The 122334-nt window shown below is 40.5% G+C and overlaps 3 protein-coding genes across 6 annotated transcripts; 1 reads left to right on the top strand and 2 right to left on the bottom strand.

Moving 5' to 3' along the window:
• Window positions 1-2917: 2917 nt before the first annotated feature.
• PFKFB1 (6-phosphofructo-2-kinase/fructose-2,6-biphosphatase 1) lies at window positions 2918-37221 on the bottom strand. Of its 2 annotated transcripts, none has more exons than XM_037038619.1 (8): window positions 36979-37221; window positions 14318-14443; window positions 11985-12078; window positions 11101-11167; window positions 10117-10191; window positions 8148-8204; window positions 5559-5680; window positions 2918-3185 (listed from the first exon to the last, which is right to left on the bottom strand). In XM_037038619.1, the coding sequence occupies exons 1-8, from the start codon at window positions 37004-37006 to the stop codon at window positions 2933-2935; spliced, it is 822 nt and encodes a 273-aa protein (XP_036894514.1). In that variant the 5' UTR covers window positions 37007-37221; the 3' UTR covers window positions 2918-2932. The 2 variants fall into 2 exon arrangements, with proteins under 2 accessions (XP_036894514.1, XP_036894513.1); XM_037038618.1 differs by lacking the exon at window positions 36979-37221 and adding an exon at window positions 32605-33217.
• Window positions 37222-38902: 1681 nt separating this feature from the next.
• On the top strand, window positions 38903-47429 carry APEX2 (apurinic/apyrimidinic endodeoxyribonuclease 2). 2 transcript variants are annotated; one of them, XM_037038607.1, is made up of 6 exons: window positions 38903-39163; window positions 40342-40425; window positions 41022-41202; window positions 41722-41868; window positions 42608-42677; window positions 45425-47429. In XM_037038607.1, exons 1-6 carry the CDS (start codon window positions 39007-39009, stop codon window positions 46325-46327), a joined length of 1542 nt encoding a protein of 513 aa, XP_036894502.1. In that variant the 5' UTR covers window positions 38903-39006; the 3' UTR covers window positions 46328-47429. The 2 variants fall into 2 exon arrangements, with proteins under 2 accessions (XP_036894502.1, XP_036894503.1); XM_037038608.1 differs by lacking the exons at window positions 38903-39163; window positions 41022-41202.
• A 165-nt stretch (window positions 47430-47594) lies between these two features.
• Window positions 47595-71710, bottom strand: ALAS2 (5'-aminolevulinate synthase 2). Of its 2 annotated transcripts, none has more exons than XM_037038605.1 (10): window positions 71613-71710; window positions 66074-66269; window positions 65322-65444; window positions 61768-61990; window positions 61017-61201; window positions 58251-58430; window positions 54663-54827; window positions 53814-54082; window positions 52426-52588; window positions 47595-47887 (listed from the first exon to the last, which is right to left on the bottom strand). In XM_037038605.1, exons 2-10 carry the CDS (start codon window positions 66252-66254, stop codon window positions 47724-47726), a joined length of 1653 nt encoding a protein of 550 aa, XP_036894500.1. In that variant the 5' UTR covers window positions 66255-66269; window positions 71613-71710; the 3' UTR covers window positions 47595-47723. The 2 variants fall into 2 exon arrangements, with proteins under 2 accessions (XP_036894500.1, XP_036894501.1); XM_037038606.1 differs by lacking the exon at window positions 71613-71710 and adding an exon at window positions 68523-68598.
• Window positions 71711-122334: the final 50624 nt, after the last annotated feature.

Consider the following 122334-nt stretch of genomic DNA (forward strand, 5'->3'; position numbering starts at 1 on the left):
CCAGCCTGATCATCTGGGAGAATGTTCATTGCTATTGATCAGTGTCCCTGGCCAGGTCACTTTGTGGATGGAGATAAACCAGATGCTTGCCTCTGAGTTTTGCCTCGTAGGAAGACTTCCCTTCCTTACTTCCTGTCAGACTCGCACCTGAGTGGGGCTGTAACACAGCAGCTGTCAACTACCAGCTAGCTCCTGCCTACCATGCAGTGTCATCTGCAAACCGTGCTCCTGGGTTTTTTTCTTCTTCAGTAAACTTGTTATTTGGGACCTTGCCACAAGGACCTATGTGTGAGCTGAGAGAGAGAAAGCAATGCGGCAGGAGCAGGTGCTATGGGAGCGTGAGCCTCCCACAGCTCACTTATGCTTTTAGGACCTGCTCCACACTGATTTGGGTTAAACCACCACCCTTTGCTGATGGAGTGTTGTTACTGCCTGCCCAACTTTATGGCTTGGTGGGTCACATGGCACCAAGGTTAGGATCACCAGGCAGCTCAGGTAACATAGTCATTTGGGGTCACGTGGTTAGGCATTCAAAGTCTACCAGGGCCAGTAATTCAGTTTTGTTAATCATCAGGTGCCAGGAATTGTTTCTCAAAAGGAGTACTTATTGGGTAAAAGGCAAGGCTTTTCTTCAAAACTGTAGAGGCCTGTGCTCTGATTCTCCAGCTGGGGCTCTCTGGAGGTTCAAGGCAGCATCCCAATCTGTCAGACACTCACTCAGCTCACTAAGGCATGTGCATGTATTCCACAGACATGCATTAGTAACTGCAGGGTTTCGAGCCAGTACTGAGTGCCAGGGTGTCCTGTTCTCCAGACACAATCAGTGCAGGGAGGGAAACAACGCCAGCACCGAGAGAAACCACACAGGGCTGTGGGAGCCCAGACGAACAAAGGATTCACTCTCCTCCTGCGTGTAGGCATGTTACCAGTCACAGATGGTGTGTGAGGAACATCTGCACAAATGCAGAGACACAGGCACACATTTAGATGCAGAAGCATGGGCATTGCGTACACACACCCTAATGGTGGATTCTGAGTCAGCAGGCAGTGTGCTCTGGTGGAAGAAGCCCTTGGCTGGGAGGGAGGTGATGGGGATAAACTGCTCCAGCTCCCTTACATAGTCCCCATGTGCCTGGGATATGTCCGTGAGCCTCTCTGGCCTTGGATATCCTGCCTGTAAGATGTGAACAGCATGAGGTCTCCCAGCCTGGTCACTGTGAGTGCAGATCAGAGAGTGGACGGGCAGCCCCCAGAGCACTCCCTGGCACACAGCAGGTGGGAGCTGCTGTGATTGATGTGAGTGACAGTCCATGGGAAATCACCCAGTGTGCTGTGCCCATGAGCATGAAGGTTGGGCCGGGTGGTGTGTGCAACAAGCTCACATTTGTGTGGAGGGAGGCATGCCATTTGCAGATGTCCACGTGTCCAAACCGGGTGCTGAGCTATGCAGGCAAGGCCATGGTAAGCCCTAACCAGGAGACCCCTGGCTGTGGGTGGTGCCACGAGGTGGGGCTGATGCCTCTGGTGGCCTCTGACTCTGCTCTAAGAAGTGAGAGAGGTGAAGAGTCAGAGGTCAGGGTCCACCTGGAGAGGAGGCTGGCAGTCTGAAGGCAACAGAAAGGGAGCCACGAGGACACGGCTGCTGGGGAGGTGCCTTGCCTGTGGCACTGCCATCTCTGCAGTGGGGGATGCTGAGGGGCAGGCAGAAAGGCCAGGTTTTCAGTCCTGGCTCCAGCTGTGTGACCTGGGGCTGCTTTCTGCTCCTGTCTGGGGCTCAGCCTCCTCATCCATAAACCGGTGATGGTAATGCCTAGCCTGCAGAGCTGCCACAAAGATCAAATGAGATCACACATGTGAAAGCAGATGGCACTGTGACTGTGCACAAGTGTCCCATAAAACAGAGTGCTCCCACCCTGGCTGGTGTGGCTCAGTGGATTGAGTGCCAGCCCGCAAACCAAACAGTTGCCAGTTTGATTTCTAGTCAGGGTACATGCCTAGGTTGCAGGCCAGATCCCCAGTAGGGGGTGCTCAAGAGGCAACTGCACATTGACTTTTCTCTACCTGTTTCTCCCTCCCTTCTCTCTCTAAAAATAAATAAAATCTTTCTTAAATTTAAAAAAGATTAAAAAATAACAAAAATAAAAGAGGGTGCTCCCTCTATCCTGTACCCCACTTCCCACTTGTCCCATCCCCAAGTGAATTCCCCCAACAAGGACCTGTGCTAACAAGTCCAGGCAGAGGGTCAGCCTGGGGAGGATATGTCCCTTTATTGACCCAGCACCCATAATGCTTGGCTGGATAGAAGGGGCTCGTGCCATAGAGTCATAGATTGGCCAATACTGGGATAGATAGAGCTCAGGCTGTGGTGATCTGTCTAGGGGCAGGAGAGGACAGGAGAAGGCTTCCTGGACCAGACTGGGGAGCAGAAACTACACTCCGCAAGGTGGTATGGGAGGTAGGGGAAGAAAGAAGCAGTAACTGGTGAGAGGTAAGTGCTGACAGTGTGATGGCCTGCAGTTGGGTGGAGGTGGTGTAACATCAGCCCTGGGTAATGGAGGAAAAGATGGATTCAAGGATGGGGCACTTCAGCACAGCTGACTGTGCAAGTAATGGCCACTAGCTGACAGAGGAAGGCAGCCTAGGTGAGGAAACTGCACAAGTGGAGGCACACAGTTGTCAGAAAGATGAGGGACCAGTCAGGCAGGGGCAAAGGGAGCTCATCATACTGGGGCTGGAAGAGCAGCCAGATCTGGGCAGGCCTGAAGTGCCAAGACCAAGTTCTCAGACTTGCAGCTCCTATGGGCACACGATAACCTTTCAAGCATGGGTCAAGACTGAGTGGCTGACAGGGCAGAAGAGTGGGAATGACCTGTTACTGAGTACCCCCAACCTTAAGACACAGGCAGTGGCCACTCCATTGCCCACAGCCCACCTAGTTCAGCTCAGCCAGTGCCTCAGTGCACAGTGCCCTCCCTACCTGCTTGCCCCGAGCTGAGAGGCCAGAGTCACCTCCAATACGGCCTCTGAGGTTGAGTTCACTCTCACCATGCCGGCATAGGTAGATGGAGCGGGGTGTGACATGGATGTTCATAAGATAGTATACTGTGCGGCTCTGGACGTGGTCCTGTACTCGATTCACCATGTAGCGTGTGCCCACGTCGAAGATCTTGATGTAGGACAGGTGGCTGGGTCAGTTCAAGCAAGAGCAAGGAAAGTTCAGGGGCTGAAGGTGAAGAAAGTAATCCCAAGAGAAACCCCCAACACATACCCGACTTCAAGCCTCCTCCACAACCCAGTTCTCACCTACTTTCCCTCTAACAAGATGCCATACCTTGTCTTTTTCTGGGAACCTGTTCTGGAGACTTGGTTCCTGACCACCTTCAGGAACTCGCTGCCTGCTACCATCTCCCTCTGCCTCCTTTTCTGTCTCAACTTGAGCCAGGTTGTCTTTTCATCTTCATTCATCACACTCCAGGCATCTGAGGTTCCCTTTTATGTGGTTCACACTCCTGCCATTCTCAGAGAAGAGGTAATCCTCTGTGTCCCTGGATACCTCCAACATCTCATTGGCAGTTCCAGATTTGTCCACTCCCTTGCTCTTTCAAGTCATGAGCCAAGCTCTGCCTCTCTGTTCTTTGAACCTATGCTATGATATATTGTAATTGACACTCTGTAGGCAGTTACCAGATTATGTCTTTGTATGCTTGTGTCTCTATGTATGTCTCTTTCCTTACTCAGAAAGGAGAATGAGTTGGGTTCTTTCCCTATCTTCCATGAAGTCAGCACACACACCCTTGTCTGTTCTGTGCATTGTGCTTGGGCTGAGCATTCAGCATTTGCCCTTTGGGAGTTGTTAGGCCAGGTAGAAATACATATTTAGAAATGCATGATCAATGCTCAACACCTATTATACAAACAGTCACTAGTCACTTACTCTAAGGTGTGCCAAGTGCTGGGACATGGGAATACACAGATGTTTTACAGCATCAGTGGGAAACTTGTGGTCCTTGCTTAAAGCTCCCTTTCAATCACCTCAGTTCTGTGATTTGTCATAAACTGACAACCACAAACAGAATGATAATCAAATTATTCAACAACCTCTTTGCAGAGAGTTCAAAATGGGGGACATTGACTAATCAGAAGACTAGAACCATGGAGCAAGACTTATGAGGCACTTGCTGTGCCAGGCATTAATTCCTAAGTTGTCTGATTGCAAGGAGTTCAGGGTGATCCCTGTAAACAGGTGGGGGAGGCTGGGGCAATGGGGTGACACACCAGGAACACTGTGTGCACAGTAGCAAAACCCAGTGAACAGAAATAGCTGCACTAACCCAAGGCAGGTAAGGCAGTGGCTGATGGGCTTGGTTTCAAAAAATTTCTCTGATGCTCCTAAAGAAGGCGTTTCTATCTGCACCATGCTCATCATGCCCATCCCTATCATTCATGTCTAATGGATGTCATAGGGCATCCATATTTGCTGAACATTTTGGCGGCTTCTGGAAGGGAATGCAGACTTTCAAGTACATGAGTCCGTATAACAATCCTAGAGAACAGAGATCATTATCTGCGTTTTATGGTTGAGGAAGGTGAAACAGAGAGAGGCAGTGATTTGCCTAAGGTCATCCTCTCCAAGGACTCTCAGAGCTTACGATGAGAAAATAGATGATGCAGCATTGTTGCATGGTTACTGTCTGTTCTTGACACTAAGTTCTTGGTGGGTCTAGGAGAATTTCCAAATTCCTCAGCTTAGTCTGATATTCTAGGGGCCTTCACATACTTCACATACTTAACATCTTCCCTATACTGTCAGCTGACACCTCTCTTACATTTACCTGGTATTTTGAATAAATAATTCAAATTTTTCATGTGTCTTCCCATATTGCAAGGCACTATGGAAGCTACCCGAGGATAGAATCCACCTCTCTTGCCCTTATTTACACTCCCTATGTATGCCACAGCCAAGAGGGACCAAATGCTTATTGGTTGAGGTATATGTGAGTACTGTAATAAGAGACATGGCTAGGAGACAGAATATGTGGTTAGAATCCCAGCCCTATTATTGAGTTATGGTGGGAGCTTTGGCAAGTGTTTTCAGCTCTCTAAGACTCAATTTCCTCTTTTTGAAATTTATGATCATAAGGCCTATTTCAGTCTCTTCTACAGGGGTACTGAGGGGATTCAATTAAACAAGGTGAACGTGTTTGAAAACTGAAGTACCATCCATGGGTAAAGAACACTTTTGAAAAAATAATAGCAGTAAAGACAGGAGGGAGGCTCCCCTTGCTCCCTCACCCTGAGGTCAGGTCCCTGATCTGTCTGTATTGCTCAGGAAAGCACTCCTTCAATCCCCTTATGAACACCTCACACATCAAAGAATAACCACCTCATTGATAAGCAGAGCTAGGAGCATCCTTGAAGACAAATCATCAAGTCTAACTGCCTAATGTTACACATAAAGAAGTTGAGGCCAAGAGAGGGAGGAAATTTCGCTAGGTCCCACAGGACATCAAAACATGGCTAAGGATCCAGACCTGGGTTTTGGGGTTCTGGGCTCTTACCTGTCCACTTCATCATCCAAGGGTTGGTAATTGAGTTCATAGCATTCAATTCTTTTTAGAAAGTCTTCCAGAACCTTTTCTCGGTCACAGTCTATGTAATCAGGGCTGCCGAGTTTCACTTGCTGGGAGAAGGGAGAAGGACAGAGAGACCATGGGAGCTAGAGACTCTGACAGTGCCCTTAGGAAGGGTCTTTAGAGATCATTGAGTACAACATAGCTCATAATAAAAATGGCAAAATTGAAACTTGGAGAAAGGGTTTTGCTTAAGTTTATAAAATGAATCCATTAAAATCGTGATTGTGTAATTCTCATTACTTATGTATCTGTGTGGTCAAACAAGGTATGCTACATTATATTCAGTTCTATAGTATAAAATGTTTCAGAAGAATGTTTATAAGAGGACTGGAAATCGTGATGTCATAAATGGTTGAAGAAGATCTTGGCCAGAGGTCATAATGGCTTAAATGTATCAAGTGTTTACTGGAAGAACATGGCATGTTGGGTTTAGATTTTTGAAGGGCTGGGATCTCCAATTCCCTCAGTACCTACCATTTCCACTCAACTTAGTGAGTAGTACTATCATCCACTCAGTTACCTGAGGCTAAAGAAACCTGGAAGTCATCTTATAATAGATGTGTCCCTTCCTAACATTCCCCACCTCTCAGCAGGCATCAAAATCCTCTCCACTATATCTTCTAAATATCTCTCTAATTGGCCTTCATTTTCTCCTGCCTGGATGCTTGTGATAGCTTTGCGACTGATCACTCTGTGTAAAATCTTGTTATTTCTGACATATTCCCCATACCAGCAGCCAGAAGAATATTTCTTTTTTGTTGTTGTTGTTTCAACATTTTTTATTGTCATTCAAGTACAGTTTTCTAAGAAGGATATTTCTTTTTTTTAAAGATTTTATTTATTTATTTATCTTTAGAGGGGAAGGAGAGGGAGAGAAACGTCAATGTATGGTTGCCTTTCATGCGTCCCCTGCTGGGAGTTGGCCTGCAGGGAACCGGCCTGCAACCCAGGCATGTGCCCTGACTGGGAATCGAACTGCAACCCTCTGGTTCGCAGGCCCGCGCTCAATCCACTGAGCTACACCAGCCAGGGCAGAAGGATATTTCTAACATGCACATCTGGCCATGGAATTCCCTTGCTTAAAACTTTTCACATTTTCTCATATATTTTAGGACAGAGTGAAATATTTTAGCAAGTGACTCACGGTTTGTCATGATTGGGCCCCAGATAATTTTTTTCATCCTCATCTCCCATTGTTTCCCTATTCCTTTACATGCTATTCCCTTATTTTCCATTCTTTGCCTGCCAAATTCCTATGCATTTTCAAGGTGCACGTTAGCTATTACCTTCATTAAGAAGACTTCCTGATACACCCCATCCCTCCCATGCAAGGTTAGGTCCTCAAGCCTCCTTTTTTCCCTCATCTTAGCATTGATCTCACAGAGTTATGTCTATAAACTTGCCAGGCTCACTTACAAGACTGTGAGCTCAAGAGCAAGACTGTTAGCCCTGGCTGGTGTAGCTCAGTGGATTGAATGTGGGCCTGTGAACCAAAGGGTCACTGGTTCAATTCCCAGTCAGGCCACATGCCTGGGTTGCAGGCCAGGTCCCCAGTTGGCAACATGTGAGGAGTGACCACACATTGATGTTTCTCTCCCTCTCTCCTTCCCTTCCCCCTCTCTCTTAACTAACTAACTAACTAACTAACTAAATAAATGTCTTTAAAAAAAGAGTAAGACTCTTCTCTATCCATTTCTATGTCTCTAATACCTGGAATGGCCTGGCACAGGTGTATGGATTCATTTTCTGTTGAATCAATAAATGGATGGATAGATGGATAGGTGAAGAGGAAAGAGAGGGATTGGACACGTTCTTTGCTGCTAGAGACAAAAATAGGACTGATGAGTGGGAATTACAAGGAGGTAGATTTCAGCTTGATTGGACTGTATTTGATGAAGGCAATAAGCCTCTTGTCACAAAATGTATGAAGAAAAAATCTAGACAAACATTTACCTGAGATTTCAGGTATCTGATGAAGGGTTGAAGATGACTTTTAAAGTCTCTTCTGTCTCTGAGCTCCAGTAATTTGATGAAATAAGGAAGAATAAAATGTGTTAAGTGATGTAGTTCTAGACCACATTCCTAGAATCTAAAAGGCATGATAGTTCTGATATGAATTATGAGGCAGAATAAAGATCTTTTGAGGCAGATAGCCAAACCTGAGGTCCAGTCCCATTTCTACCTCTTTCTGGCTGTATAACCCCTTGACAACTCACCCTCTTGGGACCTCAGTTTCTTGTTGCCAACACTGAAATGATTCTTAACAGGCATGTTTGTTGTGAAAAAAACCAGTGAGTCAAGCTTGGTACCTGGTGCATATTAATAACTCTCTATATATTGGCTTCATTTAATTCCATAGAAAAATTGTAGGCCACAATCATCAGTGAACACTTCCTATAGAATGTGGGAAGGGAATCTTGGAAAAGAATGCCTTCTTTAATCTCCTAGAGATATTTTTAGGCATGATCCAAGCCTGCGGCAAAGTAAGGATGAAGGGTAACTTGGGCTCCTTACCCTGATGTTTTCTGCAATGATGCCAGGGTCATTACAAATAGACTCAATAAAAAACACCTATAAGAGAAACAAAAGAGATATTTTTAGCAGGGAATTGTGTTTGATAGGAGCCAGTCATAGTTTGACCCCTTCTAAATGTCTCTGAGTCATCCCTAGAGCATCTTTGACACCATAATTTCATACAGTGTTGCTTTAGGATTCTGATTTTTATGAGGCAGATTGGCTCTAAATTGAATGGCTCAAGATTATTGTTTTGTGTTTTCACTGTTTTTTTTTTTTAAAGTAAGATCCTGTAAATAATGTCTACAAAATGAATTTGGTTCTTAGACATAAGGCTCCAAGAGAGATAGACAACATTTTGTAAGTAGCATGCTAAGGTATTGATGGAAATTTAGCTCACCATTTCACCTGAAGTCAACTTTCCTGATGCCAGTTCACCCAATTAATTCAGCTAAAATGATCATTTTCTAAAGCAGTATTTATTTTCTTTCTTTCTTTTTTTGCAAATAAAATGTTTTTATTCCCCTTCACCTTTTATACCCATTTCCTTAACCCCTCTCCCCTCTAGCAGTCATAAGTTTGTTTTCTGTATCTTTGGGTCTTTTTCTGTTTTATTTATTCATTTCTTTAGATTCCACAAATAAGTGAAATTATATGGTATTTGTCTTTTTTGTCTGACTTATTTCACTTAGTACAAAACCCTCTAGGCCCAACCATATTGTTGCAAATGACAAGATTCCATTCTTTTAATTGCTAAGAAATATTCCATTGTGTGTATATATATATATGTATATGTATACGAGGGTATACACATTCCTTTTGGAACATTATGGCTTTCTAAGCACCTAATTGTTCTCTACCATATCTTCTTTATTCATCTATTGATGAACACCAAGTTTGCTTTGGCTATTGTAAATAGCGCGGCAATAAACATATCTTTTGAATTGTTTTTTTTCCCCCTTTTGGATACATACCCAGAAGTGTTATTGCTAGGCAATGTGGCAATTCCTTTTTTTAAAATCTTTTTTAAAAATTTTATTTATTTATTTTAAAGATTTTATTTATTTATCTTTAGAAGGGAAGGGAAGGAGAGAAGGAGAGAAATATCAATGTATGGTTGCCTCTCATGTGTCCCCTGCTGGGAAATGGGCTGCAATCCAGGCATGTGCCCTGACTGGGAATCGGACCACAATCGTTTTGTTTGCAGGCTCATGCTCAATCCACTGAGCTACACCAGCCAGGGCCCGTTTTTAATTTTTTGAGGAATGTCGATTGTTTTCCATAGTGGCTGCACCAATTTACAGTCCCACCCACAATGAATGAGAGTTCACTTTTTCCCACATTCTCACCAACACTTGTTACTAGTTAGCTTTTTTGATGATAGCCAGTCTGACTGGTATGAGGTGGTATCCCATTGTGATTTTGATTTTCATTTCCCTGATGATTAGTGATGTTGAACCTCTTTTCATATGTGTATCAGTCATCTGTATGTCTCCTATGGAGAAATAGAAATTCAGGTCGCTACTCATTTTTTAAATGGGATTGTTTTCTTAATGTTGATTTGTATGAGTTCTTTGTATTTTGGATATTAACCCTTTATCAGATATATCACAAATATCTCCTCCCATTCAGTAGGTTGTTTTTTCATTTTGATAATGATTTCCTTTGCTGCACTTACTGGTTTTTAATTCACATGCTTTTTTGTAGGGGTTCTCTCTCCTTTTTCCTCATCCTCCCCTTACAGTGCCAGCCTGTCAGCAATCATCTTCCATTGCCTAATGTGGCACCTTTCCTTTCCTGTTCTGCTGTTTTGTTGCTTCTAAACATTATCTGGAAAGCCATCTCAACCAAATTAAAATGTTGAGCCGAAGGTAGCTGATTTGGCCTTTGTGAATCCTCTAGTTTGCCTTTCTTTAGGACTTATGCCTGGATAAGTAGGTTCTAGATAAGAGTAGCAGTGTTACTGTACCTTGTAACCATGTTCCTTAGCAAACTGCAAAATCTCTGACCGTCGTTCTCTGGTAGTGTTGGTGGCATCAAAAACCTAGAGGCAGATTATGAGATTGGTTTGCTATGAGTCTGGTGCTGATAGAATGCCTACTCTTTGACCAGCCCTGTGGTCAGCTCATTGGAGCTACCAGAAGGGGATAGAACTTGGACTGGGTGATGAAGGATAGCAAGGATTTGGAGTTGGCTTGTATCAATTTCTCAAGCCCTCACTGAGCCCTGCTATTTACCCAAAAGTGTAGCAGGCTCTATAGGAATAATAATGCAAGAGAACATTTGTGGGTTTTTAGTAGGGTCATTATACAGGTGAAGTAACTGAGCCCTAGAGGAAGGATTTGCCTTAACCAAGTCCCTGAGAGTTGCTGACAGAGGAGAGATAGAACTGATTTCTCAACTCCTAGGTGAGGCTTCTTCCTTCCCTATCACTCTGGAGCTGTTTAAGAACAGAAAACAACTCCCTATCCTCAGCACCTTAGATGAGACAATTTGCATATTTGAAGATCTTTTTTCATTTTTAGAATTTGCAAATCCTATCTCCAGGATCTCTATGAGAATAAATTGACTAAGATGTTTAGGTAAATCTCAGAACTAAAAAGGTCATACTTTAGTTTTAAATTCTACTGTAGTCCTGCTAAATTTTTGGGAGTGGAGTGGTAGGTATAGTAGCTAAAAGTATAGATTCTGGAGCTACACAACTTGGATTTCAGTTCTGTCCTGACACATACATACTATGCCATTATGGGAAATTATTTAATCTTTCTGTGTGTCATTCTCCTGGGATATAAAATGGGGGAATAATTACAATACCTTCCTCATGGGGTAAGATGGAATTAAATTAATATGTACAAAGTACTTAGAATAATGTGTGGAACATAGTAAATGTTCAATACATATTCACTGTTCTCCATCCCAGCAGAAATCCTAGAGAAAATGCAAATTTCTTTACCGCAACATGACCTTCCTTATGGCTGAGATAGTCATGGACATCCTTAAGGGCTGCCAAAGCACATTGCCTGAAAAAGACGGAGAAAAAAAACAGACAAGACTTATTCCCAAGACTGGTTCCTCTAAATTTTTCTACAGTATCTTTTGCACCATCTCTCACATGTCCTACATTATATTATTCAACTAGTAAATATTTACACATGGCAAGCACGGAGAGGTCACACAGGTGACAGTGGCTCTGTGTGTACGTACATCTTAGGAGCAAGTATAAAGTGGCGTACCCAGGAAAAAGTTGACTGACACAGCATAATATTAAAGGCTCTAACCCTTGAGTTAATAGAACTGAATGGGTTCTTGAACCCCGTTAGAGCCTGAGTATATGATCTGTGAAGTAGAAGGCATTCCTGGCACAGGTAACAACAGCACAAGCACAGATATGACATTGGCAATGTTTTATGGTTTTAGAAAAAAATCTATTTAGTGATTAGTCTTTTCAAGGTTCTATTATCCTCATGGGCATAGATCAATAAATGAGACAGGGGCTCTCTCCTAAGAGTGTTCAGAGTCTTGGAGAGGAGAGAGACCTTGAGATTGAATGGATGAGATTGGACATGCTGCAGTATGCCAAACTATTAAGACTCTTGTCTCAAAGGCTAGGCTGAGAAATTTCCATTCTTTCCTGTCAGAAGTAGGAGAGTGTTGAAAGTTCCTAAGCAGGGGATAGCTATGACTTGAAACAGGCTTTTGGTAAGATGGTCATCCAAACCACCATTTGAGAGTCTAGAGGGCCTCCTTGCTAACCCTAGTGCCTCTGTTCTAGTCTCTCATTATCTGAACAAAGCCAGGGGGCAGGCAGCACAGGTCCTCAAAATGTTAGGTACTTACTTTCTGATATGTAGAGCTTCCATGTTGTCTGGGAGAAAGAATTCATAGTTCTTGTAGCTAACTGCCTCTCTTCGATATTGGCCTAAATTAAACACTGAAAGCAGGGAACACTGGTGAAGAGGTTGGGAAGATCTCAGTGGCAACAACAACAAAAGGACCCATGTCCTAGTTGGGAGAGATTTTAGAAGTAGGTAGAATAAGGTGTAATTTGTAGCTATATAATGTGCTTACAAAGCTTCAAATTATGGCTACTAGATCATTTATTTTTTTACAACAATCCTGGAAAGTGAGAATCACCATTCTCATTTTACAAGTGAGAAAACTGAAGTTCAGAGATGGTAAGTAACATTCACAATTACTGAGGAGCTAGGATTCAAGCCCAGGGCTATTTGGCTCCAAAGGTGGTGGCTAGTTCACTATTCTATTTTATCACAAACTCCAACCCTTTTCATGCTCTACTCCATTGGAAAGATAAACTTAGATCCAGGGAGTAAAATCAATCACCAAGGGTCCAACAGTCTGGGCTTTTTGAATCATAGTCCAATGTTATTATATTATTTTGTATCATGATAGGGAATCTAAATTTGTGCCCTCTCTAGGTCACACTTTCTCATTTATAATGGTGTAAAACCAGAGAGGAGGGAAGGGGAGGGGATAATAAGCAAAGAGGTAATATAATATTTATTTACTTTTTAAATTTTATTTATTTATTTATCTTTAGAGGGGAAGGGAAGGAGAGAAGGAGAGAAACATCAATGTATGGTTGCCTCTCATGCATCCCCTGCTGGGAACTGGCCTGCAACCCAGGAATATGCCCTGACTGGGAATCGAACCGAGATCCTCTGGTTCACAGGCCCACGCTCAATCCACTGAGCCACACCAGCCAGGGTGCTAAGAGGTAATATAATATTTAATTCACTCAACCAATAAATATTTTCTGATGGGCACTTTGTGAAGCCAGATGTGAGTTCTGGGGCAGAGCTAAACCTTATCTGCATAATGAGACTCTCCAAGAGGTCAGAATCCAGCAGATAGGACAGAGAATAAACCAGTAAACAGAGCTCTCACCCAGTTTGTTTAGTACTCTGACAGAACCATGCAACAAAGTAAGGGGCAAGAAAAGACTAGTTAACTTGGGGTGACCTGAGAAGGTTTCCTGGAGAAAGCAGCATTTGAACTAGTCCTTTTAGGAGGGCAGGCCTTTTAGGGGAAGGCATGGGGGGCTGGAGTGGGGAACAAAGACATTGCAGGTAGAGGAACAGCTTGAGCAAAGGTGTGGCATTGGCAGAAGGCAGAACACGTTTGGGGAACGGTAAAGTCATCGACTGTGACTGAGGCCTCTGAGAGACTGGCAAGGGCGGACTGTGGAAGGCCTTGAACAACAGGCTACGGAGCTTGCATTTAAGCCTGCAGGCCAAGAGATCCCTTGGAGACTGTAGGTATGGTCAGCTTTGCGCTTTGAAATATGACTGTGAGAGCCCCTGTGAGAATGGAGTGGGCTGGAGCAGACAGGAAACAGGCACATTAGAGAAGGGTTTGTGTGGGAGCCCAGAGGAATCAAATAGGAACGGGGATGCACGGTGGGGCCAGACACTTCAAGTGGAAAATAAGAGAGATTGATTGCTGAATAAGAGGTAGTAAGCACAAAAGAGCCCATCTGGAGGAGAACGGAAAGGTGGGAGCAGGGAGCAGGAAGGAGGTTGACAGGCAGGGACGAAGACCCCTCTGGAGGCGGAATGAGGCAGGACCACTTCCGGCTGGGGAGGGGGAGTGGACAGGCTTAGACCTAAGGAGAGGCTTGGAGAGAGCAGACGCCTCCTGGACTCAAGAGGACGAGGTGAGCTAAGATGCCCAGCTTTAGTGAAAATGCTCTGGGTCCCTCCTAGCTGCAGCTTCAGAGTCCTTGATTCCACATGCTGCTAAGTTTGGGAGAAAAATTTAAGGTTGTGAAAAAAATGATAATGCTAATAAAATATTATTATTGGTATGATAACAATAGAAATAGCAAGAAAAATAATATCCTGGTCATAGAGTTGTCTCGAGGTCTTGGAAAAATGGAGCTCCTCTGGAAAGAAATGTAATTGTACTAGTTTTCTCACCTAGCATGGGATTGAGCACAGAGTATGTCCTCAAGAAATTTTAAAATTCATTAGGAGTGTAGTGGTAGTGGTAGTACTAGTAGCAGCAGCAGTAGCAGTAATAGTCAATATTCTGTTAATAATTGAGACTTTCCTGGTACTCAGGGCATTGTCCCTTCTGAGGCTTGCTACCTTACTGTGTTTTCAGCCAGTGGCCTGTAGGGGGCTGTATAACAAAAGGTTTCAGAGACTTACCTTTAGTTGGTGTTCCAATCCAGTTCAGATATCGAGTGAGCTTCGTAGAGATGTAAGTCTTTCCTCGAGCTGGTAAACCCACCATAATCACCATTGTGGGGGAATTGGTAAACTGGGGTATGGATGCTGGAAGACAAACAGGGCCTCAAAAGCTTATCTCCAAATTCACATAATCTTCTGGTATCATCTCAGGGATGTAGAATTGGAAGGACCATCTCTCCCACCATTATAACTATATAAAAAAAACCCAGTTGCAAATTGACTTCTCTCAAATTCATTAAAAAGACCCAAAACAAAACAAAACAAAATAAAACACCCCCCCGAGACTGCAGTGCAAACAGTTCATCCAAAATCTGTAGAGACAAGCATCTGCAGGGAGCAATAGTGCCCAGATATTTATCTTTCACAGATACTATTGGACAACATATAAACTCACAAGAAATCTAGCTAAGAATGATTAAGGAATTGCATAATGTTGGTTGTGGGCTAGGGTAAGAATGTTTAGACCCTGAGCACTGTAGACATAGGTGGTCTGGCATCCTCTTGCAGACTTTCCCTTTAGGAATTCCACCAAATGCTAATAGGGAAGACTGAGAAGAATCCTGAGAAAGATATCTCGTAGTTCTGGCTTTGGGATGGAAACAAAACAGCAGCCATTGTTGAAGTTTCTCCCAGACCATTCTACCTATATATCCTATGGAACAAAAGCCTTAATCATCATGGGGAAAGACAATAAAACTCTAGCATGAGAGCACTGGGAAATTCATTGCAGCTGGCAGAGAGGAGTGGCTACACCACTGAAACTCTGCTCAGACCAAACTTCTCTATCTCCCCTAAGGAAAATAAGCTTTTATCTGCAGAAGGAAGGACAACAGGAACTGAAGGCACTGGTGGAAACTCTATACAGCTGGAGAAGAAAAATGGAAAAAAATGTTCTAATGCAGGAGGAGCAGGAATGTGTGCTAATCCCACCATTATATTTAGAGGAGGGGCAGAACACTTGGGAAGGCCACACCTCTAAGACTCAGGATAAGCCTGTCCAAGAGTTAGGCTGAATCAGAATAGCATAAAATGTCCTTAGGCCCCTATTTTCCACTACCAGGCTAAAAAAAACAATAAAATAGGTAATAATGGACTATATCTGTAAAGGATGCAAGACATAAATTGTCTCCAGAGAGTAATGAAAAGGAAAAAATCAAGGCAAGAAGAAACCAAAGTCTGAAGAGGCAAATCATCAGGACCACAGTTAGTTAAAACACACATATTAGAATTATGAGGCAAGGAATTTAAAATATCTATGACTACTATGTTAAAAACTTTATGAAAAAGTAGACATCATGCAAGATCTTAAAGGTAATTTCATCAGGGGGATGGAAAGTATAAGAAATAATTAAATGCATATACAAGAGAAAAATAGTAACAGTATCAGATCTGAAGAATGCCTTTCACGTGCTCACCAGTGGACTTGACACTGCTGTAGAATCACTGAACTTGAAGATAGATCAAAATAAATTATACAGACTGAAATGCAGAGATAAAAAAGAGTAAAAAAATAAAACAAAATGAGAAAACCAAAAACTTTAGAACACTATTAAACAGTGTAATATATGTATAATTAGACTTTCAGAAGGAGAATGGTAAAGAAGAAATATTTGAAAAAATAATTGCCAAAATCTTCCCAAATAGGTGATTGATACCAAACCAGAGAACTAAGAATCTCACAGAACACCAAGCAGGATAAATACAATTTTAAAAAGAACACATTGGCATATAAAATTCAAACTGCAGAAAATCAGGCAAAAATAAAATATTGAAGGCAGCTAAAACTGAAATGTACAATAACAAAAATACCCTCACTGAATGACTTCAATGACAGAAGACAAACAATCTAATTAAAAAATGCAAAGGACCTGAACAGACACTTCTCCAAGGAGGACATATAGAGGGTCCAGAGACATATGAAAAGATGCTTGGCATCACTAACCATCAGAGTGATGGAAACTAAAACCACAATGAGATACTACTCCACACCTGAGAATGGCCATCATAAACAAATCAACAAACAAGTGTTGGAGAGGGTGTGGAGAAAAGGGAACTCTAGTGCACTGTTGGTGGAATGCAGACTGGTGCCACCACTATGGAAAACAGTATGGGATTTTCTCAAAAAATGATAAATGGGACTGCCTTTTGACATGGCAATTCCACTACTGGGGTTATACCCTAGGAATTCTGAAACATCAGTTCAAAGGAACTTATGCACCCCAATGTTCATGGCAGCACAATTTATAATAGCTAAGTGCTGGAAGCAACCTAAGTGCCCATCAGTAAATGAATGGATCAAGAAACTGTGATACACCCTGGCTGATGTAGCTCAATGGATTGAGTGCGGGCCTGAGAACCAGAAGATCTAGGTTTGATTCCCCGTCAGGGCACATGCCTGGGTTGCAGGCCAGTTCCCAGCAGGGGCCAGTTCCTAGCAGGGGATGCACCAAAAGCAACCATACATTGATATTTCTGTCCTTCTCGCCTTCCCTTCCCTTCTAAAGATAAATAAATAAATAATTTTTAAAAAAAGAAAATAAAAAAATAAGTCAATAGATGCACTGATTTAAAAACAACAACAAAAAACTGTGATACATTCACACAATGGAATACTACACAGCAGGAAGGAAGAAGAGTCCTACCCTTCTTGACAGCGTGGATGAAACTGGAGAGCATTATGCTAAGTGAAATAAGCCAGGCAGTAAAAGACAAATAACATATGATCTCACCTGTAATTGGAACCTAGTCAACAAAACAAACAAGAGAGGAAGACAGAACCAGAGACATGGAAATAAAGAACAAACTGGCAGTGACCAGAGGGGAGGGGGTAGGTGGATAATGGAGCAAAGAAAAGGAAGGCTCAAGTCAAGGAACATGTAAAAATGACCCATGAAGAAAGACAATGGGGGAGGGAGGAGGATTAAATGTGGGAGGTGGGGGAAGGTAGGGCAGGGGAGAGTGGTGGTGGGGGGAAATGTGGACAACTGTAATTGCACAACAATTTTAAAAAAGAAATCATAGAGAAAAGAGTCAGAAAACTCAAAGATCCACCATTAGAAATCATCTAATATGAACAACAGAGAAATAAAATTAAAAAAATAAAAGAACAGCAATTCAGAGGCCTGTGTAAAAAAAAAAGGCTAATATTCATGTTATTGGTGTTCCAAATGGAGAGGAGAAAGAGAAGGGCCTAAAAAAGTATTTGAGAAATTATGACTGAAAACTTCCAAAGTTGATGAAAAACACAAAGTCAGAGATTCAAGAATCTGAGTAAATCCTAAATAGGATAAAACCATAAAATCCATTCAGACACAAAATAATCAAATTGCTAAATACTACAAAAATGAAATTATCTTGAAGATTACCTCTGTCACAATGTCTATGTCATTCACCTCACTTTACCTCACCACAGAGGCGCTGTATCATCTCACATCATCACAAGGAAAAGAAGGGTGAGTACAGTACAATAAGATATTCTGAGATTGAGAGAGAGAGCGCATTCACGTGACTTTCATTACAGTATACTGTATAATTGTTCTAATCCATTGACAATTATTGTTGCTATTCTCTTACTGTGCCTATTGTATAAATTGAACTTTATCATAGGCATGTACATATAGGGAAAAACATAGTATATATAGGGATCAGTATTATCTGCAGATTCAGGCACCCACTGGAATTCTTAGAATGTATCCCCTGCAGATAAGGGGGGACTAATTTTCTCAAGATAGTGTGGTATTGGCAAAAGCATAAACAAATAGATCAATGGAATAGAACAGAGAGCCCCCAAATAGACCCACTTAAATGTAGTCAACAGATTTTGGACAAAGGCAATTCACTGGAGAAAATAGAGTCTTTTCAATAGATGGTGCTAGAACAATTGGAAGTCCATATGAAACAAATGAACACAATCACATATCTTTTATCTTATGCAAAATGTAAATCAAAATGGATCGTTGGCCTAAATATAAAATATAAATCAATAAAATGTCTAAAAGTAAACATAGAAGAAAATTTGCATGATACTGGGTTTGGCAATGAGTTGCTAGATACATTACAAAAAGCACCATCCATGAAGAAATTAATAAATTAAACAGCAAAAAATTAAAATACTGACCTGTGAAGGACACTGTTAAGAGAATAAAAATAAATGCGTCAGAGTTGGAGAACATATTTGCAAATTACTCAAGGGAAGAATCCACCAAGACATAAACATTGTAAATATATATGCAAATTACTAATCTTGTGTATCCAGAATATGTAAAGAACATTAAAATTGAACAGTAAAAGAGAAAATGTAATTTTAAAAACTGGCAAAATATCTGAAAAAATATTCCACCAACCCTATACAGATGGTAAAGTATCATATTAAAATATGTTCGATATTATCAGTCATTAGTAAAATTCAAATCGAAACTGGAATGAGGACAGAATGAGATAACTATTAGAACAGCTAAATTTTATTATGTATATTATGTATCTATATATGTTAATATCAAATGCTGGCAAGGATGTGGAACAAAAGGAACTCTCATTCATTCCTAGCGGGAATATAAAATGGTTCAGGCATTTTGAAAAACAGTTGGGCAGTTACTCATAAAATTTAACGAATGATTATTATATGACCTACCACTTCCAATAGGAATGGAAGATATATAGGAAAAATTAAGAGAAAGATATATATTGAAAAAATTAAGCTTATACAAAAATATATATGAGAATGTTTATAGTCTTATTAAAAATTGCTAAATATTACAAACATATAAGATATCTTTCAATTTGTGAATGGACAAATTGTGATACATTCACAAAATAGAACACTATCCAGCAATTAAGTGAACCATTGATTCATACAATGACTAGGATAATACCAAATGCATTATGCTAAGAGAAAGAAGCCAGATCCAAGAACTGACATATGATATAATTCCACTTATATGACATTCTTGGAAATACAAAATTATAGGAAATGGAACAGATCAGTAGTTTTCAGTGTTTGGTGGAGGTCATAGGTGACCTACAAAAACAATCAGAAAACAATTAATAAAATGGCAATAACTACATAACTATCAATAATTATTTTAAATGTGAGTGGATTGAATGCTCTAATGCTCTAATCAAAAAGCAAATGCAGTGGACCAGAGTCCCCTTTTCCCCACACCCTCTCCAACATTTGTTGTTTATTGTTTTGTTTATGACAGCCATTCTCACCGGTGTAAAGTGGTATCTCATTGTGGTTTTAATTTGCATCTCTCTGATAGCAAGCGATATTGAGCATCTCTTCACGTGTCCCTGGATCTTCTGTATGTCCTCCTTGCAGAAGTGTCTGTTCAAGTCCTTTCCCCATTTTTAAATTGGGTTAGTTGTCTTCTTAGAGTGCAGTCATGTGAGTTCTTTGTATATTTTGGAGATTAAACCTTTGTCTGAGGTATCATTGGCAAGTATGTTTTCCCATACAGTTGGTTGCCTTTTTATTTTAATGCTGTTTTCCTTAGCTGCGCAGAAGCTTTTTATTTTGATGAGATCCCATTTGTTTATTCTTTCCTTTATATTCCTTGCTCTAGGGGACATATCAGTAAAAATGTTGGTGGGATTGTAGACTGGAACAACCATTATGGAAAACAGTATGGAATTTTCTCAGAAAACTAAAATTGGACTTGCCTTTTGACCCAGCAATTCCACTGCTAGGATTGTATTCTAAGAACCCTAAAACACCAATCCCAAAGAACATATGCACATCAATGTTCATAGCAGCACAATTTACAATAGCCAAGAGTTGGAAGCAACCTAGGTGCCCGTAAGTAAATGAATGGATCAAAAAACTATGGTACATATACACAATGGAATTTTATGCTGCAGAAAAAAGAAGGAGCTCCTACCTTTTGCAACATCATGGATGGAACTGGAAAGCATTATGCTGAGTGAAATAAGCCAGATGTTGAAGGAAAAATACCATATGATCTCACCTTTAACAGGAAGCTAAACAACAAAACAAACAAGCAAGCAAAATATAACCAAAGACACTGAAATAGAGAACAGGCTGACAGTGACCAGAGGGGAGAGGGGAGGGAATTTCAGGGGAAATAGGGGAGGGATTTAGAGGAACATATATAAAGGATACATGGACAACAACTGAGAAGGGTGAGAATGGCGGGGGGGGGAGCACGGGGGGGTGGGATGGGATGGGAGTAATAGACAGAAAACTGTACTTGAAAAATAATTAAATTAAAAAATTGGAAAAAAATTTTTAAAAAAGCAAATGCAAAAGAAGATGTGATATATCTATATATATGTATAAACTTGGTCATATAAAATAATAAAATCATTTGAGACAACAGGGATGGACCTAGAGGGCATTATGCTAAGTGAAATACATCAGATAGGGAAACACAAATACTACATTAATTATTCCATTTATATGTGGAATCTAAAAAACAAACTAAACAAACTAAACAGAAACACACTCATACATACAGAGAACAAACTTATAGTTGCCATATGGGAGGGGATTTGGGGACTAGGTGAAAAAAGTGAAGGGATTAAGAAGTACAACTTGGCAATTACAAAATAGTCATGGGAATGTAAAGTACAGCTTAGGGAATATAGTCTATAATACTGTAATAACTATACATGGTGCCAGGTGGGTGCAGAACTTATTGGGGGTATCGCTTTGTAAGTTATATAAATGTCTAACCATTATGCTGTACACCTGAAACATGTATTAAATGTCAAGTGTAATTTTTTAAAAATTTAAAAATTCAATGACATCAATTACAAAAATAAATGTAAATAGATTAAGCAATCCAATCAAAAGGTAAAAAAATTTCATTGGATTTTTAAAAGACCCAACAAGATGTAACTGTATGCTTTCTGTGGAAGTTAAAATTTGGATTCAAAGATACAATAGGCTGAAAGCTAAAAAAACTTTAAAAGTACACCATGCAAACAGCAACTAGAAGAAAGTTGGAGTGCTATACTAATATCACATAAATTAGATGATAAAAATATTACTAGAAATAAGTAGGCACCTTTTATAATGGCAAAAGTATTGATCCATCCAATACATATAGTAATTGCAAATATATATGCCTATGAACAGAGTCCCCAAATATGTGGAGCAAAAACTGATACAATTCAGGAATAAATAGACAATTCAATGACAGTTGTTGGAGATTTCAATACTCCACTTTTAATAATGAATAGAACATCTACAGAGACCAACAGAAAAACAGAGACTTAAAAACACTAACCACAAAATAATCCTAATAGATATCTATAAATTTCTCCAACCCAAAACAGCAGAATACACATTATTCTTAAGTGCAAATTGAGTATTTTCCAGGATAGATTATATTCTAAGCTATAAAAACAAGCTTCAATAAATTTAAAAGAACTGAAATAATATAAAGTATGTTCTCCAATCATAATGGAGTGAAAGTAAAACTTAATATCAGAGTGAACTTTGGGAAATTCAAAAATATATATGTGAACCAGAAGGAAGGATATAATAACTAGAGAATAGGGAAGCATTAGAAAAAATGAATAAAACCAAAAGTTGGTTCATTAAAAAGATTAGCTCTCGCTTCTCAGCCTTTTGGCTAAGGTCACGTGTAAAAAGATTAGCAAACTCAACAAACTTCAGTTAAATTGACCAAGAAAAAAAGGGAAAACTCAAATTAATTAATTCAGACATGAAAGAGGAAATATTGCTACTTCAACCAAATAAAAAGAATTATATGGAAGTATTTATTATTAGCAACTATATGTTAATGCAATAGATGACTTAGATGAAATGGACAAATTATTAGAATAACACAAACTTCCAAAATGGACTCAAGAAGAAAAGAAAACTGAAATGCTCTATAACAAGTAGAGACTGATTGAATAACAACAACAACAACAACAACAACAACAACAACAAAACACCCCAAAATAACTTGGCACAAAGAAAAGTCCAGGATTAGATGGATACATTGATGAAGTCCACCAAACATGTAAAGAATTACCAAAATTTTCAGACTGTAGGATGCACTGAATCTTAAGACACACATAGGTTTTAGAGGAGGAAAATAGGAAAAAAAGTTTTTGAAGGAAAAAATGTAGTAAAATATTTAATAACACAAATAACATAGGCCGCTGCCCCCCTGCCCCATAGCAAGCCAGGTATGCTATACTGGGACTACAAGATGCACCCCCATTTTCCTCCCAAATTTGGGGGGAGTGCATCTTATAGTCCAAAAAATATGGTAACACAATTCTTCAAAAGGTCTTTTGAAAAATAGAAGAGGAGGGAAATACTTTCCACATCATTCCTTGAGGCCTGTACTTCTGTGATAGCAAATGCAGATAAAGATATCAGAGGGAAAGAAAATCACAGAGCAATATGTTATGAATATAGATGCAAAAATCCTTAACAGTATACTAGAAATTGAATCCAGCAAAGTACAAAAAAGATTATACACCATTGCCAAGTTAGCTGTATTATAGGAGTGCAAGAATGGTTAGGTCTCTGAAAATCATGTAATGTCATACACTTCAGAAGTTTCTGAATCTAATAAAGGACATCTATGAAAAACCCATGGTTAATATGGCACTTAATGGTGAAAGATTGAATGTAATCCCCCTAAAATCAGGAATAAAAGAAGAATGCTTGCTCTTACCTCATCTTTTCAACATTGTACTAGAGGTTCTACTTAAGGAAATAAGGTAAGAGAAAGAAATAAAACACATGCAGAAAGGAAGAAATGAAAGTACTCTGTTTGCTGATGACATGATCATATATACAGAAAATCCCAAGGAATTCACTAAAAAATTCTATTATGACTAATATGATTTTAACAATGTTGAAGAGCTACAAAACATGATGGCCAGAGGGAAGGGGCACTGGGAATTGGGAGGAGGTGGGCAAATAGTGTCAACAATAAAAATAAAGTTAAAAAATAACTAACTGATCCATAATGAAACATAAATAAAAGAGGCCCTGGTCAAATAGTTCAGTTGGAGCATCAGCCAAATGGTTTTGGGTTTGATTTCTAATCAGGGCACATTTGTAGTGGTACCTAAGTTGTGGGTTCGTACAGGAGGCAACCAATCTATGTTTCTCTCACACACCAGTGTTTCTTTCTCTCTCTCTCCCTTTCTCTCTAAAATCAATAAAAACATATCCTCAGGTGAGCGGGGTGGGAAAGGACCTAAATAAATGGAACAACATTCCATGTTCTTGGACCTAAGACTTAATTGTTAAGATTTTGATACTCGTTGGTCTACAAATTCAACAAAATCCTTACCAAAATCTCAGGTGACTTCTTTGAAGCAATTGACAAGCTGATTCTAAAATTCATATGAAAATTTAAGGGGCCTACAAGAGCCAAGATTATCATGAAAAAGAAGAACAAAATTGGAGGGCTAACACTTCCCAATTTAGAAACTGAATCAAAAAACTATAATAATACATTGTGGTCCTGGCATAAAGATAGACATATAAACCAATGGAATAGAACAGAGAGCCCTGAAATAAACTCAAATTTATGGTCAAATTTCATCAATGGTCAAAACAATTCAGTTCTTTAATCTTCAACCAATGGTGCTGGGACAACTGGCTATCCACATGTAGAGAATGAAGCTAGACCTCTAACTCATACCATATGGGTCAAAATCCTAAATGTAGAGCTAAAACTATACATAAATATTTGTGATTTTGGATTAGGTGTTTTCTGGGACATGACACCTAAAGCAAAAGCAACAAAGGAAACAATATGTAAATTGCACTCCATCAAAATGAAAAACTTTTGTGCTTCAAAAGATATTGTCGAGAACATAAAAAGACAACCCAGAGAATGGTAGTAAATATTTGCAATTTATAGATCTGATAAGAATTTAGTTTCCAGAATATATAATGAAGTATTACAAATCAATACAAATAAAAAGACAACTTAATTTTTTTATGGGCAAAGAATTTGAATAGACATTTCTCTGAAGGTATAGAAATGGCCAATAAATACACAAAAATGGTCAATATCATTAGTAATTAATGAAATTCAAATTAGAATCACAATGAGAAATTTCATATACACTCAGGATGGCTATAACAAAAAGTGGACAAGTGTTAGTGAGGATGTAGAGAAACTGGAACCCTCATATGTTGCTTTTGGGTATATAAAATGGTGAACCCACTTTGAAAAATAGTTTGACAGCATCTCAAAGTATTATACAGTGGTCCCCATTAATGCTGGGTTTTGCTTTCCGGGATTTCAGTTACCCATGCTCAACCATCATCTGAAAATATTAAATAGAAAATTCCAATAATAAACAATTCATAAGCTCAAAATTGCATACTTTTCTGAGTAGCATGATGAAATGTCACACCATCCAGCTCCATCCTGCCCAAGACACAAATCATACTTTTGCCCAGCATCTCCACACTGTGTACTCTATCTGCCTGTTAGTCACTTAATTGGTAAGCATGCCAATTATCAAATCGACATCATGATATCAGAGTTCTAGTGCTCAAGTAAACCTTATTTTACTTAATAATGGCACAAAGCACGAGAATACTGTTGCTGAGTGGTGGGGAGAAAATGCAGACAACTGTAATTGAACAACAATAAAGTAATTAAAAAGAAGAAAAGAAAAAGAGAAAGAGTGTTGCTGGCAATTGGGATACGCCAAAAGAAACTGGAAAGTGTTTCCTTCAGTGGAAAAGGTAAGTATAGTACAATAAGATATTATGAGAGACCAAATTCACATAACTTTTATTACAGTATATGTTATGCTGATTTTATTCTCACTAGCCATTGTTAATCTCTTACTGAGATTAATTTGTAAATTAACCTTTATCATAGGTATATATGTGTAGGGAAAATATAGCATATATACAATATATATAGGTTTTGTACTATCTGTCATTTCAGGCATCTGCTGAAGTATTAGAACATATCCCCTGAGGATAAGGGTACACTACTGTAGATAATTACCACATGACTCAGTAATTCCACTCCTAGGTATATATCCAAGCAAAGTAAAGACATATGTTCAAACAAAAAGTTGTACAAGAATGTTCATGGCAACATTATTCATAGAAGGCAGAATTGAAAACAACCTAAATGCCCATCAATTTATGAATGGAAAACAAAAAGTGGTATATCCATACATGAAATATTATTCAGCCATTAAGAAGAATGAAGTACCTATACATGTTACAACATGGATAAACATTAAAAATATTATGCCCAATGAAAGAAGCCAAGTACAAAAGGGTTGATTCCATTTATATGAAATGTCCAGACTAGGCAAATCTACAGAAACAATAAGTAGATTAGTGGTTGCCAGGGGCTGAGGGGAGAGGAGAATCTGCAATAATTCTGACGGGTATGTGGTTTCTTCTGGGGGTGATGAAATGTCCTGGAATTAGTGGTGATGCTATACAACCATGTGAACATACAACCAAGAAAGCTAAGGTGGCAGGGTAGGTAAACATGGCTTACCTCTTTGCATAACAACATCAAAATTATGACTAAATTATAGAACAACCATCATTCAGAACCACCAGTAATCAAGCTGAATGGAAGTTCTACAACTTACAGAATTAAGGAAGAAACCAACTGGTAAGAAGGGTGGAGATGCAGAAGGGGTTGGTCTCATACCCATGTGTAGTGGGTGAAAGTCAGGAAGGCTATCTCAGGAGCAAGGGAATGGGGAGTGTTTGGTTGAGGAGGGGTAAAGGGGAAAAAGTGGGACAACTGTAACAGCATAAATAATAAAATATAATTTATATAAAATATATACTAATAACTACTAAGTTGTACTTTCTTAAAATTTTTATTTATGTATTTTTAGAGAGAGGGGAAGGGAAGGGGAAAGACAGGAAGAGAAACATTAATGTGTGGTTGCCTCTCACATGCCCCCCACAGCAGACCCAGCCCACAACACAGGCATGTGACCTAGACTGGGAATCAAACCGGTGACCCTTTGGTTTGCAGGTCTGCACTCAATCCACTGAGCCACACCAGTCAGGGATAAGTTGTACATTTTAAAATGGTACTTTAAGGTATGTAAATTATATTTCTATTAAAAAATTTAAACATGTATAGGAAAAGATATATTGGGCAAATATTAAGCTAAATAGAAATAATATATGCTTATTAATATTGGAAATAAGCTCCTGCAAGGCAAAATACCAATGATATTAAACCAGAAATAAATAAACTCCTTATACATCAATAAAATCTTCACGTTGCCAGGAAGATATAACAACTCTAAACTTATGTGTAATTATTTACAAAGCTTCAAAACTGACATAGTTACAAGAAAATATTAATAAAATTTGCATATCAATAAGCATCCAAAGCCACAGAAAAATATAGAGCATTTGTACTAGATAAACAAACACAACTTAAGTATATACTACATTGAGCTGAACTGTAAAATGTACATTATTTTCAAGTGCTCATGGAACATTCACCAAAAACTTTCATATGTTAGAGTCTAACAGCTGGACCATAAGGCAAGTGTCGGTAGATTTCAAAGAATTAAAATCACACAAAATTTGTTCTGTGAAGAGAGTGAAATCAGCCTGGAAATAGAAAGGGCACTGATCTGTTAAAACAGAAGCTTGCCTTGCACAAGGTCTGGCAGAGATTACAGGAGGCCTCCTGCTATGCTAGAAATTAACCCTTTAGTTGCAAGATGATAAGGGGTAAGGCCCAACCATCCTGGAAAAGGCACTGAGATGACCGGGACAACTGACTAAGTGGCAGGGAAACTAAGAAACCTGGAGCCATGCTTACTTACTTAATTTTCTGGAAATATTTTACAAATTCATATGACCATACAATTGTGCATCTGTGGAATAACAGTTCTGTTTAGTAGGCCAATAATAGCATCAGATACTTATATTTAATTAAAGAACGTCTGAAAATTGATGAACTGAGCATCCAACTCCAAAGGTTAAAAAAGAACAGTAGAATAAATCAAAAGAAAACAAAAGAAGTAGGATAATGATAAGGAAAACAGTTCAATAAAAAACAAAGATATACAGAAAGAATCAAAAAGCCAAAAGTCAGTTATTTAAAAAATACTTATAAGAGTAGCAAACTTCTGGAAAGATTGATCAGGAAGATAAAAGAGAAAGTACAAATGAATAATATTAGGACAAAAGAGGAGATAACTGCAAATACAACAGATTTTTTAAAAATATGAAGATAGGAACTTTAAGCAAACAAATTTGAAAAGTGGTGTGAAATAGAATTAACTCTAGAAAAGCATAACTTAACAAAACTGACAAGCAGAAATAGCAAACTGGAGTGATTCAATAATTATTTAAAAGATTATATTAGTTCAAATACTTCTTCTGAAGAAGACACCAGGCCTCAAAATTGTGCCAAATACTTAAAGAACAAATAGTTCCTTGAACCACCTCTGTCATAACATAGAATGAAAGAAAATAGTTCCCACTTCATTTTATGACACCAAAATTGAATAGAGAAATAGAGAATGAGAAAAATTACAGACCAATCTCATTTATGAACAAATCTCAAATTTCTGAAAAAAATATTAATGAACTAAATCCAAGCAGTTTTTAGTTTTCATGGGACTGTAAGATTAGTTCAACACAATAAAAAAATCTCTAATGTGATTCACCTTAACAGATTAAAGTGTAAAACCAACACATCATCTCAGTGAATACAGAAAGCCATTAATAAATATATCTACTCATTTCAAAATAATCCTATTGGCAAATTAAGAATAAACTGAATTTCTTTTTTTAAAGATAAACTGAACTTCTTTACCCTGTTAAATGTTATCTACAAAAACCTACAGCAAATTCCCCGAATAGCAGCTGCAATTTTGAGAAAGAAGAACAAAGTAGGAGGGATCACAATACCTGATATCAAACTGTATTATAAGGCCACTGTAATCAAAACAGCCTGGTACTGGCATAAAAACAGGCACATAGACAAATGGAAAAGAATAGAAAACCCAGAAATAAACCCAACTCTCTACAGTCAATTAATATTCGACAAAGGGGGCAGTCACATAAAATGGGGTAAAGACAGCCTCTTCAACAAATGGTGTTGGGAGAACTGGACAGCTACATGCAAAAAAATGAAACTCGAGCACCAACTTACACCATACACCAAAATAAATTCAAGGTGGATAAAAGACTTAAATATAAGCCATGAAACCATTAAAGCCCTAGAGGAGAGCATTTGCAGGAAAATATCAGATATTTCACGCAGCAATATTTTTACTGATATGTCACCTAGAGCAAGGGACATAAAGGAAAGAATAAACAAATGGGATCTCATCAAAATAAAAAGCTTCTGCAGGGCTAAGGAAAACAGTATTAAGATAAAAAAAGAAGTAACAGTTTGGGAAAACATATTTGCCAATGATACCTCAGACAAAGGTTTAATTTCCAAAATATACAAAGAACTCACTCGACTCCACTCAAAGAAGACGAGCAACCCAATTAAAAAATGGGCAAAGGACTTGAACAGACACTTCTCCAAGGAGAACATACAGAGGAGCCAGAGACACATGAAAAGATGCTGGATATCGCTAGCTATCAGAGAGATGCAAATTAAAACCACAATGAGATACCACTTTACACCAGTCAGCATGGCTATCATAAACAAAGAAACAAATAACAAGTGCTGGAGAGGTTGTGGGGAAAAGGGGACCCTAGTTCACTGTTGGTGGGATTGCAGACTGGTACAACCACTATGAAAAACAGTATGGGATTTTCTAAGAAAACTAAAAATGAACGTGCCTTTTGACCCAGCAATTCCACTGTTAGGAGTATATCCTAAGAACCCTGCAACACCAATCCAAAAGAACTTATGCATCCTGATGTTCATAGCAGCACAATTTATGATAGCCAAGAGTTGGAAGCAACCTAGATGCCCATCGGTAAATGATTGGATCAAAAAGCTATGGTACATTTACACAATGGAATTCTATGCTGCAGAAAGGAAGAAGGAGCTCCCACCCTTTGCAACATCATGGATGGAACTGGAAAGCATTATGCTGAGCGAAATAAGCCAGCAGTGAAAGACAAATACCATAGGATATCACCGTTAACAGGAATCTAAACAACAAAACAAACAAGCAAGCAAAATGTGACCAAAGACACTCAAATATGGAACAGGCTGACAGGGACCAGAGGGGAGAGGGGAGAGAATCACAGGGGAAAAGGGGATGGACTCACATGAACAAGTATAAAGGACACATGGACAATAACTAAGGTGGGGGGTGGAAATGGGAGGGAGGTGGGGAAGCACTCGGGGGAGCAGGGCAGGGAATATAAAACAGAAAACTGTACTTGAATAAGAATTAAATAAAAAAAATCTACAGCAAATTTACTCAATGGTGAAACTTTAAAAGCATTCCCTTTAAAATTAGGATCAACGTAATGTACACTATTAATATTTCTATTCAACATTGTATTAAAAATGATATGTGTGTATTGGAGGTAGGAGGTCCTAGCAGTGCAGTAATATAAGAAAAAGTGAATCAAAAATATGAGGATTGGAGTAAGAAAAACAAAACTGTCATTTACATACAAATCATCAAAATCAATTATTAGATCAGGTTTGCTAGTTACCAATGCAATATCCAAAAACCAATTATATTTATATAGATTAGCAATTAACTGCTGTAAAAATAATTTTCTAAAAAGATATTTTAAAAATTGGCAACAAAAATAAGCAAAAATTTCTTGCAATGATGTGGAAGCCCTTTTAAATTACAAAACTTTACTCAAATGACATGAAAAAAGTCTAAATAGATGGAGAGACACACCATGTTTACAGAAGACTCAATATTGCAAAGATCTTAACTCTCCTTAAATTGATCTATAGATTGAATGTAATTCCCATCGAAATCCCCCAAATTTTGTCAGTGTGTATGTGTTTTTGTGTGTAACTTGAAAAGCTGATTCCAAAATTTATGAGGACAGCATTTCATTTTATTTAATTGCATTTTATAACCCCAAACTAGAAACTACATAAATACTCATGAACATTAAGATGGATAAATAAGCTGTGGATATTCACAAAGTGTAATATTACACAGGCAAAAAAGAATAAACAAACTACAATCGCATCCAGTAATGATATAGATGGCCAACAAAACATAACAGTGGACGAGAAAAACAAGTCACAGTGAATATACACAGCTGTTCAAGCACTTTATACATGTTAATGCATTTAATCCTCAGAACAACCTCATTAAGTGATTGAGTAGCTCCCCTCCCCCGTGACCCTCTTTGGGGCCAGGCAGGTCTTCTGGAGAGGATACTCCAAGCACAAGATGATTCAAGTATTTCTGGGGTAAATAACCTGGTCCCCTCAGCAAAAAAAAAAAAAGAGGCAGACATTGCTCAGGCAGGATGTAGCACACACTAAGTTTATTGCATTTGTGGTCTGACATTATTCAATGAATGCCTTAGCCTTGCGCATACAGAGCCCCATGCTTGGCTATTGTGAGTGGTAGAGTGAAAGTAACAGAATGACTGTTTTTACTGAGCATCTCTATATGCCATGCTCTGGGCTTGAAGCTGGGGATATGATGGGAAAAAGACCACACACCCACCTTCTTATTTAAATAATAACATTTATTAGGTGCTTACTATAAGCTGGGCACTCTTCTAAGGGTTTTGTATACTTTATCTATCTAATCTTCACAATAACACTATTACTAACTTCTTTTTACAGATGAGCAAATGGAAGGACAAAGAAGTTAAGAGACTTGTCTAAGGCCACAGAGGCAGGAGCTGGGACTCAAACCTAGGCAGTCTAAATCCAGAACATCTGAATCACTGAATCGGCCCAACAATATGGGAAGGTAGGTATTAATCTTGTTTTACAGTTGAGGAAAGGGAGGCTCAGAACTAAAGTGAGCACATATTTATTCTGCATCCTTTATGTGACAGAGACTATATTAGGTGATTGGTGTATATTATTTCTCCAACTTGAAAAAAGTTCCCAGAAATATAAGGATCCTAACTCTGGAGAACACAGGTATTCAGAGTGGCTTGCCTGCATGCCAGCTCAACCCAACAGTCCCTTAGAAAGGACTGAGAGTGTCTGGGTGGGTGAGAGTGAGATGTAATTCTGTCTCATCCAGGTTCCTAGATCTCCAAATGAGTGAGTAAAACTGCCGGTGGAGAGGAGGAGAAAGGAGAACATGAGGTATTTCCCCCTCTTTCTCTTCTTCCTTCATCCAAACCCTATATACTATATACTGTATTTAACATCCTACATCTTCCTGGCTCCTCTAAGCAACTACCTCTCCCCCCACTCTGACTAGACATGACTGGACCTTCTGTAGCACTAGCATAGTGGAGGCTTGGTCAGCTTGTCCTTGAGTTGTCTCAGTCCAACCGTCCACAGCTGTTTTATCTCTGCCCACCTTATGGCTCCTCAGGCCATAATCCTTGTGCTGGAAGTACCTTAGTTCACAACTGTCCCCCATTATCTATGGGAAATGGTATACTGCAGTTTTCAAAAAATATTTTTACAAGTTTCGTTTGCTTCTCTTTTGCCCCTCCTTTTTCTTTAATTTTCAAAGTGAACACCACACAAACAGACTGTCCCTAAGAAGACTGAGTGTCTCCTCTCTCTCTGGGGAGAGCAGCAAGTGTCCATTTGTGCCAAGAACACAATGCAGGAGATAGAACATCCAGCCTTTCCCAACTGAGTCAGGTATAGGTTTATCAGAAGAGGCTTGAGAAAGGGGAGGAGCAATACTGATCAACGACATGGTACTATTGTGTACCTAGCACCTGTCCCCAAGAAAAGGTTCTAGGGACCATCACCGTATCATATCCATGCACTATCAGACAGGACCAATTTCCAAACATTTCACTGAGATCACCAAAATGGAACATTCTAGGCCAAGCACTGAACAGTTCCAAACTATAAATGTCAAATTTCAAACAAGAAGCATTCTAACTAAGCTGGAAATGAGGAAGAAAAGTTCCTAGGCAAAAACTCCTCTGATTAAATGATCTTGATCCAATCCTCATTTCTTCTGTCTTTATCTCTCTCTTTTTGTCTTTCTCTCATTCTCTCTCTACCTTTTCTGACATTAGCCTCTTGTTATCTTACAGCTACTTTATCTAGCTGCACATCTATTCCAGTGTTCAGTTGGGGTGGGAGTGGATGGGGGGCATGCCTTTGCTCTTTTTCTATACCCACTTTACCACCACCACCTTGAAGCCTATGGAAGCAAACCCCACTTACAGCCCCTCCTCCGTTGCAGCCCACTGCTGCCGCTGCTGTGTGGAATCCAGATCTTCTGCAACCTGGTCTGGGTGAGTTCTTCCATATCCTGAGACATCTTAGGTGCCACAGCTAATGACACCAATGTCCGTAAGATACCAGGCCTTATGGACTGGGACTTCTTGTCTTGCTAACTGCCTCTTCTGTTGCTGTGGCCACAGCAGCAGGTGGACAGAGTGGGGACAGGGAGATGAGCTGGCTTCTGAACTCTCTGGCAGCCTGTCTCCAGCCTCCTTTCCTTTCCCCTAGTCCTTGCCTGCTTTTGCTCTTCTATGTACCAGTGAGGGCTTGAGTGCAGAGAGGGAGAGGTTGGGCAGAGGTCAGCAGAGGCCTCTGAACTCTAAGAGCTGTGTACATAGGAGATAAGTTCCTTCCAGCAAAGGAGGGCGGCCAGCAAGAGAGCAGAGGTCTGGCCAGCCACTTCCCTCCAATGAAGACAGGACTATTAGAGTATGCAAATAAAAGACCAAAGATCATGTGCTTACACCCTGTGTAGGGTGGGGGGGCAAAGGTGTTGGAAGTAGGTCTCAGTAGCTTTCACAGCTTTGAAATAAAATACAGGCCCAAGTAGAATGTCAAGTTTCAATCTGGAAACTGAGATTCACATCAGAAATGCAAGTTTCCCAAGTACAAACATACATAGTCCCTAATGAAAAAATGCGATGTTTTGATCTAGCAGTCAAAGGCCCAAACTGGAAGTGGGAGATCTACTACCTTACCAGCCCACCCTCCCCTACAAAACGGCATCATAACACTTGTCTTTCCCTGAATTCTTCTGCCTTTCCTATTGGAGGCCCTCTCCTCTTAAAATGTGCTGCCTGGGGCACTCTTGGAGAGATGGGCACTATTCAATCATCTTATGTTCTCTTCAGCTGAGGCTAAATAAATCAAAGTAAACCTGACACCTCTGGGAAGAGGAATGAGTGCAGCCATTGCTGGGGGAGAGATGGCAAGTGCTTCCCACATGGCTGCCAGCAGCTATCAGGTGGGACCTTATTCAGAACCTGGCTAAAGTTCCTCATGCCAAGCCATAGGAATGGAGGTTTAGAATGGAAGCTGCAGCAAGCTGAGTATGAGGAGCAGGAAGCAATGGACCCAAAGTAGGACATCTACCCTGATATCTCCACCCTCTTTCTTCTCCTAGTTGTATTGAGGCTTTTATGTGTGGACCTCATTTAAAAGTACAGCTTACCTGGAAGATGTCCAAGTGTTCTCTTACTTCATTCTTTTGCCTTCCCACCCCCTGGTGAACCTCTGCTGATTGGCTACGAGAAAGCTCAACTTTCTTCCACAGAGTTGGGTTACACAGGGGCAATCTCTTGGGAATAGAAATCTCCAGTTCCTACCCTCCAATGCTCTTAGATACACTTTGCCTTTTAAGAAGTTCCTTAAAGTACATCCTCAGTGTCCTAGTCTACACAAGGGTTAGATTCCTTCCAGTTGTTGTGTATAAATCATACCAAACTTTCAATACATTTCACAGCCTGCCCATGTAAATGAATCTCCTGAAGCAGCGGATCACAGAGATTAAGAGCAACGGGCTCTTGGAGCCACACTGCCCAAATGGAATCCCACCTGTGCCCCTTGTTATGAGACCCAGGGCAGAAGACAAACTTTTCAGTACTTCAGTTTTTTTAATTTGGTAAGAGTAGCTACCTGTTTATGGTTGTTGAAGATTCAACATGTTAATACATGTAAAGCAACCTGGGAAAAGCTCAATATATATATCACCTAACACTGTGATCCCCTTTGTGAAGTAAATGGTCAGACATCTCTTTGGCAAAGGTAATGCTGAGCATACAGGAAACACTTGGTAAAGGAAATTTACAACATTATGACAGAGGATTAGCATTTATAATAAATAAAGAACTCCTCCCAATCAACTAGAAAGAGGAATTCACTTTTACTTTTTTGGTTTTTTGAAGCCTCCTAGAAATTTCTCATCCAACCCTCTCAGGTAAGGAAATGGAGGCCTAGAGTGGGGAAGTATTTTCCTAAAGTCCTATAGCAAATAAGTCACCAAGTCAGGACTAGAACACTGAGCACTGGATTTCTCCCAGTCCAGGGCTTTTCTTTGATTAATTAATCAATCTAGCTTGATTTAAGAATGTGGTCTTCCAGTTTAGCTTGGAACGTTTAGTCTCAGGACTAGACTTTGAGAGACATGTAACTCTCTTAAATTCTAATAAGTCTCTTAATTAATATCACTCTGCTAATGCTAATCTTAATAACTCTTTAAATGTATGTTTGCCAAAGCAGCAACATATTTCTTATCCTAATTGCTCCTTACAAACATCCTCCCTAGCCTCACAGGGAAACTGAACTCTAGAGAGGGGGAGGGGCTTGTCCAAGGTAATCAAGCCAGTCAACATGAACCCTCTTCTGTTTACAGTTTTGTTCTTATGGTCCTGCCAAGAGGCAGAAAGATAATTTTAGCACCAGGAAATATGATATAGGGAGCTAGCAGGCTGAAATGATAAACCTAGGATCCAGTCTTGAAAACCCAACTTAAAACTGCCTGAAATTGGCTGTTTATTGATTTATTTTGACCACTGTTAACAATTCTGGTCCCAGAAGCAGGAGAACTAAACAAGCCTTATGGAAAGGCCTGAGCCTGGCTCTTGTCAGTCAAGCCCCAACCTACCTCTCCAGTATGTATCTCTTTAGATCCCCATGCTTAAACTGTGCTGGCTGACTCACTGGGCCCAAAACATGCCATGCATTAATTTTTGCCTCCAGGCCTTTGCTTAGCCTGGAATGCCTTCTTTTCCCTTCCATTCTCAGCAAGATACAACTCACTCTTCAAGATCTGGTTCAATGTTCACCTCCTCTTGAAAAACTTCTCTGTATTATCAGTACATGTTTTGTGTTTGGTTCTCATATTGTCTATATCCTTCCATCTGTCTCAGCAAGTATCCACCTGTGTTTCACTTGTCTACTTCCCTACTAGACTATGAAATCCTTGAGAATAAGAACTGGATCTCAGCTATCTGTGATCTGTTTCTCCAGTGTCCAGTTAAGGCTCTGGAATAGAGGAGACACTTGCTTAATGAGTGTTTGTATACTTTTAAACATCTCTTTGCCCTAGATGAGATAAACTTTTAGACAAATAATCCCCATTTAACAAGGTACATGTTACACAGAGAGCTATGCAGGACCCTGAGTAGGGGAACTAATTTGGTTGAAGACAGAACGTGGCATCTAGAAAGTTTCTCAGCCTTGAATGGGGCAGAACAGAATACATAAAAGAAGGACATATTCCCTGCAAAGGTCCAATTAACTGGTTAAAGAACAAGGGTTCACTCAGTACCAGAGACTCACTCAACACCAAAAGCTGAGCCACAAATTCTAAAATGGGGTTAACTCTGGGGAGGAAAAGCATTCGGTGTGACTTCCTGAGGCCCACAGATCCTGATCATCCTCCCAAAGTACAAGGTTTGTTAGAGAATCCCATTAAAAGCAGTATCAAGACAGGACTGATGGGTAGCAAACTCACCAATGGGGTCTCCCTATTGGTAATTCTTGGGGTGTGTGGGTGTGAATGCATTTGGAGAGGGGAGATTGACCATGTGCTTACAGGTCAGGTGCCTATATGTAATTATCAGGTCTTCTGTGGCAGCAGTCTAGGATCTATTTCTTCCTTAGCCACCTCCTTGGTCTACCATCCTCCACTACTTTCAGCCCCATGCCTTGGATCCAAGCTTGGTGCATTCTAGGTCTAGGTGTGGCTTCACAGACCATAGTCACTCGGGGAGAAGAGCAACTAGAGGGTTGTGGGTGGTACTGCATGCTGAGGCTACAGAAAAGTCAGGATCACTAATGACAGGCAGAGCATAGAAGTCTTGAAATATCTACAAAGAGCATTGGTTCCTGTCCTTCCATTCCTCTTCACCTCTAGACAGTCCTCTAAGGGAATAGGTTAAAGACTTCAATTTCCATTTTAGTGAGAAGACTATTGAAACCCAGAGAAGCTAAAAAGCTTGTTCAAGTGCCACAGCAAACCAGCTCTACCTCATACACTGGGGGAAGAGATAAAATCTCTATCACCCAGGTCATTCAAAAGTGAAGTAGAGCAAGTTAGAGAGACTTCTGAAAGCACTAGGGAACTACCCTTTGGGATAGTGTCCCACAAAGACAGGTCAGAAGGATGATAGGTAGATAGATAATTAGAAATAGGTATCATCTTTCCCCTAACTTTCTCACAGCCTTTAATTCACACTTCAAGTGACCACCTATGCAAAAACAAACAAACAAACAAACACCCAACCCAAAAACTTTCCAGACAGCCTAAAGAACAGATAGGGATTTGTGTTACTCATTTGTTGTTTCACCTACCTGTTCTCCTAAAGGTTTTTCCTTCCATCGCTATTTATCCCCAAACACAGTCAGTCCTCTTCTATTTAGAATCCCCAAATGGGTCCAGTGGGTGGCGTCAAAGAGGGAGCCTGGAGCCTTTGGTTGGTTTCCTGGGAAGGCTGGGGAAGTATCCTTGGTAAGAGGTGTGTGTGTGTGCTTTGTTGAAATATCAGCTGTTGTAGTTGCCAAAGAAGTTTCTGAGCCACCCGGAGCCTTTTCTCTTCAGGCTAACCATGTGTTCACATTGCCCCAAAGGTCAGAACTAATATTAACAAGCCACTGCAGAAAGGGGAAATTAAAACCAGCAACTGAGACAGGCAAGATCTGTATTTCCTTGGGGCTAAGTTTCAGACTGTTCTTCAGGGTAAGTAGGCACGATCTCTCACTGGAAAGTGATTTGGCAATATGAAGTAAGAGCAATAAAGAGATTCATATCCTTTGTCCCAGTTATCCCACTCCTGGGACTCAATCCTGAACCAATAACCACCAGAGCTTGAAAAAGTTCAAAGCACCAAATTCTAAATTATAATTGCAAGCCATCTTCTGATGGCAACAATTGGAAGGTAACTTTTAAGTCCTCCAGGAGGAACAGCATCTCTTTGGGTCTTTTCTGCAAACATTGAGGGTGATGAATCTAAGGCTACAGAATTTGGGGGGGAAATAATTATGCTGCAATTCTGGGTGAGGAACCTAAGGATGGAAAGTTATGCTTTTCCTGGACATTGGATAGGTCTATTATTTCTATTTTTGTATTCTGAAAAGTTATTAACCTGTTGGTGCTCTTGCTATTTTCCTTTGTTCATTCATTCAACAAATACTTATTGAATCCTGTAGTATATGTTATCCCTTATATTAGAGAATGGGACTAACAATATGAATCAGACTCGTCATTGCTCTCAAGTCCCTGGCAGTCTAGTGACAGAATTAGAAATCAGTGGTAGCTGTGCAAGGTGACAGAATGTGCAGTGACAGAATGGACCCACCATAGGGTGCCGTGGGGGCCTGGAGGACAAGGTCCAACTGGGGAGGTGTGTAGTTAGGAAAAACTTACTCCAGAGAGTATTCCTTGAGCTGATTAAGATAGGGTTTGAAAACTGGCTCTATTGCTTTTCTGGTACTGGAGTGAATTCACTCCACCTCTCTTAGCCTTAATGCCCCTTAAAGGGTTGTCCTGAGAATGAAATGAGATAATGCATATGGAAGAGGGATAGGCTACACTGAGAGACAGTGCTGTTTTGCAGGTTGGGTAGCCCACTTAAATTCTCTGGGCCTCAATTTTACTTATCTCAGAAATGGAGCCAAGAGAGTGTATTTGCCAAGTCGTGTCCTTAATGCTATAAGGCTAAAGACAAATGTCTGCAGGCTTGAAACAGCCTCCTCCCGCCCGCTTCCCCCGTCCAATAAAACCAGAGGCCCTCTCCCAAGTCTTGCTCTACTAGAGTCCTTCTTAGTCTTCCCTCCGGAAGCGGCGAAGCTCCTTTTGTGCGCTGCCCCCTCCCCCCTCCCCCGCCCGGAGAGCACAGTTAAACCAGCTACTCCTAGGGCATCAATCCCGCAGCTATCTGCTCACTAGCAGGGCCTGTGGTCAAGTTAGGGGCGGGGCTTCGGTGGCCGCGCGCTTCCGCTCAACGTTTTTCCAGTTAAAAAGTGGCGAAATTGCATTTGTAACTAATTAGAAACACGAACAGAACTTTTGAGCGAGCAGAAACGCCGACAGCCTAGGATGCATAGGCTAAAGTGCAGCAGGAGGAGACCAACTGGAGGCCTTTTCCTCCTGCCATTCATTCCTCCTTGGCGTCTGCACCGCCCCCTTTCAGCATCCCCCCTCCTCCAGCCAATGGGAACTGAGGGACTTGAAGTCCCGCCTCACGTGCGTCCCACCCTTCCGTCGCACGCAGGAGAACCCGCGCGAGAGCCCGCGGAAGGCCTGTCTTGGACTGGGGGCCGTCCAGGCCTTCTCTTACGCCTTGGTTCCGCGCCAGCTGAGAGGCGTTAGCGGTTGTCCAAATGTTGCGCGTGGTGAGCTGGAACATTAATGGGATCCGGAGCCCTCTGCAAGGGGTGGCACACGAGGAGCCCAACAACTGTACCGCCATGGCCATGGCGCGCATTTTGGACAAACTGGATGCTGACATCGTCTGTATTCAGGAAACCAAAGTGACCAGTGAGCGCTCAAGAATCCAGGACCCCCTACCATACTTTCCCGTTTATGCTAACTTTTGCCCTCTGCTCCATCTTTTTTCACTTTTGCCTTTAGAGCCTCCCATTAGAGTCTAATGGGGTGTCAAACTCATTTTCGGGGGTGGGCACATCAGCTTCGGGGTTGCTTTCAAAGGGCCGCACGTAATTTTAGGGCTGTATAAATGTGACTGACTACTCCTTAACAGTTGAGCTCAGCTTGCGCTGCCGCAAGATAAAAACAAGGTGCCTGGTGGGATAAAACGAGGTGGAGGGCCGGATTTGGCCCGTGGGCCCTGTCTTTGTTATCTCTGCATTAGATCCTGTTCAGAATCCTGATCCTCTGTCCCCTTTAAACCTCTATTTCTCAGTTCACCTAGATCTCCCAATTCCCAACTCGTCTTTCCTCAGCAGAACCTTAATTCCCTCTCCCTTGCAATCTCTAGCCTTGCTCAGCTCTTCTAATTCCCACTCATTGTCCCACCCCAAGTCAGCCCCTGTAATCCACCCAGACTCTCAATTCCTCCTTCCTGCCCCCAGCACAGATCCTGTAATTGCCACTCCATCTTTGCCTCCAGATCGGACTCCCTAATTTCACCTTTTTACACCTACAAATCAGATCCCTTGTTCTCCTTATCTCTACTCCCATCTCTCCTCCCCAGCTCAGAGCCTCTCATCATTTATACCTCAAGTCCCATCCCAAGCTTGGTCCTCCTAATTCCCTCTCCCTCCTACCCATCTCCCACTCCCAGCTCACTCTCTTGATTCCTTCCCTCCAAACACACTACCTTCTGAGACTCCCTAACTACTTTTCCTTCCAACTTCAGTTCAGATTCCTCTCCTTTTCCTATTCCCAGGTCAGATTCTCAGTTCCTTCTCCTATATCCCCATTCCCCACCACCAGGCTCCCTCCTGTCACCTAGTCACCTCCCTCGTCCCACCAAATTCTCCACCTTCCATTCAATAGTTCCCCCCCTGTTTCTAATTCTGATATCAATTACCTCTCTAGTCTCCACCTTTCTAGCTCCTCCTCTAGTCATAGATACTTCATTTTCTTTTTCAACTCTGACTCTGATGTGTACAAGGAATTAATCTACATCTGTAATTCCAGGCCTTTGTGTGTCCTGGATCTTAGTTTTATCTCTGACACGTTCTTTTTTTCAGGGGATGTGCTGACAGAGCCCCTGGCTATCATTGAAGGCTATAACTCCTATTTTAGCTTCAGCCGCAACCGGAGTGGCTATTCTGGTAAATGGGGGTTTCTGGGGAACTTTAGTGATTAAAGCAAGTAGGGGTAAAGGGTTTTTAATATTTGATTAGAAGGTAATAAGAATCATAGGATTTTAGTCTATAGAGCTAAAGCCACATAAAATTATGTGTAAATTTTTATGTATGAAATTATGCTTTGGACCTCAGAAGCACAATAGTGTGGTGGCTAATTGTATGAGCTCTGGAGCCAGACCGCCTGGGTTGAAATCCTAGCTGACTTCCTAGCTGTGTTACTCTTTGGCAAGTTACTTAACCTCTTTATGCCTCAGCTGGAAAATGGGGATAATTCCTATCTCCTAGGGCAATTATAAAGATAATGATAATAACTAACATGAGTTGAACACTTACCATGCATTTGTGTACAACACTTAGAACATTAGACGTTGTAGATGCCGGGATTGAGATTTCAGGGTTTGAGTAGAGTTTCCCCAGGTTCTAGGGAGCCATAAATGGTCTCTGAGTTGGGAAAGGTGTCAGTACAGCACACTTAATGAAGATGAACCAGGTGACTTGTTGTATGGGGGCAACAGGCTGTTGGCTACCAGGCCTGCTCAGAGTACCCTGTCTGTCTCCAGGTGTGGCCACCTTCTGTAAGGACAGTGCTATGCCAGTGGCTGCTGAAGAAGGCCTGAGTGGCCTACTTGCCACTCAGAATGGGGATGTGGGTTGCTATGGAAACATGGATGAGTTCACCCAAGAGGAGCTTCGCGCTCTGGATAATGAGGGCCGGGCTCTGCTTACACAGCACAAGATCTGGTAATAGCCCACCTCCCCCTGTCACTGAGCACTGCTGGTTCTACTCTTTGAGTCTGGTGATTCTGAGGCTAGCCTTTATATCTTTCCAAACTTAACTTTCCTGGACTCTAGTCCTAGTTGGGTTACTCACCACGTGACCCTGGGTGAATCATGTCCCCTCTGAGCCTTGAGTTCTCCATCTCTACAGTGAAGACTGGGAGGTCCAGCTCTCCTGTTACCACAGCCAAAGGCAACTTAGCCTAGGCTGAACTCATTGCCCCGAAGATGCTGTCTCTCTGTGTATCCTATCTTTGTGAATGGCAGCACCCCAACTTGACTTACCTGGGTGTCATCCTAGATGCCCCTCTACTTGCTGCATCCATAGTCAGTCCCCAAGTCCTATGCATGCCAGCTCATTCATGTCTTTCTGTCCTTTTTGCGCCCATTTCACAGACAACCAGTAAGTGGAAGCCACATTGTGTGGGAAGGAGAGGCTTGAAAATGACTTTTTCTCTGGGGGCCGGGGTCTCTTCTTCCTAGTACACGGGAAGGGAAGGAGAAGATCTTGACCCTAATCAATGTGTACTGCCCCCACGCCGATCCTGGGAAGCCTGAGCGGCTGTCCTTTAAGATGCGCTTCTATCGCTTGCTGCAGATCCGAGCAGAAGCCCTCCTGGCAGCTGGCAGGTACTGCAAACCTGGGCAGCAAGGCTTCCTTGAATTTGTCTTGTGTGCCCAGCCCTATGTCAAGCTCCATTGGAAGGGATATGGGATCTTTGTCTTTAGAGGTTTTTCACAGCCTGGTTACAGATACCAGCATGCCTACCAGAACAGGCTCTGCTCTGTAGAGCTGTGAGGAACAGGTAAAGTGACACAAGTATGGATGTTTAGTCAGATACCTCTGAGCACCAGTCCTGGCTCCTCCTCATACTGTAAGTCCCAAGGCTAGTCCTGCCTCTGTTTTCTTTTTAGTCAAATGAATGGATGAGTCACTACCTCACAGAGTAGTTTTAAGGATGAAATGAGAGGAGGAATATAAAGTTCCTGGGAGAAAATAGTAGGTGTTATCCAAGGGAGGGACAGGAAAGTGAGGGTGGGTTAGAGTAACAAGGGCTGCTTCCTAGAAGAAGTGGTACCTGAGTTCACCTTCGAAGGACCAGAAAAATACCATTAGGAGGAGATCAGTTAGAGTCATGTCAAATGGAACAGTGTCCCCTTTGGAGATCAGAATCAGGTTGCTCAAGAGTAAGGAGCAGGGTTATGATAAAATTGGAGAGGTAGCTGGTTACAAGTTGCTGCTGGTTCTCACCTTGGCTTCAATTTGGGAGGTGGCCTGAGCTCTTGAGCCTAGGAGAAAGTAGATGGGCCAAGACTCCTGCTTTCCTCTTGAATGTCCACTCAACAATCCCACCATTGTGTTTTCCAGCCATGTGATCATTCTGGGTGACCTGAACACAGCCCACCACCCCATCGACCACTGGGATGCAGTCAACATGGTAAGGTTCCCTCCAGGGCCCTGACGTCACTCCTGACCATGGTTCTGTTCAGCCAGCCAGCTAATGCTGGTTTTATGGGCCAGGCACAGCTTCCCTACATGGGAAAGCAGAATTTAGTTTGAAATATTATTCTCAAAGCACAGAGGATTGTTTATTCATTCAAAAGACATTACTGACCTTACCTGTCACCTAGCCCTGAGTCCCCTGCTGGGGACCCAGTTACCACTCAGTTTGTGCTCTTGGCCCCTCAGAGCTCTCAGCAGGGCGGTAGGCTATGGACACATGACCAGCCAATTATGGAATGGTGTCTTCAAGGCAGAGGCAGAGATGGCAGTCCAGGCAACTAGGGAGCTCAGAAATGGGATTCCTGGGCCAGCCTGGGTATCCGGGGAGGTATCTGAAAATGTCTGAATCTTAAAAGATGAGTAGAATAGAGCTTTGGGGTGAGGAGAGCAAAGGATTCTAACACGAGGAATGGGTGCACATTGAGAATTTTCCTGGTGTGCTTAGGGAACTGCAGGTCCCATTCCTATTAGGGGGTGATGTGGGAAGGGAGATGAGTGGGAGGAGATAGGGCTCCTTTGGGAGCCAGATTCTGGGGGCCTTGAACATCACGTTGCCTTGATCATTTTCCTAATACCACGTCTCCTGCTCATGAACCTTCAATACCTCCCTGTTACCTCCCTGATGCAAGAAAGGACATCTAGGCCTGGCTCTCTAGGCTCTTTCTGCTGTGTGCCCAGTATCTTTTTTTTTATATTCAGTATCTATATATATATATATATATAAGATTTTATTTATTTATTTTTTTAGAAAGAGGAGAAGGGAAGGAGAAAGAGAGTTAGAGAAACATGAATGTGTGGTTGCTACTCATGTGGCCCCCACTGGGGACCTGGCCTGCAACCCAGGCATATGCCTGACTGGGAATCGAACCAGTGACCCTTTGGTTCGCAGCCCACGCTCGATCCACTGAGCTACACCAGCCAGGGCTATCTTCAGTATCTTTACACACTGTCCACTCTAGCCAGGCCATCTTCTTTCTGCCCATTGAAAAGTTATTCTGATTTTGGCTTTTCTCACTATACCCTGCATTGGTGGTCATCACCTGGCTTCTGTCTTTTCTTGTATGAACCTCTTATTTCTGAGTCCTCCTTGGCCAATGATTCTCAATACCTGACATCACATCAGAACAAGGAGCTTTTGCAAAAAATATCAATACCATGACAATTTAAATCAGAAACTGCCAGTAGTAGTATGTTCTAAAAGTTCCCAGGCTGATTTTATTGTACAGTCAAGTTTGAGAACTACCGCCCCACAATCTATAAGGCTTTCTTGTCTTGCCTTATTATGAGTTGTGGTGGGGGGTGGGATTAGTAATTTATGCTGGTACAGTTCAGCTCAGCACTGAGCTTGGCTCAAAAAATGCTGCAGGAAGATTCCTTGATTAGTTTATGGAAGACCCATGTAAACATAAGTGTGGCTCCCAGCTTAAAAAATGAGCAGAAATAAGATAATGGTGGTGGTGTGCTGGGGAAGGGGGTGTACACTACAAAGTATGAGCCTTTAGTCCCTCACTGCCTTATTCCTCATCAAGCATTTACTCAGGCTGTTCTTGCTGCTTCCTGTGATAGTGTCATAGACCTTTATGCCTTCCCTCCTTAGTTCATAACTATTCGAGATCTAAGTGCACCTCCTACCTTCTTTCTTCCAGGACAAGAGAACTAATAGTACCAGGTCACATGACAAACACTGTTGAAAGCAGCAGAATATGTCCACTCCCCACCAGACCAGCTTTTCTAGTCTTCTCATCTTCCAAAAGAGCACTGTGATCTCCTTAGTTGCTCTCACTGGAAGCCTGGGAATTGTGTTAACATTGTCCTTCTTCCCCCCGCCACCCTTCCCACATTTAGTTGGTCAGCAAGTACTATAGAGTGTAGCTCCAAATCATCTCTTAATTTCATTTTTCTCTGTCTTTGGTACTACCTTAGTCTAAGTGACCATCATCTCTTGCTTGCATGAACTAAAATAGTCATTTCCTGCTGGTTTTCTGGCCCCATTTGGTGTCCCCTTAGATTTTCGGGTATGGTGTCCCCTTCCTTCACAGGCCTGTCATAGAGGCTGTTCTCTCCATTTGTAACACCCTCCACCTGGGTTAGTCTTGCTCAGCCTTTACTTTTCAGCTCCAGATCACCTCCTAAAAGCCTCATTAGTCCCCAGAATGAGATCAGGTTCCCACTTTGTCCCTAGCACCATAGCTGGCGCATAATTGGTGTTCTTTGATTATTTGTTGCATTGAATGAGTGAGTGGGTGGATTGGATGGATGAATGAATTGGGGAGCTGAGTCAAAAGAAGTATTCAGACCTGGATCCCTGGAGCCTGTCAGTTCAGGAATGAGGGATGGTCAGTGAGGGCTCTAACACAAAAATAAGACAAATAGTGTCAGAGGGTTTAAATAAAAGGGCAGCAGTAATCTTAACTCCGGGCCCCAGTCCTACTTTCTAATGGCAGCCACTTTGAACATTCTAATTTCCATTCTTTCCATGAGCAGTATTAAGGATTGCTTTGATTAAGCAAACAATGTATCAGTAAGGATGGAAATTGAATCCCAGTGCTGGATTGTGTGATCTTGAGCAGTAGTCTTTGGAACAACCACATTTTCTTGTCTGTAAAATGAAGTAATCAGTCCCTTCTAGTTCCAGGCATCTAGTTCTGCCTCTCTCTCTTCGTTCTCCTTCCCCCTCTCCAGGAAAACTTTGAAGAGGACCCAGGACGCAAGTGGATGGATGGCTTGGTCAGTAACGTGGATTGTGAGGCTGGGTACCACGTAGGGCCCTTTATTGATAGCTACCGCTGCTTCCACCCAAAGCAGGAAGGAGCCTTCACCTGCTGGTCCACACTCACTGGTGCCCGCCGTCTGAACTACGGCTCCCGTATTGACTATGTGCTGGGGGATAGGACCCTGGTCATAGATACCTTCCGGGCCTCTTTCCTTCTGCCTGAGGTGATGGGCTCTGACCATTGCCCTGTGGGTGCAGTCTTGAGCGTATCCTCTGTGCCAGCGAAACAGTGTCCATCTCTTTGCACCCGCTTCCTCCCCGAGTTTTCAGGCACCCAGCTCAAGATCCTTCACTTCCTGGTTCATCTCAAAGAAGATTCTGTGTGCAAGCAGTCAACACAGCAGCTCAGCAGTCAAACCCAGGTACAGATGCGCCAAAACAAAGTCCGCATGCGCTCAGCCAGGCCTCGGGCAAGTCAGGCTGGCTCCATCAGAGGCCAAAAGAAACTGATGAGCTACTTCCAGCCATCTTCCATCCATCCCCAAGCTTCTAATTTGGAGCTTCCTAGCCTGGGCACCCTTGTGACCCCAAAGACCCCAGAAGACAAGGTGATGGCCAAAGTGGTGGAGGGACAGGCCAAGGTTTCAAAGTCCAAGGATAAGAAGGAGGTACAGATATTCTGGAAGTCTGTGCTGGGGGGCCCCTTGCCCATGCCCCTCTGTGGGGGTCACAGGGAGCCATGTGTGATGCGAACTGTGAAGAAGCCAGGACCCAACCTGGGCCGCCAGTTCTACATGTGCTCCAGGCCCCAGGGTCCTTCCACTGACCCCTCTTCCCGCTGTAACTTTTTCCTCTGGGGCAGGCCCAGCTGAACCAGCCCAGGCCTAGGGATTGTGGCTTGGTCAACCCTGGGCATGATCTGAGGCTAGCACCTTCCTAAGCTGTCACCTCTTCCCCTCTCCCTCCTCCCCCTTCACCTTCCTCAAGGATCCTTCTGTTTCTCTTCCTCTAAGTCCCCTCTTCCTGCCTATCTCCTTATTGGTGCACTTCTTGTGCCTTAATGGTGCTACACAGGCCTCCACCCTACTTCCCACCTTCCTGTAAGAAGTACACAGGAACCAGTTGCTCCCGGACATTTTAAAACCCTTTCCTTCCTTGCTGGGAAATGTATGTGTGCCTAAATAAAGTCTGTCTTTGTTTTAGTGCACCATGTCATTTGAACATTTTGGATATGCTCCATGAAATGTTATCTCAACACGGGGTTTGCTAACTGCCTGTAGCCTGATGATATAACTCAGGAAGAAAGGAAGGAAGAGGAGTGCTCCCCATAAAGGGCTCTGCTGAGTTGTAGGGTTTCCTGCACTGCTGAGGTTGGCTCAGCAAGAGAGGGGGCTGTGGTGTGACAGAAAGCTCAGGTGGGCTGTGTAGCCGTAAACCAGCACTTCCCAACTGGTATGTCTAACAGCTGCCATAAATGGCTTACAGGGTGGAAAGAAACGAGTCTGTCAGCTCTAGAGTTGCCAGGCAAGGTCAAGAATTGCACAAGGGTCAGGAAAGTTTGCTACGTAGGCAAGTATTACCATTAGTTCACCCAAATGTGCCATACAAATGTTTTCTTTGTGCTGTGGACTGGTAAGGTTGGGAGCATTGCCTTGAGCAAGTTGCTTGCTATGGTCAAGACTGTTTCTCAGCTTGTAAAATGGGGCTGGTAAGTCTTGTTCTATAAGGTGTTATGGGAACAAAAGAGGATAATGGATTAAGAGGGCATCCATCCCTTCTGCTGGAAAATATCTCCAAAGGTTTGGTGAACTACTCTCCTCCAGGTAGTTGGTTGGAGCTGACATAGTCTATCTCCTGGCTTCAGGGACTACCTGAGGCCCAGGTTTCCAGGTTGACGAATGACGAGTCAATCCCTGGATTTTTCTTGAAACCACTGGGTAAGAGCCATTTCAAATAAACCTGCCATGTGTCTCAGGTCTTTGTTCAACTGACTCTGGTTTTTGCTCATCTCCTTTCTGGATTTCAGTTTTCCTCTCAGTAAAAGTGGGTGGTCAGATCAACAAGTGATCCGTGGCTCTGTCACTTGTCTTAGAACCAGGTGTAATGCAGTTTATTCTCTGACCAACAGAGGGCTACAAATGCTGCAGTTTGCTCTTTATTTGTTTTCAGACTCAAGTCAGTTGGAGGCACACAACAAAGCAGAGGACGGGGAGAGGCCTAGCCCCAAGTGGAGTGCAGATAGGGTGGGGTTCTGAGGCAGCTGGCTTCTCATGCATAGGTGGTGACATACTGGGGCCCCATGTTCCCAAAGTAGGAGCGTTCCCACTCGCTCATGAGCTCGAAGTGCACAGGACGGCGACAGAAATTGCAGGCAGTCACAGACACATCCTGAAGGGGCAGCCCCACCTCAGTCCAGGCTGCCAGCAGCTTCTCTGAAGGTAGTGGGAGGAGAAGAGGGAAAGAATTGGTTAGACTAGGTTTTCTTAATCCCTATATCACAGTACAGATGTGCCAAAATACAGATCCCTTGAATCCATTGAGATGGCTTAGAACCAGAAGTAGCTCCTGGTTTGTTCCATTGTGTGTTATGTTAATATTTGTGTATGGGTCATGTGATGTGTAAAAGATTTGGAAGCATCTATTTGACACAATTTATAGCTGTACTGGCCTGGCCTGGACCACACTGTAAGTACAGGACATGCTGTGGCCCAAGAAATGGATACATCTACTTGGAAACTCCTAGCCTTGGGAGGAAAACAACACTGATGGTGACTGTACAGTGTTATTGTTGTGACCTGGGAGCCTGGAGTGGGGAGTGTCCTGGAGGGGATAGGAACCCAGAGGAGAGAACCTGGTCCCACTGTCAGAAGTGCCTCAGGTGTGCACCACAGCTCTGGCCATGGCTTTTTAAATGATCACTCCCTGTGAGATCTCATTCATTCTCATGGTTTTAAAGACCATCTTTATGCTGATGATTCTGAAATTTTCATCTCCAGCCCAGACCGCTCTCCTGAATCCTATACTTGTATATTCAATTGCCTTCCTATATCTTCAATGTCAAATCGGCATCTCTAACTTAACATGAACACAACTGAGCTACTGATCCTCCATTCCCTCCACCAAAGCCTACTCTACTTTCAGCTTTACCCATCTCAGTTTATGGCAATTCCAATTGCTCAATCCATAAATTTTAGAGCCATCATTTATTTTTCTCTTCCTCTTACTACACATCCAATTTATCAGCAGATATCATGGACTCCACGTTCAAAATCGGACCACTTCTCATCACTTCCAATGCTATCATCAGGCATGAACCATCACCATCTTTTACATGGAATTTTATAATAGCCCCCTATTGGCTCTCCCTGCTTTCACTCTTTTTCCTTTTCAGTCTATTCTCAACATACAAATTGAAGCAATTCTGTTAAAACCTGAGTTAGATATGTCACTCTTCTGCCCAAATCCTTCAAAAAACCATCCACTTCAGAGATAAAGCCAAAATCCTTCCAATGGCCTACAATGCCCTACAATATGTCTTGGCCCATATTGCCCCTCAGTCCTCATTTTTCTATCTCCCTCTACACCACTCAATCTACACTCATCTTATTGTTCCTCAAATACAAAAGGAATGCTCCTGTGTTAGGGTCTTTACTCTTAGGCCATTCCCTCTGCCTGGGATGATCCTCCCTTAGATATCTATCTAGCTAACTCCTTCACCTTCATATTTTTGCTCGAGTGTCATGTCAATGAGCTCTACCCTTAACACTCTATTTAATGCTACAACCCTCTTCCAATCTAGCCCTGTCCCCCTCACCTCATTATCACTTCCCATCCCTCCTATCCTGCTCTATTTTTTTTCTTGGTGCTTAGAACTACCAGGCTATGTACAATTGACTCTTGAACAACGTGCAAGTTAGTAGCACTGAACCCTGCACAGTCAAAAATCCACATATGACATTTGACTCCCCCCAAACTTAATTACAGTCCCTCAGTATCCACAAGGGATTGATTCTAGGACCTCCCATGGATACCAAAATCTGTGGGTGCTCAAGTCCCTTGAATAGAATAGTGTAGAACAATGCATACAGTCAGCTCTCTACATTCGTGGATTCCCAACCACTAATCAAAACTACTGTTTTTTTCCATGGTTGGTTGAATTCACAGATGTGAAACCTGGGAATACAAATGGCCAACTAATTAAAAAAAACATTATAGAGAGGGGAAGGGAAGGATAAAGAGAGGAAGACAAACATCAATGTGAGAAAGAAACATTGATTGATTGCCTCTTGTATGACACCCCAACTGAGACCGAGCCCACAACCTAGGTATGCACCCTGACTAGGAATCGAACCAGCAACCTTTCACTTTGTAATATGATGCCAAACCTACTGAGCTACACTGGCCAGGGCCCCATTTTATTTATTGAAAAAAATCTACATAAGTGGACTGGCACCATTCTAATTTGTGTTGTTTAAGGGTCAACTGTAATTTACTTATTTTAAAATGTTTTTTGACTACCTCCTTCCACCAGAATTTAAGCTCCAGAAGGGTGGGGACTTTTGTGTCTGTTCTGTTTACTACTGAATCCTCAGCACCTAGAACAGTGTCTAGCACATAGTGGGTACTCTATAATAAATATTTGTTGAAAGAACGAAAGGATACCTGACTAAGCCAAGAAGATGAAAGAAAAGGAAGTAAGCCTTAGGAAGGATTTGAGGGAGAGCATTCCAATTAGAAGGAAGCGTTAATTATCAAAGTCCCAGAGGTAAGGGAATAGAGCAAAATGAAGGAACTACAAGTCACTCAGCGCAGCTGTAGAAATAAAATTAATGTTGGGGAAGAGGTGGGGATATAGAGATCACCATGTTGAAGGCATTGAATGTCATGCCAGGGAGCTTTGACTGTTCTGTAGACCAGTAGTCTTCAAGTTTTGGACTATACATTCTATCAGTATAAACATTTTAGCATGTACTTCCTGTCTATGTATGTTTGTTTATATACTCTTTACATGTATCATTGTCAGTCTATATATTAAAGATCCAAATCAGTAATGTTTAATTCCAAATCTTTAAGATAAAAAGTAAACATGAAATCCTAGGTATGCTATTTAATTTCCAGGACTTGTAAGTAATAAACCTGTGCCTTTAAAAAAATTCCAATAAATTCCCTCACCCTGTGGATCATTGTGCACACCTCCCACACATTGGAGACCATTACTCTGCTCCAGACAATAAAGAAACATGAAGAGGTTTAAGCAAGGGGGCTATATAGCTATATGGTCAGATGTTCACAAAAATCCCTCTGTGGTCAGAATGAAGAATGGATTAGAAGGAAGCAAGAGCGAAGCAGATAAATTAGGAAGAAATCACATTGATAAGGAGTTAAAAATTATGAATGGAGAAAAGAGAACAGATTTGAGAGAGATTGTAGAGAACATTTGCAAGATTTTAAGATGGTTTGGCTATAGGTTTGAAGGACTGGCAGAGCCATGGTAGATACCACTCATATTTCTTACCAGAAAAAGCCCAGCATTAGTGGACACTCAGTGAACTGAGGGTGCCTAGAGCTCTATAATGGAAGCCTAGAGCAACTGAGAGGACTTCTGAGGCAAAGCTCCAGAAGTCTAGATCATCAGCTTAAGCAGTAGACTCAGTGGTTATGACCACAGCAGTAGACACAAACTCCCCAGTTCAAATCTAGTAACTGTGTGACTTAGGTCAGTTACTATATATTTTTGGTGCCTCAGTTTCCATATATGTAAAATGTAAATGCTAATAATAATCATCACGTCTACCCCATGAAGATTAGATGAGTTAGTACAAGTAAAGTTTTTAGAATGGTACTCGGCACATGATACTTAATAACTGTTGGCTAACATTACTTGATGTTTTTAATCAATGAATGAGTGAATGGCAACTACCTATCTTGCATTCCTTGAACTCTCATACTGTCTATGCTCCAGACAAGCAGAACGACCGTTGCCATTGCATGCTCTCTGTTTTCCTATCTCTTGGTCCTTGCTGATGGAATTCCCTTATTCTGGAATGTCCTTATACCACACCACATGCACTTTAAGGTGCTACACAAGGACTTCCTTGCACACAAAGCCTCCCTAATTTCACCCTTCCTGATCTCTCTAGCCATAAACAAGCACTCCTTCTCCAGCTCCCAGTGCACTGTAGCTTTTCACACTAGACCAGTACAATCCATGCCTATGCCTGTCTCCTCTGCTAAACTGTCAACTACCTACATGTCTTTCACCCAACAGACCTTAAATTAGCACCTTCTGTATGCCAGGCCCTGTGCTTAAAAACTGCTTCCTGTAGGAATCCAACAAGCTTCAGTTGAATTGACTAACCTGCCATATTTCAGGATAAAAACAAAGCTATTCAGCTAACACTATAAATCTCTCGATCCAGTCCCTGTTTTGTGCTGTCTTTATAGATTCATAGATGATACTCCCTTCCCACTCCCTACTGTCCTACATTACTGTAACACCTGCTGTTCTTGATTTATCCCAGGCTGCTTCTCACCCACTCCTTGCCTTTCTTAATGTTCTTCCCTGTACTAGGAATACCCCTCCACACCATCTTTCTTCTTGTGGTCCAGTACCATTCACCTTGAAAGACTCAGCTCAGGTGTCATCTCCACTAGGAAGCCTGTCTCACATTGCAAATGTTGAATCAGCCCCCCCCCCCCCCCGTTCCTATGATGTTCACGTTCACTGTCTTTGTTGAATCCCTTGAGACAATTGTTTGTGTCTGCTATGGCCTCCTCAACCAAACTGGAGCCCTACAAGTCTAGGGACTGTTTCTCATTCATTGATGACCTTAGTATAGAGTTTGGCACATATTAGATGTTTCAGAAATATATTTTTAAAGTGAGTGGCATCCATTCTCTCTCTCAACTTCTTCAAATCCTGAGGCTGAAAGGAGAGAGAGCACTACAGGCAACAATGTCGAGAACTTACCCACAAAGTCTTCCATCATCTGAGGGCTATGATGGGGGGAAGGTGCCAGGCGCAGCAGCTCCTCACCCCGGGGGACAGTTGGGTAGTTGATGGCTTGCACATAGATGCTATGCTTGGAGAGCAGGAGATCACAGACCTTGCTGTTCAGTGCTGCATCACCCACCTGGGCTCGTAAGAAAAGCCTGTCAGTATCTGCAACACTGGCCCCACTATTACTAGCTCCATGAAACAGTTGGAGGAAGCAAGATGAAGGGACAACACTGAATTTTTGGACATAATTTTTTCATAAGGGGCTTAGTCAGTAGCAGCTCCAGAATATTTATCAAGAAGTTGTTTAGAGGCAGCAATCAAATTTTAAGGAGTGGAGTGGAGGTGGTGCTAGAGATCTTGTCTTGAAGGTGTTTGCAGAACAAACACAGTGGTTTCACTTAGCTCATATGTTAATTTGGGGTGGTCATGGATAAGAAGATGAATCCCTTAAAGCCCCCTCTGGGGTGCTGACATTGGGTTAATTAAAAAAAAAGATATTTACAAAAGCAGTCTTTCAAGGGAATATTGGGTTGCTCCAAAGAGCAGTTACTATTTTTTTTCTCATCCATAAATCAGCCACATAAAAATTTCTCCCTACACCCTTACCAACACACACAAATAGATGTTGTTTAAGAAAGAAGTTGCAGTCCATTTTTAAAGCCAGTAAATACTCTAATGCAGTTGAGAATTCAAAATATCAGCTAGTTTCATGGCTTTTGATTTTAGGTTTTCTAACTTCAGTTCTTAGTAAGAATACATTTCATGCCATGATCATACTACACATATATACATACATACATACATGTGCATATAATCATATATAAAACTGAAAATTCCCATGAAATAATATCCTAACTATATGTGATGTACTTCAACATTTTCCTTATTGTTTTCATTTTTAAGCAACTATATTTATAGCCACTACACCATAGATGAGATAAGTAAGCCAATGGCCATTCCTTCGTAATATACGAGAATTTTCATCATGCATAGTTTACAGGCTCATTAACAGGCAGTCTCTTTAAGAGGATGGATGTTCAAGAAATATTTGTTAATGCTAGTCATAACCTATTAAGATGATGTTATGACTCACAAATGGTCTTGATGCACAGTTTGAAAAACACTGAATTATGTATACATCATGGAAACTCAGTATTGTGAGGGTCAGGACAGTCTAATAGGGATGACATAATAGCTAATGAATGGGAAAAGAAGACTGATTAATTCAGAATGTCTGATAACTTCTCAAAAATGGTTAACAAGAAAGCATCAACAGTAGCTGGTGTCAGTTTGCTGGGTGTTGGAAGGTTTCCAGAAGAGATAGAAAGGGAGGGCAACGGGAAGGGTGGGGCTCTCACCCGGATGGGTATGATGTGGCTGGGACAGGGGATAACAGGAAAGCCCCTGTCCATTAGTAGCTGGCGCATGTGTTTGACATTGCGCTGGTGGGCCCGCCTCAGGGCTTGGCCCTCCTCTCCCTTGAGCAGCCGCACAGATTCCAGAGCCCCAGATAGCACCATGGGAGGCAGTGAAGTGGTGAAGATGAAGCCAGCAGCATAGGAACGCACTATGTCCACCAAGTCACGGGTGCTGGCGATGTAACCACCCACACAGCCAAAGGCCTTGCCTGGAAACAAGGAGGAGGAGGAGGATGTGCACAGACCCTATTATCAGTCCCCCAAAGAATAGGATCATGCCCCAGGTAACAAAAGGAGGTGCACCAGAAACTGTGGCTCTAGACGCCAGAAGATGGAGCTCTAGACTCTCTTCTCAGGCCTCTGGCTCAAGACAGGAGAATTGTTATCACCAAGAGCTGGTAATTCTGCTGCTTCAAGATAGAACTTTTAAGGCCGGAGTATGCAGTGACTAGATAGGCAGGAGCTGGGTGGGGATCTTAAACTGGTTAGGCCCCAAAGTGAAGCTAAGATGAAGCTTGGGGTTGAGTGGGAAAGGAGATTAGAACTACAGCTCTCCACTTACTGAGTAGAACCTGGCTATTTGGCCCAGCTGAGGGGTCATCTTAAAAAACCCAGATTTTTTCAGCAACTCTTTAGTGAAGAGGAAATGAGGGAGTCCAGGAGTTTTATAGCCGGAAACTGTGAACTATACCCAAATAGTTCCCACAGCTTTGAGAGGAAGTAGTAAAGGAGCTTTCAGGGGCCTCCTTTCTAGATTGTACGTAAGGGAAGTCCAAGTCACTCACTCACCAAGAGTTCCAGAAATGATGTCAATTTTGTGCATAATTCCATCACGTTCCCCAATGCCAGCGCCCCGGGAACCATACAGTCCTACAGCATGAACCTCATCCACAAAGGTTAGAGCTCCATACTGGTGGGCCACATCACACAACTCCTCGAGGGGACAGATGGCACCTGAGCAAAGTCAAGGAGTAGAGATATCATAACCCTTCCCCACTTCCAACGCCAGTGTGGAATTTGTAACCCACAACTACTTTGGGACTATTTCAAACTTCTTTATATGTATTGACTACCTTCACTTCACTGCTACTGAAGCTTGTTTCTCTCTCTCTCTCTCTCTCCCTCCCCTTTCTCCAGGCTATGATCAAGTCTTGCTTCTCTATTTTTTCTATTTTTACTTTATTCTGACAATATGTGTTCTCTCATTTATGCCACTTTCCGTCCTCTCTTTGCTTCCTTTTCCACCCTGCAAGTATGTGTATATCCACTTAGAGTTGGCACTAGCCTATATATCTTTGTTTTAAAAAAGTCACCTTTCACTACAGATTAATGTAGTCCTAATTTCAGATCTCACTCATTCCCTCAGCCAGGTACTGTTGGCAACCCTGTCAATATATTTATTCTTCACTTGTCCTCCCTGTTTCTATCTTTCTGGCTTTCTGTCACTATCTCTGTTTTTGCGGCCATTTCCATCTTTGTTTCTATACCTCTATTTTTCTGTCTCAGCCTTATTTTTCTGTCTCCCCTCCCATTCCTTCCTCTTTGTCTCTCTGTCTCTCTTTCCCACCCTCCTCCCTCCTTCATTTCCTTCTTATTGTGTCCCTTTGTCTACCTCTGACTAGCTCTCTGCTTCAGACTTTCTTTCTCTATGCCTTTGTGTCCCTTTCTGTGTTTCTTTGTGTTTCTGTCTATGTCTTTTCTGTGTCTCTGTAGGAGGGTATTTCTTGTCTCTCTCAATTTTGTTATATGAGGGGACCTCTCCACACACAGACTTAGTCTCAATCTATTTGAATGAACATGAATTAAAAGTGATCTGTAGGGTCCTCTCCATTTCCATACAGATTACCATTTCTCCATGTTATTCTAGACATCATCTTTTTTATTTTATTTTATTTTATTCTTGTTCAAGTACAGTTTTCTGTCTTATATTCCCAGCCCTGCCTCCCCAGTGCTCCCCACCTCCCTCCCATTTCTGCCCCCCACCTTAGTTATTGTCCATGTGTCCTTTATACTTGTTCATGTGAGTCCATCCCCTTTTCCCCTGTGATTCTCTCCCCTCTCCCCTCTGGTCCCTGTCAGCCTGTTCCATATTTGAGTGTCATTGGTCATATTTTGCTTGCTTGTTTGTTTTGTTGTTTAGATTCCTGTTAACGGTGACATCATATGGTATTTGTCTTTCACCGCCTGGCTTATTTCGCTCGAACTGGAAAACATTATGCTGAGCGAAATATTCTAGACATCTTCTATGTTTACAGTTGTTTATAAGGTCTTCAAATGGCTGTGAATCCAATATATAGACTTTTTGGCCACTCTGCATATGCAACAACCTATACCTTGTCCATTCCTCTAAACTACTGAGATGCAGAGAGCTAGAATACAGATGAAATTTTTCATGTGGAAACAGGGACTCCAGACTAGAATCAATGTGAGCAACTGGTAGGAATAACTGCAGGAGGTATAGGCCAAGACAAAGGGGACAGTGTGATGGCTCAAGCATCAATTCAATGGGAGAAACTCTGCCCTACCATTGACAGTTTAGACAGAGTTTCCGTTAAAAAAAAAAAGAAACCATTCTCTTGCAAATGTAAAGAAGTTGGATGGCCCTAACACAATTTCCACTAGAGAAATAGTGAATTAGAGTAATCTCTGTAGTAGAAATATAATTGTGGTATTGTTTTACTTTATTGCTAGTTGTAGAAATGTGGGAGTGGGCACAACAACTTCTTTTTTTTTTAAGAAAAACGTATTATTTATTTACTTATAGAGAGAGGGGAGGGGAGGAGAAAGAGAAGGAGAGAAATATCAATGTGAGAGAGGAATATCAATCGGTTGCCTCTTGCACTTGCCCCCCCTCCCTAGCAACCAGGAGACCTGGCCTGCAACCCAGGCATGTGCCCTGACCAAGAATTGAACTGTGATCTTTGCTTTGTGAGATGATACCCAACCAACTGAGCTACACTGGTCAGGGCATAAGTTCTTTATATACTAATTCATTTAATTCTCACAGCTACTTTATTATTATCACCTTCATTTTTCAAACAAGGCAAGTGAAACTGAACAGTTACAAAACTTGCTAAAGCTAAGTACCATATTTTGCCATGTATAATGCTCACTTTTGTCCAAATTTTTGAGGGAAAAATAAGGATGTGCATTATACATGGGTAGAACCTGAAATACCTTGCATCTGTTCTTGTGTTTTGTAATTATTTGTTTAATAAATTTTTTGTACTGTAATGTTAAAAAATAAATGCTAAAATTTCTTTATAATAAAAATATTCTAGTAACTCAATTTAATTCAATTAGAAAATTAAAATGAAAGATTTTTTCCTGAAAGTTTGGGCCAAAAACGTGGGTGTGCACTATACTTGGGAGCGCATTATACATGGCAGGTGAGTTGTCACCCTGGGATTTGAAAATGGGTAGTCTGGTTGCACAGTCTCTGCCTTACCATTATATGATGCAGATGGCACATATGCTGGCTAAATCAGAGGATACCATGGACTCTCTTTTGTTTCCGTTGGAAAAGTAACAAATTGAATTGAAGTGAGAACCTCTTCCCTTTAGAAGGTGTGGTCTAAAACACATGATTTCTGCCCCAGAGGGCCAACAATAAAATGATTTAGGCATTGCTTCAGTTGGGGGGAAAATGAGGTAGGAGTGTAAAGATCATTTATTTCTACCCAGATTATGATAAATGGAATGACTCTGATCATCTCTAATTCTTATAACCAGATATTTTATCTTTGGCTAAACTGAGGCTCAGAGAGTTAAAGAGTTATCCAAGTCATAGAGGCAGTAAGTGCCTGAGGTGGGATTTGAACCCAGATCTGTCTGATGTAAACACGTGTTTTGATTCCAGTGCTTCATACTGGACCTTGAAAAAACTTCCGGGCAATAATTTGTGAAATTTTCCATTGCAGAAGCTAGACACAGATAATTGATTTGTGTACATCATTTATCATGGAGAGAGCCTTGTGTGACAGAATTGGAATCATACATCCTAGGGTGCAAATTACATCACTTTGGCACCAATTACTAAAGTCAGGAAAGATAAATTGAGAGTTGTGTCTGAACTTTAATTTCTTAATCTGTAAGATCACTGTAATAGCTGTCTCTGTCTTTTGGCATTTACTGGCTGTGTGTGTGATCTTAGGCAAGTTACCTCATTTGTCTATGTCTCACTTCCATTATGTAAATGAACAGAAACAATAATACCACCTACCCCCACAGAATTGTGAAGATCCAGTAAATTTATATATATTACTAATAATTTTACTTGGCATGTAATTAGCACTCTGTAAATGTTAGCTGTTATCATTATCATCATGGTTTTTATGAGACCAATCTTAGTAAACATACACTCATACATATACATACCATCCATGGAGTGAACAGTCTCAAAGGCCACAATTTTGGGTGTCTCAGAGTTGGACTTCTTTAGAAGTTTCTTCAGGTGGTCAGGGTCATTGTGCCTGAAGACAAACTTGGCTGCTCCACTGTTGCGGATACCTTGGATCATTGAAGCATGGTTGCCTGCATCTGAGTAAATCTCACACCCTGAGGAACCAGATGCATAGTTCATAAGCTTCTGTCCCAGAATTCCCACTTTAACCTCAGGACTGACCTGGCAGGGGTAGAAGGACATCCCTTTCCTTCTTTTGGAGACTCTGCTCTGCCTCCTCCTCCTCTGGAAACTTTCATGACCTCTTGCTTCCTTGGAAGAACTCCCCTTTACTAAAATTCTGACCCCACAGCTTTCCCTTTGCTCATTTCTAACCCTAGTCTGGCCTCTGACTACCTTCAAGTAGAGGAAATTTTAATGATTTCCCAAGAAGCTCTAGAGTTTCCTGAGGACAGGGCCTAGGTTCCTTTTCTTAGACACATAATATCAAGCCTTAGAAAGGAATTGATCCCATAGATTACTTGTTGATTTGTACTAATGCTAGATTCTTCTTGGTCCAGATGAAATCCCACCTTTTCCAGGTAGTAATCCTCTGCTTACACGGTGGATAATTATCAGACTTTCACAGTATGAATAATAAACTCATGGCACATGATAGCTGAAAGGACCATTAATGACCAGGGAATCCAGTTCCTTTAATGTACAAATGAGGAAGCTAAGGTCCAGATAAGGAAGACCTTTCTCTAGAATCTGAGGAATGTAGGATTTTTTACTGGGCAATACTGGAAGGATAAGTAGAGTGGGGGAAGTCAGTGGAGGGAGTTCAATCCTGGCCCACAAATTGCACTAATATCAAGGAACTGTGGATTTCATTAGAGCAAGGTATGACTTCTATTTGAGGAAATCAGGCATGATTTCCTGGTGAACCTACCACAAAGAAGAAGTGGACTGAAAATTTCTTAAGAGCAGAAATCACATCTACTTTATCTTTCTGTTCATGATACCCAGTATAAGGTTAGGTACACAGTAGCTGATCAATAAGCATTTCTTGAATAAATTGATGAATAAACATAACTCATTTACAAGTGAGTGAATAAATATATAAATGAATATATTACTGAATGAAAGAGTGAGAAAACGGGTATCAAAAATGAGGCTCAAGAGGTAGGTAGAGGCCAGATTATTTGGGGCTTTAGAAGTCATGATACAGAATTTAGAATTGGTCCTAAGGGCAATGGGGATCTATGAAAGGGTTTTGGGCAGGGGAGTAACAAAAATGTGTTCGTGTTTTTAAAATACCATTCTGCCTGATGTGAAGAATAGATTGCAGGAGGGCAAAGGTGAAATCAAGAAATTTAATTGGTCTAGGCTAGGATGTTTGCAGTGGAAATGAAAGAAGTTGAATTGTAATGATTGAGGAGGAAATTCATTAAAAAATTCAAAGGATGTTTGGCTTAGTTGGGATTACGTGTGATCTCAGAAAAAGCTTCTGAGAAGCAGTGGTTATGTTTATAGTGCGCTAAAGAATCAGCAAGAATTGAGGAAGGGATATTAAGTATGGAGACTTCTCTCAAGCAGTTTGCCAGTTAAAAGGAGGAAAAGGGTAGGGCAGTAACTAGAGCATAATGAGGGGAAATTTTTTTTTGTGTAAGATGCAAGAGACTTCAATATGTTTAAAGAAAGGAAGAGGCTAAAAATACAGGAGGGGGGAACTTTATAGATCAAAGTTCTTGAGGGGGTAGAGGGGAATGGGACAAAGAACACCAGCAATAGAATTTGTCAACAAGGAAAAGGGCGTCTCTTCCACTGTAACAGGAGAGAAGAACAAGGAGAAGGCATGTGGAGATGCTAATGTGGGTAAAGTGGAGGTGTAGAAGAGCTGAGGAGAATGAAGATTGGCAAAACTTCCCTGGAGACTTGGAGAACTGACCATGGAAACAGGATTGCCAGAGAGCATAGAGGAGCTGTTATAAGTTGGGGACTATAAATTTTTAATGACTCCCATCTGAGCAATTACATCAGCCCAAGATTGACAAAGAAGATAGAAAATTATATTCATCTAGGTTTGGGGCTATGATGGAAGGATGGCAGGCATGTAAGTTGAGGATATTATTGACTGGAGAGTGAGAGAGTGGGAAGGTGGGATGTTATTGACTAGAGAGTAGGAGAGTGGTAAGATAAGATCCAGTGTACAAGAGAAGGGATTGGCTTTAGGCAGGAGGGATGCACCTTCAACGTGTAAAAGAAAAGAATGAAAGAATAGATGAACAATTAGACAAGTTTGTAGGTTTGGTGGCTATAAGTTAAAGGAGTCCCTATCTGGTGGCTTCTTTTTTTTCTTTGTGATGATTGATGTAAGGTTATTTACTAAGAGTGAAGAAGGAGGTAGTCACAGGTTTTAGAAGAGGAAAGAAAGTTTTAAAAAGTGGATTTGGAGACATAAAATGACTGTTTATGAGAATTAAGAGCCCAGTTGAATGGGGGCTGACAAATTTATTGTGTTACTCTTCTGTGAAGTTGGGTAACATTTCTTAATAGTGGTCTTTAGCCTATGTGTGGAAGAGGAGAAAGGAGAGGGATATAGTCAACCAGTGAATGTTGAGGATATGCAAGGTAGGTGAGAAAGAATGGCAATGGGAGTGAGTGGACTCAGAATAGAGGGAAGGAGTGATGAAGACAGTGAGACTATATGCTGTAGTGCATGATACCAGCCCTGAAAAAAGCTTAGGCCTTAGGGTTACCTGGCAGGATCTTGGCCAAGGTGAAGAGAGTAGAATCATTTGCCACAAAGCAGGAGGAGAAGAGCAGGGCTGAGTCCTTCTGGTGCAGCTCAGCCAGCTCTTGCTCCAGCTCCACATGAAATTTACTGGTACCTGAGATGTTGCGGGTACCACCAGCTCCAGCTCCATGGCGCTGCAGGGTCTCCCTAGTCAGGAAAAAAAAAAAACAGAGGAGAGACAAGGAGAAGAGGAAACCCCTGTCAGACACTTAGGAACTGAGTAGGTTTCTCTTCCTCAATTGGGGTCAATGTTGACTTAGTGGTTCTGTGTGAGCTGTGTCCTAAGTGGCCAAGTAGAGGACAGGAAGGGGATGGGGGGGGCACAAACCCTCATTTTTAGGCTGCAGGCACTCTGGGATGGAGGAAGAAGGTAGGTTGAGCTTGAGCAGCTTAGGAGATTTTCTATAGGTCACATACCATCTCTGGAAATACTCACTCTGCAGCCAGAGTGAGAGCTCATGGACAGTGGGCTTGCTTGTTCTTCCATCCTATTGTCTATATCACTGGACAACCAAGAGTTTAGAAAATATGGTTTGTTGACTGACTTAGTTCATATCATATCTGAGGATTAAATATACTGGAGGACCTTGTACAACAGGAGTGGTGGGTGGAACCCAGGTTTCCACTTCCAGCTCTGCTTTCTCTTTCCACATATGGCTTTGGCTCTTCTCTGGATTGTCCCCACAGCTCATGTCCCAGACACTACTACTCACTGTGTGGCTTGCAAGACCCGAGGGTGCCTGCTCATGCCTAGGTAGTCATTACTGCACCAGACAGACACATCCTTTGCAGACACAGATGCTTCAGGGAAGTGTTGGGCAAAGGGGTATGCATCAGCCCAGCGATTCACGGTCTTGAACACACGGTAGGTGTGGTCCTGCTTCTTCTCCATGATCTTGTCCCTGAAAAATTGCTCATAACCAAAGACATGGTTTCCTGCAGGAATAGAGATGGGGACGAAAAGAATTCATTTACAAATCACTTCCTGGCTAGTCCATACTTCATGCATGCTATTGATTTTTACCTTCTCTAATTTTCTTTATATTTTATTCCTTTATTTGACCAGTTATTAACTTGCTGGGACACAGTAACTCTCCACTACTTCATTCAACCATCCCTTTGCATACTTACTCATTCACTCAATAATTTATTCATAATTCACTCAGGCTTTCTACCCCTGGCATGGACTCATCTCTTTTTCTGAGGTTAGTGTGGAAGCCTCCCTACTGGAATCACTACTTTCAGTTTTAGTAGAAAGAGTATTGACAGATCTAGTTTCGAGTAATTACTCTGCCAATTCCTACTTGTGTGACTTTAAGTAAATCATGAATCCTCTCTCTTAGATTTAATTTCCTCATCTGTAAAATGAAGCTAATAACACCTTCATGCAAGACAGAATGTAAAACCCCCAAACTAATATCTGGCATATATAGTATTGTTATGACTAAAGTAATAGTAGTAGTGGTACTAATAATAACAACAATCAATATTTGATCATATTATTATAGCCAACATCTAATTGCTGGCTATTACATGTTGCTCTGTTTTATGAACTTTACACCTATTATTTTGTTTATTTCTCACAACAACCCTATATGGAATGTTCTATTAGTATCTTCATTCTAAAGGCAAGGAAACCAAGGCATAGAGAAGTTAGGTAACATTTTATTTTGAGGTTAAGTAAATAGACCAAGGTCATACAGCAAGTAAGTTGTCTACAAGTAAGTAATCTAGAGCCCATTACTTTAACCACTACCATTGCAAAATGGGACAGCCCTACTTTCAGAATAAATTGAAATAACATATGCCAAAGAACTTGTTAAACTTCAGAACTCTATACATGAGCCAGAAATCATGATTGTTGCTGCAGGGATGTTGGGAAATAGGTATCAAAAGTTGTTAAAATGTACAGACTGACATACCTAGAGAAATTTTGTAGCATATTTAACAGAAAAGTTATTGATATCCAGAATTTATTTTTTATAAGTTGAAAGACTGCTATGAAAATTTTTCAACCCAATAGAAAAGTAGGCAAAAAATATAAACTGAGAATTTAATAAATGTAGAAAAATATGCTTAATCAGGGAAAATCAAACTGTATAAACACGTTTTCACCTATCAAACTGATAAAGATTTAAAAATTTGATATTATCAAGTGCTAGAGAGGATGTGAGAACATAGATACTTTCTCTGGTAACTGGCACAACACTTTGGAGGGCTAATTGGCAGTATTTACTAATATTGAAAATGTACATACCCTTACACCCCGAGAATTTCTACCTCTTAGTGTCTATCCTAGAGAAACACTAAGCTATGTGTATGAGGAGGTACAGTCAATGAGGTTTGTGGAACCACTGTTTGTAACAGGAAAAATTGGAAGCAACCCAACAGAAGAGTACATAAATTATCTGAAGTATATTCATAGTAGGTCTAAAATAATACTATATATTCTATGTGGGTACATTTATATGCATGTAACACCAGCAAACAATATAAACTGGAAAAATATGCACAAAAACTAGAAACAATAATCTGAAATATAGGTGTTTGATTAACTGAATGATGTTGTATCCATGCTACAGAAGAAACCTCAATCCTTAATAATTTTAGTATGCAGCTCTATGTTTAGAGACATGGAATGATGTCCATGAGACATAGTTACATAAAGAAGGAAAAGTAACAAGCTGTGGGTAGAATAAGATCATATTCCTAATAAAAATATGTGTAGATGAGAATGTAGGAGGTCTGTATGTGTGTGTGTGTTTAGTCATGAAAAAATATCTGAAAGAAAATATTGTAAAAAATAATGGTGGATAGTAGAATTATGATTTTAAATTTCTCTCTTTATATTTTTCCTGTAGCTGATGGAAAATATTTTACAGTGAATCATATTTCTTTTATATTAGAGAATTAAGACAAATTCCATTATGAAAATGGTGATAAACACACACAAAAGAGGGAAAAGGCTCTCCATGAAGGATGAGAATTTCTGAAGGAAGCATGAAAAAGAAATAATAAGAATAAATGTAATATTTAATGAGGCCTCATATAAAACTAGAAACATGCCCATAAATGTAATTTTATTTCCTCCTCATGATAACCTGTTGAAGCAGATATTGTAATCCCACTGAAAGGAAGTGAATTACTTGACAAAGCACACAGGTCCAGCAAGTGCCAGCATTAAAATTTAAACTCAGACTCCCTTTGGTTTCACAGTGCTTCCTTGCCATTTCCTCTACTGTGTCAGAAGCCATTTCAGCACTCCTTTTATATTTCTACCTCCTTTATTTCCACCTCAACACATTCAGAAGTTGTGTTGTTCTGTATCAGGTATGTGACCTCTGAAATTTGCTCTGGCTCCTGGGAACTGGAGAATGGATTCCTCAGGCTGGTTGAGGAAGCTGGGCAGGTCTGACAGGGAGAGTGGGATTCATTGGCCATGAAGGTGTGTGTGGGTGTGCAAAGAAAGCATTTGTTGTCCTTTTTAACTCAAAAGAGCATACAATAATTCAAGTTCATGAAGTAGATAAGCCTTCTGCAGAACGAAAAAAAAAAGTTCTGCAAAGTGAGCACCTATTCATCTACTCAGGTGAAGACTCCTGTGTCAGCAAACCTTCCATAAGGTGAATCACACCTCTCTATTAGAATTTTCCCTTGGGTGAGGTAACTGAGGCAGTCACTCTGGGTCTTGCATGCAGGAAGTAGACACAGGGCAGTGTATGTATCTTACTCTTCTTTTCTGAATGTCATTAAAATTCAATTTTGAAAATTTTACCAATAATGATATCCCAAAAGGACCTAAGAAAGATGTCAAGAATGTGATCATGTCTCAAGTGTGATTATCTTGAGTGATCTGTACCATTTGAGTTGACTTGGGACTCCATATCATTGTATAGTATGTACCTGGTTCTAACACTTACTCTTCCATGTAAATCCAGATTGTTATAGACTGGTATTGCTTAAATGTGGGATCTCATCCTGTTGGGACCCATTTATCCACTGGGAGAGAAGAGGAAGAACTCTAGAATCTCATTTTAGATTAATGGCCAAAAATGACTATTAATTGCCTGTATATGTATATGTATTGGGAAGGATGACTTTCAGTGCCTGGTCTAAGCTACTTCCTACCATGGTTCCTGTGGAAAGACTGGACTCCCCATCATGGGATGCATACTAACTGTCCTTAGATTAGCCTAGCTCAGGAGTGTAGTGAAGTGAATTCAAGTGTGAGAAGTAGAGGTTGGATGATATGGAACTTGACTCCAACCTGTCTTGAAAGTCTTCACATCCTCCTGGACTTCTGGGGCTGCCTTCTGCACAATCTTGCTCTTCCCATCCTGGAGTTCTGAGAGCATGAAGGGACAGTGGCTCTTGGCCCAAGATGGAGAGTCTATGCAAGGTAAGAAAGTAAATGGTAGTGCATTTTTAACCTTAAGTTCAGCATAACAATTATTACTGAAACCTACTGTATCCCAAAGTGCCATGTTAAGCTATGGTAGAGACACGTAGATGGATGAGCCTTGCCTTGTGCTATGGAAACCCCTAAACTGATAGGAATGGCACACACTGAAGACATGTGAACAGAGCTGGGATGGGAGAGAGGACTTAGGCTATGGAAGTCTAGAATAGGGAAGACACATGATCCAGAATTGGAATTGGAATGGTTGTATGTCTATGCAGGCTGTGCACAAGTTAAGTGTCTCATGAGAAATATGGGGTACTCTGGTAAAGAATATGGAAGAGGATCATTTGACAGGAACAAAGGCTCAGAAGGTTGAGATAACAGGCAATTTTAAATAGTTTCAGAATGACTGGAATAGATAGAGTATGAGAGGCATAAAGAGTAAGACTATTTAGAGATACTGGCAGAAGTCAGATCCCAGATATATTTTTAGGTCATCTCATTCTGCTTTAACACTTTTTACATAACCCCTACCAATTATTAAGCAATGATGAACAGTATGGCTTGGAATCTTGTCTCTAGGACATTCTCCACTTTTTTCAGTAGCCCCTTCTTACCTCCTCCAGCCTTGGTTGCCTTAAGGTGGATTTGAGAACAGGTAGGTCCTTGGGTGGCCAGGATGGGACAGCATCCAATACCAAAAAGGAACTGGTGAGTCTTAATCACTTTGCTCAGGAGGCCTGAGGGTCCACGGGCAAGCACTGGGCAGCGCTGTAGCAATATGGCTGCTGCCACCATCTTGAGCCCGAAGTCCTGCAGAAGATGTGGAAGAGATGAGATCCCATTTTGAAGACCTGGCCTAAAGCCAGGGTCATTCCTGTGTTTAATCCTTTGACTTTAGCTTCTGACCCAATGCTTGTCCTTATTGTCCTTTCAGGGTAGAACTTTCCCAATGTTAAAATGTACCAATAGGGCACCAGAAAGGAAGAAGAGACTGACTGTTAAACAAATATGTGAAGGAAAGAGTTCCAACTGGAGGTCAGAAAGCCTGAATTCTGATTCAGAATTTGCCACTGATTCCTCTGTGATGCAGAGAATCATGAAGTGTGATTATGTATGGCAGGATGGGAATTGATAACCCACTGAACCTTTAAATAAACACTTATGGCCAATAATATTTTTAAGAATATTGGCTTCATACAAGTGGAGATTAAACCTGATAATGCACACAGATATTGTTTACTGGGGCTTGTGAGCCTCAACCCAGAGTTTTCCCTGTGCAGGCTCAGGCAGAGAAGGAGAATGAGTTTGAAGTCACAGACACCAACTTAAGTATATTCAGGGAATAGGACAAAAGAGCAGGCTCTAGGTCCTACAGAGCCTAGAATTCCAAGCTGTTCCCCAAGACTGGAATTTTATTGTTCTTTGACATGCCTCTGCAGTTTGGGAAAGCACAGATAGAGAAAGAGGTAAAAGCAATACCCAATAGTCTGGGAAACAAGTCTATGGGTGAATGAAAGAGATGGAGACTAACACAGAGGAAGAAAGGGGACAGAGAGAAGACCTTTAAAAAGAAACCAGAAACCAATGTCACCCCAATAAATTCAATAAACAACAAGCAAGCAAACAAACAAAAAACCCAAATATACATATAGGTATTCAATAAGTATTTGTTGAGTCTGGAAGTAAATTAATGAATGAACACAGACTCAAATTAAAAAAGATGAGAGTAGAGGAAGAGTCAGGAAAAAAGAAAAATAGGAAAGATAAAAGAAGGAAAGTGAGAAAAAACAAAGGTAGAGTGGCAGTAGTAGATTTAGAAGTACAGAAATTGTGGGAAAGAGATCAAAGCCAGAAGATAAAGGGGCAGGGTACAGATAAGAAAAAGGAGAGGTGGACTGCTCCAGAAAAAACAGAGGACAAAAGGATGATGGGAAATGCAGGATAGGGGAAAAGAATGAGCTGAGAGAAACAAAGAGTGGAGAGAAAGTGGGAGGAAGGGATGGCGAGGGAGGGAGGGAAGGAGGAGAGAGAGATATTAGTGAGAGAGAAAGAAGAGGTAGAGGCAGAGACAGAAGGACAGGAAAAGGAAGTGAGATCAGATCAAGGAATGTACAGGAATATACAGACTCAGAAAACTGAGAGCAGGAATGGAGAGAATCTAGCAGTGGCAAAGAGTCAGTCAGGCATAAATATGAAGGAGAAAAGCATCTGGAGATTGTGGGAGTGGGGGAGAGCAACAGAGGAGTTACCAGAAGAGGAGCTCTGCCCTGATGAGGGAGATGAGATAGAGACTGAGTGACAGAAGGGAGTAGAGATAAGGTCAAATGATAGAGACAAAGAGGTAGCTAAGGTGGATTAGGGGTTGGGATAAAGGAAGGCTGAGAGATACTTAGAGAAAGACAGCTAGAAAGAGCAAGAAGGAGGAACAGATTAAAAGACAAAGGGCAAACTGGATGTCCAGCATCAGTGGATCAAGAGACAAGATATGGGACAGGCAAACAGGGGAGATAGGAAAGAATGTGGGAAGACTAAGGTCCTGGCACCATAAGGACAGCAACTGAGCACTAAAGGTGCTATTAGATATAGAGTCTTATGTTATGAGGGACAAATGAACAGAGGGAGCTCGTGGCCCTGTTCTCATATGGCAACCTCCTTCACCTCTTACAAAGCAATGCCCCTCCTTTCCAGATCTCACAAAGCAAGCATGCTCTCCCTAACTCACAAAGCAATCTCTTCCCCTTTTTACACACCAAAGAAAAAGCATCCTCCCTCCAACTCCCACAGGCTGTCATATGAGCAAAAGTTAGTATGTGGGGCAGGGTGTGTGGGGCAGGGCGTGTGGGTCCTGAAATTGGGAAAGGACAGAGGGTATTTAAAGAACTAAATGAAGCTCATCAAATTAAGCCTTTGAAGACAGTGCCTGGCACATAGTTTCAATAAATTCTAGCTTTTCTTATTTCAATTCCAACTCCCCAACTCCCTATTGGATATTCTTGAAAAGTCACTTCCCCACTCTGGGTCTCAGCTTTCATTAGCTGTCAAATGTAAGGTATTTGTACCTACCTCAAATGGTAGGTAATGAATTGGATCCAATTCCTATATCATATCTGGAGGTATGAGTTTTCCTTTCCTTGCCTGCCTGCAAAGGTTAAAGCACTTGAGGCTGGGCCTGCAGACCACAGATAAAGCTCCCAGAGTTTATCACCACTGAGGTCTGACCAGATGAGACCAGGGTGTGAGAGAGAAAGGGAGCTCCTTTCCAGAATCACCTCTGGGCATCTGGCTGGGGCTGACGCTGGCTATTGGTGGTGAGGAGGGGTGGGTAACCCAGGGAGAGGCAGGCAAAACAGATGGCTAGGTTCTGGCTCCTAGAAACTCCTTTTTGACATAAACACAGACAGTTATGACAACAGTGGGGCATGTAATGTTAAGTAAAGTAGCAAAGATTGGAAGCAAGTCAAGTCCCACTTTTGGACAATGGTGGATTAAGGCCTATTTCCATCTCCTTTATAAAAATGGAAGAAGTACAATATACTCATCACCTCTAATGGGTTTTTGGCCATGTTGCTCTCATAGACCTAGAAAAATATAGACTACTTCTGGGAATTTGTTGAACTATCATGTTCTTTCAAGCCTCAGTTCCATTTTCTCTGTTCTGATACTCCTTTCCTGGAATTTGTCCTGCCTCACTCTGCTAGTCCATTTTTATGACCCATAACCTTAGTCTAGTTACCTTGGGTTCTGTTTACATTCCATCCCACTATCTGTCATTGAACTGGAGTGAGTAAAGTTGAATAAAAGAAGACTTTTAGCAATTTAGGATATTAAGAACGCAGCCTCTGGAGCAAGGCTATTTGTTTTTTTTCTAATATTTTATTTATTTATCTTTTTAGAGGGGAAGGGAAGGAGAGAGGAAAGAAACATCTATGTATGGTTGCTTCTCGTGCATCCCCTGCAGGGAACTGGCCCCTGCCAGAAACTGGCCTGGGACCTAAGCATGTGCCCTGACTGGGAATTGAACCGCGATCGTTTGGTTCGCAGGCCCGCGCTCAATACACTGAGCTACACCAGCCAGGGCCGGCTATTTGTTTTTTAATCCTGGCTCTACCACTCACTAGCTCTGGGGTCTTAGAAATGTGACATCTCTGCCCTGTGTCTTATATCTGTAAAATGTAGATAATAACAAGGACATTCTACTTCACAGGGATGTTGTGAAGATTTAGTAAGATAATCTATATAAAATATATATTAAAAGTGCCTATTCCACAGTAAATACCAAAAAACTGTTAGCTATTATTTTTACTTTCTGCATTTCCTATATAGGAAAAGTAAAGGTACAGCCAAAGGAATTTACATTATGAATACACCAGACTAGGTCTGCAAAGTTGATTCTTGTCTCAATCCTGATTCTTGTTCTTATCTGTTAGAATTTACTATATGAATTTGGGCCCTGTACTTTCCATCCCTGGGCCTCAATTTCTCTACAGAGATTGGACTAGGGAACTTCATAGATTCCATCAGATTCTTTTTTTCTTAAATTTATTCCATCAGATTCTAACAGTTACACACTCACAGAGTACTCATTGTTGGAAAAGCTTCACATGCATTGACTTATTTAATCCTTGTGACAACCCTGTGAGGTAGACACTAATATCAACTTTATTTCAAAGATGAGGAAACTGAGACTCAAAAAGATTAAATAACCAGTACAGATCACAGAGCTACTAAATAGAAGAACCTGGATTTGAACCCAGGCAATCTGGTTACAGAGCCTACTAACTTAATTACTGTGGATCTATGATTCAAATGTTACTACATGTACTCTTGACTGAGATGCCAACTCCAGAGGTCAATGTCCTCTGCTACACTAGGAGGTCCCTTTGTGGGATATTTGATTTTGAACTGTGATCAATGCCTTTACCAAAGGAACAGATTTCTAACTGAAGTAGAATTTCAGGCACTGGTAAACATTCATTCATTCTACCACTTAACTTATATACCCACTGTGTGGCAGTCCTTGCCAGGGATATTCTTAAAACAATGCTTTTATTCATAGAGATAACGGTAAAATTTGGGGTCAAATGACTAGAAGGTTTTTCTTGTACCTTGAGATCCTCTCTCATGTCAGCAGCCCATCTATAATCCCAGATATCAGAAGGCCAACCACAACTTTACTCCAGCAGAGAGCCAGAAACTACTAACTTCAGCATTCCTTGCCCCCCTCTCCCCTTTATGTCCTGCTTTGGAAGAATCAGGTCTGAAATAGATGCATTCACTTCATCTCAGGAATTGGAAGCATCAGGCTTTATTTCCCTTCCCAGCACCCTCTCTCCATCATGGAAGATCATAGAGAATTTTAGATAACTGGAAGCAGAGAATCAGAAATTCTTAGAAACAAAAATTTAGGAGACCATAAAATCAAAATTCAAAGAGGCTATGGAAATCATAGACCAACCAGCTCTCTTTTCAGAAGGTCTCACAATGAATTAGGTTGAGAATACAAATCTATTGACTCAGCATAGAGCCCTTACAGTGACGCAATATTCCTCTTTCACCTTTTCATCCTTACTTGTGCTAATTATTCATCTCTCAATTCCTTCACATTTATCTCTCCCTACACAATTCATTATTTCCATCATCTCCACATTCTCTTCATTTTTCTTCCTACTTCTGCCCCCCTACTCTCTGACTCATTGATCTCTGCTGTCAGCCAAGCAGAGTTAGGGAGTCAAAGTGAGGAGGGAATGGAGAATTGCTGGAAGAAATATGAAGATGTCTTCTCAGGGAACAGAAAAGGAGAGGAAGAGAGAGACAGAAAGAGACTGAGATACAGAAAGAAGAAAGAGATGGAAAGCATGAGATTGAGAGAGAGCAGGAGATATAGACAACTCAGATGAAGGGAAAATAAGAGAAAGCTAGTGTGTCAGAGACTGACCTTGAAAACTGACAAAGGAGAGGAAACAAGCGGGGAAAGACAAAGGAAAGCTGAAAATGAAAAGCAGGAAAATACATAGGGCAAAAAGAAAGAAAATAACAGAGAGACAGATTCTAAGAAACAAAGTCAGATCTAGACAGGCCAGAGAATTGGCATGTGCAGCTTTGAGGTGGGAAGACAGACCAGAAAGAGGGCTCCAGACTGAAAGTGACTCTTACCTGTTGCCCTGCACTGAGGACGAACGAACGACGGGGTGGGTGCTATGGGGCAGGACCTGGCATTTATCCCTTCCTCCTTGGCTCAGCTCCACCCACCCTGCCTACTGCTGGCTTGGCCCTGCATTGGCCTCAAAGTTATCTTAGGCCCTTGTTAGAGATAAAACCCAAGGTAGTCCTCTCTTACCTCCTCTCTCCCCCAACATTGGCTGTCCCCTTTCAATTTTCTTTCTTTCTTTCCTCTGCAGTAGTAAAATGAATTTACTGGGCTTTGGAATCAGGTCATCAAAATATAGCTAAAACACCTTAAGTAAAATTACCTCTCTGGCCTCAGTTTCCCCAACTATAAAAGGTGGGCAATAAAACTCAGAAACAACTACAGCACAAGTGGAAAGGGTTCTTGCTAGCAGTAAGCTTCCCACAGGCAACATCTGGGTCATTGTAACAATTCAGTAACATTGTATACAGAAAACACAGTTCAGTGCCTAATGCTCAATATCACTGTTGCTCAGAACACTAATGCTCAATATCACTAATCATCAAGAGAATGCAAATCAAAACTACAATGAGAAACCACCTCACACCAGTCAGAATGGCTATTAGCAAAAATTTAACAAATAACATATGTTAGTGAGGATTTGGAGAAAAAAGAACCCTAGTACATCATTGGTTGGACTGAAAACACGTGCAGCCACTGTAAAAAAACTATGGAATTCCACAAAAACACTAAAAATTGATATTTCATAGCAATTCCACTACTAGGTATCTATCTGAAGCAAATGAAAACACTGATTTGAAAAGATATATGCACCTCTATTTTCATTGCAGCATTATTTACAATAGCCAAGTTGTGGAAACAATCTAGGTGTCTTTTAATAGATGAGTGAATAAAACAGTGGTACATATACACAATGGAATATTACTCAGCAATTAAAAAAACAATGAATTCTTGCCATTTGCCACAACATGGATGAATCTAGAAGGCAAAATACTAAGTGAAATAAATCAGACAGGAAAGGACAAGAATCATATGAATTCAATCATGTGAGATATAAAACAAAAAGCACTGAATGAACAAATAAAACAAACAACAAAAGAAAAAACAAACACATAGATATGTATAACAGAAAGGTGGTTTCCAGAGAAGGGGAGTGGAGAGAGAACAAAGAAGGTAAACAAGGTCAAATACATGGTGATGGAATGAGACTAGACTTCAGGTGGTGTGCATACAATAGAGTATACAGGTGTCATATTGTATAATTATATACCTGGAATTTATAAATGTTATTAATTAACCAACGTTACCCAAATAATTTAAATAAAAAAATCAATGAGTTTTATTTTGTGTATTTCCAAAATGTGGCAAATATTTTTAGTTTGTCATTTGCATTTTACATGTTTATTTTCTTTCAAAAATATTTTTAATTAGATTTTTAAAAGATTTTGTTTATTGGCCCTGGCTGGCGTAGCTCAGTGGATTGAGCACAGGCCTGCGAACCAGAGGATCCCGGTTCAATTCCCAGTCAGGGCACATGCCTGGGTTGCAGGCCAGTTCCCTGCAGGCCAACTCCCAGCAGGGGACCTACGAAAGGCAACCATACATTGATGTTTCTCTCCCTCTCTCCTTCCCCTCTAAAGATAAATAAATAAATAAAATCTTTAAAAAAAAGATTTTGTTTATTTATTTTTTGGGAGAGGGGAAGGGAGGCAGAAAGAGAAGGAGGGATACAATGATGCAAGAGGGAAACATCAATCAGTTGTCTCTTGTAGATGCCCCAATTGGGGACTGAACCTGCAACTCAGGCATGTTGCCTGACTGAGATTTGAACTGGCGACCTTTCGCTTTGCAGGACAATATTCAATCAACTGAGCCATACCGGTCAGGGCTCCAAAACCTTTTTTTGTTGTTGTTAAAGTAATATATATATGCACAAACCATAAGTGTACAGGTCAATACATTTTCAAAAATTCAGCATACTTGCATAGTAACCAAGATACAGATACATTAACATAACAGCATCATCATCCTAGGAGTTCCACTCCATTTTCATTTTAAAATTTTACCCTTGCTCTATCCTGAATTCTAGGGCCATGGATTGGTTTTGTCTGTGTTTGGACTGTGTGTAAGTAAAATCATATAGTATGTACTTTTTTGTATGTGGTTTCTTGTAGCTAAACATTATGTTTATGAAATTCATCCGGGTGGTGTGGGTAGCTTCTTTCATTCTCATCGTTTTCCATTGTGTAAATATACTATATTTAATTTATCTACTCTGTTATTGATGGATATTTGAGGAGTTTTCATCTTAGAGCTACTAGTGATTACATACCTTGAATAGTTATATATACATCTTTTAAAAATTTTTATTTAATTATTTTTCAAGTACAGTTTTCTATTGCTCTCATCCCAACCCACCCCCATGCTCCCCCTCCCTCCCATTTCCACCCTTCTTAGTTGTTGTCCCTGTATCCTTTATATTTGTTCCTCTAAATCCCTCTGTATACATCTTTTAATGAACACATATACTACTGAAAGAATGTTGGCAGAGATATCCCTATCCTGCATCCCCCTTGAAGTGCTGTGGGGGCTGGAAGTGGGAAAGCTGGTGGTAAGAAAGGATAGGGAGGCATGAGAGAGAATTTGGAGGCTCTGAAGTCCAGGCCCCTATGAGGGGAGGAGGGTTTTTTTAATGACAAAGAAGAGAGGACTTGAATGTATCCTTGAACCCCGGGGCAACTAAAAACTAGAATCCAACTGTACTTGAACAAGAATTAAATAAAAATAATTTTTTTTAAAAAAACCCTAGAATCCAGAAATGAAGAATCTTGAGGCCAGGACTCCAGAGCCAGTCTGAGGGCATATATTTGGGGTCTGCTAGCATTGAAGCTTATCTCACATAGTTGGATTTCTAGAAAGCCTCTTCTGAGTGTGATAAGGACCACAAAGTGGGAAAAATTATGGAAGGGTTCATAGTAGAATTGGAATGGTGGCATGGATCCCAGTGGGAATGATTTAGAGTGAGAGTACAATGCTGACTGGCGAAGGTGAAGGCAAGTCTCCAGAAAAAAAGCCTTCCTTCAGAATGCAATATGGAAGTACTGAAGGGAGTGCTGAGAGCCTGGGTTCTGGAAAGCTTGCCACTTAGGAATTCCAGTAGTAGTGCTGGCCCCTGTCTTTTCCATGGGTCTAATTTCTTCTCTGCCCTCACTTATTTCAGTAGACACAATGGAATAGGAGAGCAAGAAAGTATGGATCCTTTTTCTAAGATTAGTGACAAGAATCCTATTTTATATTTCAGAAACAGAGAGAGGCAGAGAATTATTAGACTATGGTAGGGAAAAGCAAGGGAGGTAAGATACAATATTTTCTGGCCTCCCCCCCCTTCTTTGTTTTTCCTTTTCTCTCTTTTTATGACCAGAAGTCTGGACAAGAAACAGAGTTTGGTTACCAAGGCAACTGAAGCTGAATATGCTTGATTCCTCAGCTTGTGAGATAAAAACAAAATTATTATTCAAAATGCAAGACCTTATGGAGGATGGTATTTTACAAAATTATTAAATTCATTTGGGTGACTTTGACTAATAAAATTATATAGGTTTTAGGTGTATGGTTTTATAATACATCATCTGTATATTTTATTGTGTATTCACCACCCAGAGTCAAGTCTCCTTCCATCACCATTCATCCCCACTTTACCCTCTTCTACCTCCTCCTACCCTCCTTTCCCTCTGGTTATCACCATACTGTTGTCTGTGTCTATGAGGGTTTCTGTTTGTTTAATCCCTTCACCTTTTTCACTTAGCCCAGTAACGCCCTTCCATCTGAGAGTTGTCAGTTTGTTCTATCTATGAGTCTGTTTCTCTTTTGTGTGTTACTTCCTTTTGTCCATTCTATTCCACATATAAGTAAAATCACATGGTATTTGCCTTTCTCTGTCTGACTTATGTCACTTAGCATAGTGATTTCCAGGTTCATCAACAAAATGAAAAGACAACCCACTGAATGGGAGAACATATTTGCCCGTGATACATCTGATAAGAGGTTAATATCAAAAATTGATAAGTAACTTATAAACTCAGCATAAAAACCCCATAGACAATTCAAGGACCTGAATAGACACTTCTCTAAAGAGGACATACTGATGGCCAATAGACATGAAAAAATGCTCAGTGCCACTAATCATCAGAGAAATGAAAATCAAAACCACAATGAGACATCATCTCACACCTGTAAGAATGGCTATCGTCAATAAATCAACAAATAATGAGCACTGGTGAGGGTGTGGAGAAAAGGGAATCTTCATGCACTGTTAGTGGAAATGCAGATTGGTATAGCCCCTATGGAAAGCAGTACATGGAGTTACCTGGAAAATGGGTTTTAGCCAAACAAGCACAGACTCAGTTATCCTTATAATTCTTTTACATACACAATAAAAACACAGAAAAATAAACAGAGATTTTTTTAGAAGTTTGGTTGAAACTCACTCTGTGGAATGGCCTTGAATCCTGCCTTTGCTGTTTTCTACTCTTAATTGGCCCCATGCTGCCAGGTCTCACGCTGAGAGGCAAAGAAGGCATCATTTTAACTAGCCTTTAAAGCAAAAAAATTACATACCACACCAATCAATATCTTTCCCTAGAGGTCCTCCTCAAATCCATGAAAATTTGCCCCAAAATATCAGTCTTTCCATGTCTAATTAATATGTATTTGTTTGGGGTGAAATATCAGAGTCCATTGGCAATGTCATGGGAGGACAGTACTATTCCTTACATATTGCTGCCCCTACTGTAAAAAATGTAGACTGCACTCTCTTGACAGCTTCAGGCAGCTCAGAGCAGTTTTTCCATTTGAACGTTGTCAACACAATTTTAGCCTAGTATCTGTATTTTTCCGGATATAAAGTTGAATAAACCTGTTAAAGTTCTTGATTACAGAGTATTGAAACAAGTAATCCACCACTGGCCATAATATTCTTCTGATGGTAAAATATATTCTGTTCTGTGGCAGCTGCTTTTTTATATAGTCTAAGTTAAACTTATTTTAATACAAACCATTCTCTGATCGTACACTCTGAAATGATTTCAGAAATTTCAGATGGATGTCAACTGGGTTATAATCATGTGATCTCCACAGAGACCTTATAATTTCAAGTGAGCTGCCCTTAAAGTTTAAGAAGGGAGTAAAAAGAGGGTATTTACATATGTCTGTAATCTCTTCTAAGACTGGAGGATTTTCCATAGAAAACAAAAAACATACATTTGAGTAGAATTTGTGTGTGTGTATGTATGTGTAGAGGAGATAAGGAGGGGTGGTAGGAACTTGTATGCATCAATATTTATTGAACACTACTAGGTATGAGATAATTTGCACTGTTTATTTCATCTAAACATTACTAATGTATAATTGGTTGGGTATATGGTCTTTACAGAGCTTTTCACAGACTAACAAGGGAGGTCTCATTAAGATACTTCATTGTATAGGAGCCAAGAAAGACTGGTGGGATGTCCCATTATAGCACTCCACATAGATTCTTGGCAAGATGCTCTGAAATATATGGCTCCTAGGAAGGTGTGAGGTTGCTGAGATAATTGCCAACTTTGCATCCTTGTTACAAGGCAGCTCTTCCCATATGGGATGAACTTCCTGCATAAGAAGTCTGTCCTCTTTCCTCTTGAAATTGACTTTTCCAATCAAGTGCCTAGGTGAGCATCTGAAAAGCTGTGTCAAAAGAGCAGGAAACACCAAGCTGTAGTATTGTGGGATGATTGTCTTATTGGCCATCTCTATGCTCAGCAGTATCTCAGGATTGCTGCAGGATCCCTATGCAAGAAGCTCTTACTAGAATTGTTCATAGAATCTTTATATGGGATATCAAATAAATGAGTGGCCTCATTTCTACCTATTCTTTTACAGATGAGGGCACCTTATGGTGAAAACCTGAAGAGTATTATTCATTTTCTCTTGCTGGACATGTCTAAAAGCCTGGTTACTATACATCCCTTGCCATCTCCTGAACATGTCTTATGAACCATGGAAATAATCTAAGGTACTGAGGAGCCAAGCAAGGATTTTGGGAATATAGACTAGAGAGATATAAGCCTGACAAGTCCATGGCTTAATTTCATATTCCTGTGTGTGTGTGCATGCGTGCATGTGTGTGTGTGTAGAGAAAGAAAGAGAGACAGAGAGAGAGACTTGGAGAGAGAGTTCTGAGAGTGTTTATTGACTAAAAATTACAGTAAGAGTTCAAATCAGATGGTGTTCAGAGAAGTCCAGAATATTATATCCTAGCACAGTAGCCAAAGAAAATCTAGGGACTAGGAGGCAACATTACATCAGGGCCAAGACAGTGGCTGAGACTTTTGGTGGATTGTTGGTTCAAGTTAAATTTGGTTTACTCTGATTGGGAGATTGCAAAAGTTCCTACAGTCTGACATATCTGAATAGGGGAGCTGTACATGCCTTTTTCTTCCTGACGTGTCCTGAATGAAAAGCAACCGAGTAAAGTAACTTCTTCTGGATTTCAGGTGCTATGTTTCATCATGTTCTGGATACCTGGTCTGCCTCAAACCATCAAAAACCTAAGAGCTCAGAGAAATCTTATTGCAGTTATTTTTAAAAAGACATCTGTAATTATTTTTCATGGGAAGTTAGTATAGAGCAGGTACTCAATCTCTTTCTCATACTCCACTTTTCTCCTCATTCCTTCCATATCTAACTCCCTCTGGACACACAGATGATAAAAAACTGGGTTTAAGAGAAAAGATATTTCTAAATTATATAAAATAGGATATACTAGGAAAAAATCAAGAGAGGTGAAATGGAGTGCCTGCTTGTGGATCTCTACTTCAGCTCTATATTGAAGTCTCCTATTGAAGGTTTTTATCTATTTACTTACTTACTCATTTATTTATTTATTTATCTTTACATGAATATTCATAGCAACTTCATTTGTAATATCAAAAAAATTGGGAACAGTTACAGTAATGGGTGAATGGTTAAACAAACTGTAGTACATCCACCGTTGAATATAATCCAGTGATGCAAATGAATTATTTATTGATACACTCAATAATCTAGATGTGCTGCCAGGGAATTATCTAAATAAAAAGAGCCAAAACCACAAGGTTACATACCATATGATTTCATTTATGTAACATTCTCGTAATGACACAATTTAAAAAATGACAAACAGGTTAGTTAGTGGTTGCCAAGGATTAGGAATGGGGGTTGGGGACTGGGAGGGAAATGTTTGTGATTACAAAAAGGCATCAAGAAGGATGCTTGTAGGCCCTGGCTGGTGTAGCTCAGTGGATTGAGTGCAGGCCTGCGAACCACACGATCCAGGTTTGATTCCCAGTTAGGGCACATGCCTGTGTTGCAGGCCAGTTCCCAGCAGGGGGCTCGCAAGAGGCAACCATACATTGATATTTCACTCCTTCCCCCCCATCTAAAGATAAATAAATAAAATATAAAAAAAAGAAGGATGCTTGTGGTGATGGCACAGCTCAGTGTCTTCACTGTGGTGATAGATACATGAGCCTACATATATAGTTAAATTACATAAAACTACACACGTACATAAATGAGTACAAGTAAAATTGGGGAAATGTGAAAAATTTGGTGGGTCATACTAATGTTAATATCTTTATTGTACTACAGTTTCTAAGATGTTACCCTTGGAGGTGCCTTAGGGTATATGAGATATCTCTGTATGATCTCTTACATGTGCATCTGAATCTATAATTACCTCAATAAAGATTTCAATAAATATTTCAACATAAATATATTATAAGCAGTGGTAGATAATTATAAAACCAAATCAGAATTTTTTAAAAGGATCTATAAGTCGGGGAACCAAGTTGTAAAACTCCCAGGTCACCTCAGATCTTTTGGCAATTTGTGCCCAGAGTAACATGTAAAGAAACCTTATCTAAGGTTCTATCTAGGTTCAGTGGGACAGAGTGCCTCATTTGTGATGGCTACTCTGCTTGCAGGAGGTGGGGTCCTCAGAACAAGTGCTACATGTTTGCCATTCATCCTATGAAGAGTGAATTTCTAACTGGAGATGTGGCATTGTGACATCTAGGGTTGGAGAAGGGATTTTGAGGCAGTAGCATCTGGTTAGTGCTCTACAAATCCCACCATTTTAGACCACTGCCTACAAGTCCAATTGGGGTCCCATTGGTAAGCAAGTCTTTATGCTGCCTGGCTCCTTAAGGGGAAGGAACTGTGTTAATGTAATTGCAGCCAATATTCACCAAACATATCTTAGTAGCCAGGCCTTGTACTAAGTGCTTTACATGAATTAATTTGCTTACTTCTGAAAACCAAGCTCAGTGGTGCCCAGATACTTCAACCCTGGCCTTTTAGGTTTTCTGCATGCCCAGTAGGTCCTCAGTTGACACCTTGTTCTTCCTAGAGTAGATGAGAGGTTCTTGGGAGTGTTCTCTGATCATCTCTTCCCCTCAAACATCGAGCATTTCAAAAGGAGAAATTCCCAGGGACTCATCTTTGAAGATTCTGATTCAGTAGGCCTGTATGTCATCCAGGCATGAGGGTTATTTTAAACTCCATTTATTGTATGAAGACATAGATGGCAGGTATGGAAACAAACTCTTTCTCAGAACAGATGGCAAAGGCCAAGAATGGGTTTGGGGTGAAGCAAGCAAAAGATTATTTTAGTAACAAAGGAAGAAATGATGAGAGGGCTTGAATAGGGTGGTAGCTTTCACTTACTAGAATTGTACCATTTCTACACTAAAGGTCATTTAAGTTTTCCACTGAAGCACTGCAGGAAATCCATCTGCTTTGTCTGTGCTTCAGTAACCTTATTTCATTCTCCCCTTGGGAAGAGCCAACTGCTCCCTTAATTATGTCCAATGGGTGTGGGAGTTTACAAAACTTGTTGAGGAAATTTGCCTCATATTTGCCCCATTATTTTGCCATTAGACTGTAGAGTTTCAGTTTTCTTATATATGTAATTATATGAAAATTGACCATACTTAAGAAAGAGAGAGACAGAGAAGAGAAGAGGAGTGGGAAGGAGAAAAGGAGAAGAAAGGAGAGAAAGAAGGAAAAGAAAGGGAAGGAAGGAAGGGAGGAAGGAAAGAAAGAAAGAAAGGAAAAAGGAAGGAAGGAAGAATTACCAACATAGCATTCAAACATAACCATTTTCCACATCTTCTGTGATTGAGAAGATCTTTCTTTTTCTGCTCTGGCTAGTATGGCTCAGTGGATTGAGTGTTGGCCTGAGAACCAAAGGGTCACTGGTTCGATTCTCAGTCAGGGCACGTACATGAGTTGGGGATGGGCACATGAGAGGCAACTGCACATTGATGTTTCTTTCCCTCTCTTTCTCCCTCCCTTCCCCTCTGTCCAAAAATAAAGAAATAAAATATTTACATTTTTTTCTCCTTCTGTGTTTTCAAAATTGATGAAATATAATATTTGACATTGAATCCAGATGGCTTTGCCTGATCTATCATCTTTGTTATCATACATATATAGCAAAGATGTATTGTACCAGAGTTTAAAAACCTCCTGGTTAAAAGACAAAGGGTGATTTTAAATACTGGTATCAGGAAAATACATTTAGCCAAGGCATCATCCAACTCATTAATAGATGCATGCATAGTAAAATTGACTTCACATGATTAAAGATAATCTATAAATTCTTGTCATATTTTTAAAATATTTTATTTACTTATTTTTAGGGAGAGGAAGGGAAAGTAAACATTTTTCTTGCAATCCTTTATTTGTCTTTATGTGTAGCTGTGGATATATAATTTATACTACTGAGGTCATGCTCTCTACACAGTTTTACATCAAGCACATTTACACAATCATTTACTGTCCTTTTTCTAATCATAAATGCAATTATTTAGAATATAAAATAAACAACAAAAGGATTGAGAGTGAGATGTGGGGATGGCTGGGGTGGGGAGGAGCAGTGGAGGGAAATGGAGACAACTGTACTTGAACAACAATAAAAAAGAGAGAAAAAAGAAAAAAATCATTCAGTAATCTTTTTAACAGTAACATTAATATTTTTATTTTAAAAAGAAAATAGATGACAACAAAAAAAAAACAGGCAAAACAAGGATTGTTTGGAAGAGAGTAAAAGTAATGAGGTGAGCCCTAAGCAAATATAAAAACATACTGTAAAAATTATGAGAAATAACCACTGTTACTAGCTGACAAATAACACCATTGATTTTAATGAATATGATTATTTACCTAAGAAAGGAAAGATAATTTAAATAACTTTTAAAATAACATATTGATAAACCTTAATGGAAATTGTGAAAAACTTAGAAAAAGAAAGTTATAAAATTCTTTTGAACACTCTATTTGAAGTAAATGGAGAGCATTTGAGTCTGTGTAGAGGACAATGGACAAGGTGGCTGTGGGTAAGGAAAAAGACATCATAATAAAAAACCTAAATATAAGACCTGAAACAAAAATATATAGAGAAGAAAACATAGGTACCAAATTTATGGATCTTAGTATTAAAGAGGATTTTATTAATTTGACCTCAAAAGCAAGAGATGTAAAAGCAAAAATAAACAAATGGGACTATATCGAACCGAAAAGCTTCTGCACAGCAAAACAAACTGCCATCAGAACAGAAAGCAAGCAACCAAATGAGAGAAATATTTGCAAACAACATATTTGATAAGGGGTTACATCTCTAATAAGGGGTTACTATCCAAAATATATAAAGAATTCATACAACTCAACAATAAGGAAAAACAAACAATCTATTTAAAAGTGGGCAGAGGACCCGAACAGACATTCCTCCAAAGAGGACATACAGATGACTAATAGATGTGAAAAGATGTACAACTTCACTAATTATCAGAGAAATACAAATTAAAACCACAATGAAATATCACTTCACATCTTTCTGAATGGCTATTAGCCATAAATCAACAAACAAGTGTTGGTGAGGATGCAGAGAAAAAGATACTCTCATACACTGCTCATGGGAATGTAAATTGTTGCAGCCACCATGGAAAACACTATGGAGGTTCCTCTAAAAATTAAGAATAAAGTTACCATATGCTACAGCAATCCTTCTTTTGGTTATCTATCAAAAAATTTGACCTTCCATAGATGGTAAACTAAAGAAAGTGTAGTACATATACACTGTACAGCAGAATACTACTCAACCATAAGAAAAGCTGAAATACTGCCATTTGTGACAACATGGATGGGTCATAAAAATATGCCAAGTGAAATTATCAAATGGAAAAGAGTCAAGAACCATATTATTCCAATCATATGTGGGATATAAAACTGAAAGCAAAAAATAAGAGAAACAAACAAACAAAAACTCATAGACACAGACAATAGTATGGTGGTTACCAGAGGAAAAGATGAGTGGGGGAGGTAAGTAGTAAAGGGTAAAGGGCGTCAAATATAAAGTGATGGAAGGAGACTTGACTCTGGATGGTGACCACACAATGCAATATACAGATGATGTATTATAGAAGTGTTCACTTTGATACCTATATAATTTTATTAACCAATGTCACCCCAATAAACTTAAAAACATTTTAAAAATAAACAAAATTAGAGATTGGATCCAAGATGGCAGAGGAGTAAGTAGAAGCTACACTAACCTCCTCCCAGGACCAATCTGGGATTACAACTAAATCATAGAAAAATCATCCTGAATAACCAACTGAACACTAGCTGGACAGAAGCCTTATAGCTACAGACAGATAGAAGAAGCCACTTCTACACGAAATGATTGGTGAGTGCAGAGGAGATCCAAGGGGGCTGGCTGGGCTCCCACGGGCAGCAGCTGAAGTGCTAGAGGGATATTTCAGTGGCCAAAGGGTTCTACCTGAGAAGCGTGTGGTCTAACCCCAACTTGGGCTCCCCAACCTACAGCACCAGTGCTGGAAAGGAACCCAGATAACATCCAGCTATAAAAAGAGGCAGGGTTTCTCTCTGCCACGGAGAGAGGGCTAGAGACACAGAGAGCCTGTTAAAGGGCCAGAGCACAAAATTTCATTAGTAGCCACTCACCCTGCATGCCAATAAAGGGAGAGCAGAGTGGACTAGGGATGATTGAGGAGAGTCTGGGGCTTGTGGCTCTCAGGAGAGAACTGAGGGAACAGCCACCAGGATCCCTGTGCTGAATCATCCCCCATACTACAGGAGCCATCTCTCTTAGGCAGAGCACTCTTCTCTGAATGACATCGGCCTAAGGGGAAGCAATAACCCCACCTGCAGGAAATACTCTGCCCCACCTTGTGCTATTTAAGCCAGTCTGCTGACTAAAGCTCACTTAGATTAACAAAGTCATTAGTTTACTGGCTGATTAGTTTAACAACTAAGGCAAAAATACAAAGCAGCCAAAATGGGAAGACAAAGAAATAGACCCCAAATGAAACAAAAAGTGATTTTTCCAGAAGAACTAGATGAAATGGAGGCAAGCAATTAATCAGATAAAGAGTTTAGAGTAATGATTATAAGGATACTCAACAACATGAAAGAAGACATAGAAACCATAAAGAAGGACCAGTCTGATATAACAAATGTAATGTCTGAAATAAATAATACACTGGAAGGAATAAACAGTAGGTTAAATGAAGTAGAGGAGAGAATCAATATTTTGGCAGACAAGGTAGGATAAAACACCCAGGCAGAGCAGTAAAAGGAAAAAGGGAATTTAAAAAAAATGAGGAGAGCCCTGGCTGGTGTAGCTCAGTGGATTGAGCGCGGGCCTGCAAACCAGAGAATCGCGGTTCGATTCCCAGTCAGGGCACATGCCTGGTTTGCAGGCCGGTTCCTTGCAGGCCAACTACCAGCAGGGGATGCACGAGAGGCAACCATACATTGATGTTTCTCTCCCTCTCTCCTTCCCCTCTAAATATAAATAAATAAAATCTTTTAAAAAAATGAGGAGAACTTAAGAAACATCTTGGACACCATGAACAGTACCAACATCCTCATCATGGAAATACCAGAAGGAGAAGAGAGTGAGCAAGGGATTGAGAACCTATCTGAAGAAATAATAACTGAAACCTTCAGTTATTACTGAAACCTTCAGAACCTTCAGATCTGACCCAGCATGGCTCTAAAGAAGAGGGCAGCTCATAATGGAGAATTCAAGCCAAACCTCCTGGGAGACAGTGGCAGGCTCGGATCTGAAAGGCAGAAGCTGAATGCCTGAGCAAGACTTGCTGCAATCAGGCAGTCTTTTGAAGACAGGCAAACCAACCCCCACCTGAGGGAAGGGAGATTGGCTCGGCAGATTGGGGAGGCCAGGCTCAGGAGTTTCCTGCTGCATACATTGCTTTAGGAGAAGAAGAAAATGTGCTGATAAAAAGCCCTTCGCCAGACACTACTCACTAGACACTATGTGCTATACAGCTCCTTCGGCCCCAATTTACTAAATCCAGCAGAGCAGAGAACATAGAGACAGTCACAAGATGCTATCTTCTCTCCTGCAAAGCTGTTTAACATTCACTTCATATCCTTCAAGTATGGGTATAATATGGCACCAGATTTTATGATATAGCTTGTTTCGAATCTCACATATTGCTCTTCCTTCTCTTATTTCATATTACCTCCTACCTCCCTCTCCAAATATTTGTTTTAAATTCTATTTTCTCCTTTGCTATGAGTTGTTTCTATTCCACAATCTTGCTATTGCTCCTCCTCTACCCTCTCAAAACCATTTGCGATTGTCGTTAGTCATCTCACATTCCTTCTCTAGTTCTTAAAATACCCTTATTCTCTCTGCCTTTATCCATCTTTGCTCATAGGTTGTGGACAAGGTGACTCTTGTTACAGTTCTTCAATCTTATTTCTAGATAGTGACTATCTTTGCATTTCAAATCTCAAGTTTCACTGTTCCCCTCTCCTACTCCATTTTGCCTTCCTCCTGCCCTTTCCTATTTTGTTTTAAACATTAGTTTTTCCATGATTTAGCTGGGTTTTCATCTCACACTCTTAGTATTCCTTCTCTCTCTATTCTCTCAAAATAACTTCTCTTTTCTGTAGACATCTAACCTCTTCTGTCTTTCCTTTTGCCCTCTTATTCTCATCCGACTTATATAAATCATAACTCGTTGGTTGTTGATGTTTCTGTGGCAGAGCTTTTTCTGCAATTAGGTCCATATATATTTTTTGTCTGTTTTTTTCTCATTAGATATATACATATTTTTTCTTTTTTTTTTAAGATTTTATTTATTTATCTTCAGAGAGGAAGGAGAGAGGGAGAGAAATATCAATGTATGGTTGCCTTTCATGTGTCCCCTGCTGGGAGTTGGCCTGCAGGGAACCAGCCTGCAACCCAGGCATGTGCCCTGACTGGGAATCGACCCGCGATCCTCTGGTTCGCAGCCCCGCGCTCAATCCACTGAGCTACACCAGCCAGGGCCATATTTTTTCTTTATATGGATATAACCTAATACTATATGCCACCCTTCTTTTACCCCATTCCATCTTTCCACTGCCTCTTATTAGTTATGAAGTAAATTTTATCTTCTTTCCAGCTTTGCCTTGTCTCTATTCCCTACCCTTATTGATGTCCCTCCCTCTACCCACACAAAATATCTTTCTTTTCAGTTAGTCAATTCATATTCATTTTCCCTTTCTTATAATAGTTGGAAACTTTTTATATCTTCACTAATTTGGCTCATTTGCTGTTGATAGTATAATAGTGGGTGTGGGTTATTTTTGTGGGTGTGGGTCTGTTTTCTGGGCTGTTTGATTTTTGTTCTGGAAGCACCTATACAACAGTATATAAGATGTAGAGGGGCCTGGGTTGGTGTGGCTCAGTGGATTGAGCACCAACCTGTGAACCAAAGGGTCGCAGGTTCAATTCCCAGATCAGGGCACATACATGGCTTGCAGGCCAGGTCCCCAGTAGGGGGTGTGTGAGAGGCAACCACACATTGTTGTTTCCCTCTTTCTCCCTCCCTTTCTCTTTGTCTAAAAATAAATAAAATCTTAAAAAAAAAGACGAGGAAGGCAGAGTGACTCTTAGTTACTCAGCCAGAGAAAAAAAACAGCAAAGGATGAGCGAACAACAACCAAAATCAAATTACAACCAGAGAGCCTACATAAAAGGCATAAAGGTCAGAGCCTACATAAAGGCATAAATACCATTAAGCTCAGGTGATTAAGGAGAGTGCACCACTGAGCCCTACAGGTCTCCTACCATAGAATATCATACCTTGAAAACAAGGACTCAAATCAGATCAATCTAAAATGCAGAAACAAGCAAGAAGAGTCACTTAAAATTGGAAGACAAAGAAACAACACCCGATCAAAAAGAAAGGAGGGAGCTCCAGAAAGACTGCTAAACAAACTTGAGGCAATTAAACTATCAGACATTGAGTTCGAAATAATGGTTATAAGAATGCTCAAGAAGCTTAGTGAGAACTTCAAAGAACTCCAGGGAAGCTTCAAAGAACTTACTGTGAACTATACCAGCATTGAAAAAGATATAGAAACTATCAATAAGAGAGACAGGAGGAAACGAAAAGGGAATATCTGAAATGAAAAACATAGTAGAAGAAATTAAAAGCAGGTTAGATGAGCCCTGGCTGGTGTAGCTCAGTGGATTGAGCGCGGGCCTGCGAACCAGAGTATCGTGGTTTGATTCCCAGTCAGGGCACATGCCTGGGTTACAGGCCAGTTCCCAGCAGGGGACACATGAGAGGCAACCATGCATTGATATTTCTCTCCTTCTCCCCTTCCCTTCCCCTCTGAAGATAAATAAATAAAATCTTAAAAAAAAAGCAGGTTAGATGAAACACAGGATCAAATCAGCAAGCTCAAGGACAAGGTAGGAAAAAAGTTCCCAAACAGAGCAACAGAATGAAAAAAGACTCAAAAAGAACAATGAGGGGTTAACGGAGCTGCATGACAACACAAAATGTAATAATACCTGTGTCATAGGGATACCAAAAAGACAAGAAGAGGAGCAAGGGAATGAAACTCTATTTGAAAAAGTATGACAGAAACTTCCCTAAGTTGATGAGAGAAAAAGTCATGCAAGTCCAGGAAGCACAAATGGCCCCAATCAAGAGGAACCCAAAGAGACCCACTCTAAGACACACCATAATTAAAATAGTTAATTTTAAACACAAAGAGAGAATCTTAAAAGCAGCAAGGGAGAAACAGGAAATAACATACAAGGAATCTTCAGTAAGTCTATCAGCTGATTACTCAACAGAAACACTACAAGCCAAAAGGGAATGGCAAGAAATATCCCAAGTACTGACAAAGGCCTGTGACCAAGACTATTCTCCCCATCAAGTGTCTCATTTAAAATGGAAGGTGAGATAAGGAGGTTTCCAGACCAAAAAAAAAAAAAAAAAAGACTAAAAGAATACATTCCCACCAAACCAGCATTGTAAGAGATGGTAAAGGTACTGCTTTAAGAAGATGAAGAAATACAGAGAGAGAGAGAGAGAGAGAGAGAAACAGAGATACAAGAGGAAAAAAAGCAATGAATAAGTACCTATGAAATAGAACCTTAAATATAAATACATTAAATGCTCTAATCAAAAGACATAGGGTAGCTGAATGGATGAGAAAACAGGACCCACATACATGATGTGTACAAAATAGTCACCTCAGAACAAAAGATCTACACAGACTGAAAGTGAAGGGATGGAAAAAATATTCCAATCAAACAAACATGAAAAAAAGCTGGGATAGCAATGCTTATATCAGACAAAATAGATTTCAAAGAAAAGGGCATAAAAAGAGATAAAGGAGGACACTTCATAATGTTTAAGGAAATAATCCATCAAGAAGATATAAACCTTGTATAGATATATGCACCCAACATAGGAGCACCCAAGTGTAGAAGGAAAATCTTGCAGGACTTAAAGAAAGATATCAACACCAACACACTCATAGTAGGGCATTTTAAAAAAAGATTTTATATTTATTTATTTTCAGAGAGAGGGGAATGGAGGAAGAAGGAGACAAAGAGAAACATCAAGCCATTACTTCTCACATGCCCCAAAGTGGGAACCTGGCTTAGAACCCAGGCACATGTCCCAACTGGGAACTGAACCAGCAACCCATCAGTTCACAGGCTGCCACTCAATCCACTAAGACACACCAGTCAGGGCCATAGTAGGGGATGGTAACATGCCATTGTCAACAATGGATAGATCTTCCAAGCAAAGAATCAACAGGGATATTGTGGCATTGAATAGCACTATAGATCACATGGACTTAATTGATATATACAGAAACTCTCACCCTAAAGAAACAAAATATACATTCTTTTCAAATGCACATGAGACATTTTCAAACACAGACCACATGGTAAGACACAAAACAAGCCTTAACAAATTCAAGAAAATTGAAATCATATCAAGCATCTTTTCACATCATTATGATTTGAAATTATAAACCAACCTCAAGGAAAAAACTCAAAAACATTCAAATGCATGGAGACTGAATAACATGCTACTAAATAATGAGATAGGTTAAAAATGAGATAGAGACAGAAATAAAAAACTTTCTGGAAACAAATGAAAATGAACACACAAGAGCCCAAAACCTATGGGACACAGTGAAGGCAGTCCTGAGAGGGAAGTTCATAGAGATACAGGCCTACCTAAAAAAGATAGAAACATTTAAATAAACAACCTAACCCTACATGTGTAAGAACTGGGAGGACAAAAAAAGGGGGGGTGGAAATGAAGCCCAGAGTGAGTAGCAGAAAGGAAACACCAAGATCAGAGCAGAATTAAATGACATAGAAACTAAAAGAACAATTCAAAGGATCAATAAATCCAGGAGCTTGTTCTTTGAAAAGATAAACAAAATCAACAAGCCTTAACCAGGCTTACCAAGAAAAAAAAGAGAGGACCCAAGTAAACAAAATCAGAAATGGAAGAGGAGAGATTACAATTTGATACCACAAAGACACAAAAAGGATTATAAGAAATTACTATGAACAACTATATGCCAAGAAATTTGAAACCAGAATAAGATGGACACATCTCTAGAAAAATAGCAGGTTAGATGAAAACACAGGATCCCATCAGTTTCTCTGAAACTATCCCATCTGTTTTCTCTGAAAACACAGGATCCCATCAGTTTCTCAGTGTTATCCCAAAACTGAGTGAAGGAGAAGAAAGCCTGAACAGACCAATAATAGCTGATGAAATCAAAGCAGTAATTAAAACAAACAAACAAACAAACAAAACCCCTCCCAGAACACAAACACCCTTGACCAGATGGTTTCACAGTAAAATTTTACAAAACTTTTAAGGAAGAGCTAACCCCTGTCCTTCACAGACTATTCCAACAAATCCAAGGAGAGGGAAGACTCCCAAACTCTTTTCATGCAAATTAAAACTACAATGAGATACCACTTCATGCCAGGTCAGAATGGCCATCAATAACAAATCAACAAACAGCAAGTGTTGAAGAAGTTGTGGAGAAAAGGGAACCCTAGTGCACTGTTAGTGGGAATGCAGACTGGTGCAGCCACTATGGAAAACACTATGGAATCTACTCAGAAAACTACAAGTGGAACTGCCTTTTGACTCAGCAAGTCCACTGCCGGTATTACACCCTAAGAATCCTGTAACACCAATTCAAAAGAGCCCATGCACCCCTAGTTCCATAGCAGTGTTATTTAACACAACCAAGTGCTGAAAACAACCTAAGTGCCCATCAGTAAAACTGATGTGTCAAAAAAACATGATACATTTACACAATGGAATACTACACAGCAGAAGGAAGGAAAGAACTTCTACCTTTCTCAACAGCTTGGATGAAACTGGAGAATATTACGCTAAGTGAAGTAAGACAGTGAAAGACAAATACCATATGATCTCACCTATAAGTGGAACCTAATGAACAAAACAAACAAGCAAGCAAAATACAATGAGAGACATTGAAATAAAAAACAAACTGGCAGTGCCCTGGCTGGTGTAGCTCAGTGGATTGAGCGAGGGCCTGTGAACAAAAGGATTATGGTTCTATTCCCAGTCAGGGCACATGCCTGGGTTGCAGGCCAGTTCCCAGCAGGGGACGCATGAGAGGCAACCATACATTGATATTTTGCTCCCTCTCCCCTTCCCTTCCCCTCTAAAGATAAATAAATAAAATCTTTAAAAAAAACTGGCAGTAACCAGAGGGGAAGGGGGAGGGAGATAATGGGGGAAAGAAGGGGAAGGATCGTCAAGGAACATGTATAAAGGACCCATGGACAAAGCCAACAAACAGGTAGGATTGAGTGTGGGAGTTGGGGGTGGGTGCAGTGGGGGAGGAAGGTGGGGGGGAAAATGGGGACAAGTGTAGTTGAACAACAATTTTTTGAAAAAGCAAATAGAATTGTGTAATGACAGTGTCCTTGATTAGAAAGATCAATAAAAACAAAAATAAAATAAATAAAAGAATAAGAATTATGACTGTTCAAACTCTTAATAAAATTATTTTTGAGGAACCAAAATGCCTAGATTTTTAAAAATATTTTTATTTATTTATCTTTAGAGGGGAAGGGAAGGAGAGAAGGAGAGAAATATCAATGTATGGTTGCCTCCCGTGAGTCCCCTGCTGGGAACTGTCCTGCAACCCAGGCATGTGCCCTGAATGGGAATCGAACCTCGATCCTTTGGTTTGTAGGCCCGCACTCAGTCCACTGAGCTACACCAGCCAGGGCAAAAGTGCCTAGATTTTTGAAAAAGAAGAGATGGAGGAGAATGAGAGGGAGAGAAGGAGGATGGACCTGATACAGACAGAGAAGAGAGAGAGGGAATAAAGAGATAGAAAACAATTGATTCATTCATTGATTGAGGCAATACCAGTATCCTATGCCCCTTCCAACAGGGGATATTTAACAACATCTGCAGAAATTTTCTGTTGTCATAGCTGGAGAGTGTAGGTTACTACTAGAACCTAGTGAATAAATGCCAGGGATGCTGCTAAACATCTAACAACGACAGCCTCCCCAACCCATGCACAAAATAATTACCTGACTCAAATGCCAGTAGTTCCAAGTTGAGAAACTCTGCTCCAGAGAATTAGTGATTAAACTTAAAAAATTAAGGAACTCATTAGGTATGAAGTATATAAAATAAACATGCAGATGTCAATACCTTTCATATGTAAAAATAACTGGCGAACATGATAGTAGAGAAAATCCTACAGTTTCTATACATGGCAATGATTTTTTAATTCTAAAAGTCTGTGACCATTTATTTTTTGATATGCACTGATTGCTTGGATTATTTGCTTCATGTGCAGTGGTGATAACGACAAAAATAATGATGATGATGATGCTTTATATTTCCAAAGCCCTCCTGATTTTTTTTACCAGATGTTTCCAATAACTGTGTTTTTACTCTTGAACGTTAAATTAAGTGCATGGCTGGGACCACAGTGTTCCATTGCCATGGTTTCCCTGGATTTCATAAACTGTTGCTTAGCAATTGCACTCATCATCCAACTACTTTCTCTTTATACTGTCTACACATTTTGTCCCCAGTCAAATGTAGCTGTGCCTCTTGGCAAGGGAATATCCTAGTCTCTGCACAAAGTTTAATCCTTCCACTTTTGACTGTTTCCTTTCTTTATATTTTCTTCTTTTTAAAATAATCAGAATGCCAGATGTCAGAAAGCTTTACAGTTTAGTGGTAGAAATAAGATCTGTGCCATCAAGTACACCTAGATTCACACCCCAGGTTTGCTGATTCATTAACAATTTGAAGTGTAGTCTGTCACCTAATGTCTCTGTGTCTCCTATTCCTCATTTATTAAATTTATTAATTATATTTATTTCATAGGTATATTGGGAGGATTAAATCAGATAATATATCAAAAATTCTGTGTGGCAAAGGTTAGAGAAAGCCAAGTATCTTTTTTTGACTATAATGACATAAAAATATAAATCAATAACAGAAAAAACCTGAAAAATCACAAATATATGGAAGACAACACACTCCTGACCAACAAATGGATCACAAAATAAAAGGGAAATAAATAAGTTTCTTGAGACAAACAGACATGAAAATATAATACATCAAAACTTATGGGATGCAGCAAAAGCAGGTCTGCTCAGAATGCTTATGGCAATAAATGCCTCTTTGAAGAAATTAGAAATATCTCTAATAAACAGCTCAGCCTAAGACCTAAAGAAACTAGAAAAAGAACCAATTAAGCCAAAATTTAGCAAAAGTAAGAGGATAATAAAAATTAGAGCAGAAAAAATGAAACAGAATACAACAAAATAACAAAACTGAGTAGATTATTTAAAAAGATTAGCAAAATGGACAAATCCTTAGCTACACTAACTAAAAAAGGAGCAAACAAAAAACAGAGAGGACGCAAACTAGTATAATTATTAATGAAAGAGGAGGCATTACAACTGATATCACAAAAATGCAAAGGAACATGTGAGAGTACTATGAACAACTATATATTAACGAACTGGACAATCTAGAAGAAATGGATAAACTTATAGAAACATACATTTTATGAAAACTAAATAAAAAAGAAATAAAAGTCTGAATAGACTATTAATGAGTAAGGAGATTAAATACATAATTTCAAACCTCCCAACAACAATAAAAATCCAGAACCATATTGCTTCACTGGTAAATTTTACCAATTACAGAATTAATGCCAATCCTTCTCAAACTCTTCCAAGAAAAACTGAAGAAAGAGAAATACTCTCAAAATAATATTCAAGGTAATTATTAAATTGATACCAAGCCAGATAAGAACACTATAGAAAAAAAACTACAGACCAATATCCCTGATGAACATACATACAAAAAAATTCAATAAATGCTAGCAAACTAAATTCAGCAGCACATTAAAAGGATCATACACTATCATCAAGTAGGATTCATCCCTGAGATTCACATTAATAAATGTGATATATCACATTAATAAAATGAATATAAAAACAAAATGATTATAACACTATATGCAGAAATAGTATTTGACAAAATTTAATATATATTGATGATGAAAACTGTGAACAATTAGGTATAGAAGAAATGTAACCCAGCAAATAAAGGCCATATACACCATATCAACAGCTAGCATCATTCTCAATGGTGAAATGATCTCTTATTGAATATTTTATTGTTGTTCTATTACAGTTGTTCCAATTTTCACCCCATTGCACTCCACTGCCCCACCCCTGCCTCCCACAGTCAATCAGTACTCTGGAGCCCAGGTCCATGGGTCATTCATATATGTTCCTTGACTAGTCACTCCCACTTCTTTACATCCTCAGGTCACTGTCAGTTTGTTCTTCATGTCTCTGGTTCTATTTTGCTCGCTTGTTTGTTTTGTTCATTAGGTTCTACTTATAGGTGAGATCATATGGTATTTGTCTTTCACTGCCTGTCTTACTTCACTTAGTGTAATATTCTCCAGTTTTATCCATGCTATTAAGACAGGTAGAAGTTCCTTCTTTCTTTCTGCTGTGTAGTATTCCATTGTATAACTGTACCATGGTTTTTTGATCCACTCATTTACTGATGGGCACTTAGGTTGTTTCCAGCACTTGGTTGTTTTAAATAACACTGCTATGGAACTAGGGGTGCATAGGTTCTTTTGAATTGGTGTTACAGAATTCTTAGGATGTAATCCCAGCAGTGGAGTTGCTGGGTTTAAAGGCAGTTCCATTTTTAGTTTTCTGAGGAAATTCCATACTATTTTCCACAGTAGCTGCACCAGTCTGCATTCCCACTAACAGTGCACTAGGGTTCCCTTTTCTCCACAACTTCTTCAACACTTGCTGTTTGTTGATTTGTTATTGATGCCCATTCTGACCTGGCATGAAGTGGTATCTCATTGTAGGTTTTTTAAAGATTTTATTTATTTATCTTTAGAGAGGAAGGGAAGGAGAAAAGGAGAGAAACATCAATGCATGGTTGCCCCTCGTGAGTCCTCTCCTGGGAACTGGACTGCAACCCAGGCATGTGCCCCAACTGGGCATCAAACCGCGATCCTGTGGTTCCCAGGCCTGCAGTCAATCCACTGAACTACACCAGCCAGGGCTCATTGTAGTTTTAATTTGCATCTTTCTGATAGCTAGTGATGTTGAGCATCTTTTCATACATCTCTGGCCCCTTTGTATGTCCTTCTTGGAGAAGGGTCTGTTCAAGTCCTTTGCCCATTTTTTAATTGGGTTGTTTGTCTTCTTGGAGTGGAGTCATCTCAGTTCTTTACATATTTTGGAGATCAAACCCTTGTTCAAGGTATCATTGGCAAATACATTTTCCTATATTGTTGGTTCCCTCTTCAGCTGCTAATGTTTTCTTTAGCTGTGCAGAAGCTTTTTATTTTGATGAAATCCCATTTTTTTAATTCTTTCCTTTATGTCCCTTGCTCTATGGGACATATCGGTGAAAATATTGCTGCATGGAATATTTGAGATTTTCCTGCCTGTGTTCTCCTCTAGGATGTCATGTTATAACTTATATTTAAGTCTTTTATCCACCTTGAATTTATTTTTGTGTATGATGTAAGTTGGTGATTGAGTTTCATTTTTTTTGCATGTAGCTGTCCAGATCTCCCAACACCATTTGTTGAGGAGGCTATGTTTACTCCATTTTACACTTCTGCCCCCTTTGTCAAATATCAAATGACCATAGAGTACCAGACTACTGGCATAAGATTTTTTATTACTGTGGCCTTGTAATATAGTGTAATGTCAGATATTGTGATCCCTTCTACCTTGTTCTTCTTTCTCAAAATTGCTGCAGCTATTCAGAGTCATTTATGGTTCCAAATAAATTTTTGAAATGTTTGTTCCATGTCTGTGATATATGTCATTGGTATTTTAACAGGAATTGTGTTGAATCTATAAATTGCTTTTGGTGGTATGGATATTTTGATAGCAGTGATTCTTCCAATCCATGAACATTGTATATGCTTTCATTTATTTGTATCATCCTTAATTTCTTTCTTCAGTGTTGTGTAGTTTTCTGAGTATAGGTCTTTCACCTCCTTGGTAAGTTTATTCCTAGGTAATTTATTTCTCTTGTTGAAGTTTCTTTTCTGAATTCTGTTTGTAACATTTTTTTGTGGTGTATAAAAATGCCTTCAATTTCTGAATATTGGCTTTGAATCCTTCTGTTTGCCAAATTCACTTATTAAGTCGATTAATTTTTTGGTCTATAGGGTTTTCTGTGTACACTGTAATATGTCATCTAATATGTCATGGGTAAACAATGACAGTTTTGCTTCCTCCTTTCCAATTTGGATGCCTTTTATGTCTTTTTCTTGTCTGATCACTGTAGCTAGGACTTCCAATACAATGTTGAATAGAATTGGTGAAAGCAGACACCCTTGTCTTGTTCTTGGTCTCAGCAGGAAAACTTTTATTTCTTGCCTGTTGAGTGTGATGTTGTTTGTAGGGTTCTTATATATGGCTTTTGTCATGTTGAGGAAGGATCCCTCTACTCTCACTTTGTTGAGTGTTTTTATCATAAATGGGTGCTCTACCTTACCCAATGCTATTTCTGCATCTATTGATAGGATCATGTGATTTTTGTCCTTCCTTTTGTTTGATGTGTTACGTTTATTGATTTGTGAGTGTTGTACCATCCTTGCATCCATAGGATGAATCCCACTTGATCATGGTGTATGATCTTTTTAAAGTATTGCTGGATGCAGTTTGCCAATGTTTTGCTGAGGATCTTTGTGTCTATTGTTTGTCAGTGATATTGACATTGGCCTGTAATTTTCTTTCTTTGTTGTGTCTTTTAAAAAAATTTTAAATTTAATTCTTGTTCAAGTACAGTTTTCTGTCTTATATTCCCAGCCCTGCCCCCCCAGTGCTCCCCACCTCCCTCCCATTTCTGCCCCCCCCACCTTAGTTGTTGTCCATGTGTCCTTTATACTTGTTCATGTGAGTCCTTCCACTTCTTCCCTGTAATTCTCTCCCCTCTCCCCTCTGGTCCCTGTCAGCCTGTTCCCTATTTGAGTGTCTTTGGTCATATTTTGCTTGCTTGTTTGTTTTGTTGTTCAGATTCCTGTTAACAGTGATATCATATGGTATTTGTCTTTCTTTGTTGTGTCTTTATCTGATTTTGGGATTACGATGATGCTGGCTTCATAAAAAGAATTTGGATGTCTTCAGTCTACTTGGATCTTCAGTATAGTCTGTGAAGGATAGGGGTTAGTTTTTCCTTAAATGTTTTGTAAAATTTTGCTGTGAAATCCTCTGGTCTGGGGTGTTTGTGTGCCAGGAGTTTTTTGATTACTGCCTTGATTTCATCAGCTATTATTGATCTGTTCAGGCTTTCTGCTACTTCTTCATTCAATTGTGGAAGATTATATTTTTCTAGAAATTTATCCATTTCATCTAGGTTTTCAGATTTCTTGGCATACAGTTCTTCCTTGTAATTTCTTATAATCCTTTGTATTTCTACACTATAAACTGTAATCTCTCCTTTTTCATTTCTGATTTTGTCTATTTGGGTATTCTGTCTTTTTTTTCTTGATGAGCCTGCTTAAAGGCTTGTTGATCTTGTTTATCCTTTCCAAGAACCAGCTCCTGGATTTTTTTATCCTTAGAATTGTTCTTTTAGTCTCTATGTCATTTAATTCTGCTCTGATCTTGGTTATTTCCTTTCTTCTGCTTGCTCTGGGCTTTGTCTGTTGTTGTCCCTTCAGTTCTTTTATTTTTCCAGTTAGGTTGTTTATTTGTAATGTTTCTATCTTTTCTGGTAGGCCTGTATCACTATGAACTTCTCTCTCAAGACTGTCTTTGCTGTGTCCCACAAATTTTGGACTGTTGTGTGTTCATATTCATTTGTTTCCAGAAAGATTTTTATTTCTTCCTTTATCTCATTATCAACCCATTCATTGTTTAATAGCATGCTATTCTATCACCATGAGTTTAAGTTTTTTTTTTCCTTTAGGTTGGATTCCAATTTCAGGCCCCAGTGGCCTGAGAAAATGCTTGATATTATTTCAATTTTTTTGAATTTGTTGAGGCTGGTTTTGTGTCCTATCATGTGGTCTATCTTTGAAATGTTCTATGTACATTTGAGAAGGATGTGTATTTTGCCTCTTTGGGATGGAAGTTTATATAGTCAAGTTCAGTTAAGTCAATTTGATCTACAGCATTTTTTGATGCTGCAATATCTGAAGAAAAAAATTAATGAAGATATAAATAAGTGGAAACATATACTGTGTTTGTGGATTGGAAGAATCAATATAATCAAAATGTTCATACTACCCAAAGCAATTTATAGATTCAATGCAATTCTTATTAAAATACCAATGACATATGTCACAGATATAAAACAAACATTTCAAAAAATTTATATGGAACCATAAATGACCCTGAATAACTGCAGAAATTTTGAGAAAGAGGAACAAAGTAGGAAGGATCACAATACCTGGCATCACACTATATTACAAGGCCACTGTAATCAAAACAGCCTGGCAAAACAGTACTGGCATAAAAACAAGCACATAGACCAATGGAACAGAACAGAGAGCCCAGAAATAAATCCAAGTCTCTATGGTCAGTTAATATTTGACACAGGGGTCAGCAGCATGAAGTGGAGTAAAAATAGCCTCTTCAACAAATGGTGTTGAGAGATCTGTACAGCTACATTAAAAAAAAATAGAACTCGACCACCAACTTACACCATACACAAAAATAAACTCAGGATGGATAAAAGACTTAAATATAAGTCACAACATTATAAAAGTACTAGAGGACAACATAGCGATGAAAATCTCAGATATTCCATGCAGCAATATTTTCATCAATATATCCTCTAGAGCACATGACATAAAGGAAAGAATAAACAAATGGGACTTCATCAAAATAAAAAGCTTCTGCACAGCCAGAGAAAATATCAACAAAATGAAAATGGAACCAACTGTATGGGAAAATATATTTGCCAATGATACCTCAGACAAGGGTTTGGTCTCCAAAATATATAAAGATCTTGTACGATTCCACTCCAGGAAGACCAACAATCCGATTAAAAAATGGGCAAAGGACCCAAACAGATAGTTCTATAAGGAGAACATATAGAGGGTCCAGAGACACATGAAAAGATGCTCAACATCACTAGCCATCAGAGAGATCAAATTAAAATAGATACCACTTCATACTGGTCAGAATAGCCATCATAACCAAACGAGCAAATAACAAGTGCTGGTGATGTTGTAGTGAAAAGGGAACCACAGTAAACTGTTGGTGGGAATGCAGACTAGTGTAGCCACTGTGATAAATAGCACAGAATTTCCTCAAAATATGAAAATGGAACTGCTTTTTGATCTAGTGCTTCCACTGCTGGGATTATACCCTAAGAATCCTGAATCACTGATTCAAAAAAACCTATGCACCCAAGTGTTCATAACAACACAACTAACAACAGCCAAGTGCTGGGCACAGCTTAAGTGCCCATGAGTAAATGAATGGATCAAGAAACTGTGGTACATTTACACAATGGAATACTACACATCAGAAAGAAAGAAGGAGGCGAATACTCTTACTATATGCAATGTAAAAGGGACTTATCTAAGAAAAAGGAGAAGATCAAAATTATGAACAATAAAATGATAACAAACTCACAGCTACCAACAACTGAACCTAAAAATAAAACCAAGAACAATCTAAGCAAACAACTAGAACAGGAACAGAATCACACAAATAAATATCGCATGCAGGGTTACCAGTGGGGTTGGTATGGGGAGAGAATAGGACAATAGGTACAGGAAATAAGAAGAATAATTGGTAGGTACAAAATAGACAAGGGGAGGTTAAGAATAGCATAGGAAATGGAGCAGCCAAAGAACTTATGTGTATGACCTATGGACATGAAGTAAGGGGTGGGTAATTCTGGAGGGAGGGTGGGTGCACAGCAGAAGGCGGTAAAGTGGAGAAAAATGGGACAACTGTAATAGCATAATCAATATAATATACTTAAAAAGTAAATTTTATTTTTTTCCTTTTTAAAAATTTATTTAATTATTTTAAAGTACAGTTTTGTGTCTATTACTCCCATCTCATCCCACCCCCCGTGCTCTCCCCTCCCTCCCGTTTCCACCCTTCTTAGTTGTTGTCCATGTATCCTTTATATATGTTCCTCTAAATCCCTCCCCTATTTCCCTTGAAATTCCCTCCCCTCTCCCCTCTGGTCACTGTCCCCCTGTTCTCTATTTCAGTCTCTTTGGTTATATTTTGCTTGCTTGTTTGTTTTGTTGTTTAGGTTCCTGTTAAAGATGAGATCATATGGTATTTGTCCTTCAACACCTGGCTTATTTCACTCAGCATAATGCTTTCCAGTTCCATCCATGCTGTTGCAAAAGGTAGGAGCTCCTTCTTTCTTTCTGCAGCATAGAATTCCATTGTGTATATGTACCATAGTTTTTGGATCCATTCATTTACTGACGGGCACCTAGGTTGCCTTCAACTCTTTGCTATTATAAATTGTGCTGCTATGAACATTGGGGTGCATAGGTTCTTTGGGATTGGTGTTTTAGGGTTCTTAGGATACAATCCCAGCAGTGGAATTGCTGGGTTAAGAAGTAAATTTTTAAAAAAGAAAGAAGTCCTACCCTTCATGACAGCATGGATGGAAGTGGAGAATATTATGCTAAGTGAAATAAGCCAGGTGGTAAAAGACAAATATCATATAATCTCACCTATAAGTGAAACCTAATTAGCAAAACAAACAAATGAACAAAATAGAACCAGAGGCACGGAAAGAAAGAACAAATTGATAGTGACCAGAGGGGAGGGAAGAGGGAGATAATGGGGGAAAGAAAGGGAGTGGGCAAGTCGAGGTACATGTATAGAGGACCCACAGACAGGGGATTGACTGTGGGAGTGGGACAGGGGAGAGCAACAGGGAAATATGTGTGACAACTCTAATTGAACAACAATTAAAAAAGAAAAGGAAATAAAAGACTTTGTGAAGGACTGGTGTTATTTTTATCTAAGCTTTTGGTACCATTAACCAGTGAGACCATATGGTCCTGGGCTTATCTTTGGAAAGGTTTTTAAATCTATTTTGAATTTATAGTTGATATACAGTATTGTATTAGTTTCAGGTGTACAACATAGTGATTAAAGATTTATATACCTTATGAAGTGATTACCACAATAAGACTAGTACCTGTATGAAACAATACATAATTATACAAATATTTTTCACTATATTCTTTGTGTTGTATTTTACATCCTAACTTTATAATTGGCTCTTTGTACTTCTCAACCCCTTTTTTGCTCATCCCTCACCACTGTGGCAACCATCAGTTTTTTTTCTGTATGTATGAGTTTGTTTCTGTTTTGTTTTGTTTGTTGATTTATTTTGTTTTTTTAAATTCCACTTCTAAGTGAAACTACATGGAATTTGACTTTTTCTGTCTGACTTATTTCTCTTAGCATAATATTCTCTAGTTTCATCCATGGTGTTGCAAATGGTGATGTTTTATGGCAATGTTTTTAATATCTGAATAATTTACCATTGTATAAATGCACCATGTCTTTTTTATCCACTCATCTATTAATGGATACCTAGGTTGCTTCCATATTTTGACTATTGTAAATAATGCTGCAATGAATATATAGGTGCATATATATTTTTCAATTGGTGTTTTTAATTTCTTTGGGTAAACAAACATCCAGAAGTGAAATTGCTGGGTCATATACTATATATCTTACATAATATGTATGGGCACAGAAATAGCTAGAAAATATGTATAACTCTCCATGGATATAATAATCACTGGATTCATGACAGCAGATCTCACTGAGGAAGAGAAAGTGGCATGGGATCTGGGCAGAAGTAAACAGAAGGCTTGGCCATATCTATAAAGTAAAAGATAGGTTGAGGTAAGATTTAATTTTTAAGTTTGAGACATAGAGGCACTACTTATGTAGGTCTTCATAATGTTAATCTTTATTATTTTCCCTAAGTTTGAAGTATATCCTCAGTGAAAAAAAAAATTTCATCCTAAAACCCAGCAAACAAACCTCAAAAGTTATCACAGGACTTTTATTTTATGACAGTAAAAATGCACATGCTATAGACTTCCTTGCAAGACCCTAATTCTTGGAAGTTATAAAGTAAGCCTGAACTTTCACTGTGAAATAATTCAGAGGAATTATCTGTAGACTGGTAATAGTAAGGAGTCCCTGAAAGGAGGACAGCAGATGGGGTCAGACTCACTTGTTTGAGTAAGCTGTGTCCCACAATGTGTACAAATGTTGCAAATGAGGTGACTGGGCCAAGAGTGATCTCACTCTTGGGAGGTGTTTGCTGGAATCAGAACAGAGCCTACAGGTAACTGAAAGGTGATCAATTAGTGTATTTCAGCAAGGGTAGTGTGAACTGATTCCTGCACTTCACTCCCTATACCATTCCCAGCACTTATCACTGGCAGTGGCTGTGGCAATGGTGAGATCAATGTCTATGGAAACTTGGACATACAGACAGGACAGTGCCTGGGATTGGTGAGTTAGCAGACAGTCTCAGGAAAGAACACCCACAAGAACTGCTGCCAAGTTATCCAGCCTAATCTCATATCCCACCCTAATCTTTCCCACTACTTTCACTGAAAATATGGCATTAAAATAAATCCACATTAATAATAATCATGGCTCTTATTAATTAGGCATTTCTTATTGTGAATCACAAATATACCTTGTGCATTAGGGTTTTTTTTTTTTAGCTGATGCAACAAATTATCATCAATTTAGTAGCTTAAAGCGACCAAATTTATTTTTTCACAGTCCTGGAGGTTAGAAGTCTGAAATGTGCCTAGGTCTACATTCCTTCTGGAGGTTCTAGGGGAGAACCCATTTCCTTGTCTCTTCCAGCTTCTAGAGGCCCCTACATTCCTTGGCTCAAATCCTCTTCCTGCATCTACAAGGCCAGCAGTTTTAGCATCTTCTCTCCTCTTGATCTCTGCTTTTATCCTCACATCATTAACTGACTCTAATTCTACTGCGCTCCTCCTAAAACTACTCTTGTGTTTACCTTGGGACTGCACGGATAATCCAGGACAATCTCCGAGTCTAAAGATCCTTAACTTAGTTACATCTGTGAAGTTCCCTTTTGTAGTATAAGGTGACATATTTATAGGTTATGGGCAAAGGATGTGGTCATCTTTGGGGTCTGGGGAGAATTTTTTAGCCTGCACCATATTGCATGAGCATTTTCATTTGATTTTCACAACACCAATATGATATATACCCATTCTCAGATTGAGAAACTGAGGCTTAGAAAGGTTAAGTGACATGCTGGACATGGGACAACTTAGAAGGGGCAGAACTAAGTATGAAAACCCCGGTAAGGTGACTAATGCCCTCCTGCCTTGCTCTTCCCCACATCTGACCCTTTTATTGTCTTTCTTCTGTTCCTATCGGAAGTGAGCAAAACCATTTCCTTGCATGTTAAGTTTCTTTGTACCACCAAACATGCACTCAATTGGAGCAGCTGTGAGGTATGTGATAGCAGAAACGAGGGCTTGGATCTGAAGATATAAACCCAACTGTTCACATTCACCAGCAGTGTTATGACCTTGAGCGAGAGAGTTCGCTTTCTCTAAGTTCTTTGGTAACCTAAAGTTGTTGTAAAGAGTACAGTTTGGAGGTTAGTTTGGGCACATAGCATACCACAACATTAGTTTCCCTCCTTTGTTTCTACTCACAGGGTTCTCACAAACCAGTTGCCCTTGCTTTGTCACGTGCTACTTACTTCAAACAGTTCTGTCATCACAATGTTCCAGGGCATGGTTTTATGGTTTCTTCCTGTTAATAATATGCCTTGTGATGTTCTGGCTATTAAATACATGGTGTTTATAGACTAATAATCTCTGTGGCCTAATATGAATGTGATTTCTGTTTAGCTTTTGGGAACACTGAGAGCAAGGTCACAAGTTAAAACCTGTTTCTGATTACTCCTTTGAGGAAATGGTTTGAAAGCCATAGCTCTAGGTTGTATACTATTAAGAAAAAGGCTCTCATCTACTCAGGGTGCTTTGCAGAGCTGTCTTGTCCTTGTTGTGGAGTGGAATAAAGGTTTACCAATATGAAGGCAGTAACAGGGAAATGGCTCCTCATCCTTAGTCAGCTGATTAGTGAGCAGAGGCAATGCAGCAACAAGCATGCGCTGCCCCAGACTGGATTATGACTAGGCTTCCCCAACAGGAGGCGCTGTTAACCTGTGGATATAAAGAACATTGCAGTTAGAATGTGACTGTTGGGAAGAAAATTAGTTTCCTGCATTATATTCCCATAAAATCCCATCAGAGTGGAGAAACTATTTGAAATAACAGGTAATTTTGCAGTCCTTTAGACACATACGTTTACCAAGAACAAACATAAAACAAATATCTAACCTGCCCCCCCCCCAAAAAAAAGCTGAACTCAAAGGAATCTGTTCTAACCCAGAGTCACTGGTATGTGCTGTTAAATTCCCAGAGGGCCTCACAACAAACCTGAAAGACAAGACTGGAGCAATTAGACTTCTCACTTTGGTTTTTGTCTTTTCCAGAGGACAGAGAAGCTAGGAAAATCATCAAGGTCAAAGAGTTTGTAAGTGGCATGGGCTGGGCCCAAATTCACATTCCCAGGTCTGAGTTGAGTGCTCATGCCTCTATAGGAGGCATCCCCCTTCTACACAGGTACAGAGGACTTGGCTACAGAGGACTCGGCCTCGTTCAGTGCAGCTCAGCTGGCCATTCTGCTTTCTGAAAAGGTCACATGCCCCACCCAAGAATTACTTTGCAAAGCATAGAACTTACTCCAGAAACTCTACCAAGGGCTGGGAGACACCAAGGGGCTAGACAAGAATCTTTCCCTCAGTAGGATTACTCTTGGGTCCTGACAAGCAAGCGTTTAATTTTTTCCAGCAAAACTGGTAAAGAGTATTCACTTGCTTTTAACATGTTAAAAGCTCAAAACATGTGCAAAATCTTTTCCATCGTGTATTCCTCCCATGTGCCTTTGTTAAACGCCACTCTCACACATTGCTGAAACTCCTTGAGGGGCAAAGGCTGTTCTCCCTGTGTGATAATCACTTTTCACTCATTATCTCATTTAATTCTCACAATCCTATGAGACCAGTTCTTTAATGAACCTCACGTTAAAGATGAGGAAAGGGAGGCTCACAAGCAGATAAACAAAATAGAGACAGACTGACCCTGCTAGAAAGGACGAATTTGAAGAGCTGGGTGAAAAAGGTGAAAGGATTAAGCAAAATAAAAACCAAAAACCAAACACCTCACAGACACAGACAACAGCATGGTGATTACCAGAGGGAAAGGAGGGTGGGAGAAGGTGGAGAAGGGTAAAGGCAAGATGAATGGTGTTGGAAGGAGACTTACCTCTGGGTAGTGAACACACAATACAGTATACAGATGATGAATTATAGAATTATACACTTGAAACCTATATAATTTTATTAGCCAATGCCACTCAAATAAATTCAATAAAAAATTTTTAAAGAAAGAAGCACAGTGCTTGACCTAAACACTCTTTTCTCAAGAGAGCAAAAATTGATTCACTGCCCTTTTGGTCAGACCAAGACAAGCTTTAGGGACAGAAAGGCCTGTGAGCAGGCACATGGAATTTAGATACTCGGAGCTGAGAGGAAAGGCAATTCAGGCAGTGGAAACAGTGAGCAAAAACCTGGAGTCGATAAAGTCCAGAATATGCTCCGAATTACATTCAGATTGCCGAAAGAAATAAAACAAGTCAGGTATTTGGATAGACCAGGGCCTAGGAACCTCAGAGCAAACCTACACTTCTCTACCTTCTCCCCATTTACTACTTTTTCCCGGATTCTAAGCCTGTCAGTCATCACCCTTAAAATGCCTTTCTGCCTCCCCATTGCCATGGCAACCACTTTAAGGCTCATTTTCATTCCCTCTTTCTTCTTATTCTAATTGCCTCCTAAGTGACCTGCCAAACAATAGTCTGCTTCTCTGTAAGGCTATACAAATGCAAGTCCCATCCAGTCAGTGCCCTATTTAATAATTCTGTGAATATATAACATTTTAAAGGCTCTGCACCTTTTACACATTGTTTGCTTTTGTAATTCTGTCTCCTCTTATGACCATATTATCTGTCTTAAATGGGCCNACTAGTACAGGATGCACAAAGCACATTTTAAAGACTCAATCAATGGAACTAATTATTAATATATTACTGATCATGGAAAACAAACCAGAAACCTAGGCATCATTCTAAATTCTTGCTTCTTCTTGATCCACCCCCTCATAATGGATTGCTGAGACTCTACCTCCCAAAATTCTCTCAAACCTCTTCCTTTTTCCTCCCTCTTACTCTCCACTGCTACAACTTTAGCCGTTCCACATATACACAATACTCTCTTTGCTTAAGATGTTCTCTCTGCCTGGCATACTATTCCTGATCTCCTCTACCTGGCTCAGTATTAATCCTCCAAGTTAACACTGGCATCATTTCCTCCAGGCAGATCCTGGCTGAGCCAGATGCCCTGCCCTCACATCCACATGCCTATAGTAGCCTATCAGAGCCTGTATTACACTTATTGTTCTGTACTCGTTTGTTTATTTATCTGTCTGCCCTGTTTAGCCCCAAATCTCAGTGAAGACAGGAACTAATCTCCATCTCCAGTACCACCCCAGTGGTGAAACAAAGTAAGTTTCCAGTAAATGTTTACAAATCACGTATGTGCAAGAAACAAAGCATAACTGTACTCTTATGATGAAGCACTTACATATTTTCTTGCATGCATTTCATAACAAATACATGTGATATCTAGAACAATGCTTTGTATACCTTTTCTAAGTACACATATCACTGTGCGTGTGTAGTTAAGTACATATGTATGTATGTATGTGTGTGTGTATACACACATACTTGTCTGTACTTGTACAGGAATATTTAGTAGATGAGCAAGTTAACCTACCTACATTCAAGTTATCTACACCTGTGTTGAAGCTTTTACTCTGAGGTCTAGCAATCATAACCTGAGCACTGCTACCTGATATCAGCATATATATAGTGCAGGTGAGACAATGGAGAGGAAACAATGTCTTTTCAAAGAGCTCATGAGAAAACCTGACACTGAAGAGAGATTGCCATGTCATGAGGGTCAGATGACATATTTCCTAAGTTTTTCTTCTTCTTTTCATCTCCAATGCCACCTTCACCTCTTGCCTGGACTAATGCAGCCATCTACATACTCGTCTACATGCTCATCCTGGCCTTCTTCTTACCTAGTCTCCACACGTGGGTAGAGTGGTCTTTTTATTTGAAAAGATGTGAATCACATTCAAGCCACTCCTCCTTGACTTAGACCACATCAATGGCTTCCCCTTTATAGGGCAGCATCCAAATCCCTCAACATGATATAAAGCCATATAAGCTGCCTTCCTTTCCAACCATTTCTCCCTTATTTCCCTTAAAATCACAGCCCCAACCTCTCTGCTATTCTATCCTCAGTTCTTTGTACATGCCATGCTCTCTTCTCACCTCTTGGCCTTCACATGAGCTGTTCCTTGCCACTGAAATTAAATTTATCCTCTCACTCCCAGCCCATTTTGCCTGTTTATTTCCTCACCTCTAGCTTCATGTAGGAAGCTTTCCTTGTAAACCTCCCACCACCACGTCTTGTCAGGAGCACTCTCACCTTCTGAGCCTCCACAGTCCCTTGTACTTCCCCTGTCACATCCTTTGTCACATGTGATGCACTGTCTGATTTACTGTCTGCCTTTGGGCTCCAAGAGGAAAGGGAACTTGTCTGTTCTGTTCTAGCCTTCACTGGATCCTTAGCGTACAGAATGGTGTCTGGCACATAGCTGCTTGTTAAGAATTGTTTCTTGAATTAATTAGGTTACCATTGAGGCCAAAAGAGGCAATTCAGGGTATAAGCCCAGAGTCAAGCCCCACCATCCACCAGGAAATCCATTCCCCTACATCTCACCGCATCAATCTCATTCAGGGCCTTCCACTGCTCATAGGGGACGGCCAGGGCCTCAGCTGTCTGGATAGTCCTCTTCATGTGGCTGGTCCACACTTTCAGGGAGCTGATGCCCTGGGACTGAATGAAGTTGGCCAGGGCATAAGCATACTGTAAAGAGGGGGTACAGTTGAAGAGAGGAGGGGAGAAAGAGAAAAGATGAAAGAATACAGGGTAGCCATGAGAACAAGTTCAGGTCAGTCACAAATGGTAGAATGATGATGTACAAGCACAAATACAGAGTTTAAATATTTCCAGTTTATAAAAAGGCCATACCATTTCCCAAGAGAATAGAAAAGAGTATGTGTGTTTATGTGCGTAGATGTGTGTATGTTTCTTTACTGATGCTTGGTCACTGAACCCTCTACTCAGTTATTCATTTGTACAAACAGTCCACCTGTAACATTTGTAGAGACTGGGACAAGAGGATGAATGGAGACACTCTACCAGCAATCCACCTCCCTTCTCTTCCTGTCTCTATCCCACCACTCATAGATGTTTATAGATAATCCAGTCACATCACCAAGTCCTGTCCACCCTATATCTTCACCAATTTCCCCTGATCCACAAACTGATCCTTTGGCCACCCCTTCACCTAGGGGTGAACATTCCTGTTATGTGGCCTCCTCTTACATGGACAGACCTGGGAATAAGGTCATGGAGGTGCTGGAAACACACTAGACCACAAGGGCAGGGATTTCTAGGATCTGGGTACTCAGAGTATGGCATGGATGTGGTATGGTGGGGATTTGGGGGAATTTCTCTTTGATCCTTTGAACTCTTATTGCTTTAGTAGGTGTCCTGGTACCCAGGTCCTCGGAGCATTCAAACATGTACTGAGTGTATATGGACCTATGATGGGTAATGGGGTGTCCTGTTCTCCAGACACAATCAGTGCAGGGAGGGAAACAACGCCAGCACCGAGAGAAACCACACAGGGCTGTGGGAGCCCAGACGAACAAAGGATTCACTCTCCTCCTGCGTGTAGGCATGTTACCAGTCACAGATGGTGTGTGAGGAACATCTGCACAAATGCAGAGACACAGGCACACATTTAGATGCAGAAGCATGGGCATTGCGTACACACACCCTAATGGTGGATTCTGAGTCAGCAGGCAGTGTGCTCTGGTGGAAGAAGCCCTTGGCTGGGAGGGAGGTGATGGGGATAAACTGCTCCAGCTCCCTTACATAGTCCCCATGTGCCTGGGATATGTCCGTGAGCCTCTCTGGCCTTGGATATCCTGCCTGTAAGATGTGAACAGCATGAGGTCTCCCAGCCTGGTCACTGTGAGTGCAGATCAGAGAGTGGACGGGCAGCCCCCAGAGCACTCCCTGGCACACAGCAGGTGGGAGCTGCTGTGATTGATGTGAGTGGCAGTCCATGGGAAATCACCCAGTGTGCTGTGCCCATGAGCATGAAGGTTGGGCCGGGTGGTGCGTGCATATGCCCACATTTGTGTGGAGGGAGGCATGCCATTTGCAGATGTCCACGTGTCCAAACCGGGTGCTGAGCTATGCAGGCAAGGCCATGGTAAGCCCTAACTAGGAGACCCCTGGCTGTGGGTGGTGCCACGAGGTGGGGCTGATGCCTCTGGTGGCCTCTGACTCTGCTCTAAGGAGAGAGAGAGGTGAAGAGTCAGAGGTCAGGGTCCACCTGGAGAGGAGGCTGGCAGTCTGAAGGCAACAGAAAGGGAGCCACGAGGACACGGCAGCTGGGGAGGTGCCTTGCCTGTGGCACTGCCATCTCTGCAGTGGGGGATGCTGAGGGGCAGGCAGAAAGGCCAGGTTTTCAGTCCTGGCTCCAGCTGTGTGACCTGGGGCTGCTTTCTGCTCCTGTCTGGGGCTCAGCCTCCTCATCCATAAACCGGTGATGGTAATGCCTAGCCCGCAGAGCTGCCACAAAGATCAAATGAGATCACACATGTGAAAGCAGATGGCACTGTGACTGTGCACAAGTGTCCCATGAAAGAGGGTACTCACTCCATCCTGCACTCCACTTCCCACTTGTCCCATCCTCAAGCAATTCCATGCAGCAAGAACCTGTGTTAACAAGCCCAGGTATGGGGCTGAACCCTGGGGAGGATGTGTCCCTTTATTGAGCCAGCACCATAATGTGCAGCAGCCATAATGCTTGGTTGGACAGAAGGGACTCACGCCATATAGTCAGAGTTGGGCCAGTACTGGGAGAGATGAAGCCCAGGGCCTGGTGACCTGCCTGGGGGCAGGAGAGGGCAGGGGAAGGCTTCCTCTACCAGACTGGAGCAGGAGCAGGAGGCGCTCTTTGCCTACTGTCTCTGGGCTGAGAGGTCACAATCACCTTTGATGTAGCCTGTTAGGTTGTGTTCACTCTCACTGTGCCATCATACATAGACGGAGTGGGGTATGGCATGGATATTCCTGAGATAGTAAATTGTGTCTCTTGCTGCAGTGTTCCGCTTGGGTCACTATGTACTGCGTGCCCTCATCACAGATCTTGCTGCAGGCCAGCATCTTGCACAAGCAAGAGAGAGTGCAGCTTGAGGCTAAAGATGGGGTCTCTTTGTTCCTCCCCATTTGCTCCTCTCTAGACCCTCTGTCCACCCATGTCCATCCCATTCTGTGCCCCAGGAGGCTGACTTTTGTTGATTGTATCATCTGGACTCCCTTTTCTGCCAACAAGAGACATTGGCTCGTGATGGGGGTGTTCACTGTGAGAGTGTGGGCTATGTATTCTCGTGCTTTCCTATCTACTGATTGTGCTTTGGATGTGTCCAAGTTCCCAAGTTCCCTCCCCCATGGTTATAAATTTGGCCACTTTCTTACAACTGCTCCCTCTCCTTCGCGCCTCCATTCTTGGGGTAGAAATGGCTTTGTGATGATGCAGTCCTTGGAGATGTATCCAACCCTTGGGGGTTTCCTCAACCCTGTTCACACCTCTGAAAATTGTGTCTTACTAGTTTTTCTTCACATTACTCATGGAGTGTGCCATCTGTTTTGGGGAGCATTCTGATTGACACAGAGAGTGAATGTGAGTGTAAAAGGAAATGAGTGAGTAAAGAGAAGAGTGGGTGAACGTACAATAAGTAACTGCATGAATGAATCAGTAAATTAGTGTGAATGAGGGACGACAGAATGAGTTGCTCTGTGAAACTTTCCCTATTTATTCCGCTAAGTGTTGTGGAAGCCACCCTGGCCAAATCTGGCTCCCCTCTGGAATCACCACCAGAATGGAAGGGCAGCGGGAGGACAGTACACAGGGCAGGATGTCCTTGAGGATATCTTCTCAAGCACCGTGAGACTGGGAGCTGTCCTGGCTGCCAGCCTTGCTCGGATTCCAACTAGAGGAGTTTGAAGGCCAGACCGGCTACATCAGAATCACTGTGTAAGAAATACAGACTCCTGGGCCTTGCCCTCTGGAGTCCACTTCGGTAGGTTGGGAAGTGGCCCGAGGATCTGTTTCTGAGCAGTTTGCAGATGAACCTGATGTCTGGCCAGGTCAGAGAACCACTCATCTGGCCCACCCACCTCCTCTGAGACATGAGTGGACAAGCACAGAGAAATCACCCAGGTCGAAAGGCCACCCTCACCAAGCTGTTGAGCTTGGAGTTCCTGCCCAGTCTGACCCTGGTAACCCAGAGTTAGAGTGTGGTACTTGCTGAGGAGAGATGGACACACAGACATGGGTTCCATTCCCAGCATTGACCTTCCCCTATGGTGGGGGTGCAGGCAAATCACTCAGATGGTCTGCCTTACTTTTCCCATCTGCTCAATAAGGAGATGCCATCTGTGGCCCAGGACCATCGTGAGAATTTGAGAAAATTCTCCCTGTGAATCACTGGTGCAGAGTAGTTTTCCAGGGCCTCACAGGCAGCCTCAGTCCTTGGAGCATGCACTCTTGCACTCTAAGCTAAAAATGGCAGCTCCCTCTCCCTGTGCCTTAAAGGTTAAAACAGAGGGTAGAGCCAATCCTGTGGGGATAAAAACAGAGCAAAGACCTCTGAAAGGAAGGAAGTCAAGGGAATGTATGTAAGCAGGCGCCTCAGAGGGTGTGGGGCTTCAGTTTGCTCCTAAGCTTCCTGACAGCTGTAGCAGAAAGGGGTGGGGGTGGCAGAATTCCCAGGTTTTCATTTTTGACGGGGTGGGGGAGGAGGCACAGAGACATGTCTAAATGGATATTTGTCGTGGACTGAAATTCCAGAGAAGTTGATCTTTTGGCCAGCTCAGCAAACATCCGGGACTAGAAATTCATCTGTGATATCATAAGACATTGAGAGGCTTATTTATGCACACAATTCTGAGCATCTCCCTCTGAAGGCAGAGAGAAATATGAAATTCCATCCCAATTTTCCACAACAGTTTTGCCAAACCCCCATTCTTCTCAACTCTTGCACATCTCTACCTAACCCTTACCCTTGCCTCACCTCCTACTGCATTGAAAATTGAAGACACCAGACAGCAATGTCCTCAATTTCTTGTCACAAACTACCTAAAAATTCACTCCTTTCCTCTTGTCACAGTGAAAAGAGCTTTCCTTTTTCCCACTGAATAATCTTTCCACCAGTGTTCTGTGCCCTATTTCCTGCGACCTCATCAGGAAACTTCATCAGTCAGTTACCTCTCTCCCTCTTATATTTCAGCCTCTCCCTTTCTACTGGCTCAGCTTTTAAACATTTTGAGTCTCTTGCATCTTAAAAAAAACTATTGCAAGACAAAGGGCGGAATTCTAAAATGGCAGAGTAAGGAGCTCCATGAATACTTTCTGTAGCATACAAACAAAACTGGTGAAAATGATTTTTAAAAACAACTTAAAATCTCTGGAAATTGGCCTAAGGTAATACATAAAATGAAGAATGATTCATTCAAGAAAAAAATTTATTAACACTAGGTAAGAACAATGACAGTCTGTGGCTTTTGAACCATGACCCACTCCCTCTTTCCTCCCTTCCCCACTCAGTTTGAAGGAGGCTTTATGCTGGGTGGGTGTGGCCAAGAAAGTGGGACTCCTCTCCTCAGTACTCATAGAACAACTGCATCTTGGCTGGAAGGGCTCACTTTCTCATCCCTTTCAAATCTGAGTTGAAGAGACTAAATTTGTGGTGAGCACAATCAAGAGGCAGGGGGCTCTCTTCTTCCACCCAGTCCTGTATTCATAGGGCAGAGGCTCTATCCAAGGTGTGACAGGCCAGGAATACAGGTGGCCCAATTAACCCTATTCAAACTCACTCATAAGGGAGATTCCACACTGAGAGAGGCAAGCTGAGAAGACAAGAGTCTACTGCCCTGCTCAGCACTCAGATTAGTGGCTCAGAGATTTTTCCCAGGGATAAAGGACAAGGATATCCACAAGAAAGGAGGTCCAGAGCTCTCCCCAATAGCACTGAATTTATTTGAAACAGGGGAACTTAAAGCCTAAGAGCACTTTTGAAAACAATAGCTCCTCTTAAGAACAACTAGCTAAATCATAGTTCAGCTAGTTCACTAAACAGAACCAGAGAGATAATACATAGGCTAAGAAGAGCCCTGCTGGGATCATAACAAACCTCAAAGTCTGGCTTCAAAAACTGTGCCTATACAGAAGTAACTGGACCTGACTATGGAGCAAATTATGCCCCAGGACATTATCAAACATAATAGAGCAATTAGTCATTAATTAGTGGAGACCAACAACTGTGTGTGATATCAAATGAGGTGCATAGTTTAACAGAGAGGTCTGGGAAAGGGTCAAAACAACTGCTGTTAAAAGCACTGCCATCCCATAGGGATTGGGCACATGCCTAAGGCTGAGAACCCTGAGGAACAAGACCACAATGTTCACACTGTAGGGGAAAGAGCCTCCATTAAAGTTGTTTAGCCAAGCCAGTAAAAAAAAATAAACACACAAATAGCCACAAAAACAAGCACTGAAATGAGGTGAGGGGAATCAGTATCTAGAGTTGCTAGAAGATATTACATAAAATGTCCAGTTTACAACAACAACAACAACAACAAAAATGTGAGTTGTACAAAGAAACAGGAAAATGTGACCATAAAAAGGAAAAAAAATCAGACAATAGAAATTGCCTGTGTGAGGGGCCGGATATCAGATTTAATGCACTAGGATTCCAAAGTGGCCATTCTATATATGCTTAGTGAACTCAAAGATTCCTTGCTTAAAGAAGTAAGGAAAGAGGCTTTCAGAAAGTGGCCACCTATATGAAGAATTTAGAAAACCTCACATGTGCTCAGGTGTGCTCACAAATGATGTGAGAAAACTTTAAACTTTCACCTTAGGTGATACGTACGCCCAGAGCAAGAGTAACTTATCTGTAAGGATTGCCTCAGCAGAGAGCCAGTCTGCAAAGATAGGAAAAATGGTTGATCTCTTTTTTTTTATCTGTTTGTTTATCTGTTTCCCCTCCTGCAGCTCAAGGCAATCTGTGTCAAGAAATTAGCTGAACAAAAGCTGAAGGGACAGAGACATCAGTGAGCATAAACAAGGGATAGTCTTTGAAAAATATTTGGAAAGGTCTAAAAACGTATAAACTACTATAACCTTCAACAATAAGAAGAAAGAAAGAAAGAAAGAAAGAAAGAAAGAAAGAAAGAAAGAAAGAAAGAAAGAAAGGAAGGAAGGAAGGAAGGAAGGAAGGAAGGAAGGAAGGAAGGAAGGAAGGAAGGAAGGAAGGAAGAAAGAAAGAAAGAAAGAAAGAAAGAAAGAAAGAAAGGAACCCCAGCAAACCCTGGGGAAGTGGGGAGAACCTGACTTCCCAAGTTACACATTATAATAATCAGATGCCCAATTTTCAACAACAAAAGTGACAAAAATCCCAAGGAATACAAAGAACGGAAAAATATGCTTCATTGAAATGGACAGAATTAATTGGCAGAAACTGACCCCAGTGACATTTTATGCAGAAACAGAAAAATCCACCCCCAAAATTCAAATAAACCCTAATAGAAATAAAATGGCCAAAACAATCTTGGAAAAGAACAAAATGGAAGGACTCACACATCTGCTTTCAAAACTTACCACAGAGCTACAGTAATCGAACAGTATGGTATTGACATAAAGACAGACATATAGATCAATGAAATAAAAAACAGAGCCGAGAAATAAATCCTCACATGTTCAGTTAAATGATTTTTGACAAAGGGTACTATCTCCATTCAGTGCCCTTTGTCAAAATGGTACTGGAAAAACTGGATATCCACATGCAAAACAATGAAGTTGGATCCATATACAAATATTAATTCTAATCAAAGACCTAAATTAAGAGCTAAACCTGTAAAGCACTTAGAAATAAACAGTGAGAAAGCTTCATGATGATGACTATTTTCTTCTAGAGTTTTATAGTTTCTGCTTCTAAATTTTCAATTAAATTATAATACAATTTTTGCATGTGATGAGAGGAGTGGGTCCAACTTCTTTCTTTTGAATGTTAATATACAGTTGTTCCAGCACTATTTTGGAAAGATTTCCCCTATGAATAGTCTTGGAACTCTTGAAAAAAATCAATTGGCCATAAATGTAAAAATTTATTTCTGAGCTCTTAATTCTATTCCATTGGCCTGTATGTCAATCCTTTTACTAGTAGAACACGGTCTTGATACTGTAATTTTTTAAAATTTATTTAATTCTTGTTCAAGTACAGTTTTCTGTCTTTTACTCCCATCCCAGCTCACCCCCCAGTGGTCCCCACCTCCCTCCCATTTCCACCCCCCTTAGTTTTTGTCCATGTGCCCTTTATACTAGTTCCTGTAAATCCTTCCCCTTTTCCCCTGAAATTCCCTCCCCTCTCCCCTCTCCCCTCTAGTCACTGTTAGCCTATTCTCTATTTCAGTGTCTTTGGTTATATTTTGCTTACTTGTTTCTTTTGTTGTTTAGGTTCCAATTTTGTAGTAAGTTGTAAAATATGAAAGCTTAAGTCTTCCAATGTTTTCCTAGTTGTTTTAGCTATTGTAGGGCCCTTGTATTTCCATATAAATTTTATAATAATTTTGTCAGTTTTTTAAAAAAGCAGCAGGGATTTTGAAAAGGATTCCATTGAATCTGTAAATGATTTTGGGGAGTATTACCATCTTAACAATATTAAGTCTTCCAATCTATGCACATGGGATGTATTTATTTCAAATTACATTATACTGATTATGCTATTACAGTTGCCCTGATTCATCCCCATTTGCTCCCCTCCACCCATCACCCCCCACTCCCTCAGGCAATCCCCCCACCCTTGTTCATGTCCACAGGTCATGCATGTAAGTTTTTTGGCTACTCTCATTCCTATACTGTACTTGACATCTCCAAGACTATTCTGTAAATACCTATTTGTACTTGTTAATCCCCTCACCTGCCATTCTCCCACACACCCTCCTCCCAGCTCTTTATCTTTAACCTTTGGCATCATAATTATGATATGTCTTGGAGTGGGCCTCTTTGCATCCATCTTGTTTGGGATTCTCTGTGCTTCCTGGATTTCCATGTCTATCTCTTTCATCAAATTAGGGAAGTTTTCTTTCATTATTTTTTCAAATAGACCTCCAATTTCTTGTTCTTCCTGTTCTCCTTCTGGCACCCCTGTGAACCAAACATTGAATTGCTTATAGGATTCTCTCCTACATTTTAATCTTGGCTAATGTAATTATGATGTGCCTTGGTGTGTTCCTTCTTGGATCCAACTTCATAATTACGTTAGCCAAGATTAAAATGAAGGAGAGAATCCTAGAAGTAGCAAGAGATAAGGGGACAGTCACCTACAAAGGAGTTCCCATCAGACTGTCAGCTGATTTCTCAAAAGAGACCTTGCAGGCAAGAAGGGGCTGGAAAGAAGTATTCCAAGTCATGAAATTCAAAGACCTATAGCCAAGATTGCTTTATCCAGCAAAGCTTTCATTTAGAATGGAAGGACAGATAAAGTGCTTCTCAGATAAGATCAAATTCAAGGAGTTCATCATCACCAAGCCCTTATTATATGAAATGTTAAAGGGACTTATCTAAGAAAAGGAAGATGAAAATATGAACAGTGAAAGGACAGCAAACTCACAGTTATTAACAACCACACCTAAAACAAAAGCAAACCAAGAGTACAGCTAGATCAGGAGTGGAACCATAGAAATGGAGATCACATAGAGAGTTAGCAACAGGGGAGTGGGAGGAGGAGAAGGGGGCGGAGAAGGTACAGAAAATAGCATAGACAGTAGGTAGAAAATAGATAGGGGGAGGGCAAGAGTAGTAGGGGAAATATAGAATCTAAAGAAGTTGAGACATGTGGTCATAAACTAAAGGGGGAACGGTGGGGGAGGGGTGTGCAGGGTGGAGGAGAATGAAAGGGGGAATAGAACAACTGTAATGGTATAATTAATAAAATATATCTTTTTAAAAAGAATTGCTTAAAATTGTCCAACAGGCTGCTTACACTATTGTTTTTTTGGATTCTCTTTTCTTGTTCTGATTGGTTGTTTTTTACTTGCTTATGTTTCAATTCATTGATTTGATTCTCAGCTTCATCCACTCTACTGTTATTTCCCTGTAAATTGTTATTTATTTCAATTAGTGTATTCTTTGTTTTCTGACTGGGTCTTTTTTTATGCTGCTGAGGTCCTCACTAAGTTCCTTGGGTATCCTTATAACCAATATTTTGAACTCTACATCTGATAGATTGTTTATCTCCATTTCATTTAGCTCTTTTTCTGGAATTTTGATCTGTTTTTTTCATTTGGGCCATGTTTCTTTGTCTACTCATTTTGGCAGCCTCCCTGTGTATATTTTTATGTATTACATAGGGCTTCTTTTCTTGGTAGTGTATCTTGGTAGTATGACCTAATGTAGTAGATGTACTGTAGTGTCCATCTACTACAGTGTCCACCTACTACATAGCCTCCCCTATCACCCAAGCTGGGTATTCAAAGAGCACCCTTTGTGTGTGCTGAGTATATCCTCCTCTTATAGTGGAGCCCGGTTGCTGTTGGCAGGTCAATGGGAGGGATTTACCGAGGCTGGTTAGTTGCAAGGATTGCCTGTGACCACTGACCACCAACCCCCACCCTCCCTGTAGAGGATCATCTGTGCAGAGGTAGGATGGTGGTGCTCCAATGTGATCTGTAGCAATCCACTGGATGTGCTGGCCCTGGGGTTTCCTGGGTGGTACAGGCCATGGTCATCCCCCACCTATGTTCTGCCTGGGGTCACCTTGCCTGAGTTATACAGCAATCTGAGATGGCTGCTACTTGTGCTGGGTTTGGAGATTTTCAGGAGAAGCCAAGCTGTAAATTTAGACTGCTAGTTCCTGGCCCAGGGCTCACTGAGACCAGCTGCTGCCTGTTTGAGAGGATTTAGGAAGTTGTGAAGCATATGCCAAGACCAGCCATTCATATGGAAAAGCAGCTTGGGTGGGTCATAAGTTGGGTGGGGCAGAGTCTCTGGGGATCTCCAAGGTGGGTCAAACAGTGTTATAGATTGGTTGAAGGAGTCTTAGATATGGCACCAGTCTGCTGGCTCTGTGAGGGGAGGGCCCCCAAATGGAGCAATGGATCCTGCTCACCTTGATGCCAGATACCTCAGCCTTCTCTTGCATGACACTGGTACCCCTCAAGCTGCCTGCCCAGTGCCAGAGTCCAGAAGGAGTGAGTCTGAGTAGGTGAGTCCATGTGCAGGTTCTTTATTTTTTTTTTAAGATTTTATTTATTTATCTCTAGAGAGGAAGGGAAGGAGAAAAGGAGAGAAATATCAGTGTATGGTTGCTTCTTGTGAGTCCCCAGCTGGGAACTGGCCTGCAACCCAGGCATGTGTCCTGACTGGGAATCGAACTGCGGTCGCGTGGTTCGCAGGCCTGCACTCAGTCCACTGAGCCACACCAGCCAGGGCCAGTTTCTTTAAAAAGAACCGCTTTGGGCTCTGGAAGTTTCTTCCACCAACTCAATCCCCACTGTTATTTGCAGCCAGAGGTTGTAAGGACTTATCTTCCTGGCACTGGAATCCTGGGCTGAGGTACCTGGTGTGAAACTGGGACTCCTCATTACTGAAACATCCCTCCTGAATCTTTATTTACCACACATGGGTGTAGGACCAGCTCATTTCACATCTGTCCCCCCCTACCAGTCTGGATAGATGTGGTTTCTTTAATTTCATAGTTGTCAGACTTCCCTTCAACTCAATTTCTATCAGTTCTGAGCAATTGTTCTATATTTTAATTAATTATTTATTTTTAAATATTTTAATTATAATTTTGTTGTGGTTATGTGAAGAGGTGAGCCATGTCTGCCTATGTTGCCATCTTGGCTGGAAGTCTGGGAAGTATTTCCATTTAATTAAGTCTTTAAAAAAATTCTTTCAACAATGTTTTATAACTTTCAATGTGCAAAGCTTCTACTTCTTTGAATAGCTTCATTTCTAAGTATTTTTTGATGCTGTTGTAAGAAATTTTTTTTCCTAATTTCCTTTTTGGATTATTTATTATTATTAGCAAATAAGAAATTGCAATTGCTTTTTATGTGTTGATCTTGTGTCTGCAACCATGCTGAATTAATTTATTACCTATAATAATTTTTGTGAATTTCTTAGGATTTTCTATATGTCAGATCACATCTACTAATAGAGATAACTTTATTTCTTCCTTTTTATTAGATGCTTTTTATTACTTTGGTTGCCTCATTGCCCTGGGTAGAATCAATAGCACATTGTTAAACAGAAGTGGCAAGAGAGAGCATCCCATTTTCTTTCTTATCTCAAGAAGAAATTATTTAGTCTTTAACCAATAAACATGATGCTATGTGTGGGATTTTCTAGATTGCCTTCAACAGATTGAGAAAGTTCTCTTCTAGTCATAGTTTGTTTGAGTATTTTTTAAAATATTTTTAACTTATTTATGTTTAGAGGGCATGTGCCCTGACTGGGAATCAAACCGCGATCGTGTGGTTCGCAGGCCCGTGCTCAATCCACTGAGCTACACCAGCCAGGGCTGTTGAGTATTTTTATCATGAATGAATGTTGGGTTTTGTCAAATCCTTTATCTGTCTATTGAAATAATCATATGATTTTTAAAAAATTCTCTTTATTTCTGGAAATTAAACCATGCATTCCTTGGCAAAATCCCACTTGGTCATGATATAGAATACTCTTTATGTACTGCATATTTGGTTTGCTAGCATTTTGTTGAAGGTTTTTATATCTATATTCAAATGGCCTATTGGTCTGTAGTTTTCTTGCATATCTTCATCTAATTTTTAAACATTCATTAATTCATTTTTATTGTATTTTCCCATTATCATTTAGTCCCCTTATACAACCTTCCCCCCAGCAACCACCACTGTTGTCCAAGACCGTGAGTCCTTTTTCCTTTTTGCTCAAACCCCTCCCAACGCTCACCCTACTTGGCCATCATCCTGCTCTCTATGAGTTTGTCTCTATTTTGCTTTTGGTTCAGTTTCTTCATTATATTCCACATATGAGTAAAATCCTATAGTATATTTTTTCTCTGACTGATTTATTTCACTTAACATAATGTTCTCCAGGTCCATCCATACTGTTGCAAAGGGTACAATTTTCTTACAACTGAGTAGTATTCTATTGTGATTATTTTTGGTAATTAGTGTAATACCGGCCTCATCAAATGAGTTGAGAAGTGTCCCCTTCTCTTTTTTTTTTTTTGCCAGAACATAGGTGGGGGATGACCATGGCCTGTACCACCCGGGAAACCCCAGGGCCAGCACATCCAGTGGATTGCTACAGATCATGTTGGAGCACCACCATCCTGCCTCTGCACAGATGATCCTCTACAGGGAGGGTGGGGGTTGGTGGTCAGTGGTCACAGGCAATCCTTCAAAGTAGGTGCCTTTTTGTATAAAGGGCTGGTGTTAATTCTTTTATTTCATAGCTTTAATGAGATTAAATTGACATATAACATAATATACTACATGTTTAAGATGTACCATATGATGATTTGATATATGTATGTATTGTAAAATAATTACTGCAATAAGGTTAGCCAATACATTTATCACCTGACATAATCACTCTTTTTGTGCGTCGTGAGAACCTTTAAGACCCACTCTTTTATCAACTTTGAAGTATATGAGGTCTGTCCACAAGGTATACAGCCATTTAATGTGAAACAGAGAGACATTTATTAGAGAACATACAAGATACAAGAAACATTGTACATAGGACAATGATGCCTCAGTCCCCTTCAAAGTAGGCACCTTGGGACCTCACGCAATTCTCCCAATTGCCGTCAGCTGCCCCATTGTATTTTTTTAAATCTCATTGATTGTCTGCAGTCTCTTCCCTTTCAAATGTGATTTTAATTTTGGGAAAAGCTGAAAGTTACAGGGTGCCAAATCTGGACTGTAGGGGACCTAAGTCACCTGGGTGATTTAATTTTGCTCCAAAAAACTCTTCAGGAGACGTGATGTATGAGTGGACACATTGTCATGATGAAGCTGCCAATCACCAGTTGTCCATAGCCTGGACCTTCTGAATCATCCATATAGTTTCCACAGAGGAATGTTCAAGTTTAACACAAAGTCTGATGCAGATTTATCATTCTACTTGCTGAGTCATTTTGAATGAAATGGCCACATAGTACTCATGCTCACTCAATGTTGTCTACCACCCCCACTGACTAGTACAGTGAAGTTGTCATTGTTTACACATGTACATTCCAGTTCACTCTCCTTGGCTGCCAGGTTACATCAGTGTTGTGCGAACTATTCTCATTATATTAATAATGACTGGCCCTGGCTGGTATAGCTCAGTGGATTGAGTGTGAGCCTGCGAACCACACAATCGCAGTTCGATTCCCAGTCAGGACACATGCCTGGGTTGCAGGCCACTTCCCAGTGGGGGACTCATGAGAGGCAAGTATACATTGATGTTTCACTCTTTCCCTCCCCCTCTAAAGATAAATAAAATATTAAAAAAAACAATGGCTGGACTTTTCCCGAATAGACCTTGCTATTGCTATAATTCAGTATTGTTTTTCTAATTTAATTCTTTTTCTTTTTTTTTGAAATTAACTATTTTATTAGTAGGAATGAAGACATATCCATAAGAGATTTCATTGATTCATTCATGATGGCCTTGGCTTCTTCAACTGTATTTCCCCTGACCCCAGTCTTATTTTGTTTCTCTGTGCTTTACAGCAGAGATTAATCTTGGTTAGAATTTCATTTTTTAAAATTGACTCTATTTTTTTAGAGCAGTTTTAGGTTCACAGCAAAACTGAGATAAAGGTACAGACAGTTCTCATCTTACCCCTCAGTCACATGCATAGACTTCTCCATTATCTACGTCCCCACCAGACCATTACATTTGTTACGTGGATGAACCTATATTGACACATCATAATCACCCAAAGTCCATAGTTATATTCAGGTTCACTCTTGGTGTTGAATATTGTATAGGTTTTGGCTATTATTATATTGTTGCCTGTTTCTGCTTTTAAATCTGTTAATAATTAATTGCATAATATATTTAGTTACTCTGATTTGCTGATGTCATAATTTACATATTTTATTTTATTTATTTTTTCTTTTTTTAAAATTTATTTATTTATTTATCTTTAAAAAATTTATTTATTTATTTTATTATGTTTTTATTTAACTTTTGTTCAAGTACAGTTTTCTTTCTTGTATTCCCAGCCCTGCCCCCCCCAGTGCTCCCCACCTCCCTCCCATCTCCGCCCCCCACCTTAGTTATTGTCCATGTGTCCTTCATACTTACTCATTTGAGTCCATCCCATTTTCCCCTGTGATTCTTTCCCCTCTACCCTATGGACCCTGTCAGCACGTTCTGTATTTCACTGTCTTTGGTTACATTTTGCTT

Source organism: Sturnira hondurensis, unplaced genomic scaffold (assembly GCF_014824575.4).
Source record: "Sturnira hondurensis isolate 20B ecotype Veracruz unplaced genomic scaffold, ASM1482457v3 Scaffold0024661, whole genome shotgun sequence".
Classification (NCBI taxonomy): Eukaryota; Metazoa; Chordata; class Mammalia; order Chiroptera; family Phyllostomidae; genus Sturnira; species Sturnira hondurensis.

Excerpts from the sequence above, each read along its gene's own strand:
- APEX2 (XM_037038607.1), top strand. The coding sequence starts at position 39,007 with ATGTTGCGCGTGGTGAGCTGGAACATTAATGGGATCCGGAGCCCTCTG. Across the intron at positions 40,426-41,021 it reads CAACCGGAGTGGCTATTCTG|GTGTGGCCACCTTCTGTAAG; the intron begins GTAAATGGGGGT and ends GTCTGTCTCCAG. Across the intron at positions 41,869-42,607 it reads GCCCTCCTGGCAGCTGGCAG|CCATGTGATCATTCTGGGTG; the intron begins GTACTGCAAACC and ends TGTGTTTTCCAG.
- ALAS2 (XM_037038605.1), bottom strand. The coding sequence starts at position 66,254 with ATGGTGGCAGCAGCCATATTGCTACAGCGCTGCCCAGTGCTTGCCCGT. Across the intron at positions 54,083-54,662 it reads CATCATTTCTGGAACTCTTG|GCAAGGCCTTTGGCTGTGTG; the intron begins GTGAGTGAGTGA and ends CCTTGTTTCCAG. Across the intron at positions 47,888-52,425 it reads GATGATGGAAGACTTTGTGG|AGAAGCTGCTGGCAGCCTGG; the intron begins GTAAGTTCTCGA and ends CACTACCTTCAG.
- PFKFB1 (XM_037038618.1), bottom strand. The coding sequence starts at position 32,701 with ATGTCTCAGGATATGGAAGAACTCACCCAGACCAGGTTGCAGAAGATC. Across the intron at positions 12,079-14,317 it reads GATTGGAACACCAACTAAAG|TGTTTAATTTAGGCCAATAT; the intron begins GTAAGTCTCTGA and ends CCCTGCTTTCAG. Across the intron at positions 5,681-8,147 it reads TCATTGCAGAAAACATCAGG|CAAGTGAAACTCGGCAGCCC; the intron begins GTAAGGAGCCCA and ends CCCTTCTCCCAG.